The sequence below is a fragment of the Leucoraja erinacea genome, chromosome 1, assembly GCF_028641065.1.
Source record: "Leucoraja erinacea ecotype New England chromosome 1, Leri_hhj_1, whole genome shotgun sequence".
Classification (NCBI taxonomy): Eukaryota; Metazoa; Chordata; class Chondrichthyes; order Rajiformes; family Rajidae; genus Leucoraja; species Leucoraja erinaceus.
This window is the reverse complement of record NC_073377.1, coordinates 28,630,207-28,774,385: the sequence shown is the minus strand read 5'-3', so window position 1 is coordinate 28,774,385 and position 144,179 is coordinate 28,630,207. Positions and strand designations below refer to the sequence as shown.

The 144,179-nt window shown below is 43.4% G+C and overlaps 3 protein-coding genes across 3 annotated transcripts; 1 reads left to right on the top strand and 2 right to left on the bottom strand.

The window, feature by feature from the left end:
- Positions 1 to 30,586: 30,586 nt before the first annotated feature.
- LOC129695320 (zinc-binding protein A33-like) lies at positions 30,587 to 55,517 on the bottom strand. Its single transcript, XM_055632166.1, has 6 exons — positions 55,214 to 55,517; positions 48,329 to 48,424; positions 36,745 to 36,978; positions 34,146 to 34,168; positions 32,678 to 32,790; positions 30,587 to 31,218 (listed from the first exon to the last, which is right to left on the bottom strand). Exons 1-6 carry the CDS (start codon positions 55,388 to 55,390, stop codon positions 30,674 to 30,676), a joined length of 1,188 nt encoding a protein of 395 aa, XP_055488141.1. The 5' UTR covers positions 55,391 to 55,517; the 3' UTR covers positions 30,587 to 30,673.
- A 3,908-nt stretch (positions 55,518 to 59,425) lies between these two features.
- sigmar1 (sigma non-opioid intracellular receptor 1) lies at positions 59,426 to 78,224 on the bottom strand. Its single transcript, XM_055632153.1, has 4 exons — positions 77,974 to 78,224; positions 66,087 to 66,287; positions 63,945 to 64,037; positions 59,426 to 63,412 (listed from the first exon to the last, which is right to left on the bottom strand). Exons 1-4 carry the CDS (start codon positions 78,110 to 78,112, stop codon positions 63,183 to 63,185), a joined length of 663 nt encoding a protein of 220 aa, XP_055488128.1. The 5' UTR covers positions 78,113 to 78,224; the 3' UTR covers positions 59,426 to 63,182.
- Positions 78,225 to 86,091: 7,867 nt separating this feature from the next.
- On the top strand, positions 86,092 to 138,909 carry galt (galactose-1-phosphate uridylyltransferase). The gene is given in 11 exon segments (XM_055632143.1): positions 86,092 to 86,377; positions 93,075 to 93,200; positions 95,163 to 95,303; positions 102,274 to 102,322; positions 109,914 to 110,043; positions 111,644 to 111,700; positions 119,364 to 119,486; positions 132,526 to 132,658; positions 133,552 to 133,635; positions 137,501 to 137,655; positions 138,710 to 138,909. Coding segments are annotated over 11 exon segments (1,128 nt in total). The 5' UTR covers positions 86,092 to 86,307; the 3' UTR covers positions 138,770 to 138,909.
- The last annotated feature ends 5,270 nt before the right edge of the window (positions 138,910 to 144,179 follow it).

The window sequence follows — 144,179 nt, the reverse complement described above, 5'->3', positions numbered from 1 at the left end:
TCAACTTCAAGCCAAAGCAACCAAGCCCCCATTTGCAGTAAGTAGTGCCTTTCAACTTCATGCCACCATTTGCAGTAAGTAGTGCCTTTCAACTTCAAGCCAATGCATCCACGCCCCCCATTTGCAGTAAGTAGTGCCTTTCAACTTCAAGCCAAAGCTCCCAAGCCACCATTTGCAGTAAGTAGTGCCTTTCAACTTCAACGCAAAGCAACCAATCCACAATTTGCAGTAAGTAGTGCCTTTCAACTTCATGCCACCATTTGCAGTAAGTGGTACCTTTCAACTCAAGCCACACCCAAGCCATCATTTGCAGTAAGTAGTGCCTTTCAACTTCAAGCCAAAGCTCCCAAGCCACCATTTGCAGTAAGTAGTGCCTTTCAACTTCAAGCCAAAGCAACCAAGCCACCATTTGCAGTAAGTAGTGCCTTTCAACTTCATGCCACCGCAACCAATCCACCATTTGCAGTAAGTAGTTCCTTTCAACTTCAAGCCAATGCATCCACGCCCCCCATTTGCAGTAAGTGGTGCCTTTCAACTTCAAGCCACACCAAAGCCATCATTTGCAGGAAGTAGTGTAGTGGCCATTTGGCCTGTTTTGCATGTCATTGTGGATGGCATGTTCCTTTAAATTTTACACTGCCCGTTATAATGTGGGTGGGATTTATGATGTGTCTTTGGGCGTGTTTATGCAGCTTAACTGCTTGCGTGGTAGTTTAGTTGGTTAGATTCGTTTTGGAGTGAAGAGGGAGAAGGTTAATCCTTCGATCATGTCAAGCCACATGTCGAGCATGTCAAGCCACATGTTGAGCATGTCAAGCCACATGTCAAGATCATGTGAAGCATGGAGACACGAGGAGTTTTCTAGTATCTGAAGTAATGAGCTGGAGTTCGAAGAAGATTGCCGGTACAAGTCGGAAAAACCTTGGATGTATCTTACTGTTTTATATCTACAATAAAGAAAATATTCATTTAAAGACTGTGTGCTGAAGCTTTATGAAAGGAGAAGCTCTGAAGGTCTCTCAGGCAGCTTGCATGCGTACCGAAGATATTCCCCTTATCCCGTCTCACCCAATTAGTGGCTAGGGAGTTAATTTCCTGAAAGATTTGAAAAATCTGCCGCTACAGTAAGTCGAAGGATACCTCCGGCAGGGGGGTAATTGCCAGTCCCAGAGAGTGGGACAGAAGAAGATAAGTAGAAGCGAACCTCCGGCGGGAGTAAACACTCCTGAGATAGGGACAGAAGATCGAAGTGCAAAGGCTAAGACCTCGGAGAGGTGCAGCCAGAGCAGGACGACCAGGCTAAGACCTCGGAGAGGCATAGCCAAAGAAGATTGGTTCCAATCGTGGAACTGAAGAAGAAATACCAGTCCCAGAGAGTGGGACAGAAGATTTAATTGAAGACGGAAGGGCTAAGACCTCGGAGAGGCATAGCCAAAGAAAGAAGATTGGTTCCAATCGTGGAACTGAAGAAGATCTCGGCCAGGAAGAGCCTTGAGGTCTATCATCAGCATCGGAACATATCTGAAGACGTATCACTGGATTTGTGAGTACGAATCGATTATTACCTTTTGAATTAAAATCACGGTTTTAATTAAAAGAATTCTGTTACAGAGCTCAAGAAGCTGTTTTCTCCAGCGTGTCTGGGAAAGGCAGACCGACCTTGGATTGTTTTGAATCTCTTATGATAAAGCGCATTCCATTTGAATTAGCATCATTTATTTTGCACCTGGAATTAGAGAGAGGTTCTCTACATTATCGGTATGTTTTAGTTTTGGAAGAAATTGTTGATAATAACAAAGTCACTTAGAAGCAGAGACTTTTTCGACTAATGTAAAGACTTGGCAATCTGCCAAGACCTCTTTTAAATCATGAATAAAGATGAAGATGAGGGCAGAGCTATGCCAGAAGAGCCACGTGGTGGTGAAGAAGGACCCAGACAACTTGAAGAAACAGATATTTCACTTGCTGCTTGTCTGAGGGAAACCGAGAAAGAGAGAAATGGATTATGGTTGCAGGTTACCAGAGTAATTGATACACAGAAAAAACGAATGGAATCAGAACAGAACGTGATCGAGGTGAAATCGTATATGAGCCAACTATGGAACCTCTACCAGGAGGTTGGCAAGAAACAGAATGTACTGCTGTGTTCAGTGCTGTCTTGGGAAGAACGCAGACGTCATACCCAGTGGGATGAATACACGAAGAAGATATTCAATGGGTTCAAGAAAAATGCAGAGAAGTGGTTATCTGAAATTATGTCACAAGTGACGAGCTTAATAGCTGAAGATACTAAGCATGAAGAAGAAGGTGATGAAATAGAACCGGGAGATAGTATCTCAAATGTATCTTCACGAAAATCAGGCCGTAAATCTGGTAGCTCAGCCAGTTCGGTTTCGAGGGCTTCTGCTCGTTTGGGAGCCAAGGCTGAGTTAGCAGCGCTCTCAATAGAAGCGGTTGCTATGAAGAAAAAACATGAAATGGCCCGACAGCAAGAAGAGATGATGCAACAGATGGCCCAACAGCAAGAAGAGATGGCGCAACAGATGGCCCGACAACAAGAAGAGATGGCGCGATGTCAGGAACAACTGGAATTAGATGCAAAGTTGAGGGTGGCTAAAGCCAGAAAGGACATACTGGAAAGTGAAGAGTCTAGATGCAGCTCTAGATCGTCAAAGACGATGAGCTCTAGACAGAGAGCCAAAACTGCTTAGAGTGAATTGGCAGTTGGATCGTTTCCATGGTCAAAGTCCACAGGATACCTTGGATTGGAAAACCTAAATAGGTTGAGTGAACCTTCAGCTCAGCAGGTACACAAAATTGCTGGAGAAACTCAGCGGGTGCAGCAGCATCTATGGAGCGAAGAAAATAGGCAACGTTTCAGGCCGAAACCCTTCTTCAGCTCAGCAAATGGGTGCTAGACCGAAACTAGCTACTATGGGAATATTCGTACAAACTCGAGATGGACCAGTGGACCAAGGAGAAGGGAATCAGGTTGGTCTATTGGCACTGTTGAATAAGCAATCTGAATTCAACGAGATTATAGCTCGACAAAATACCTCTCTCATTCTGCCACCAGTTGAAATTCCTACGTATGCTGGAGATCCTTTGGGGTATGAAACTTTCGTAAGAGCCATAGAAGAGGTATTAGAGACGAAAGTTAAGGATGAAAAGGAGCGCTTACGATTTCTGGTGAAGTACACAAAAGGAAGTGTGAGGATGCTTGTGGAAAGTTGTCAGATGGAGCCAGGCAACCAGGGCTATAATAAGGCGAGAAGATTACTAAAGGAATGTTTTGGTGATGAACAGAGGCTTGCGAATGCATACATCGAAAAGGCCCATGCTTGGAAAGAAATCAAGCCAGAAGATGTGGATAAATTGAGTGAATATGCAATATTTCTGAGAAGTTGCAGCTCGATGAAAAATCTTGGCTACCAGCTCCGGTCGCGCCATGCTTTGTTAGCAGTCGCAAATTTTCTAGCTCCGCTGAAAAAATCGCGATTTTTCGCGTTAAAATCGGGTCTGGAGGTCGGGACCGTTTTTAAAGACTTACCGGAGTCTCATGTCGCTGTGCTGATGACGTCATCAGTAAGCGCCGTGAATTTAATGGAGGGAAAGACATTTTAAATGAAAAGTACGTCTCCAGGTCAGAGCCCACAGAGGAAAGTTACAAAACAACTGCTGAAGACTCAGGAACATCAAGAAACTGCAAAACTGACCTCTGGAGTGGTCTCTGGAATGGCTACAGGATCTAAGACTGAGTTGACCACAAAAGAGAAAACCAAAATGGAGGAGTTAAAGAACTCGGTAAGAGATTTGAAAAATGATTTGAAAGCTGGAAACTTAAATTTGATGGAAAACATACAATCCATTAATGCCGGTAATTAAAAAATACTTGCTGGCATTGGTGCTCTGCAAAAATGAGTTGATGATGTGCAAGAAGAACTAACGGGGAAAATTAATAAGGTGGCAGAAGAGACCACAAAGATGTTTGAGGCTGTGCATGAAACTGTTTCCGCAAATGTAACTGCAGTGAAAGATATGGAAGCTGTTGTGGAAGAGATGACCGGAGATATGCAGGCGATGAAGTTAGAATTAGACAGCCTCAAGAGCCAACTTACAAAAGTCTCTGATAAATGTGTTGACCTAGAAGCTCGCTCAAGACGTCAAAATATACGAATACGTGGAGTAAAAGAGGGAGCTGAGGGGGACAATGCTTGTGAGTTCACTGCCAATCTAATCAAACACGTACTCAATCTACCTGAGGCACCTGTAATTGAAGTAGCACATCGACTACCCAGATTTAAACCAAGATCTCAAGGAGAACAAGCCTACCCACGACAGATTATAGTCAAACTTCGGGATATCCCAACAGTGGAAGCGCTGATGAAAAAAATTAAATACGGAGAGAAGATGATGTACAGAAATGATTCTATTAAACTCCTACGGGACTACCCTTACGAGATTGTGCAAAAGAGAAGAAAGTTCTCACAGACCAGAGAAGCTCTTTACGGTGTCAAGGGCGTCATATGTGGAGTGTTTTATCCGGCCAGGATGCATATTACTTTGATGGGAATGTCAAAAACATTCACTAACTCGGCAGAATCTCTTAAATACGCTCAAGAAATCGTGGCCAAGGCAGCAACAAAAGAAGATTGATCACCAAGACGTCATGAACAAATTAATTTGCTTATTCCCCCAACGAGAATATTAGAAGAAAAGTGAAATAAGTGAATAACACCAATCTTTAAAAATTATTATACGCAACAGATTTTCCATGAGACGTGTCTAGACATTATTATCTTCCCTTGAACATTGTGGAATCTAACTCAAGGACACGCTGTGCTCAAACGAGGAAAGACTGATAACATGGGAGTGACGATATGCTGAGCTGAGAGAGAGCGAAAAACATCACATGGCTTACATAGTTTTACAAAATATAGAGAATTAATAATAATTAATAATTAACAATACTAATATAGAAACAGCAATTGAAACTGATAAAAATGTGTTATAATGCAGACAACACTGTAATTACATATGTTCCGCAGGGGAGGGGAGGAGACTCAGGCACCTGGCATAATTCCAGGAGCCTGACTCTGGTTAACCCTTTCAGCGAACAGCTCACTTTTAACAATACTAAAACCAATTATAAATAGTTAAGAGATAAAGAGTGAGGAATATATGTAACTGAATACATGATTAGATTTGATGTCGGAATGAAATATATATATATATACTGCAACTGGGTGAAATAGAACTGATTTGGAAACGGTACTGACCCCCTAGGTTTTGGGTAATAAAGGCAGCGGGGCTAACCTCATAACATCTACGCTGGAAGCGATATCGATGTCGTACCCCACAGACGAGTGGGCCACTCACTACGGTGTCGGAAACTCAGACACCGTACATTTATTTGATATACTTTTTTTTTAATCACAATATGTCACATCTATGTGGTTTTTTTTTAAGGACAATCGCAGAGGGGAACTACCAAGGAAGTCTATAATATAAATGCCCCCAAAATAACCAGAATCCTGAGGTATGGATGCACCATAATAAATAAGGTCATTAAAATTGGTAAAAATGTATGACGACAATCAAAAGAAAATGGGAGGAATCACACTATGTAGTTGGAATATAAGGGGTGTTAATGAACCTATTAAAAGGGGCAAGATACTAGCTGTTGAAATCATACAACACAGACATTTCGTTTCTACAGGAAACGCATCTTAAACATCAAGATCAGACGAGACTGAGGGCAAACTGGATAGGCCAAACATTTCACTCTTCATTCACTTCCAAATCTAGAGGTACTGCAATCATTATTCGTAAAGGAATTCCATTTAAATCAAAGAATACTATTTCAGATAAGGAAGGGAGATACCTTATAGTAGCAGGAGAGATCAATAATACGCCAATTACGCTGGTAAACATATATGCGCCCAATTTTGATAACCCTCAATTTTTTAATAAAATTCTGAATATAATTGCAGAATTTAATTATCAAAATGTTATAATTGGAGGAGACTTTAACTGTGTTTTAGACCGTTATCTAGATAAATCGATGCAAAAACAAAAAGGTAATATGAAATCTAAAACCAGTGAACTCTTACATACATATATGGAAAACACAAATATAGCAGATGTGTGGAGGATTGCAAACCCGACGGGAAGGGATTATTCGTTTTATTCAACGGTGCATAAAACATACTCACGGATAGACTATTTTCTTGTGGATACAAAATTAATTCCGCATACTATGAACCCTAAATACCACATTAATGCGATTTCAGACCACTCTCCGTTAACTTTTGTTTTAAAATTAGAAGGAATGTCTATGAATAAATCGTTCTGGAGGTTTAATTCGCAAATTTTAAAAGACCCACAAGGGAGTATATATCTAAAAAAACAGATGGACCTATTTTTTGAGATAAATGATACACCAGATATATCCTCCACGCCATTATGGGAATCCTTCAAAGCATTTATTAGAGGAGTCATTATTTCATTTCAAGCTTATCAAAATAAAAATAATAAGAATGAACAAAGACATTTAGAAGAACAAATAAAACAATTAGATACAGATAATGCTAAAGATCCAACTATGGATAAACATAATAAAATCCTACTATAGAAATTCAAGCTAAATAAATTATTGTCAGAGAAAGTTATAACACTATTTCAAATTACAAAACAAGAACACTTCGAATTCGGGGACAAACCCCACAAACTTCTAGCACGCCAATTGAAAAAACGGGAAAAAAGAGAATGCAATACTAAAGATTAAATCAGATAGAGGGGAATTATTAACATTACCCAAGGATATCAATAAAAGATTTGCTCAATTTTACCAGAAACTATACACATCTAAAACGTTAATAGACAATAATAAAATTTCAGAATTTTTAGATAATTGTAACCTACCACAATTAGAACTGAGGGAACAAGAGGAACTGGGAGCACAAATTACTTCTAAGGAGATAGAAGATACAATAAAAACACTAAAGAATGGAAAAACACCAGGACCAGATGGATTCAGTAATGAATTTTATAAAGCTTTTTACGACATAGTTACTCCACGATTACAGAAAATGTATACATATGCTTTTAAAGAGCAAAGCTTACCTGAAACACTAGCAGAATCAACGATCATATTAATACTTAAAAAAAGATAAAAAATATAGAAGAACCAGGATCATATAGAGCTATTGCTTTGTTAAATACGGATCAAAAAATAATAGCGAAAACACTAGCCAGTAGACTAAACAGGTATGTTAGTAGACTAATAAATGAGGATCAAACAGGATTTATACCTAAGAGACACTCATTCAATAATTTGAGACGTTGGCTTAACATAATGCACTCACATAAATCTCACGACCAAGAGTTATCTATCATCTCACTGGACGCAGAAAAAGCGTTTGATCAAGTAGAATGGGATTATATGATTAAAGTATTGCAAAAATTCCAATTGGGAGAGAACTTCATCGCATAGATAAAACTATTATATAACAAACCTACGGCTAGAATACTAACTAATAATATATTATCCTCGAAATTTGAACTATCAAGGGGCAATAGACAAGGATGTTCATTATCACCGTTGTTATTTGCTTTGGTAATTGAACCCCTTGCTGAAAAAATAAGAACACACCCGGATATTTATGGTTATAATACAAAATATTCAAATAATAAAATATCCCTATATGCCGATGATGTACTACTGTACATCACAAAACCACAAATTAGTATACCAAACATATTAAATTTAATTGAGGACTTTGGATCCTTCTCAGGATATAGAATAAATTGGAACAAAAGTGAAATTATGTCGATAAAACCAAAAGACTCAACACACCTCCAGAAATTCCCCTTTAAATTAGCTACAGAAAAATTCAAATATTTGGGAATTGAAATTACTAGAAATTACCAGGATATGTTTAAAGCCAATTATAATTCCTTACTCAAGAAATTAAATAATTTGATTAAATTCTGGAAAACACTTCCGATGTCCTTAATAGGCAGAATAAATGCTATAAAAATGATTTTCTTACCACAAATCCTATACCTATTTCAATCAATACCTATATATCTCCCAAAAAAGTTTTTCAAAAAATTGGACTCAGACATTACAAATTTTATATGGGATTATAAATCCCATAGAATACAAATAGCACACCTTAATAAACAAAAAGAGTTGGGGGGTCTAGCGCTCCCTAATTTTATGTATTATAATTGGGCAGTAAATATTAAAAATATGATTCATCTGCTGGACAATTCTGCCCAGCAGGCGGACTGGATGGTAATGGAAAAAGGGGACTGCTCCCCAAGTAATATAGGAGTGACTATCCTTTCACCAATAAATTTGAATAATAAAAATTATAATAAAAATCCAATTATACATAGCACAATTAGAACATGGAAACAAATAAAACAGAATCTAAAATTAAGAAACCTATCTCTTTTAATACCAATAGTCAATAATCAAATGCATTTTGTTGTCTTAAATGCATTTCGTTGTCTAAATGCATTTTGTTGTCTTTAAATGCATTTCGTTGTCTCTGTACTGTACACTGACAATGACAATTAAAATTGAATCTGAATCTGAATCTGAATAATCCATCGTTTAAACCATCAATCATAGACAAATCATTTATACAATGGGAAAGAATGGGAATCAAAACGCTTGAAGATCTGTATGAATTGGGGAAATTACTATAATTTTAACAACTACAACTGAAATATAATTTGAAAAATAACCAATATTTTAAATATCTTCAAATTCGTGATTATCTGAAAAAATACACAAAAGACTATCATAATATGCCTTCCGACTTACTGGATGAAGCAATGAAGACAAAGGCGGAATCAGCTAATCTAATATCGTACCTATATAATATCATTTTAAACATAGAAATACTCACAACATGGAATTAGAAGAGACTGGGACCAAGAATTAGCTATAAAAATTTCAAAAGAGAGCTGGGATAATCATTTACTACAGGTGCATAAATGTTCGATCAACGTACGACATACGCTCATCCAATTCAAAACATTACATAGATTATATTATTCAAAAACTAAATTAAATAAAATCTTCCCTAATGTCTCACCAATCTGTGATAAATGTCTGTGTCAAGAAGCTACCATAGCGCATTCTTTTGTTTTTTGTACAAAAATCCAAAAATTTTGGTATGAAATATTTGATATTTTTTCAAATTTAATCAATTACGGGCTAATAATGGGAAAAAAGCTCATACTTAAATTCTGGAAAAATGCGCCTACACCAACAATAAAAATGTGGATATCAAATATGTTTGAAACATTACATCTGGAAGAGATGAGATTCCTCTTAGCAGGTAAAGCAGACCAATTCCAAAAGACGTGGTCTACATTTCTGGACCTATTACAAGCATGAGGTGCAATAGTAACTTAAAAAATAAATAAGTAAATAAATGGTATCAGGGCCTGGTAACGGAAGGTAAAACAACAAAAACAGACTTGGTTGGTAGTCCCCTTTCTGCGGAGTTTAATGTTATAATAGAGCGATTGTTTCTCCTTTCTTTTTCTTTCTTTTCTAGGGTCTACTTTCTTACTTTACTTCCTTCTCTAACTTATTTTCTAAGGGGCTTTCTTTTCCCAACACTCTTGCACCACGACTCATACGCACTTTCTTTACTTTCCTTACTTCTATCTTTTTCTTAAAGCTCAAAAAAAATGAAGCGGTACAAAAAATGTATTAAGATACATGTGTTGTGTAGTATTGTAATTTATCGTACTTCTAATAAAAATAATTACATTTAAAAACATTTTTTAAATCTTGGCTACATAGAGGAAATTAATCTTTCAAGTAATATGAGAATCATCATTAACAAGTTGCCCAGAAGAATGAGAGAAAAAGTGGAGAGATAGGGCTGGTAAATTACGAGATAAGAGCAAACAAGTAGCCAGACTACCAGATCTGGTGGAATTTTTAGAAAGAGAAGTACGGTACATGTCAGATTCATGCAACGGGATTATTGAAGAAGCCAAGCCACTTGCAATTTATAAGGGTTCTACCTATGTCAAAACTAAACAAAAGACAGGGCCTAAGAAAAGCAATTTTGCTACCAATATAATACCTGAGAAGGTGCCACTGACCAGAAATAACGAACTTTGTCCATTTTGTGATGAAGTAGGTCACACCATAAGATGGTGTCGTAAATTTAAAGACAAGAAATATGAAAAAAAGATGGACTTTTTAAAAAGGAATGGAATCTGCTATGGATGTTTAAAGAAGGGGCACATGGTAAAAGACTGTAAGTGCCCAATAATTTGTGACAAATGTATGCAGAATCATCCTGATGTGCTTCATACTGTAAAGGAAGAGCCAGGTCTTACTGAGCAGAAAAAGGAGTCAGCGGATGTTAATGCTATCACCTCGCCTCAAGTAACTGCACATGTTGGGGCCGGAGAGAAAGCATGCATTTTCTCTATTTTACCAGTACAAGTGAGAAATAGGGAAACTAATGTAGTGTTGCAAACATATGCATTTCTGGATCATGGAAGTTCAGCTACTTTTTGCACAGAGAATTTGATGAGAAGGTTGGACATTACTGGAGAGAAAGTTAAAATTCAAATGCGTACCATGAATAAAGAAAAGGATTACCATAGTTATTATATAACAAATATGGAGATATCCAGTTTGGATGAAGATCATTTTATTCCAATTTCAGAGGTTTTCACACATGAAACAATGCCTGTTGGTCGTCAAAATGTACCCAGATGTGAAGACTTACAGCAATGGCCTTACCTGAAAGATGTCAAAATATCAAAGATAAATTCTGATATTGACTTACTTATTGGAACGAATGCTCTGAGAGCATTAGAACCTGTACAGATAATTAGGAGCCAAGGGGATGGACCGTATGCTATGAAGACCCTACTAGGATGGGTTATCTATGGCTCCTTGTGTAAGAATAAGGAAAGCACCAGCAAAATGAATTGCCGTGCTGTTGCTGTTAACCAAATATCTACAGGTAAATTGGAAAAGCTGTTAATGAAGCAATATAACCATGACTTCAATGAAAGTACCAGCCAGGAATATGAAGAAATGTCTAGAGAAGAATTAAAATTCTTAGATATTATGAACCATTCAGTTAAGATGAAAAATGGACATTATTGTTTGGATTTACCTTTCAAGCAAGAAAGTGTTAATTTACCGAATAATCGTTATATGGCTGAACAGCGTATTCAAGGTTTGAAACGTAAGTTTGTTAAGAACACGGAATTTCAAGAGGAATATACATCCTTCTTACAGAATATGATTAATAATGATTATGCCGAAAGGATACCAACGAATCAACTATATTGAGATGATGGAGAGATCTCGTAGATTCCGCACAATGAGGTGTACCACTCGAAGAAAGGGACATTGAGGGTGGTCTTTGACTGCGCGGCAGTCTTTAAAGGGACATCGCTTAACAGTGAACTACTACAAGGTCCAGACCTTACTAACTCGCTCATTGGAGTTCTCATCAAATTTAGGCAAGAACCGATAGCTTTGATGGCTGATATCAGATCAATGTTTCATCAAGTGAAAGTCTTCCTCTTCGAGTCCGTTGCAATCTCAGATGTCGTTCTGCCAGTATCTGGCGCAGGTCACAGTTGGTCGGGTCAGTTCAGCCAGGTCCTGGGGGCTGCACTGGGGGGGCGTCGTCACACTCCAGTAGGTGGGACATTGTCTGTACTGCTCCACAGCTGCATGTGGCTTCTGCCTGGTAGTTCCATGCTTTCATAAATGCTTTGCACCTCCCCTGCTCCACTGGTAATCTGTTGAGGGTCTTCCAGGTTGGCCATGGGAGGTCGTGCCCACTGGCGAGGCATTCAGTCGGAGTGATTCCTCTCTCCATCCAGTCGTGGGCTTGTGTGTTGAGCTGGTTCCATTCATCTTTCCAGATGTTGGTCCTTGCTGTTTCTTTGGTTGTCTGGAGAGGTGGGACTGTCTGCAAGAAACTGGCTCTAGATTTCAGTTGGGGTGGAGGTGCTGTGTGATAGGGGGAGAGGGGGGGCAATACCAGCTAGGGCGTAGAGGCACGGGACTGGCGTTGTCTTTATGCATCCCGTGATAATGCGGCAGGTGTCGTTGAGGGCTGTGTCAACCAGTTTGGTGTGGTGGGAGCGGCTCCAGCTTGAGCACGCGTATTCAGCTGTGGAGAAGCACAGGGCTAGGGCAGTTGCATGGATGGTTGGTGGATCAGCGCCCCACTTTGAGTTTACCAGTTTGCGCAGGATGTTGTTGCGAGTGTTGACCTTGGCTTTGGTGTTCTGAAGGTGGGTTTTGAAAGAGAGTGTCCTGTCGAGTGTGACTCCGAGGTACACGGGGTGGAGGTGGTTGGAGAGTTAGTGGCCATCCCATGAGACGCTCAGTTGTTTTCCTGCATTTTGATTTTTAAGATGGAAGCTGCATAGTTGGGTTTTTGATGGGTTGGGTTTCAGGTGGTTGTTATTGTAGTAGGTTGTCATCTCTTGGAGAGCGCTTTCCAGGACAGACTCGATCTTCTGGACGTTCTCCTGTTGGGTGGTGATGCAGAGGTCATCAGCATAGATGAAGCGGCGGCATTGTGGGGGAAGTGGTTGGTTGTTGGTGTAGATGTTGAAGAGGAGGGGGGCCAGTACGCGGCCATTCTTTTGTGTTTTCCATTTGCTCTTGTTGTCGTTTAGTTGAACGAAGAATCGCCTGTTGTTGAGAAGGCTTTTGATGACTTGGCACAGGTCGAGGTCACCAGTAATGTCAAAAAGTTTCCTGATCATGGTGCGGTGCTGGACAGTGTCGTAGGCAGCGGTGAGATTTATGAAAGCGGCTCCGGTGATGAGTTTGCACTCAAAACCGTCCTCAATGTGTTGGGTGACGTTCAGTAGCTGCCCGGCACAGGAGCGACCAGGGCAGAAGCCAGCTTGATCTTTAGTAAGCTTGGAGTCTATAAGTGGCACAAGGCGTTGGAGTAGTAGCCTCTCGTAGAGCTTGTAGGTGATGCAGAGGAGGGAAATGGGTCTGTAGCTCTTTGGGGATGATGGGTCCTTTCCAGGTTTGGGAATTGTGACAGTCTTTGCCTTTCTCCATACAGGTGGGGTTGTTTTCTGTGCCATGCATGAGTTCAGCATTGCTAGGAACCAGATCTTTGCTTTGTGTCCAAGGTGCTGTATCATTTCCGTCAGTACATCATCGATTCCTGCTGCTTTCCCAGGTTTCAGCATGCTCATTGCAGCTTCGAGTTCTTCTAGGTCGAAGGGCTTGGTGAGGGCGCTGGCTGGTTGTAGGCGGTCTGTTACCGCTGTCCTGCGGTATTCTCCTGTGGGTCTGCGCCGATTTTGGCTATGACCGTTTGCCACCAGCTGTGCTGCAACTGAGTTTGCTGTGACTGTTGTGAGCGTGGGCGGTGTGGTCTGGTCTTCACCGAGGCGGCGGATTGTGGCCCATGCCTTCTTGCTGTTATCAAGTGAAAGTAACTGGTAAACATATTGATTATCTGCGATTCTTATGGTGCCCTGAAGGGGATGTGCAACAAGACCTTGTTGATTACCGAATGAAAGTACATCTTTTCGGAGCAGTGTCATCTCCAAGTTGTGCGAATTTCGCTTTGAGGAAAACCGCAGAGGATAATAAAGATTATTTCCCAGAGGAGGTAATTTCCACTTTGATAAATAATTTTTACGTGGACGATTGCCTAAAATCCATATCTACTGAGTTAGAGACAATTCAAATGGTGAAACATCCAACCTCTCTCTGCAATAAGGGAGGATTTGTACTTACCAAGTGGGTCAGCAACAGTCGTGCTGTTTTGGAAAGCATTCCACCAGGTGACAGAGCGGAAGAAACCAAGGAGTTGGATTTAGATAAAGACAACTTGCCAATAGAAAGGGCACTGGGACTGCACTGGTGCGTGGAAACGGATGTGTTTAAGTTTAAATTGTCGATTCAGGAATGACCATGCACAAGAAGGGGTATCTTATCTGTGATTGGTTCAGTATACGATCCTTTGGGATTTCTTGCACCATTTACACTGCTAGCCAAGTTAATTTTACAAAATCTGTGTAGAGAAAAACTTGGTTGGGATGAGAGTATAACTCAAACATCCTCGCACAGTTGGACAGAATGGTTAAAAGACCTCCACAAAATTTCAAAGTTTAAGGTAAACATAGAAACATAGAAACATTGAAATTAGGTGCAGGAGTAGGCCATTCGGCCCTTCGAGCCTGCACCGCCATTTAATATGATCATGGCTGATCGGTGTATAAAGCCTAAAACCTTTGGTAAAATCGGAAATGCACAACTGCATCACTTTTCGGATGCCAGCGAAAGTGGTTATGGGACTGTTTCATACTTAAGACTACAAAATGCAAACAAAAGAGTGCATGTTGCATTCTTAATGGGAAAAGCCAGAGTAGCACCATTGAAGCAAATGACGATACCCAGAATGGAACTTACAGCAGCTGTCTTAAAGCGCTTTCGCACGGGGCGACTTGACGCAAGATGTAACCAGAGTGAAGTGGTCGTGGTCTAACACGATATCACATGATATAACGGGGGGTAGATAAAGAGTTCCCATGGTACTCGGCTTTTCTGTTAGTTGTGCGAGTGACTTGTCCGTCTCCCGAGCTTTCCCGTTAAATCTTGAATGAACATTGTGGACTGTGAAGTGTTGTTCATCACGTGGCACAAATGATGTCACTTTTTTTTTCACACACTATAAATATCTTCCCTTGGTTGAATTGGCTCATTTGGAGACATGCCTATACTAAGTAGTTTCAAGTACAGGATGGTGGGTTTTTTCATTGACGCGCTGTATGCAGCAGCCCACTATGTGCATAGAGGACGCTTGTGTGAAGGCAGAAGGGTGAGATTAATTAAAAAGAGAATTAAGAGGAAGCCTCACTGGGTGAAGCCCATCTTTCAACGGACAGTGACACAGGGGGAATAACACTAGGTACATGGAGAAGTGGTGCAACCAAGTCGGAAATGGTCCCACTGCAGCGTTTCAAAGGTAACTCGGGCACATACAGTGTGAAAGAGCAAAGAGGCCATCTCTGCGCTTACTACAATTCACAATTGGGGAGTGTGCCGTGGCAGGACAGCTATATTGATGGGTAGCCGACCACAGGAACACTACTGCATGTTAGCAGAAATGCATAGCAAATAAGCTGACTTTCTAGTGTTGTCCTCTGAAAAGTGCTTCCTATAAGATGTTCGTCCGCAAAACCTGCCATTTAGCAAATTGCATTGTCCCTTTTAATGCCTGAGTTTAGGCTTGTTGCGGAGGTTAATGAATATAATGTGTTTAAAATAATCTAGCGTGCCTCATTTATTGATTTTCGTGTTTGCGAGGCCCTTTTATACACAAATGTTTGGTGTAATGCACCTTCTCTCAATATGTGCAAGAAGTCGTCTTTTTATATTGTCAAATAGGAATAAAGACTTTGTCTCACATTTACCGTGCTGATTGGCTTATTTTATTTTCTACCGAGAGGTGAAACTTTCAAACGATTAAATAGCTCAACAATTGATGGACCTGAACACTCAAAAATGAAAATAAATGAAAATGTGATTATATCACCTCCCTTCAACTATTTTGTGTTTCAGCATGAGAGGGATTATAACGTTAGAGACATTCATCTTGTAGTGATGTGTTAATGAAGAATTGCAGACATCAAGCTGATAGTAAAAAATATATTTATTTAACAATGAGGTAAACAAGCACTGACAATCAAACTGTTGAGGTAAAAGCTTTATCGCACTTCAGGTTATCATAAAATGTGGAGCCACCAACAGAAACAAAGGGTCCTAGTGCCCGTCTGCCCAGCCTTGTTAACCTCAGTGGCTGCTCCACTGACCCTCCCCCCCCCCCCCCCCCCCCCCCAACCATGTCACCCCCGCTCTTCCCCACCCACATTACAGCCCTCTCTCCCCCCCACACCCCCTGACCACCCACCACCCCCCTCCAACACCCACAACCCCCCCCCCACACATCGCCCCGTCCCCAGTCCACCCACCTGCCTTCCTCTGGCCCCAACTCCCACCCCTGCTGGGTGTTCACCATCTCCCCCGACCTCCCCCTCTCCCACACCCAATGGTCTGTCCTCAGCAGAGGTCTTACCTTTGTCCCCCTCCATCCCCATCTCAATGAGTTCCACGCCCACCATGACTTGGAGCGCTTCTACTGTCGTCTCCGCCTTACAGCGCACTTCCATGGGAAGGAGTCCTCGCCCCCCAATGATGACTCTTTTTCCCGTCTCCAATGCACACCCTCCTCATGGAACCCTCTCGTAAAGTCCCGGCTCTGGAACTCTTTATCCAGAACTGCCGCCGCGACGTCAACCGCCTCAACTTCTCCACTCCCTTGTCTCACTCTAATCTTCCCCCCTCTGAACGCACTGCCATTGAATCACTCCACAAAAGCCCAGATTGGGCCATCAAACCAGCCGACAAGGGAGGTGCCGTGGTAGTCTGGCGCGTCGATCTCTACAAAGCTGAGGCCACGCGCCAACTCTTGGACACGTCCTCCTACTTACCCTTGGACCATGAACCCACTGACGAGCACCAGGCCACCATATCTAGCACCATCACCGACTTCATCAATTCCCACGCCCTGCCCGACCAAGCTTCCAACCTCATCGTTCCCTAGCCCCGCACGGCCCGTTTTTACCTTCTTCCCAAAATCCACAAACCTGGCTCTCCCGGCACACCCATTGTCTCTGCGTGTTTGTGCTCCACCGAACTCATCTCCACATACCTTGACTCCATCCTATCCCCGTTGGTCAAATCCCTTCCCACCTATGTTCTAGACACCTCAGACACTCTCCGCCGCCTCCACGCATTTCACTCTCTAGGCCCTCACCCCCTCATCTTCACCATGGGTGTCAAGTCACTCTACACCTCCATCCCCCACCAGGATGGCCTCAAAGCCCTCTAGTTCTTCCTCGACCAGAGGAGCAACCTATACCCAGCCACTGACACTCTCCTCCGCCTAGCGGAGTTGGTCCTCACCCTCAACAACTTTACATTTGACTCCTCCCATTTCCTCCAAACACAAGGCGTAGCTATGGGCACACGCATGGGCCCCAGCTACGCCTGCCTCTTTGTCGGGTACGTTGAACAATCCTTGTTCAATACGTACCAGGGCCCCATCCCCGACCTCTATCTCCGTTACATTGACGACTGCTTTGGGGCCACCTCCTGCACCTACACACAACTGACTGACTTCATCCACTTCACCACCAACTTCCACCCGGCACTCCAATACACCTGGACCATTTCCGACACTTCCCTACCATTCCTTGACCTCACCATCTCCATCGCAGGGGACAGACTCCTGACCGACATACATTACAAACCCACTGACTCACATGGCTATCTGGACTACACGTCTTCCCACCCTGCCCCCTGTAAAGACTCCATCCCCTACTCCCAATTCCTCCGCCTACGCCGCATCTGTTCCCAGGATGAGACATTCCATACCAGGGCATCGGAAATGTCCTCGTTCTTCAGGGAACGGGGATTCCCCTCCGCCACCATAGATGAAGCTCACACCAGGGTCTCATCCATACCCCGTAACACTGCTCTCTCTCCCCATCCCCACACTCGCAACAAGGGCAGAGTCCCTCTGGTCCTCATCTTTCACCCCACCAGCTGGCAAATACAACACATAATCCTCCGCCATTTCCGCCACCTCCAACGTGACCCCACCACTCGCCACATCTTCTCATCTCCCCCCATGTCTGCCTTCCGCAAAGACCGCTCCCTCCGCAACTCCCTTGTCAATTCTTCCCTTCCCTCCCGCACCACCCCCTCCCCGGGCACTTTCCATTGCAACCGCAAGAAATGCAACACCTGTCCCTTCACCTCCCCCCTCGACTCCATTCAAGGACCCAAGCAATCGTTCCAGGTGCGACAAAGGTTCACCTGCATCTCCTCCAACCTCATCTACTGCATCCGCTGCTCTAGGTGTCAGCTGATTTACATCGGGGAGACTAAGCGTAGGTTGGGCGATCGTTTCGCCGAACACCTCCGCTCAGTCCACAATAACCAACCTGACCTCCCGGTGGCTCAGCACTTTAACTCCCCCTCCCATTCCCAATCCGACCTCTCTGTCCTGGGTCTCCTCCATTGCCAGAGTGAGCAACAGCGGAAATTGGAGGAACAGCACCTCATATTCTGCCTGGGGACCTTGCGTCCGGATGGCATTAACATTGAATTCTCCCAATTTTGCTAGCCCTTGCTGTTTCCTCCCCATCCTTAACCCTCTAGCTGTCTCCTCCCATCCCCCCGCCCTCGGGCACACATAAGACACACATATTAACATACAGACATTTATAAAGGACTCTAGATGTCACACCAAATGTTGAGTGGCCAACAACTAAAATAAACTAAAACTCAAACGGTTAATTAAACACCACATAAATAATTCTCAACGTCCGAGGGTTAACTGGAGTCATTGACTTCAGCGAAACCATCTGCCCCTTCTTGAAATGATGTTTGTGCACGGCCCACTCCGTAAACAAAAGGCAAAGGTGGATTTCTAGCAGGCTGCTGCTCTGTAAACATCAGTGGTGATGGTGAAGGTCTAGAAGAAAATTAAGAAGTACATGTGAAAATTTTCTCACGGACCATAAAATTGTGGGACCTTTCATTAAAGTCCCTTTTAAAGATTAGAGATCTTTTCTTGAATCTCATTAACATAACTCATGAATAAGTTGTTGTCCATATGCGGATGCAAATCTTTATTTTTTAAATTCAATCCCACAAAATACATTTGTTTACCTGTTCAGCACGGAATGGTGGATGTGCTCCCATTGCACGCGGCAATCCATATGTCCTATCTGTATACTTTCGAATCACAGAGTGATGTATTAGTCAATGCATAAAAAGAAGACAGATTATGAATTAAGTTTGGGAAGCGCACATATATTTGTTAATTCCTGGTCATAGAAGTGAGGCGGACGAGGCTGAGGAACCAGTGGACGCTGCGCCTCAGGTGCACGTGCTTCCATTAACTGCACAGACAACACCAGACATTAAAACTATGTTGCTTTATGATGTGAGAAATAAAGAGTTTTAACAGAAACGCTGAATGAAGGGAAGAAGATTAAGAATAGATCTATACCTTTTTATTTAACATATTGAGAACATCTTTTTTACTCACCTTCTGTCCCCTCTGTCCAGCTTCCGGGTTTACCGTTCACAGGAGTTCCCACGGTAACCGCAAGAGTTATTACGAATATCGCACGGATATCGCACTGGCCACTACGTTCATATAATGTTGCAATGCTCAACCACAAGTGTACAAGTCACTCTTGGAGAAATTCAAGCTTGCTTGAATTTTCTCCCGAGTCACCAAGTTACACAATTACCTGCCGTTAGCGCCACGGTGGTCCACGAATGCCGTACTGTTATCGCACGAGGTTCCCACGATGTTAAACTCTGGTTACCTCTTGCGTCAAGTCGCCCTGTGAGAAAGGCCTATTAGCTGTTAAAATTGACATAATGCTGAGAAAGGAACTGCAATTTCAACTGGAAGAATCTACCTTCTGGGCCGATAGCACTACGGTTTTGAAATACATTAACAATGAAAACAAGCGTTTTATGACATTTGTTGCAAATAGAGTTTCCTTTGTTCTAGGAGTTTCTCAATGGAGATATGTTAATACAAAGGAAAATCCTGCGGATGAAGCCTCTAGGAAACAAACAGCAAATTGCTTTCTTAATAACAAGAGATGGATCAATGGGCCAAAGTTTTTTAGTAAGCCAAGTAGAGAATGGCCAAAGCTTGAACTCGGATTTGAAATCTCTACAAAAGATCCGGAAATTAAACAAAACATTTCGGTGAATGTGATTGAAAAAAACTCATATGACACTGTGAATAATTTAATTAACCACTTTTCATCATGGAATAAATTGATAACATCGGTAGCCTGGTTTCTTAAAATAAAAACAAGATTGTTGATGAAGATTCGGGAAAAGAAACAAATAACAGAAAGTATCTTGGAGGAGAATCCTGAGGAAAGGGAAAAGGAGATCAAAGTCAAGATGCAGGTTTTTGAAGCTTCACATAGCTATATCTTGATGATCTCCTCAAAGCAGAAAATGCGATCATTTCTTTCTGTCAAAGACAGAAATACAAAGAAGAGATATTAACATTGCAAGCTGGAGGAGAGGGGGTAAAAAGAAGTAGTCAATTGTATAAGCTCGACCCAATCTGGGAAGGAGATCTTCTGCGGATGGGTGGGCGCCTAAACAGATTGGCAATGCCTGAAGAAATGAAACGTCCTATCATTCTCGCTAAGGACTTTTACATAACAACATTATTATTACGGCATATTCATGAACAAATTGGGCATGGAGGAAGAAATTACATGCTATCCCAACTTCGTAAAAAATATTGGGTTACCAAGGCTAATTCAGCAGCAAGAAAGATAATAAAAAATTGCATCATATGCACGCGAGAGCGTGGGAAACTTGGTATACAGAAGATGGCAGACTTGCCTGTGGAGAGGATCACTCCAGACAAACCTCCATTCACGGATGTGGGGGTGGATTATTTTGGTCCTATGGAGGTTAAGAGAGGACGTAGCCTTGTGAAAAGATATGGTGTGATCTTCACTTGTATGGCAAGTAGAGTGGTACATCTTGAAGTTGCATCTACACTCGACACGGACTCATGTATTCAGGCATTAAGGAGATTTATTTGTCGACGGGGTCAAGTTACTTCGTTAAGATCGGATAATGGTTCAAATTTCGTTGGAGCGGATAGGGAACTAAAAAAGGCACTCAAAGACTTAAATCAGGATAAAATCCAATATACTATGCTTCAACAAGGCATAAAATGGAACTTTAATCCTCCAATGGGTTCCCATCATGGCGGTATTTGGGAACGATTAATTCGTATAGTACGAAATGTGCTGCGCTTTGTTCTTAGACAACACATTTTGGATGATGAAGGGTTACAAACTCTGTTTTGTGAAATTGAGGCAATTTTAAATAATCGAACTATTACGAAAAGTTCTGATGATCCTAATGACCTGGAAGTACTCACACCAAATCATATTCTTCTGCTGAAAACCAATCCAACACTTCCACCTGGGCTTTTTGTAAAAGAGGATTTGTATATGAAACGTAGATGGGAGCTAGTACAATATAAGGCAAATCTTTTTTGGAGGAGATGGATACAAGAGTATTTGTCTTTAATCCAAGAACGACAACGATGGCTAAGGATTAAAAGGAACTTTGTTCCAGGCGACATTGTGTTGGTGGCTGACTCTACAGCATCTCGAGGTTCTTGGTTAATGGGAAGAATACTAGAAATCATGCCTGATGTTCAGGGTTTGGTGCGTATGGTGCGACTGAAAACAAAAAACAATGTTTTAATAAGACCAATAACTAAGTTGTGCTTGCTTCTAGAAGGCGAAAGCGAAGATGGAAGAGTCGATAAAGAATTGTGATTGCAGATATATAGTGCATGCTATTTTTTCCTCGTTAGTATAGTGGTTAGTATCCACGCCTAGCACGCAGTGATCGGGGTCTGATTTCCCGACGAGGAGCTACAGGAGCTACGAGGAGCTACTATTCCCTGATCTTTTGATTTTGATTTTGATGTATGTTAATCCTTTATGGCCACTTTTTTGATGTTTATTGGTAATTGCCTCATTATGTATTCGGAACAATTAGGGGCCGGTATTTAGTGGCCATTTGGCCTGTTTTGCATGTCATTGTGGATGGCATGTTCCTTTAAATTTTAGACTGCCCGTTATAATGTGGGTGGGATTTATGACGTGTCTTTGGGCGTGTTTATGCAGCTTAACTGCTTGCGTGGTAGTTTAGTTGGTTAGATTCGTTTTGGAGTGAAGAGGGAGAAGGTTAATCCCTTCGAGCATGTCAAGCCACATGTCGACCATGTCAAGCCACATGTCAAGATCATGTGAAGCATGGAGACACGAGGAGTTTTCTAGTATCTGAAGTAATGAGCTGGAGTTCGAAGAAGATTGCCGGAACAAGTCGGAAAAACCTTGGATGTATCTTACTGTTTTATATCTACAATAAAGAAAATATTCATTAAAAGACTGTGTGCTGAAGCTTTATGAAAGGATAAGCTCTGAAGGTCTCTGAGGCAGTTTGCATGCGTACCGAAGACATTCCCCTTATCCCGTCTCACCCAATTAGTGGCTAGGGAGTTAATTTCCTGAAAGATTTGAAAAATCTGCCGCTATAGTAGTGCCTTTCAACTTCAAGCCAAAGCAACCAATCCACCATTTGCAGTAAGCAGTGCCTTTCAATTTTAAGCCAAAGCAACCAAGCCACCATTTGCAGTAAGTAGTGCCTTTCAACTTCAAGCCAAAGCAACCAAGCCACCATTTGCAGTAAGTAGTGCCTTTCAACTTCAAGCCAAAGCTCACAAGCCACCATTTGCAGTAAGTAGTGCCTTTCAACTTTATGCCACCATTTGCAGTAAGTAGTGCCTTTCATTTTCAAGACACACCCAAGCCAAGCCAACCAGGGGGGGGAGGGGGGCGCTTTCTGGAGCGCTAGTATGAACCATTTTAGAACCAATAGACATTTTTTTGCAAGCTTTAGAACCAATAGAGACATGTTTTGCAAGCTTTAGAACCAATATATTTTTTTTTTGCAAGCTTTAGAACCAATAGACATTTTTTTTGCAAGCTTTAGAACCAATAGACATTTTTTTACAAGCTTTAGAACCAATAGACATTTGTTTGCAAGCTTTAGAACCAATAGACATTTTTTTGCAAGCTTTAGAACCAATAGACATTTTTTTTGAAAGCTTTAGAACCAATAGACATTGTTTTGCAAGCTTTAGAACCAATAGACACTTTTTGCAAGCTTTAGAAGCAATAGACACTTTTTTTGCAAGCTTTAGAACCAATAGAGACATTTTTTTGCAAGCTTTAGAACCAATAGAGACACTTTCTGCAAGCTTTAGAACCAATAGAGACACTTTTTGCAAGCTTTAGAACCAATAGACTTTTTTTGCAAGCTTTAGAACCAATAGAGATTTTTTGCAAGCTTTAGAACCAATAGACACATTCTGCAAATATTTTAGAACCACTAAGGGCACTTACATTTGAGTAGACATGTGCTCAGTGTTATTCACAGCTCAGAGAAACGTGAACCTCTGCCTTCCTCCATCTTGAAGATACTGTGTGGCACACCACTTCCTGGTTTTATAGTCCCTTCCCCCTGCCACCAGCGGGGGCAGCAGAGAGAATGGGGAATTTTGTAAAATCATTAATATCTCTGTCATTTTTAATCGGCGGGAAATTTATTTGGTGCACATGTGGCGGAGGGGGGCTCTGAGCGAGGTGGCCAAAAATGACGGCTGTAGGTGGCAGCGTTCTCTCGGAAATCGCAGCACAGATGGCCAAAACCGGTCAAGAACACACTTTTAGTAATATAGATTAGAGACCTGACTGGAAAGGTTTATACTTGGCAAGCTGATGAATGTCACCTTGTACATGAATGCAACCTTGTACATGGACAATGTTACCTCAGTTCTAAGACCAATTCATACAATCTATGAGACTAGCAGTGGTCTCAGGAAACAAAGTCAATCATGGGGAGGATGCTCTTCAGCATCTCGCTTGATTCACTGTCAGGTACGGCTACCTGAAGGTATTTTTGAATTTGGCATATAGGGGCTGGCTGTGTGTAACATAAAAAAATAAATCTCCTTGAATTGGCTGGAACGTTGAGTTCGAAGGCTGTCATGTTATATGCACAGAAGATAGACACAAAGCAGTAACTCAGCAGGAAAGGCAGCATCTCTGGAAAGAAGGCATGGGTGACATTTCGGGTCAAGACCCTTCTTCAGACTTACACACATGGCAACTAATGAATGATGTCCTCACATCAACAAGAAAGGCTCCAGGTACACAGACTCATATCAGCTGCATAGATGACACATTAAAATATTTAAGGGGTAGAGTTGCTGCCTTGCAGGTGCAGACGCCTGTGCTGTCTTTACTAAGTTTGTACATTCACCCCATGACCGTGTGGGTTTTCTCTGGTTGCTCCAGTTTAATCCCCCACTCCAAACACATGCAGGTTTGGAGGTGAATTGGCCTTGTTAAAATTGTAAATTGTCCTTAGTGCATAGGGTAATGTTGGTGTACGGAGTGATTGCTGGTTGGCGTGCACTTGGTGGGCCAAAGGGCCTGTTCCCACGCTGTATGTCTAGATTAAAGTCTAAAGTAAAGCCCTTTTCGTGCCCCACCGAACTCATTTCCAAATACCTTGACTACATCCTATCCCCCTTTGTTAAATCCCTCCCTACCTATGTTCAAGACACCTCAGCCACTCTCCGTCGTCTCCGCGCATTCCATTCTCTAGGCCCTCACCCCCTCATCTTCACCATGGACGTCCAGTCACTCTACATCTCCATCCCCCACCAGGATGGTCTCCAAGCCCTCCGGTTCTTCCTCGACCAGAGAAGCAACCTATATCCAGCCACTGAAACTCTCCTCCGCATAGCGGAGCTGGTCCTTACCCTCAATAACTTCACATTCGACTCCTCCCATTATCTCCAAATACAAGGCGTAGCTATGGGCACACGCATGGGCCCCAGCTATGCCTGCCTCTTTGTCGGTTACGTCGAGCAATCCTTGTTCAATACATACCAGGGCCCTATCCCCGACCTCTACCTCAGCTACATTGACGACTCCTTTGGTGCCACCTCCTGCACCCGCACACAACTGACTGACTTCATCCACTTCATCAACTTACATCCAGCACTCAAATACACCTGGACCATTTCTGACACTTCCCTACCATTCCTTGACCTCACTATCTGCATTGCAGGTGATAGACTTCTGACCGACATCCACTATAAACCCACTGACTCCCATGGCTATCTGGACTACACTTCTTCCCAACCTGCTTCCTGTAAGGACTCCATCCCCTACTCCCAATTCCTCTGTCTACGCCGCATCTGCTCCACGGATGAGGCGTTCCACACCAGGACATCTGAAATGTCCTCATTATTCAGGGAATAGGGGTTCCCCTCCTCCACCATAAATGAGGCTCGCACCAGGGTCTCTTCCATACCCCGCAACACTGCTCTCTCTCCCCATCCCCCCACTCGCAACAAGGGCAGAGTCCCCCTAGTCCTCACCTTTCACCCCACCAGCCGTCACATACAAAAAGTAATCCTCCGTCAGTTTCGCAACCTCCAACGTGACCCCACCACTCGCCACATCTTCCCATCTCCCCCCATATCTGCCTTCCGCAAAGACCGCTCCCTTCATAACTCCCTTGTCAATTCTTCCCTTCCCTCTCGTACCACCCCCTCCCCGGGCACTTTCCCTTGCAACCGCAAGAGATGCAACATTTTTCCCTTTACCTCCCCCCTCGACTCCGTTCAAGGACCCAAGCAGTCCTTCCAGGTGCGACAGAGTTTTACCTGCATCTCCTCCAACCTCATCTATTGCATCCGCTGCTCTAGATGTCAGCAGATCTATATCGGTGAGACCAAGCGGAGGTTGGGCGATCGTTTCGCCAAACACCTCCGCTCGGTCCGCAATAACCAAGCTGACCTCCCGGTGGCTCAGCACTTCAACTCCCTCTCTCACTCCGTCTCCGACCTCTCTGTCCTGGGTCTCCTCCATGGCCACAGCGAGCAGCACCGGAAATTGGAGGAACAGCACCTCATATTCCGCTTGGGGAGTCTGCATCCTGGGGGCATGAACATCGAAATATCCCAATTTTGTTAGTCCTTGCTATCTCCTCCCCTTCCTCAGTTCCCCTGCTGTCTCCTCCCATTCCCCAGCCTTCGGGTTCCTCCTCCTTTTTCCTTTCTTGTCCCCGCCCCCCCCCCACCCCCGATCAGTCTGAAGAAAAGGTTTCGGCCCGAAACGTTGCCTATTTCCTTTGCTCCATAGAAGCTGCTACACCCGCTGAGTTTCTCCAGCTTTTTTGTGTACCTACAGTTAAAAGCTTTCATTTCATGCTAATCAGTCAGCGGAAAGATTATATATATGATTATAATCAAGTCATCTACAGTGTACAGTTACATGATTGCAAGAAAATATATTTAATATAACGTACAATTTTTTCTCGCAATGAAACACAAGAGATCAGCATAACATTAAATGTGAGGTAGAATTTGAAACATGGAGGCTCATAATTCAGGACATTTCATAATCCATCAGAGCAAAACACAGTGACATTCGATTTTCTCAGAGGGCAGAGCATCAGCATATAACTTGCTAACGTAATTTATTTAAGATTTCCAACGATCTTTTTCTAAAATTATCTGAAAATCCCTGAGAAAGCTTCTTGTGTTTTCATTTTGTATTTTCCTCTCCACATTTCTGAATGCTGGTGATTCATTTGGTCGGGTTAAGGGCCATGATGGATCATGTGCGCCATCTGCTGGGGAATACAAAATAAACCGAGTGTGTCGGGAGGAACTGCATATGCTGGTTTAAACCGACGACAGACACAACAGCTGGAGTAACTCAGCGGGACAGGCAGCATCTCTGGAGAAAAGGAATAGATGGTGATTTGGGTCGAGACTGAAGAAGGTTCTAGAAACCGAATCATCATCTATTCCTTTTCATCAAAATAAACAGGTACAAGGATGTAGGAATGGACGAAAACTCGGGATACATTCTAACTTTACCTAAGCCTTGGAGACTGTGCAGGTTACTTAAAAAAGTGCAGATCACTTATATCCCATCCTGAAAGCCATCAGAATGGGAAGAGTGTAGGAAAGAACTGCAGATGCTGGTTTAAATCAAAGATAGACACAAAAAGCTGGAGTAACTCAGCGGGTCAGGCAGCATCTCTGGAGAGAAGGAATGGGAAGGGCATAGCTCAGAGTAGAAAAAATATTGAAGGAGAGAAGTCAGGGACTTATTTCTAGATACATCTTGCTAGTGGAAGGGATTAAGGGATTTAAGAACAGTAATGGACCCCGCCAATTAAATATAATCACACCCACTAGGTGGTTTCCTAATTAATCTGACAAAGATTTGCACCAATCCATTAGAGACATAGCCAGAGTAGTTGTCATTGTATACATATTGGACAACATAGAAGGAGTAGCCTAGCTGGAAAGGGTCCTGGATGCGCAAAGCTGAATTAGGTGGCTCCTTTATTTGGGAGGTCATGGTCATGCACAATAGATCACATTGAGAGCACCAGAGTATGAATATGGTTCTTAGCTATTATCTACCACATTGTAGACCCTCGGACAATCTTTAATCGGACTTTACCTTGCACTAAACGTTATTCCCTTTATTATGTATCTGTACACTGTGGATGGTTCGATTGTAATCATGTATAGTCTTTCTGCTGACTGAATAGATTGCAACAAAAAAGATTTTCACTGACAAGATTCTCGCTACACATGACTATAAACTAAACTAAATAAACAAGTGGATATGAATTTGAGAGAGTGCAGATCAATGGCAGTGAAGAAAAAACTGAAGCAGTCACATTACACACAACAAACTTGTTTGAAGATAGGATGCAGACGTTAGTTTACAGAAAAAGACAGCAAGTGCTGGAGTAACTCAATGGATCAGGCAGCAACTCTGCTGCTGTCCTGCTGTCCAAAGGGTCAGAAGGTTCGCAACCCAAAACATCACCTATCCATGTCCTCCAGAGATGCTGCCTGACCTGCTGAGTTACTCCAGCACTTTCTGTCTGTCTTCAAACAGAGTTTGCTCTCCCAGTTACATTTGATTAATAAACAGCCTGTCTCTGCAGAATTAGTTGGTGGCAGCTGCTGAATCCTATTCCTTTAATTCCTAATTCATTTATGGTAATTGCTGTGAAAACTGATCCATGACTGTTCACAATGCCCCCATGTTCACGTTTTGGGGCTGTTGGGTTCAACTGGCTGTGGTAAGCAAAGTCAAATGTGTCTTTTTTCTGTATCAGTTCCTCATCCGTGTATCGAGGGGAAGTTGCAGTTTCTATTCAAATTGTACTTAAAACGTCATCGTTGTGTCACAAAGCTTGTGCACACAGGGAACATGCAACACCCTGAACCCTAAACGTCTCACTCTTCCTCAATCCCAGGTATTGCTGCACAGGTAACTGTTGAAAGGTGAAATGAATTAAAGGATTGGAGGTACGTGAGATTGCAGAACTAAATGACTGGAACCAGATCCAGATTGTCACAGAGCACAGGCGCTGAGGAAAGTCTGAGTATTAGTCCTGGAGGAGAGGAGGTCACATTATGAGTAACAGTGCAGTAAATGAACTTGGAGTAGATTCATGCAAGCCTGTTTTATTTAGAGCTCTTTAGGTTCCTGCATGGAGGCGAAGGAGGAGATGTATGGACAGATGTTACACCTCCTATAGTTCCAGAGCCAGGTGCCTATGGAGGGCGAGGAGAGAAGAGCAAACCTGGGAGCCACAGTGGTCCATGCGGAAAGCAGTAAGGGAAAGGGAGGGGAATAGGTGACTGTGGTGGGATCGCTTAACTGGAGAAATGTTGCAGAATTATATGCTGGGTATGGAGGCTCATGGTGTGAAAGGCCTTGTGACTCGTGTTGAAGATGACTAAGGAGTGAAGGAATAACGGGTGAGCCAAGAAGGGCCGTGGTCACGTCCAGCCCATCAGATGCACAAACTGTGCCGTAGTGTCCCCAAAGACAAGGCCATCAAAAAGTTTGTCATCCGAAGCATCGTGGAGGCTGCTGCAGTCCGAGATATTTCAGAGGCCAGTGTTTTTGATGCATATGTGCTGCCCAAGCTGTGTGTGAAGTTGCATTACTGCATCAGTTGAGCCATCCACAGCAAGGTGGTGAGAAACTGTTCTCGGGAGGCTAGGAAGGAGCGAACTCCACCACCGCGTTTCAGGCCAGGAGCTAACATCCCACTTCTGACACCATGTAAACAAGAGCCAGAGACAGTGTGTGATTTAAACACATCTTTAATGAGCACTTGAAACTTAGCAGCGTTGAGGACGACAGGTTGTCAGTGAATCCTGGCTGCTCGAACTGCAGTGCTGGGAAACGAATATTAGTATAAGTCTTATAGTGGGGTGGAGTTAGTGATGCTGGCTTATGTGTGATTGGTTCACATGCATCATCAATCTACATAAAGTAACACTACCCTTGTTCTGTCTGGGTGGAGATGGGGTTTGAGCAGGTGGAGATATCGAGGAGATACCATAGTGCAGAGTGGGAGGGGGACTACTTTTCCTGAACAAGGAGACATTTCAGATACCCTGGAGTAGAAAGTCTCATGTCAAGTACAAATGTGGCAAAAATGGTGAAACTGAGAGAAAGCAATGTCCTTACACGAGGCAGAATGGAAGGATGTGTAGTTTAGTTAGTTTGGGAATCCATGGGTTTATCGTATCTAACAGTGGATAGTGTCTCGTGAGTGGGAAACAGAGAGATCAAGAAATGGGAGAGCGCTATCTGAAATAGGCCAAGTAAATTAAAGGAAAGGGTGAATGTAATGGGTCTGTCCCACATAGGGGATTTTTCAGTGGACTGCCGGCTACTGTCAAGTTGCCGGCAGTCGCCCGAAAAACCGGCAACTGGAATGGCGACTGTCAGAGTGGAACACACACACATCGCTTCCTTCACCAGCCCATTATGCAAGCGGGGGACAGGGCAAGCGGGGGGAGCACTGTCTAAAGAATTCACAAATCCAAGATGAAACAGACACAAACCGTGATGAACAGGAAGGTTGGCTATAAAAAGTCGGCTAAAGCACAGTGTACAGTAAGTCCTTTAAAAGAGGGGGGGGGGGGGAGAGAGGGGAGAAGGAGGGAGAAGCAATGGAGACAGCTTTTAAGCAGTCAGAGATACATGGCTGTGAAGCTCAGCAGACATTTAACATCACTTTTTTTTATTTTTAGTGTTAATGTTCTCTGGTTTGCTTTGTTTGATGGAAGGGGTCGGGGGAAACTTTTTTTTCAATCTCTCACCTTGCCAGAAAAATGATTGTTTTCCGGATCGTATCTCCGGTCGCTCTGCGGCCTAACATCATGGAGCTGAAGGCCTTGCTCGGGACTGACTTTGAGCCCCACTGTGGGGATGTGGACTTATCATCGGAGCCGATCCCTTGCCAAGGATCCACGCTCCAACCGTGGCCTGCGGATTTCACCATCGAGGAGCCCGCGGTCTCGGGTAGAGACCGTTGTGGGGAAGCTCCAAACGACGCAGAAGGTTCGACCAACCCTGACCCAGGGTCGATCGCCCGGCGCGGGGAAGCTGACATCCCACTGATGTAGGAGCTTGATCGCCCCGACGCCGAGGATCCGACCGCTGGCTACGGGAGTCAAGATCGCCCTGTCAACAGAAGGTTCGAGGCCCCCGAACACAGGAGAACAAAGGGAAGAGATTTGAACTTTTTTTCGCCTTCCATCAGTGAGGAATTTGAAGTCACTGTGGTGGATGTTTATGTTAAAATGTATTTTGTGTGTTTTGTTGCTTTATTTAAATTGTATGACTGTATGGCAAATCAAATTCCTCATATGTTGCAAAACATACTTGGCTAACAAAGTATGATTATGATTATAGTAATGACTGCAGTATTAATAAAGAGGGAAATGAACTAACAAATGAGCAAGAATGAACAAAATTGAAACTGAGCTTTATTCTCTTCCCAGTTATAAATTTAGACAATACATTCCAACAATGAGCAGCGAGTCCCGTGGCATTACAAAATTAATTTGAAAATGGTGATTCGCTGTTCATTCGAGGACTTCTCCACGATGCACGGGCTATACAGAGGCAGAAGCTGTTCTGTGAAAGATGCTCGGAATACATGAATCATTTGCATGGTCTCAGCATCCAAAAACAATACCACACCGCCCTCGTAGTCCACGTAGACACCAATTCGACTAGGCTTGTGCTGGATATGCAGCTCAATGTCAAGCTCATCACAGGCTTCATAGATACAGCCTTCTCGCAATGTCAAGCACCAGATACCTCTGCTGGGCCTGTACATGAGGTCCCCGTGACGAGGTATAGAGCTGTAGGCAACGCCGAGATCCCACTTGGCACTGTTTCTGACGCTCACTTCCCAGTAGCGCTGTCCCGTAGAGAGCGGCTCATTGCCGAGGACACACAGAGAGGTGTCGAATCGACCATCTGCATAAGCAACTGGCAAAGCTTCACGACGTGGAGTCACGGAGCGCTGGTTTGGTGAGACTTCAAGATGAGGATGAGCAGTCAAAGGATCCAAGGTGAAAGGTTCAGCCACTGAAGAAACAAAACACAACATAGATCACATCAGGGAGGGCCTCAACCTAAAGTATCACTAATCCAATCCCTCCACCTCCAAAGGTGCTGAGCAACACCAGCACTTTGTGCTTTGCTCAAGATTCCAGCATCTGCAGTTCCTTGCCACCATAAAGCAAACATTGGGATTTTTGAAAAAGGCGTGGCTCAAACAGTGCGTTTCACCCACTGGAATTTGAGATGATGCAATGTCACAAGGATTCTTTTCATGATCTTTTCATCATGAGAACGAAAGATTTTAAGGGGAGAATGAGGTGACTGTGGCGTTGAGGCCACGGTTGAAAACTATACAAACATAGGTGGAGAGGCAGGTATTGTAGAGGAGGCAGGGAGTCTGCAGAAGCACTTGGACAGGTTGGGAGAGTGAGCAAAGAAGTGGCAGATGGAATATGGCAAGGTGTGTAGTCATGCACTTTGGTAATAAGAATAAATTCAGAGACTATTTTGGAAATTGAGGGAGGATTCAGAAATCAGAGGTGCAAAGAGACTTGGGAGTGCTTGTGGGGAATTCCCAAACGGTTAATTTGTAAGTTGAATCGGTAGTGAAGAAGGCAAATGCAATGCTAGAATTCATTTCGAGAGGACGAGATTACAAAAGCAGGCATTTTATGCTGAGGCTTCATAGGACATAGACTGCATGTGGAGTACTGTGAGCTGTTTTGGGCCCCATATCTGAGTAGGGATGTGCTGGTGTTGGAGAGGGTCCAGAGGTTTACAAGAATGATCCTGGGGGTGATGGGCATGTTGAACGTTTGATGGATCTGTGCCTGAGCTCGCTGAAATTTAGAATATTGAGGGGGGATCTCAATGTAACTTACTGAATAATGAAAGGACTGGATAGAGTGCATATGGAGAGAATGTTTCCACTAGTGGGACAGTCTAGGACCTGAGGGCACAGCCTCAGAATAAAAGTATGTATCTTTAAAAAGTTGAGGAGGAATTTTTTTTAATCCAGATGGCAATGAATCTGTGGAATCTGACGGATGTGGAGGACAAGTCTTTGTGATTTTAAAGCGGAGATTGATAGGTTCTTGATTAGAAATGGTGTAAAAGGTAACGTGGAGAAGGGTTGAGAGGGTTAGATATTTCAGCCATGATTGAATGGCGGAGAAGATTTGAGGGGCCAAATGGCTTATTTCTGCTCCTATAACTTATGAACATGATTCCCCCTGTGACTTTATGTTATCCAATCTTCAGCATGGAGGGTTGGGAGTGCAAATCCGACTGTTGTGAAATTAAAACATTATCCTCTTGCACTTTCCTTTCCCGAATTATCCTCAATTTGCTCTCATTTGTCGTGCACCATGAGTTTTAAAGGCTATTTCATCGCAATCTGTAGATCGCAACAACAAAACCTATGTGAGCAAAAGGATTCAGGGTGGTCACTAAGGACAAGAGGAGTTAAAAACCATTCAGTCACCTGTCTGAATTACTTGAAACATCTTCTTCCAAACACTGTACTGCAGCGGGCCATGAAATTTCTCACCCTTAAAACGGACAATGGGGTCATTCATGGTTTCACAACAGTCGGATCTGTAAAGAGATGATCAGCCTGTCATAATCAAGTCAACAGGATCAAAGTGTGGTATAGTAAGAAACATTTGAGGGGGGAGAGGGAGAGATAAAGGGGAAAACTCAGAAGGAGACTAAAATAGACAAGTAGAAAGAAAAAAATATACAAGGGAAGGCATATTAATAATAATAATAATAATAAACTTTATTACGGACTCAAGGTCTAGACAAGGGGCAAAATTACATTAAAAATGCATTGCATATCAAATATCATAAATATATATAAAATCTTGGTATATCACATAAAAACATCATAATTTATATTTAACAAAAACCCACAATACTTAAGTTAAAAATCCAGATTAAAAGATGATCAATGTCCTACAACGAGACAACGATACCAGTGTCTTCACAGCTGGGATACGTAGCGTGTAGTGCTAACCCTTATGTTTGTCAAGGCCACAATAAGCACATTTTTAGAGTCATTTATCCTGCAAATGAATTTATACATGTGGTGTCTTAGGATAGCTTCTAAAGTGCTGACTCCTGCAGCCACAAACATATTACTGGCACTACACCATCTAGGTTGCCTTAGCAGTGTTCTCATGGTATCGTTATATGCAACCTTTAGTCACTGCATACTTGTCTTTAAATAGTACGACCACAGGTGCGCAGTGTAGAGGGGTGTGCAGTATGCTCTAAATAGCGACATCTTCACCACATCTGCACACGCACCAAATTTACGCAAGAGGATATTTGCCTGTACATACAGCATGCGTCGTTGCCTATAAATATCCTCATCATCTGTCATTTGTTCTGTAATAATATGCCCTAGATATTTTATCTTATTACAGACACTAAGATTGTTGTCAGACAATTTAAAAACAGGATATTTAAGGCATTTATCCTCTTTGGTTCTACAGACCATAACAGCACTCTTACTAGCATTATATTTAATGTCATGTTCCACACCATACACGGAACATATAGTAAGGAGCTGCTGGAGACCAGCGCTAGATGGACTAAAGACCACAAGATCATCTGCATACATAATATGGTTCACTAAAATATTGCCAATCATGCACCCAGTGTTACAGGCTTTCAATTGTTTAGACAGATCATCAATATATAGATTAAAAAGGACTGGGGCCAAAATTCCCCCTTGTCTAACACCATTGCTAACCCCAAATGGGTCTGAGACCCTATTGCCCCATTTTATTTGCATAGTCTGGTGGGCATACCAGTAGGCCAGAATTCTAACAATGTATTCAGGCACCTCTCTTTGACTCATATTATGGACAGAGCTACAAAATATGCAAAATCTGAGAAAGTGATTGAGAGGACAACTAAAATCAGAGGATATATTTTATTCTCACCCATCAGAGGTAGTGTTCAGCACCTGAAACAGGAAAAAAAACACAATTATTTGAGAAGTTGGAATGAAATATTAAAAGGTTTGCTAAATGTACCACTCCCTGACAAGTCCTTTTCAGTCAACCCATCCACATGAATACTGGGAGCTCTCCAAAGCACAGCATGACACTGCTTGACTAATGGGAAAATCATTGAAAAAACATAGCAATGTGTATACTATGTCTGAAGAAGAGTATCAACCCGAAACGGCACCCATTCCTTCTCTCCAGAGATGCTGCCTGTCCCGCTGAGTTACTCCAGCATTTTGTGTCTATCTTTGGTTTAAACAAACACTTGCACTTCCTTCCTACACATATAGTGTATATAGTGCATCTTGTAACGTGTCAATGGATCAGAACTGCACTTAGATTTAGCTTCGAATTGATGAAAATAATTTCTCATTGACGAGGGACTATTCCTGTTGTTTCAAAGATGCTTGAGGATAATTCCAGCTAGGCCAAATTTATTTTATTTCCAATCTCTGGACGGCACAGCGGTAGAGTTGCTGCCTTACAGCGCCAGTTACTACAGTGCTGTCCGTAAGGAGTTTGTACCGTCTGCCTGCGTGCGTGGGTTTTCTCCGGGTGTTCCGGTTTCCTCCCACAAACCAAAGACGTACAGGTTTGTATGTTAATTGATTTCTCTAAATTGTTCCTAGTATGTGGGATAGTGCTAGTGTATGGGGCGATCTCTGGTCGACCTGTACTCGGAGGGCAGAAGGGCCTGTTTTCGCACTGCATCTCTAGAATCTCTAAAGAAATCTCTCACTGATCAGAGGCAGGGGCTGTTTTCACCTTGAATCACAGAACTCCATGTGGCCGCAGCCCTTCCACAACACTCTTAGTTAGGCAATATATCAAGTTATTTAGCATTATTATTAATGCTTCACATTGCATCGCCAGGGCCACCAGCATAATCCAGAACCAATCTCACCCCAGTCACTCCCTTCTCCTATCAGGCAGGAGACACAGAAGTTTGAAAAATTGATCCTGACCTCCCATCTATCTCATTGGAGACCTTTGAACTATCTTTAATCTGACTTTATCTGACTTCAATGTGGTATCTTTGCACTAAATGCTGTACCCTTTATCATTTATCTGTACACTATGGACAGCTTGATATTGTTCATATAGTGTTTTCTTATTGTGTCTTCAATGTTTCTTCAATGTTTTATTATTAATGTTTGATGTTTTATGTGTCATTCCTAACTGTCACTGTATGTCATGTTGTCACTTGCGGGCGCAGCACCAAGGCAAATTCCTTGTATGTGAATTCTTGGCCAATAAACGTATTCATTCATTCATAAACATTCATTCTCTGACTGGTTAGCGTGCAAACAAAAGCTTTTCACTGTTCCTCGGTACATATGACTAAACTTAACTAAACTACATGAAGGAACTGGAATAAAGTTGCATTACATTCAGCAAATTGTAGGTAACACTGATTGCCCAACACCCGAGATATGGGCTTAATAAAATTGATATTTGTGCCCTCTGAACCTGCGTCCAAGTAATTATTAGACATTCAGAGAGCTGTGCTATTTATTTCAACCCTTGGGGACTCCACTATACACAGGCCTTCAGTTAAAAGACACCTTCATCATACTGATACGTAGCCAATGTTCTCTCCCTTCTAATCAAAAAATTAACTGGATATTTTGATACCCTCAGATACAGGTCCTTCGGCCCACTGAGTCCGCACCGACCAGCGATCCCCACACACTAACGTTATCCTACATACTAGGGCCGATTTACACTTATACCAAGCCAATTACCCTACAAACCTGTACGCCTTTGGCGTGTGGGAAGAAACTGAAGATCTCGGAGAAAACTCACGCAGGTCACGGGGAGAACGTACAAACTCCACACAGACAGCACCCGTAGTATGGATCCAACCCGGGTCTCCGGCGCTACGACAGCTGTAAGGCAGCAACTCAAAAGCTGCGCCACCGTGCCGCCCGCGAGCACATTTCCTCCACAAGTCCTCACTAATGCTCTTGTTAGTTAAATCCAATTTGCCTTTAATTAGTCTGTGCAGACACTCTCTCTGATGAATCAAGCCAATTTTAGATTCAGGGGTGCTGTTAATCCATTGCTTCTTTCCCTGCACTTGCCCCAATCAGGAGAAAAAACCTTGTAGAAGAAGGCACGTTAGCACAGCGGTAGAGTTGCTGCCTCACAGCATTAGACCCGGGTTTGATCCTGACTATGGGCGCTGTCTGTACAATGTTTGTACATTCTCCTTGTGTTCTGCGTGGGTTTCCTCCCACACTCCAAAGACGTACAGGTTTGAAGGTTAATTGGATTGGTAACATTGTAAATTGTCCCTAGTGTATGTAGGATAATGTTAGTGTGCGGGGATCGCTGGATGGTGCGGACTCAATGGGCTGAAAGATCTGTTCCCACGCTGCACCTCTAAACAAAACTAAGCAATGCCTGACACTAAAGAAAACAACAGCAGCAGAAAGGATCTTAAAACATTGTGCTTCTTTTTTTTGCTTATGATTGAATTAAGGGAGCAGAGGAAACTGGTGACTGTCGTCAGGCCCAGGACATTGCACACCTTCAGAATTTCTCTCAGGTTGTCAGTCTGCAGTGTTGAGTTCAAGGGCTCCGCCAGCCTCTTCAGGCTTCCCATCCTCTGCAAGCATTCCGACCTCAATCTGTCCAGCTCTTCCAAGGTCCCCTGTGCCTCAGTGGCCATCTCCTCCATCAAAGCCTTCTCCTCCGCATCCAGGAAATTCCGCAAAGCAGCAAAATTATCTCCTACCTGATGCTGGAGCATCTCAATCTCCTCCTGGTGAAAGAAATCGATAAATTACCAGGTTAAGCACAATCCAAGCAGTTGGGAGCCAATTGACCTGATCTCTCACTGTCCACATGTGCCTGGTGCTGGTCTGAAAGGGCCAGAGAGCAACATTTCCATCCCCAGTTTCTGATGATCTACACTAGGGGCAAGAGGAAGAATACATTTATTACAACTGCTCCTCAACACAGATGCTCCCCGATTTACGATGCTTCGACTTACGATATTTCGACTTTACGATGGTGCAAATGCTGGGCAACGGCAGCAGGCCGTAACTCACTTCCGGTCATGTGACCAAATTGTATTAAATGCTTTTTCGACTGACGATATTTTCGATTTACGATGGGCTTATCGGAATGTAACCCTCTAGATTGGTTACATTACTTACTAACCAATGTATTATAAGCTCCGCCTACTACCACACCATTCATATTATCGCAACCCGACATGTGCTGCCAGTCAGTACTGCTGCATGGTAGGAGTAACATGCTGTAGTGTGTTGTATACGTTACTCAATAAATATTGTTATACCAGATCTGTGAGTATGTGTGACTTACTCAACATGGTGTCAGACATGGTGGACCCACTCTGAGTTTAAGTATATCAATTTTTAATTTATTACTAGTGTTTTATTTCACCCGTTTTGTCCCTTTCTTCGTGTTGCTATGGCCAACTCATTCCGTCTCGACTCAGACCTCGCTGAACATTGGCGGGATTTCTAGCGTGCTTTCAACCATTACATCCATGCTGCTCATCGTAACGTTCCACCAGAACACCGTGCCTCTATACTTCTCAACATCGCTGGCCCAGAAGCTACCAAATGAGCAGAGCATTTCAACTTTATTCCTGCAGTTCTGGATCACAACCAAAGATCTTAGAGCGGAGCAAAATGGCCCACTCCTGCAAAATCGAATGGATTGATGTGTAGTATGCAACGGACCGTAACTTCCGCTATTTCAGTAACCCCGACACGTCAAAAAATTTTTTTTAAATGCGCGGCCCTGTCCAGTCGCCATTGTGGCAGCTCCGCGAAAACTGTGCGTAATTTTAACTTTCATGTTCCTTTTTAACTTATTTCTAAGTTCTTACTGCCTACTACTAACGAAGTATGGCAGGGAAACCCTCTTAAATCTAAATTCTAGTGCAAACGGAGACTTATTAAACGCTGTATTTACCGATCCAGCGTGGTAAGCAGAGATCAACAGAGGCTGCTGCAAAAGATGTTGGGGCGCCGTCCTATGCGGTATGGCTGCCCAACCTGCAGCTGTTAGTTTTTCACACTTTTTTTATTTTTAGTGAGTTTTAGTGTTTTGTTTTTGGAGCTCTAGTCTTTTTTATGTGGGGGGTGGGGGGGAGGAAGGGGGAAACTACTTTTCTAGGGTCCCTACCTGGTTGGAGAGGCAGCTTTTCTCCGCGCTGCACTTTCGACCCGTCCTCGCGGCCTACCAGCGGGCCTGGAGCGGCGTTTCCTGAGGGGACCGCCCAGAACTCCGGCTTCGGCAGCGGCACAGCACTGGAGCGCTATCGCAGAGCGGAGCAGGCGATGCCTTGCCCTGGTCGCCGCGCTGGAGCTCCGGTGAGCTGAAGACCGCTGATGAGGATAACATCGCGGAGCTGCAAGACTATGGTGCGGCCGGCTGCGGGCAGTGGCGCTGAACTTTTCACCGGGAGTCTGGGATCTCACAACGAGATCACCAGTAGTGGAGCTCGATCCGGCGCGGCCTTGTTGGCTTCGGAAGCCGCAGTCTCCGGTAAGGGAAGCGGCTGTTCCAGGTGTCCCAAGCCGCTGAGAGGATTCTCCCAACGCCAGAACACCATCACCCGGCGAGAACAGCCTGGAACATCGGGCCTCCGTAAAGGCAACTGTGGAGGCCTCAATAAGCCCGACTATGGGTGGGCATGGGATGGGGACTGGACATTGTGCTTTCCCTCATAATGGGAACCATTGTGGGGTGATGTTATTTTATGTTTAAATCACTTATTACTGTTATGTTTATATTCTTTCTTTATGTGCTGCATTGGCAAGAAGCATTTCACTACACCTAGGTGTATGTGACCAATAAAATAACCTTTGGTCATTTTAACAACAATGGGAGCGCGGCTCCAAGGAAAACCCGGAGAAAACATTGAGGTAAGCGGGGGGGGGGGATTCGGAATAGGCTGAGAGCCCAAGCCTCGGGACGAGGATCAGATTCCAGCAGGACATAAGGGACTGCAACATCCTCTGACCTCACTGATTCCGGATCAGGTAATCTGCCCAACCGAGTCCTTCACTGTCCACCTGCTGACAGAACAGAAGCATCTGGGAAATCCAAGGGTGGAGGAGTCTGCTTCATGACCAATAACAACTGGTGCAACCTTGGAAATATCAAGATGCTTTCTCGTTCCTGCTCGCCGGACCTGGAGCACCTGACGATCTCATGCCGCCCATTCTACCTTCCCCGGGGGTTCGGCTCAGTGATCGTCACAGTCGTCTACATTCCACCGCATGCGGACACCGACGTGACACTATCGGCCCTACACGATGTGCTATGTCGACATCAAAACAAGAATCCGGATGCGGCTATGGTGGTGGCTGGAGATTTTAATAAATCAAATCTCAAGAAGGTCATGCCGAACTTTTACCAACACATCACGTGTGCCACCAGGGGGGAGAGAACTTTGGACCACTGCTACACGCCGTTCAGGAAAGGCTACAAGGCCGTTTCACTCCCTCCCCAAGCAAAATCTGACCACGCTGCCATTTTCCTGCTGCCGGAGTATAAATAGAGGATAATTCGGGAAGCGGCAGTGACGAGGGACGTAAAGCGGTGGTCCGACCAGTCAGAGGCCATGCTGCAAGATGCACTGAGCGATGTCGACTGGAATATGTTCCAAGCAAGTTCCAGTGACGTCAGTGAGTTCGCGGAAGCAGTCACGGACTTCATCGCAACAATAACCGATAACATTGTCCACACGGTAAGGTTAAGCACCTTTCCGAATCAAAAACCCTGGGTAGACAGGTCCGTTCATGTTGCCTTGAATGCTCGCACCACTGCCTACACCTCGGGCCTGGCATCAGGAAACATGGACGTCTACAAGGTAGAGTCCTACTGACTGCGAAGGGCGGTGAAGGACACAAAAATTAGGTACAGGGACAAGATGGAGTCACAGATGGAGTAGCAGGACACCAGAAGCCTGTGGCAGGGCTACGGACTGTAACCGACTACCGGAGCACCCCACCCTCATCCGCAAGTGCCGGCACCTCCCTAGCTGATGACCTGAACTCCTTTTACGCTCGTGTCGAGACAGGCAACACCACCCCAGGTCTGCCGACTAACAACAATACCACCAGCTGGCTGGCTAACGAAGCTGAAGGGAGGAATGTGCACACATTCTTGCTGTCCGAGCATGACGTGAGGAGGGCTCTGAAACGGGTGAACACGAGAAAAGCGGCAGGCCCCGATGGCTCCAACTCGATAATCAAGTTTGCTGATGACACTGTGGTGATGGGCCTGATCTCAGACAACGATGAGAAGGCCTACCAGGAGGAGGTGGCTGATCTGGCACTCTGGTGTCAGGACAACAGCCTCCTCTTGAACATCAAAAAAATAAGGAGCTGATCGTGGACGTTAGGAGGGCACATCATCCGCGGACGTACACACCATTGAGGATAAATGGGGATCCTGTGGATAGGGTGAGCTGTTTTAAATACCTGGGAGTCCACATCTCTGAGGATATGACATGGACATCACACACTGCAGCACTCGTGAGTAAGGCAAGGCAGCGCCTTTACCACCTCAGGCAATTGAAGAAATTCAGAGTGTCTCTGAGGATCCTCCACTGCTTCTACGCAGCAGTTATGGAAAGCATCTTGTCCGGAAATATCACAATCTGGTTTGGGAATTGCTCTGCCCAGGTCAAGAAGGCTCTGCAGAGAGTAGTGCGTTCGGCCGAACGCACGATGGGAACTTCACTCACCCCTCTGCAGGAACTATACATCAGGAGGTGCAACTCCAGAGCAAATAAGATCATGGGAGACCCCTTCCACCCCTGCAACGGACTGTTCCAGCTGCTACGGTCAGGCAAATGCCTCCGTTGCCATGCTGTGAGAACGGAGAGGTTGAGAAGGAGTTTCTTCCCAGAGGCCATTAGGACTGTAAACTCCTATCTCACCAGGGACTAACTTTACTGTACCATTCTACTGTTGTGTGGTGTCTTTTCAAAATTGCTGTTTTTTTTTCCCTTTTTCCTTCCGCCCACAATATTTAATATGTAAAAGAATATGTGATTCTGCTCCATTCTGTTTGTAGTTTGTTTGTTTGTTTGTTTTTTGCACAAAGTCCGCGAGCATTGCCACCTTTCATTTCACTGCACATCTCGTATGTGTATGTGACGAATAAAATTGACTTGACTTCAATTTTGCCTCGTGCAGTGTAATCAGCGTTGCGGGGGACAACTTGCGTGTTTTTAAATGTTTTAAATGTTTTTTACATTTTTCTTTTTTAAATGGCTCATGTCATGTGTTTGAATTGATTTTTGTATTAAACTTGCAGTAATCAGCGTTGCAGGGGAACAGTTTGTGTGTTTTTAAATGTTTTTTTAATTTTTTTTTAAATGGCTCAAGTCCTGTCTTTGAATTGATTTTTGTATTAAACTTGCACTCTGTAATTCATCTAATCCCATTGTTCACAACTGCTTGTGTGCACCCATAAAGGCAATTATATTTATATATATACTAGACTAAGTGGGACCCATTGGGTCCCAGCATCACACGGGAGGGCTGGTCCCCCAACACAATATTCCACCTCTCCACCAATTCCAATATTGGTGGCCAGTAGGGGGGGAGGCTTTCTGGATCACTAGTATGGGTGATGTGAGCTGAAGGGACTGGTTTCCAGAGGGCTAGTATAGACATTGTGGGCCAAATGCATTCTTGGGCTGGCAGCTCAGTCACTCAAGCCTGTTGTGCTGGTAGCTCACTCACTTACGGCTGGTGGGTTGGCAGTTGACTCACGGCTTTTCCTTGAAATTCCATTTCAAGCAGGGTGCAAGGCCACCAAATTCAAGTGCATTTTCTTACCACTTCAAGCAGGGTGCAAGGCCACCAAATTCAAATTCAGTTTCATACCATTTCAAGCAGGGTGCAAGGCCACTAAAGACAGCGAGTCGCGACCTCTCCCTCCTCCATCTTGAAGAGACTGAGCCTCGCCTACATATCTGGGTTTTATAGTCCAACCCACCAGAAGGGGTGTGGCCTTCATGGCGTGTTTGACAGGAGAGAGAATCTCAACATTTTTTAAACACTAATAACTCTTCATCAATAGGAAACAGCCGTACGCAGTAGCATTTTTTCTAAAATTAATATAAAGCGCAACCAGGAAGTGGTCAAGATTAGACTTTTAATTATATAGAAGGCAAGGCAACTTTAATTTGAAAAGGCTACAACTTTAATTAGGCAAGGCAACTTTAATTAGGCAAGGCAACTTTAATTAGGCAACACAGCTTTAGCAATTCCAAACCAAAGGCAACAGAGCTTTAGCATTTCCAAACCAAAGGCAACATAGCTTTAACATTTCCAAACCATATTTTTAAACCACATTAAGGGCACTGACCGGTCAGTAAAAACACTCACAGTTTAGTAGACATATTTTCAGTGTTATTCACAGCTCAGACTGAGAGACGTGACCCTCTCGCTCCCCCATCTTGCGGAGACTGACTGAGTCACTCAACACTTCTGGGCTTTATAGTCCCTCCGTAAGGGGCTTGGCCTTCAGGAGAGAGAATCTCAACATTTTTTAAACACTAATAACTCTTTTATTTTTCATCAATGAGAAAAATCTCCTGCGCAGCGTAGGGGGACTCCGAGTAAGATAGCCAAAAATCTCAGCTGTAAGTGGCAGCGTTTTTTTCTAAAATCGATATACAGAACAGGAAGTGGTCGACTTTTAATAATATAGATATATAATATATATGAACACCTATATATATTTGTTATATATATGTGATACATACATACATAAATGCAATATAGATGCATATAATTATATAACAAACACACATATATTACTGGTTTCATATATATACACGTGCAGATATACTGCTATATGTGATACATACATACATAATGCAACCAATATAGATGCACCCGTGCAGTTTTGGCATCACACAATTACCACCCCCACACACACCCCCCCCCCCCCCCCCCCCCCCCCCGCACACACACGGTAACTATCCCCCTTGTTAATATATTAATATTATTAATTTGCTCTTTTTACCCCATAATCGCCCTTCCACCAGGCATGGACTGGAGGGGGGGCTACGGGCGGGGATAGACCTCAGGATGCTGAACGAGGTGGCGGCAAAATGAGTGAGTGGGGGGGGGAGAAGGATTTTATTTAAAAATGTGTACATAAACACGATGGAATTTAATCAGGAGTGGATACTTGGAATGAAAAGTGAAATCTCTACCGAAATGGCAAAAATCCCGGTGTTTCTGCATGTGGTGTTGGCGTAGCAACGAATCAAAGGCTGGCACCCACGAGACAAGCAGAATATATATATATATATATACACACACACACACACACACACACACACATATGTATTCATTTTATATATATATATGATGCATATCTATATTACTAAAACTCTGTTCTTGACCGGTTTTGGCTTTCTGTGCTGCGGCTTCCGAGAGTACGCCGCCACCTACGGCCATCATTTTTGTCCACCTCGCTCAGAGCCCCCCTCCGCCGCGTGTGTGCCGAGGATTCTTCCCGTCGAAGAAAATTGACAGAGATATTAATGTTTTTACAACATTCCCCATTCTCTCTGCTGCCCCCGCTGGAGGGTGGGGGAGGGACTATAAAACCAGGAAGTGGTGTGCCTCAATCAGTCTCTGCAAGTGGTGTGCCTCAATCAGTCTCTGCAAGTGGTGTGCCTCAATCAGAGCTTTGAATGACACTGACAAATGTCTACAGCACTGTGAGTACCCTTAATTTGGTTTGAAAATGAAAATATGGTTAGAGGTGACCTTTGGCAGTTACAAATTTCTGAGGATGCCCTTTGGCATCAACTCTGCTAGCGAAGTATTCCAGCGTACAATGGAACAATTATTTGCGGGGTATCCTTGTGCCATCATTGTTGATGACATTCTCGTTGCTGGACGCAACATGGCTGAACATGATGCCAATTAAAAAAAAATACTGGACCATGCAAAAGACATCCACCTCAAGCATCAAGGCGGTCCAGTATATTGGACACGTATTCACCACTTACGGCCTCAGACCTGACCTCTCCAAGACCATTGACATCAACGAGATACCAGTTCCCACTGACATGACAAGCTTGCAGAGATTCCCGAGAATGGTTAATTACTTGGGGAACAACCTCAACTAAATATCTGCCCCCCTCACAAGGACACTGCATGGTCTTGGTACCCACAACACCAGAGGGCTTTTGAAATCTTAAATTACAATTGTCCATTGCCCCTACCCTTGCTTATATGGATTTAAACCTACCAGTGATACTCACGTATGCTTGCCTACAGACTGCCGCCGAAGGAGACTGCAGACCTATTGCTTACGCCTCCCGTACCCTGTGTGAGACTGAACAACGATACGCCCAGATTGAAAAGGAATTCCTAGCCTTGGTTTTTGCCTGCACAAAATTCAAGGACTTCAAGAACTTTATTTTTGGGAAGTCCGGGGTTGTTGACACAGATCACCAAATGTTGGTGACCATTCTGAACAAAACCATTCATGCTGCTCCTGCTCACCTGCAACAGATGATGATGCAGTTACAGAGTTTTGATTTCACCCTGTTCTGCAAAAGGGGCAAGGGCATGCATCTGGCTGACATGCTATCAAGAGCCCCATGAACAACCTGCGAACAACAGCCGTCTAAAAACGACCAGTTCACAGTAATGATGGTGTCGTACGTACCTACAGAATGCCTGATCGACCTGGCAGAGCATACGGCTGAGGATACAACTTTACAGCTACTGTCTTCAGTCATCCGGCGTGGCTGGCCGGATAAACAATATTGCGCCCCACTTCCTATTCGCCCATACTACCTGGTCCACGATGAACTGGTGCTGCAGAACGGTGTCATAATCAAGAGTCACAAAGCAGTCATCCAAACTGCCCTACGGGACAAATATTTTAATACCGTCCACAGTCAGAGCAAAGAGCATGTTTTTCTGGCCCGGAATGACCGAATTCGTGTGCGAGAAACGTCAAATCTGCGCCGTCTGCAACAGCCTGATGCCACACCAACAGAAGCAGCCCCTGCTCTCACATCCTCTTCCCCCTCTGCCTTGGACCACGCTTGCTACTGACACATTTGAATGGCATAGCAAACAGAATCTAGTTCTCGTTGACTCGTATTCGGGCAGGTTCGAAGTCGACCTGCTCCAAAGCCCAGCATCTACTGCAGTAATCCAAAAGCTGGCGCGCCATTTAGCCGTACACGGTGCCCCCGCATGCCTCTTGTCAGATAACGGCAGTCAGCTCACTAGTCAGTCCTTTAAAAACTTTGCTCAAAGATGGGATTTTCACCATGTCACCAGCATTCCAGAATTCCCACAATCAAACGGACTTGCAGAACAGGCTGTCTGGAGTGCCAAGCAATTGATGGAGCACTCACACCTTGCTAAATCCGATGTCTACCTGGACCTGTTCAACCTGAGAAACATCACCCGTGACCCAATACTGGGGGCTCCTGGCCAACACCTGGTGTTCCGACAGACCTGTGCTGCACTGCCTGTGCCCCAACAATCACTGCAACCACAGGTTCGTTCACCTCTTGCCGTCCAGAAACAACTCCAACTGAAACGCGATACCCAAAATGTCCAGCAAACCACTTAATCCTCTCTCCAGTGGCCAAGTCGTTCGCCTTCAAACCAACAAGGGCTATGGCCGTTTGGGTTTCATCCACAGTCCCGCAAAAGAGCCGCGCTCATACCTGGTGAGTTCAGACGGAGGGATCTACAGACGCAACCGTCAACATCTTCTTCCTGTGAAGGAACCACATCCTGCTGTCTCGTATCCTGATGCGACTCGTCCGATCTACCCATCTACTGACGGACTTTCTCTTCCAGCAGCTACAGACCAACAATTGGTTGTGTCTCCAGCTCTCTCACCACCAACTCGGTGCCCCGCTGGCCGTGTTTGTACCCCGGGTCACCAGTGCTCCCGCCGCACGGGACCCCAGCTTACTCGCCGGTGAAGGGAGATGATGCGGATCTGTACCATACGCGCGTGGGACCAGTTTGATGGCCACCCATTAAATACAGGGACTTTGTTTCAACCAAGTGTACTTTCCTGTATGCGCTATTAGCATTTTGGTTACATTATTAATCAGTAAGCACCTAGTAACGTGCTTAGACATATATACCACTTTATTATAGATGTGTTTCACATTTTATTCTTACAAGGAAAGATGTAGATTGGTTACTTTACTTACTAACCAATGTAGTGCTTTATTATTATATAAGCTCCGCCTACTACAACACCATTCATATTATCGCAACCCGACATGTGCTGCCAGTCAGTACTGCTGCATGGTAGGAGTAACATGCTGTAGTGTGTTGTATACGTTACTCAATAAATATTGTTATACCAGATCTGTGAGTATGTGTGATTTACTCAACAAACGTAACACCACTGTTTAAAAGGGGAGGGAGAGAGAAAACGGGGAATTACAGACCAGTTAGTCTAACGTCGGTAGTGGTGAAACTGCTAGAATCAGTTATTAAAGATGGGATATCAGCACATTTGGAAAGTGGTGAAATCATTGGACAAAGTCAGCATGGATTTATTTATGAAGGGTAAATCATGTCTGACGAATCTTATAGAATTTTTCGAGGATGTAACTAGTAGGGTGGATAAGGGAGAAGCAGTGGATGTGTTGTATCTGGACTTTCAGAAGGCTCCCGACAAGGTCCCACATAAGAGATTAGTATACAAACTTAAAGCACACGGTATTGGGGGTTCAGTATTGATGTGGATAGAGAACAGGCTGGCAGACAGGAAGCAAAGAGTGGGAGTATACAGGTCCTTTTCACAATGGCAGGCAGTGACCAGTGGGGTACCGCAAGGCTCAGTTCTGGGACCCCAGCTATTTACGATATATATTAATGATTTGGACGAGGGAATTGAATGCAACATCTCCAAGTTTGCGGATGACACGAAGCTGGGGGGCAGTGTTAGCTGTACAGAGACAACGAGGAGGATGCTAGGAGGCTGCAAGGTGACTTGGATAGGCTGGGTCAGTGGGCAAATGCATGGCAGATGCAGTATAATGTGGATAAATGTGAGTTTATCCACTTTGGTGGCAAAACAGGAAAGTAGATTATTATCTGAATGGTGGATGATTAGGAAAGGGGGAGATGTAACGAGACCTGGGTGTCATGGTACACCAGTCATTAAAAGTAGGCATGCAGGTGCAGCAGGCAGTGAAGAAGGCGAATGGCATGTTAGCATTCATAGCAAAAGGATTTGAGTACAGGAGCAGGAAGGTTCTACTGCAGTTGTACAGGGTCTTGGTGAGACCACACCTGGAGTATTGCGTACAGTTTTGGTCTCCAAATCTGAGGAAGGACATTATTGCCATAGAGGGAGTATAGAGAAGGTTCACCAGACTGATTCCTGGGATGTCAGGACTTTCATATGAAGAAAGACTGGATAGACTCGGTTTGTACTCGCTAGAATTTAGAAGATTCAGGGGGGATCTTATAGAAACTTACAAAATTGTTAAGATGTTGGACAGGCTAGATGCAGGAAGATTGTTCCCGATGTTGGGAAAGTTCAGAACAAGGGGTCACAGCTTAAGGATAAGGGGGAAATCTTTTAGGACCGAGATGAGGAAAACTTTTTTCACACAGATAGTGGTGAATCTCTGGAATTCTCTCCCGCAGAAAGTAGTTGAGGCCAGTTCATTGGCTATATTTAAGAGGGATTTAGATGTGGCCCTTGTGGCTAAAGGGATCAGGGGGTATGGAGAGAAGGCAGGTACAGGATACTGTTGGATGATCAGCCATGATCATATTGAATGGCGGTGCAGGCTCGAAGGGCCGAATGGCCTACTCCTGCACCTATTTTCTATGTTTCTATGTTTCTATAAACCCCATCGTAGGTCGAAGGAGCAGCTGTAATGGGAAAGTGGAGCCAGTTCAGCTAAATTCTAGTTCTTAATAATTGTTCAGGGTGACTATTATCAAAAAATTAGAAATTTAACTGTAACATATTTCCCACAATCAAATATTCATGTTACCACTCATTCACTGGGGTCAATGTGAATGTTGGACGACTTGGATTATGTACTCATGTGTGAGAGAGACTATTCCCACAAAACTCCTCACCTTGGCTGTTGTCACATTTCGGTCAATCTCCACCAGTCTTAAACTCTGCTCCAAACTCTTGGATTCCAAGTCCTTGGAGCGTGCAGATAGCAAGTCCTGTTTGATTATTAACCAAAAAATAATTAAATTGATTTTTTGCTGGGAAGGGCGAGTGCCACCATTAAATACCTTGAACGTATCAGACAGTACGTGAAGAAAGGGAAGAGGTCCTGAAGGGAGGATTTAGGGAGTTGGGAGAAGAGTTAAGGAACAGGACCAAAAAGGTAACAATCTCAGGATTACTGCCTGTGCCACGCGACAGTGAGAGTAGGAATGGAGCAAGGTGGAGGATAAATGCATGGCTGAAAGACTGGTGCAGAGGGCAGGGATTCAAGTTTCTGGATCATTGGGACTTCTTTTGGGGAAGGTGGGACCTGTACAGAAAGGATGGGTTGCACTTGAACCCGAGGGGGACCAATATCCTGGCGGGGAAATTTGCAAAGGCTACTGGGGATACTTTAAACTAGAACGGTTGGGGCGAGGGACAAATAGAGAAAGCTAGTAGACAGAATGGGAGGCAGGAAGCAGAAAAGGGAAGCACTCGGACACAAGAGGAGAAAGAAGAAAAAGGAAATAAACAGAGAATAAGAGGAATAAGAATAAGAGGTTTCTTAAATGTGCATATTTTAATGCTAGGAGCATTGTAAGAAAGGTGGATGAGCTTAGAGTCTGGATAGACACCTGGAAGTATGATGTTGTGGCGATCAGTGAAACATGGTTGCAGGAGGGCTGTGATTGGAAAATAAATATTCCAGGATTTCGTTGCTTCAGGTGGGATATAATTGGAGGGGCAAGAGGTGGAGGTGTTGCATTGCTTGTCAGGGAACATATTACAGCAGTGCTTTGGCAGGATAGATTGGAGGGATCATCTAGGGTTTGTATAGTGTGTGGCATGGCAGTTTTATAGAGCAGCTACAATACATAGGAAGGGCCCTACAGTGATTGGCAAGTGGCTGGATGGACCTCCTGTTACAAAATGATAGGGGTCAGTGTGGCAGAGGTATGTGGCTGTGGCGAGAGCACTTTGGGTCCAGTGATCACAATACCATTAGTTTCAATATAATTATGGAGAGGGTCAGAACTGGGTTGATATTTTTGATTGGAGAAAGGCTAACTTTGATGAGATGCGAAATGATTTAAAAGGAGTGAACTGGGACATTTTGTTTTATGGGAAGGACGTAGTAGAGAAATGGAGGACATTTAAAGGGGAAATTTTAAGAGTACAGAATCTTTATGTTCCTGTTCGGTTGAAAGGAAACAGTAAAAATTGGAAAGAGCCCTGGTTTTCAAGGGAAATTGGACATCTTGTTCGGAAAAAGAGAGAGATCTACAATAATTATTGGCAGCATGAAGTAAATGAGGTGCTTGAGGAGTATAAGGAATGTAAAAAGAATCTTAAGAAAGAAATTAGAAAAGATAAAGAAGATATGAGGTTGCTTTGGCAAGTAAGGTGAAAGTAAATCCAAAGGGCTTCCACAGCTATATTAATAGCAAAAGGATAACGAGGGATATAATTGGTCCATTGGAGAAGACAGAGTGGACAGCTATCTGCAGAGCCAAAAGAGATGGGGGAGATATTGAACAATTTATTTTCTTCGGTATTCACCAAGGAGAAGGATATTGAATTATGTGAGGTAAGGGAAACTAGTAGAGTAGCTATGGATACTATGAGTTTCAAAGTAAAAGAAGTACTGACACTTTTGAAAAATATAAAAGTGGATAAGTCTCCAGGTCCTGACAGGATATTCCCTAGGACATTGAGGGAAGTTAGTGTAGAAATAGCCAGGGCTACGACAGAAATATTTCAATTGTCATTAGTAACGGGAATAGTCCCCGAGGATTGGTGTACTGCGCATGTAGCTCCATTGTTTAAAAAGGGTTCTAAGAGTAAACCTAGCAATTATAGACCTGTTAGTTTGACTTCAGTGATGGGCAAATTAATGGAAAAGATACTTAGAGATAATATATATAAGCATCTGGATAAACAGGGTCTGATCAGGAACAGTCAACATGGATTTTTGCCTGGAAGCTCATGTTTGACTAATCTTCTCTTGAATTTTTTGAAGAGGTTACTAGGGAAATTGACGAGGGTAAAGCAGTGGATGTTGTCTATATGGACTTTAGTAAGGCCTTTGACAAGGTTCCTCATGGAAGGTTGGTTAAGAAGGTTCAACTGTTGGGTATAAATGCAGGAATAGCAAGATGGATTCAACAGTGGCTGAATGGGAGAAGCCAGAGTTTAATGGTGGATGGCTGTTTGTCGGGTTGGAGGCAGGTGATTAGTGGGATGCCTCAGGGATCTGTGTTGGGTCCTTTGTTGTTTGTCATGTACATCAATGATCTGGATGAAGGTGTGGTAAATTGGATTAGTAAGTAAGCAGATGATACCAAGATAGGGGGTGTTGTGGATAATGAAGAGGATTTCCAAAGTCTACAGAGTGATTTAGGCCATTTGGAAAAATGGGCTGAAAGATGGCAGATGGAGTTTAATGCTGATAAATGTGAGGTGCTACACCTTGGCAGGGCAAATCAAAATAGGACGTACGTGGTAAATGGTAGGGAATTGAAGAATACAGTTGAGACAGAGGGATCTGGGAATAACCGTGCATAGTTCCTTGAAGGTGGAATCTCATATAGATAGGGTGGTAAAGAAAGCTTTTGGTATGCTAGCCTTTATAAATCAGAGCATTGAGTATAGAAGCTGGGATGTAATGTTAAATTGTGTACAAGGCATTGGTGAGACCAAATCTGGAGTATGGTGTACAATTTTGGTCGCCCAATTATAGGAAGGATGTCAACAAAATAGAGAGAGTAATGAGGAGGTTTACTAGAATGTTGCCTGGGTTTTCAACAACTAAGTTACAGAGATAGGTTGAATAAGTTAGGTCTTTATTCTCTGGAGCGCAGAAGGTTAAGGGGGGGACTTGATAGAGGTCTTTAAAATGTATGAGAAGGATAGACAGAGGTGACGTGGACAAGCTTTTCCCTTTTGAGAATAGGGAAGATTCAAAAAAGGGGACATGACTTGAGAATTAAAGGACTGAAGTTTAGGGGTAACATGAGGGGGAACTTCTTTACTCAGAGAGTTGGAAGCGGGTTGTCGAATTAGCCGTCGTTGTGGAAATGGGCGAGTACTGCAGTGAAGACTGCTGAGAGAATGGAGAGGCTGGGCTTGTACACTCTGGAGCTTATAAGGATAAGAGGGGATCTTATTGAAATAAATAATATTGTTATGAGTTTCGACACGCTAGAGGCAGGAAACATGTTCCCGATGTTGGGGGAGACCAGAACCAGGGGCCACAGTTTAAGAATAAGGAGTAAGCCATTTAGAACGGAGATGAGGAAACACTTTTTTCTCACAGAGAGTTGTGAGTCTGTGGAATTCTCTGCCCCAGAGGGCGGTGGAGTCAGGTTCTCTGGATGCTTTCAAGAGAGAGCTAGATAGGGCTTTTGAAGATAGCGGAGTCAGGGGATATGGGGAGGAGGTGATAAGCCATGATCACATTGAATGGCGGTGCTGGCTCGAAGGGGCAAATGGCCTACACCTGCACCTATTGTCTATTGTCTAATTTTCAAATTACAAGCCCACATCTAAATGTTGTTGAGGCCTTCTTTTAAGCATATATGAACCTCATAATTTTCTGCTGAGTTGAAGGTTGTCACATTTCCGGCATCCCTGAGCAGCCTTTCCAGATGGCAAAAGATGATCATTTAATTTTTTGTCTTAAGTTCTCTGTGAGAACTACATAAGAATTTTTGCAAGGATATCATCAGTAAAAGCCAGTGGGTGGTGTGCACTTTGGGAAGTCAAATGTAAGGAGAAGGTAGACAATTCATGGCAAAGAAAGCGCATGGTCTGCTTGCCTTCACTGGTTGGGGCATTGAATAAAAGAGTCAGGAAGTTACAATGCAGCTCGATAAGACATTGGCTAGGCCACATTTGTAATATTACGTGCAGTTCTGGTCACCCTATTACAGGAAGATGTGGAGGCTTTGGACCAGATGCAGAAGAGGTTTACCAAAATGCTATCTAGATAAAGGAGTGTTAGCTGTAAGGATGGGGTAGGACAAACTTGGATTGTTTTCTCTGGAGCAACAGAAGTTGGGTTGAGATCTGATTGACGTATATAAATTTATGAAAGGCTAGATAGGGTAGACACTCTGAACCTTTGCCCCACAAGGTACAAATGTTAAGGACTAGAGGGCATGGTTTTAAGGTGAGAGGGGAAATAGTTTAAAGGAGATGTATGGGATAATGTTTTTATACCGAGGGTGACTGGTGCCTAAAACAAGCTGCCAGGGTAGTTGTAGAGGGAATTATAATAGTGGTATTTAAGAGTCGTTTGGAAAGGCATATGGTTATGCAGAGAGTGCAGGGAGACTTTCTGACCCACAGACCACAATCAGTAAAAAAAAAGGTGACAACAACTCCTCCTCAATAATTCTCAACACTGCTTCACAAGGATGTGTTCTCAGTCCCTTACTATACCCACTATACACTCATCAAAGTAGTCATATTTGGCTTTAACTCCACCTACAAGTTTGCAGATGACACCACTGTGGTGGGCCGTATCAAGAAGAGTAATAATTCAGGAATGAGATAGAGAATTTACATGCCCCAATCAAGATGAATGGTACCGAAGTGGAAATATTTGAGAGCTTCAGGTTCCTTGGCATTAATATATAATAGGGAGTTAGATGTGGCCCTTGTGGCTAAGGGGATCAGGGGGTATGGAGAGAAGGCAGGTACGGGATACTGAGTTGGATGATCAGCCATGATCATATTAAATGGCGGTGCAGGCTCGAAGGGCCGAATGGCCTACTCCTGCACCTAATTTCTATGTTTCTATTACCAACCATCTGTTGTGAAGCAACAACATGATGCGACAGGCAAGAAGGAAACTAATGCCTCCACTTCCTCAGGAGACTGAGGAAACTCGCCATGTCGCCATTGACACTTACAAACTTCTACAGATGCACCATATACTGTGCGGTTGCATCATAACTTGGTTTGGGAACAGCTCTGCCCAACACTACCCGCCCCAGTCCATCACACAGACCAGCTCCTTTGCTGACCGTGCATTTTAATCGGCTCATTGGAGTTTTCAGGACCAAGGAAAACCGACCGGTGGGTAAAATGCCCGCTAAACTTTATAAGTTGTTTGGCTTCTTAAACGTGTCTCCACTCCTTCTCCCCCCCTTCTCCTCACCTTCTCTCCCCCCCCCTCTCTAAAGGACTTACTGTACGTTGTGCAGCGTCTTTTACCTTTCTGTTCATCGCGGGTGTGAATTTCAGACAGCGCTCCCCTGCTATCCCTGGCCCCCACCTTTGCAGTGTGTGTATGTGCGGTCAGTCGATCCAGCTCGCGGTTTCATCGCTGACGGTCGAGGTTTTCCAGGTGAGTGCTCTCGAGCTTGAAGGTCGAAGGCAGTCGCTGAAACGTCGCGTCAGTGGGACAGGCCCTTATTTCTGCCTTAAACATATCCATTGACAGCCTCCATAGGCTTTTGTGGCAAAGAATTCCACAGATTCACCATCCTCTGATTAATATATTTCTCCTCATCTGTTTCCTAAATGAACGTCCTTTAATTCTGAGGCTATGACCTCTCGTCCTAGACTCTCCCACTAGTGGAAACATCCTCTCCACATCCACTCTATCCAAGCCTGTCGCTATTTGGTAAGTTTCAATGAGGAGTCCCCTCATCCTTCCAAACTCCAGGAAGTACCTGCCCAGTGCTGTCAAAAATAGGAAGTTGAGGGGCACCTTTCTCACTGAGATTTATGGTTGGGTATATGGAAAGAGCTGCCAGAGGTAGTTGAGGCAAATACTGTAACAACATTTAAACGACATTTGAACATGTTCATGGATAGGAAAGGTTTAGAGGGATATGGGCCAAACATGGGCAGGTGGGACTAGTGTAGATGGGACGTCGCGGAGCTGGCCGAGTCCGGAGCGGTGGAGGAGCGCTGCTGCTGCTGCTGCTGATGCTGTTGCTGCTGCTGCTGCTGCTGCTGCTGCTGCCGGAGAGTCGGAGGCTCTCTACAGGTCTGTGGACGACGGCGCCGGGAGCCCACGGCTCCCTGGGGGGAGACCGCTTTTCGGGGCTTCTGCGGCGGCGACTTCTCCCGCCCGAGTTGCGGGGTCGAAGAGCTCCTGGAGCGGGGCCTGACACCACTGCCCCGCGCGGCTGGAATGGCCGCGGACTCTGCGAGCGCACACCGGGGGCTCTAACATCAAGACCCGGTGTGCGACCTCGCACCACCCGGCGTGGCTTTAATGGCCGCGGGACAATCGCCATCGCCAGCCGGGGGCTATGACTTTGACTCTGACATCGGGGGGGGGAGAGTGCAGTGGAGAGAGAAGTTTTATTTGGCCTTCCATCACAGCTATGTGATGGATGTTTATGTTAAATGTAATTATGTTGTGTCTGGGGTCTATTTGTGGGTAATGTATGGCTGCAGAAACGGCATTTCGTTTGGACCTCCAGGGGTCCAAATGACAATTAAATTGACTCTTGACTCTTGACATATTGGTCGGCATGGGCTAGTTGGGCCGAAGGGCCTGTTTCCGTACTGTCAGACTGTGTGAGAAAATCAGGTCAGAATTCTTTGCTGTTGTCACCTCATTCGTACTTTTACCGCCAATTCATTCTTTCATCTTTGAATGTGAAGTACTTGCCAACGTTTCCAAGATTTGAAACGTAATATCAACACAGGCGCACTGTGCACAAGGACTTTAGCTTCAGAAGATAGACACAAAAAAGCTGGAGTAACTGAGCGGGACAGGCAGCATCTCTAGAGAGGAATGGGTGACGTTTCGGGTCGAGACCCTTCTTCAGACTTACCTTCAGTTCACTCAGCGCCTCTTCTACTGGGACCACAATGTGTCCTTGGTGCGATCCCACAATCGCACATTTGCTGCAAACTCTCAGTTTCTCCCCCTTGCAGAAGTACACCAGCTTCTTGCCATGCTCGCTGCACTTCCCCGCTTCCACTACGGCCCCATCCACACATTCCTCCATCCTTCAGCTCCCTCTACAACCAACATGCACATAACATTCGCACGTTCCCTTACTTAGAGCGGAAAAAAAATCTATCCTTTCACGCTTTAATGCGGAAGTGGTTTTTTTTTCGTTTTAGGAAAGACCCAGTATGTTATTTGATTGACGATAAAGTCAACCAACCAGAAATCCGATTGTGAAATAGAGGACGAAAAATAGTGACAGACAGCAGCTGAAAACTCTTTAAACCGCAGAGTAAATCGTCAGATTATCTAGCCGACTTTGCAAAACTATGCAAGCACATGATTTATTATAACTACTTAATTAGAAAGTAATAGCGGACACAATAAACTGCAGGTGCTGGAATCTTGGTCAAGACACAATGTGCTGGAGGATCACAGCGGGTCAGGCAGCATCGGTGGAGGGAATGGGTGGTGTCGGAAGGAACTGCAGATGCTAGTTTAAACCGAAGATAGACACAAAATTCTGGAGTAACTCAGACTGAAGTCTGAAGAAGGGTCTCGACCAGAAACTCCAGAGATGCTGCCTGTCCAGCTGAGTTACTCCAGCATTTTGTGTCTATCGAGGGAATGGTTGGGGACCCTTTTCAGACTGGAATAACACTGTGTTATTCTGGCAAGAGGTTTCGTGGTAAAGAATTTCCAACATTGAATTAATGGATGTGTAGGAAGGAACTACTGATGCTGGTTTACACCGAAGGGACACAGCATGCTGGAGTAACTCAGCGGGTCAGGCGGCATCTCCGGAGTAAAGGAATTGGTTCCCGTTAGCGTCACCCATTCCTTTTCTCCATAGATGCTCCTTGTCCGTCCCGCTGTGTTACTCCGGCATTCTGTGTCTATCTTCGAATTAAGGGAAGATAGACACAAAATACTGGAGTAACTCAGCGGGACAAACAGCATCCCTGGAGAGAAGGAATGGATGACGTTTCAGGACGAGACCCTTCGTCAATAGGGTGATTTCACTAAAGGTCACTGGAGCGTAGATCTGCACCCACGTGACCAAAATTCTCAAGTGGAGGACACTCGAGGGTTCGGTACATGTTAGTGGATGGGAAAAAACGCATTTTCCCACCCGTTAAAAACATAGAAAACGGCGAGGTTGTGAGCTGCAATTTACTGTGCCAGTCGGGGTGACCGTGAGGCACAGCTACCTAGATTTACAGGGGATAAAAAAGATAGCAAGTAAGGTAAATTCAAGAGGGAACTGAAGGTGCAAAACCGGCGGAAATGAACAGCCGACATTTGCCGTGGATATTTACAGGTCCAAAATATCGGGAATTATCGCGTTTGCTCGCTGAATTTCATCAAAAATAAGTTAATAATGCCTTACTTTTGATGAAATTCAGCGAGCAAACGCGATAATTCCCGATATTTTGGACCTGTAAATCTACACGGCAAATGTCGGCTGTTCATTTCCGCCGGTTTTGCACCTTCAGTTCCCTCTTGAATTTACCTTACTTGCTATCTTTTTTTTCCCCTGTAAATCTAGGTAGCTGTGCCTCACGGTCACCCCGACTGGCACAGTAAATTGCAGCTCACAACCTCGCCGTTTTCTATGTTTTTAACGGGTGGGAAAATGCGTTTTTTCCCATCCACTAACATGTACCGAACCCTCGAGTGTCCTCCACTTGAGAATTTTGGTCACGTGGGTGCAGATCTACGCTCCAGTGACCTTTAGTGAAATCACCCTATAAGGGATATTAGGAGCAGGAGTAGGCCATTCGGCCCTTCGAGCCAGCACCGACCACCATTCAATATGATTATGGCTGATCATAGGATGTTGCATGCATGCAATGGATTACGTAAGAAAAGAACGAAATCAACTTTGTCTTTGTATCTCCTACAAGTGAGCAAGAAGTAAATGACTGTAACTGCGAGCATCACAGCCAATGGCTGTTCAAATGCTTCAGGAGTCCTCTCTCGAATTTTCCCCTTGAAAGTTGACTGAATAAGTTGCATTTTTGGCGTTGATAAGATCGGTATAAGCAATATATTCTTCATGCAAAGATGGTGATGCGATAAAGCTATATCTCCTCACAGCTATTCTACAAGTCAAATGTATCATTGCTGTTTTGCATCTAACCCTGGTAACGCTCCATAGTTACATATCCACTTAAAAACCTTATCCAATAGGAGGTTGCATGCAAGGTCATCGGGTCAAAGGGCATGACGCACGGAGCAGCTCAATCCATGTGTACATGGCAGCTTCCGGCATAGACTGTTAATACACGAAACGCGTACTTTCTTACCTGTTAAAATACGCCGAAATTGTCATTTTTTGCGCTGTAAATAATTGTGGAAATCGGGGTAAGCGTGAGAGACATTCATCCTACATCAGAATTCCAAAAGTGAGGAGAAATGGTAGAGAGAAGCGAGAACGGAAGGGACAACAACAGCTAAAGTGATTGGCGGACATTTAGCATGCAGATATCAAGATTGAAAATATTGGGAATTATCGCGTTTGCTAACTGCATTTCATCACAGTAAGGCATTATTTATGTTTTTGCTCGATTCCTTTGGTATCCAATTTTGCTTCAGAAGTGTTTTCCTTTTGTATGTAAAAACCCACTTGAAAACCATGGGCGATGTTAAAATTTTATAGCCAGATTTATTACTTCTTAAACTTTTTTAGATACCAAAGGAATCAAGAAAAAACACAAATAATGCCTTACTGTTGGTGAAATGCAGTGAGCAAATGCGATAATTGCCAATATTTTCAATCTTGATATGCACGGCCATTGTTCACCAACCACTTTAGCTGTTGTTGTCCCTTCAGCTGCCGCTTCTCTCTACCACCATTTCTCCTCGCCTTTGGAATTCTGAAGTAGGATAAATGTCTCTCATGCTTACCCAGATTCCATAATTATTTTACAGCGCAAAAATTGACCATTTTGCCGTTTTTTAATGGGCCTGCTACACTGGAAACAATGGTAAGGGCTTACCTGCAGTTCATCGCGTGTACTCCAGTTGGTGTTGCGTGGCAACAGTACGGGTGACAGGTCGAGACCAGGCTGCCGTGCAACATCCCTACAATTATCAGCCTGTTTTTCAAAGTTTCAACCTGAATTAGCTTAATCATTACCAATAATGATTAATCATTCACCGATAATCATCTCTAGCATATCAACGAATCGTCATGGAAGTGCAGGCTTATGCCATTATGACACCCGCCTCCTTAAACACTCACAAGGATATGTGACACTTCTGGTCAAGACCCTTCTTTGGACTGACAGGCAGATGAGACCAAACACAAATTGGAGGAACAGCACCTCATATTTCACTTGCAGCTTATAACCCAACAGTATGAATATTGATTTCTCCAACTTAAAGTAACACTTGCATTTCCTCTTTCTCCATCCCTTCCCCACCCTTGTCGTCATTCTAATTTAATTGTCATCCTGTTGAGTTTCACTGTCTAGCTCGTTATCACCTACCCCACAGCCAACAATGTGCCATTGTGGGCTCCAGCATTCCACCTCACCTTGATCATAGTTGCTTTTTTGCATATCGTTCATTCATTTGTTCTGTATCTTTCTTTGTAGCTCTCGTTTCTCTTTCACCTGACTCTCAGTCTGAGGAAGGGTCTCAACCCAAAACGTCACCCATTCCTTTTCTCCAGAGATGCTGCCTGACCCACTGGGTTACTTAAACTTTTTGTGTCTCGATTTGGCCGGAACAAAGTCCAGAGATAAGAACTAAATGTGTGAAACATGTTTGAAGTGTTGCAGATTGTGAAGCCATGGGGAGGAAAGTAGCGGAAGGGGGGGGGGGGGGGGGGGGGGGTGTCAATGTATTGGATTCCAGCTTGTTCAAATTGGTTATTTCAGTATCCAATTTGATCCATCATTATTAAATTGATCCAACAACCAGGTCGTTTTAGCAGAGAATTTCACAACATTGTTATATGTGGATGGTGGTACTAATTGATCATCAGTAATCTTAAAAGTAGTCAAATGCCCATTAAAATGAAAACAGTACTGGGGTCAGCTGAGCTATCTAGGTGGTGGTTGTATTAATACTACGACTCAGGATCAAAGAGACAATAAATTGTTTTATTTCACAAGGAGTATCCTTGTTTACCATCACTTTAGCTGAAAAATACATTAAAGATGTGGAATGAACTTTTTATTAAAGCAGACATTTTATTTTTAATGTTTATCCCACAAAGTACACATACTTTCATTTTTCAAGACAATAGATATATATTTAGGCAAATTAGTTTGCTAATATCTGATATTTTCAAATAGACTAGGATATACTCTAATGACATTTTAATAAGGCTCTTGGTGAAATTCCATGATCAATCACAAAGTATTTTTCAGCACAACATTACTTTCTTTTACAGACAGCACTTTAAAAGCTTCAAGTTAGAGCCAATATTATTCAAGTACATTGCTTGTTTATTCATGGGCATTACCAATGAATCAACAGAAAGTTTAAAAAGTCAGTCATTTGCCATTCAAGCATTTCACTCCTGCACCCACTCTTTCATAATAAAGCTCCCACATGGAGAATTTAGAACAAAATTATTGGGATGTGGATTAAATTCAGGAATGACCATTTATTGGATTCTAGCTTGTTCAAATTAGGTTATGCAACCATTTTGGTTCCCAATTTAACTTTGAAAGATAGATCTATTAAAAAAGAGAAGTACTAAATGCAAGACAATTGGTTTTCCATTTATAGAATTTGCTGAATTCCTGAAGGTTTAATTTACTAAAAATGACATCCATCTTTGCTGCAGAGGTGATTCTTCCACATTTCAGTCCAAATTCAAATGCACAAATAGATAGTCCTTGAAGGGATTAAGTCACAAAAACCTGAAGATTCAATGAGGGGAAATCTACAGCCCCATTACAATAAATGCAATATGTTCCAAATAAATATTCATTATGAAGAGAACATTGATTTCTAGTTGATGAAACAATTGCAATGATACTTGCTCAAATAAATATAAAATGATTGGCTGCTTTAGAATAATCATTGTTTTCTGGGATCCCCATATGCACTTTTTTTTCTTGCACAATTTAAATTTTGCTTGCAGTTTAAAAAAAATGTACAATTCTGCACAAAAATTTTAACATGCACCAATGATTTAGTGGAAGGGGAAATTATAGCACTTTGTCATCTCTGCAACTATTTGTTAATCCTCCCTCTCAGCACTTCCCTGATCGTTGGAGACTGCCACAGATTTCATTTGCAATCATCTCCAGACCAAATCTTAACAGCTGCCCAGCTAATGATTCCTCTCTGGGTCAGTCAAGTAAGGCAAACATAGTCCATACATTCAATTATGTTAATAGTTGGATGTGGAAAGATTTTTTCTACTGCAGTATTCCTCGACCTCAAAATGCGAGTTTGCTGTGTGGACAGACATCAATGAAAGCCACCAACAGACAACAATAAATCTGCCCAACTTCAAATTGAAACCATGTTGTCAACAGAGCAATTAAGATATACGCAAAAGCAAAATTAGAAATGAACCAACTGCAGCGAAAAACTAGGCATTGTGGTAATAACTATTTTAAGACAACTTGTTGCTCTATTCTTGTAACAAATTGTTCCAGCTATCTATTGAACAATGGCACATTTATTGGTCACAATAACACAATAAGGATCAAAAATGTGTTTGCTTTAATTAACTTAAACATATTGATAGATTGTTTTGAGCAAATCTTTTGGTTTTATTTTTCAAACCTGTATCAACAGCAGGAGTACTTTGCATTGTGGACCAGAAAACTCACTGCAAAATGTTTTAAATGGAACTCACTAACAATATGGCTAACTACTGCTTTTATGCATATATTATACCGAAAAAGGCTGTTCTCTTTAATATTTCCTTTACAGATTAAAGAAAAACATAACATTTCATGTACTATTTATTCAGTAAAAAAAGACCAGCTCTTGAAGCAAAGCGTTTTAGCAAGAAAAACATTAAAGCAAACAGAAATAAAATTCCTATTTGGGAAATCTGTGATTCTCCATTTCAGTTTTATCTATGTAAACTTTCAAATATAACCAAGACGAAGTGATGAGGCAGATGTACAATACAAGTGGATGTAATTAAACAAAAAAAATTTAGATTTCAAATCCAGGTGTAATTTAAAAAATGGCATTCACATTCTCCAACCTCCTCAAAACAACACTGCCAGTATCGATTTAAAGCAGAAGGTCTTAGATAATTTGGGAGAAACAAGAAATGGACGGCAAAATGTCAGGAATCTCCTCAAATAATTCAAGTTTATGCAGGGAACATGTCACATGGCAAGACAAACATTTGCAGTTTGCAAAACCTGTGTATATCCAAGACCTGTGTATATCCAAGACAGGCTGTGGAAAAATAATTATTATTGTTCTTACTGCTAGATATCCTCAATTGAAGGCAGATTAACAGATGTAATTCCTCTACATAATCAATAGCATTTCCATCATTTTCCTTCACAGCTGACAGAACTAAATCCAGGGAAAACAACTAGCAATAATTTTAAATAACACAAATCGGATCAATTAACACCATGGCCAAAGCTGGACATTTCCTGTAAAATAAAAAATCAAATTTGAAATTAAAAGAAAATGTTGGAAACACCCAGTGAGACATGAAGCATCTGTGGAAAACATTTCAGGCTAAAGGCTCATTATAGGAACATTTTTGATTAAGTGTTTTTGATTTGAAATATTAACCAGTTCTCTTTCCATAAACGCTTACTCAGTTGCCAAATGCTTCCAGCATTTGCCATTTCTAATTCACCTTTTCTGAACGTTTACAGCTTTCATATTACAACAGTATTAATTGAGAAAATACAAGGAGTAGATTCTTCCACCTGGGCGGAAACATAGCTGTGCAAGTAGCCTGACTGTCCGTGGCAAGTAGCAGCAAAAGGCAAGGCAAGTGTGCTTAACAGCTTCAATTATTTCTAAATCACGCCAGCTGTCCATAAATGGCCAGTTGACTCAAAACAGCAACTCAGCTGCAAACATCAGCAACCTTGCTCAAGACAGTGGTGTTCACCCAGTGAACATTAGATTACGAATACGAGGTGCCATTGACTGCCAGAACCAAAATGAATGGAAATTCTACAAAATACTTCCAGCTGCCCTGCAATAAAATATTATCGCAGATAAAGAGTAGTTAATGGTTTATATTGAAACTATTTCATGTTATGCTACTCAGCTCAAACGATCACACCAGTTTGGTCGACAAAAGTGCATCGAAAATTGGACTTTTAAATAGGATCAGGAAAAATGCTGAACACAACTGTGAATTTGTACAAGATCTATTTGTTTCAAGCATACAAAATTAAATAACTAAAGTCCATTTACAAACAGATTGGTAATAAATGTGTGCAAATCTTACTAATAGATAGGATTTAGAGATTTAAAAGGAGAGTCATTAACCATCAGGTTCAGATTAAAGCAATAACATGCTTAAAATATGGTCATCTGATGAGGGTTCAAAATCATGCTGAGAGTCCTACCATCTCAATTTACTTTCCAAAATGATTCCAAAAGATTTAGCCAAACATTAACGTTTAAAGTGATTCTGTCCTAAAAATGATATTATGCAAAAACAATCTTAAGACTTGACTTTTTAAATAGTATATGATGGGATGATCCCTGGTAATGAAAAAGAGTTGAAATTTTGAAAGAAATTGTTGTATTATACAAAAGTAATGTAAAAGGTTTCCAGGACTGATGGGCATGGATACAATTTTCAACCCCATTAGGTAATGTAAACTGACATCATACAGACATTTATAAAGTTTAAAATTACAAAAAATCTCCAACAAGCTTCAAAAGAAGCCAGCTCCAGCGAGGTATGTATTGGCTTCCAGAGTGAGTGCTTTTACGTAGACGGATATTGTATAATAGAGAGTAAGAAAATCCTGCGTGCTGAAGATCGTATCGGACAGTGCAAACCCCAACATGGATGGAATAAAGCCTCGGCCATATTCAACCATCCAAGTACCCGCACTCCAGCGAACAGATGCGGCCTCACCAACAGAATGGACTATTGTGTCACCTGTGGAAATAAATTATAACGCATAAGTAGAGTTTAGTTCTTTCATAAGGTCATAAGTGATAGGAGTGGAATTAGGCCATTCTGCCCATCAAGTCTACTTTAGTCATGTGAAGCACCATTTTATTATATTCATGCTGCATCATAAAAAGTTAGATGACCTGGACAAAGAGATAAAAGTGGTAAAAAGAAATGAGATGGGGGGGGGGGGGGGGGGGGAGGAGGTGGAATGTGTTTAGACATAATACATAATACGGGAAGTATAGAAATGGGCTAACTGAAAAGAACAGTGGAAGAAGATTTCAACATGAATTTCTAAAGGAATTGTACTTAAAAGGAATACTGAAATTAGCTTGTTGTAGCTCTTTAGTAGGAGAATCAAGGGTGATTACTCATCGGCCAGCTTTATCAAGATACAGAAACATGCACAAAATGACCCACTTCTGTAACATTTAATACTGTCAATTGTAATGAATATAGAATGGTGGGATTCCATGCTTAACAACATCTCAAAACACTTTGTACAGAAACTAACCTGGGTAATATATTTCACTTTTTGTTGTCCCTTCTTTCCATTGGTGAAAAGTCCCTGAAATAACTGTATCAGACACTTCAGCCCAATAGCGACCTAGAATGTCAAATCATAATAATTTAAATACATCCATTATTCCCAAATCTTCTTGTAACAGATAGCAAGCTCAATCCACTTTCAAATAAGAAAAATATGCAAAATTTTAAATATCTTTCATATGAAATTGCAAAGTTTGCTGTGTTCAAGTACAATGGGAATACTGTAGCGAATCTGACGACTTTAGAACAGATTCACTGACAGACAATAATGGCTAATCAAATTCTCTAAGAGTTCGGCTATAATTTAAGAATAGCAATTTTTTTTATATGAGCTCTGTTAAACTGAATTTAAAAACAGATTCAGATTGATGCCTCATGGAATTGCTTTGAGGAAATGGAATTCTGTTAGCATTTCTGAATAAAAGACTGCATATTTATTAAGATCATCATCATCATCGTTGAAAACATCAACAAGCACGGTGCCTTACAATGTTATGTACGACAGTGATCGCAACTTCTACTGAAGCGTGGATGGCCGTTGGCTCGCTAGGAGCTCATCCGCCCTTTGACAGGTCTTGTTTTTGGTCCTGCTGGGGGTCCACAGCCCCCTCCTCACCTGAAAAACCAGGTGATGGAGACGGTTTAGTCGCCGACTATCCGACCATGGAGCAGGTAGCACGGGATTACATGGTACCCATGGCGGGGGGTGGGGGGGATCTCCCCCTGACCTGACCTTTATTAAGAGGAAACATGAAGACCTTCCTGGGTATATAGTGTTTTTTTCCACACTGGAAAAGTCATCAATTCAAAACATTAAGCCATTTCTTTCTCCACATATCAGCTAAGTATTTCCAGCCGTTTCTGTGTTTACTTTAGATTTCCAACATCCACACTATTGTATTTTTGCTTAAGTAATTAGAAATGGGCTTCCAATGGGATTAATTCCAGTGCAGTGGAATTAGAATAGATTTAACCACCAGCTGTTTCACTGGAGATTTGATGGAAACACAATACTGTAGATGATGGATTCTGGATCAACAAGAACAAAACAAAAAACAAAAAAAAAAAAAAAAAACCTGCTCGAGGAACTCAGTGGGTTGAACAAATTCCATGGAAGGAAAGTCGATGTTACAAGTCAGGATCTTTCATCTGGGCTAAAAAGAGAGGGAAGAAGAGGCGACACGATGGCGCAGTGGTACAGTTGCTGCCTTACAGCGCCAGAAACCCGGGTTTGGTCCTGACTACAGGTGCTGTCTATACGGAGTTTGTACGTGGGTTTTCTCCAAGATCTTCAGTTTCCTCCCACATTCCAAAGACGTACAGGTTCGTCTTTAACTGGCTTGGTACAAATGTAAATTATCCCCAGTGTGTGTAGGATTGTGTTAATATGCAGGGATCCCTGGTCGGCGCGGACTTGGTAGACTGAGCCCGTTTCCGCGCTGTATTTCTAAGCTAAACTAAAGAGCTGGCAAGCAATACATGGATCCGGATGAGGAGAGGTTGAATGGTAGATTCAGGTCAGGGAGGGAAGGAAGGATTGAAATAGCAACAGATACTGGAAGGTGATATAGTAAATGGCTGTAGATTAATCAATCTGATAGGAAAGATAAGTGAAGCTTGCAACCAAACAAGGGAAATAGAGTGGACACACGAGAACAACGATGACAGGGACTCATGGGAAGAAGCATTTGGGTGATGGACAGGCATGTTGGAATTTGCTGATGGGCCAGAGGACAATAGTAGACTGTTTGATAGTCAATGCTACAAAGAATGTCATTGGTGACTTTGAAAAGTGACTATTCCTCGTAGTTTCTTTATAGCTATTCGTGGTTTGAACTTTATAGCAATAGAATATTTGAAATTTCTGAATTCTCTGAATTCTCAGAATATAAGCACACCTATTTATCTCTTGCAGCTTTTATTTCACTCTAGTTCAAGATTTTCCAATTAATTTTATTAATATAAAGGTCACTTTCTGTGTAATTGAATAATTCACAACAGAAGGACACACTATAAACCCAATATTGATTTCTCATTACTGTATAGTTGACATGATGTAAACCTTTAAGACGTTTCCAAATATAATTCAATGGAACAATTAATATACCTGAGTGTCCTCCAGTGTCCAAAGCTGTTCCAAAGAGCAGCACATATTCAGTTAAGGATGCATGCAAAACACAAATCGAACCCATCCAGCCTCCCGCATTCACGAAAATCCACTGGAGGTCCTCATCTGGAAGTATGTGGCCAGGATACATCTTCCTTAATTCAACCACAATCTTTGTAAATGCCTGTTCATGATTGAGACCTGAAATACAGCACCATTTTATATCACTGTGAAATACATTTCATTTAGGCAAATATATTAAATCACTTCTAGTTATTATGCACAACTCTGAAAAATGTCACTGACATGATATATTGTCACTCTAAACGATGAATACACTTTGCAATGAGGATATCCAGAGGCATTGCAGCATACTTAAACCAGCAAAGTGCATGCAACATAACCGTTCACACTGCTCATTAAAGCTTTAATCATCACTCTAGGTAGAGTTCAATAATTAGATACACTCGTTTCTATTAATTTTACTTTTACTTTGCTTGGTTTTGCAAGTTTATCATTCAGTAGCATAGTTAGCAGTTAAAGGTAATACAATTGGTTATTTAACATTTAAGTTTTTTTGAGGAATTGAAGATGATTGACAGGGGCAGGGTGGTTCTGCAAAAAATGTAGCGCTATCGTGTACCGCTTTGCTATAGATACAATCATACAATCTCAATCCCATACATACACACACACACACACAAATATAGATAGAAACAAGACGAGACTTTTAATAATATACTAGACCAAGTGGGTCTCGTTGTGTCCCGTCCCCTCAACGTGCAGTTGCGGGGTGGGGGGGCGGGGAGGGTCGCCCTGCGGCATTACACACACTAACCACCCCACCCACACACACTAACCACCCCCCCCACCACACACACACACTAACCACCCTCCTTGATATTATATTAATATTATGCATTCGCTCCTTTTACCCCATCCTCCCGCCCTATCCACTCACGCATACTGTCCAACTCGCAGGTGCGGCTAAAGAGGCAGGGAGAGAGGGCAGGGACGGGGGGGGGGGGGGGGAGGAGTGTAAACGGCTGTAAAGACACAGTCTGGTGTTTAAATCATCAATCATGATGGTGCAGTACAATACAATGAGATGGGTGTTAATATAAAGTGTACAGTAAGGTGGAGTTAGTGGCAGTACATTACTCCGATTGGTTCACATGCAATAACCAATCTACATCCTTCCCCGTAGAGAAAAGAGTTGTTAAACGGATGTTAAAACACATGCGGTTAAACATACTCGCCATACCTGTCAGGCGGTCTGCTAACCCAACCCGAATGTGTACGGACAAACCCTTCCCCTTCCGGAAAAGTTAGTAGGGCTGGGTGGTAGGGAACCCGAGAAAGAGAACGCAGCTGGGAATCCTGGAGAGGAACGGTGGGGCAAGCATGCAGGACTAGGGGCATTGGGGGACGAGGGAACCGAACGACACAGAGAATGCATGCTGGGGTCAGGGTGTCAGGGACGAACAACAGCAGCAGGAGTTTGGAAAACCAACGGTGGTGCATGGGGACCAGGAGGAGCTGGTCGCGGTTCATTCACGGGCAGAAGATGTTGACGGCTGCGCCAGTACAGAGCACCATCGACGTTGACAAGGTAGGAACGAGGTTCCTTGGCTGGCCCCTCAACGAAACCCAGTCGGGTATGTCCAACTGCAGTCTGCAGGCGAACCACTAGACCTTGCAGTAACGGTTTAAGTGGTTTACTCAACTTGTCATAGGAGCGCTTCTGGACATCATGTTTCTCCTGAATGCGCTTCTGGACCGCAGCAGGTTTGAGCACCCGTGGCTTCAGCTGTTGCTGGGCAACGGGGAGCTGTGGCCGAGTCGTGCGAGACATCAGTCGCTGGGCGAGAGAGCCTAGAACACCATCCCTGGAAATGTTTCTTAGGTTTAACAGATCCAGGTAGACGTCGGATTTGGCAAGATGCGAACTAGCTGTTTTGCTAGTTAGCTGTTTTGTGCTCCTGACAGCACGCTCAGCCGTTGAATTGAGGTTATTCCGGGCTGCTGGTAACATGCTGGAAGTTCCATCGTCTGGCAAAGTGTCGAAATGCCTGGCTGGTGAACTGTCTTCCGTGGTCAGTTTGCAGTCCAACTGGTACACCAAATACAGAAAAATGTCTCGGAAGCTTTTGTATAACCGCGTGATGGTAGGCAACAGATCAAGTTCAAACCAAATGGAGTAGGAATCGACTAAGACTAGGTAGTGTTTACCACGCCATTCGAAAATGTCCACAGCGAGGGACGTCCCAGGTAGTGCTGGAGCGGGTTGTTGCAGGAGAGGCGGTTTCTGTTGGTGGGGTGCCAAGTGGTTGCAAGTGGAGCAGGATGCCGTTTTCTCACGTATGTATTTGGACATTCCTGGCCAGTAAAACATGCTTTGTGCACGGGCAAGCATGGCCTCGGTACCTGTGTGGCCGTTGTGGACATCTTTGTAGTATTCATCTTGCAGGGATGAGGGAATCACACCCTTGACAATATTCCCGCCTTCAGCGTTTCCTGGGTATGGTTAACTATCTGGGGAAGTTCATACCAAACCTCAGCGAACTTATCTCACCACTGAGACAGCTCAATCACAAGGACATGCCTGGACCTGGTACCAGCAACACCAACAAGTGTTTGACTCTTTAAAGCTCCAGCTAGCCAGCGCCCACCTTGACGTATTTCGACCTCAAGCTGCCAGTCACTATCACCTGTGATGATCGCAATACAGGTTAGGCACAGCCTGCCTGCAAACATCCCACTTCTCACACCATGTAAACTGCTGTACTAACACAGTCTGGTGTTTAAATAATCTTTAATCATTAGTCATGTTGGTGCAGTACAATACATTGTTATTTCATCTCTACCACCAATGTAACTACGTATTATAGGAGATGGGTGTTAATATAAAGTGTACAGTAAGATGGAGGTAGTGATAGTACATTACTCCGATTTGGATATTGCATGTGAACCAATCTACAGGGGGAAGGGGGGCAGAGAAGTAGTGGGAGGGGGCCGAGAGGGAGGGGGAAGGGACACACACACCTTTTTGCAAGCACTTTAGAACCAATAGACACTTTTGCAACCATTTTAGAACCGATAGAAACTTTTTACAAGCATTTTTGAACCAAAAGACACACTTTTTGCAAGCATTTTAAGTACCAAAAATATTTTGTGCAAGCATTTTAGTACCAAAAAATACTTTTTGCAAGCATTTTAGTGCCAAAAGAGACAATTTCTTCAAGCATTTTAAAACCAATAGAGACAATTTCTGCAAGCATTTTAGAACTAATAGACACTTTTTTCCAAACATATTTGAACCAATAGAAACACTTTTTGCAAGCATTTTAGAACCAATAGACACCTTTTGCAACCATTTTAGAACCAATAGAGACACTTTTTGCAAGCATTTTAGAACCACATTAAGTGCACTCACAGTTGAGTAGACATGTGTTCCATGTTATTCACAGCTCAGAGAGACGTGACCCTCTGTCTTCCTCCACCTTGCAGAGACTGAGGCACAACACTACCGGGTTTTATATTCCCTCCCCTCTCCCACCAGCAGGGGCAGCAGAGAGAATGTAAATTATTTTTAAACATTAATATTCCTCTGATTTTTGATCGATGGGAAAAATCCTCCGATCCCAGAAGGCATAGGGGGGCTCTGAGCGAGGTGGCCAAAAATGACGGCCGTAGGTGGCGGCGTTCTCTCGGAAATCACACCACAGCGAGCCAAAAGCGATCAAGATCAGACTTTTAGTAATATAGATATGATATAGACCAAGTGGGACCCGTTGGGTCCCTGTCACATGGGAGGCCTGGTCCCCCAATGCAACCCGTTCCCCAACACAATATTACACCACTAACCCGTCGCCCCCACAGGAGGTGTGGTCCCCCAACTCAACCTATTGTCGAACGTAAGATTCCAGAACTCCCCTGCCTCCCCCAGCACTGGACTGAATTGCAATAGGGAAGTGAATTGCAATAGGGAAGTGAATTGCAAAATAATTGCAATTCACTTCCCTAATTGCAATACCAATTCACCCTCCCCCTCCTGTCCTGCCAGGAGCTGGAGTAAGTGTTCTATGATGGCAACATTGTTGCAAATGTCAGGTGGAGGACTGTGATGTCCCATTCTGGTGAAAAGTTGGTAGAAGCAGTGTTTCTGTATTGCAACTTTGTATCAAAGTTTGTTGGAACCAGGCAGGAAGGATTTTAACAGTAAAAATCTTGTTAAAGTTGGCTATTTTAAACCTTGAAATATCAATAACGTGAAATATAACATCAAATGTGAGGAAACTTGATACGAGCGACCTTAGGAAAAAGCTGAGTAAGATTCTGCAAAAGATTTTCGTGCTATCGTATACCGTTTGGCGTAGCTCCGAAGATCTTGTACTTTTAATAGTATATAAATATCAAATGATTGAAAAACTCCATTAGTGAGGCAACTCAACTTCATTGTCCTCGACAATGCTGATACCTATTGCAGAGCCTGAATCAACTCCGTAGACCTGTTACGTTGCTGAATTATTCAACTAACCCATAACAACAAGAGATTGCCAGAAGAGGGGAAATATTCATCTTTAATTTAAGGGAATCATTAGTATGTGATTGGTCAATTTGGTACGGTGTACCCCAAGAGGCATCTTGAGTTTTCACAACAGGGACATGCAGAGGATAAGCACAAACAGTGACAGCTACCCAATGACACACCTTATCAGGCACCACCTGATGCCTACAGGTATTCTGCAGGCATCAAAAACAACATCAGACAGTCAACAGACCGGGAGTGGAGGCATCACCGTCAACCCCTGGAGGTTGTCTAAGGTGCGGTCTTCTTATTGAGTCCAAACATAAGATTAGAAGTTGCTCAGCCAGAGCTGAACATCGGCATCTGCATACAATGGTGTCTATCTTGTTGCTTCTTGTGCTTGGTGGTGGAAAGATTGGTGGAAACAAGGCCGCGACGGGAACGCTCTTTCTTTGATCCCACCTAAGATACGGTGGTATGCAGGTAAATTACTGAAATGGAAACCCCAAAATTACAATTTAAAATCGATGAATATAGCACAGAAGACAATCAAGGCCGCACAACCGTCCGACAGCAATCTGATCTATTTGATTCCTCAACACTTTCCCCCATGCCACATTTCCTTTCCAAATTCAACTACCCGTGTTTGTTTGGCCAAATTCTTTAAATTTTATATTGACAATTGGTGTACAATACAGATCACCTGGCGACAAAAAAACGTTGAAAAGATTGCAACAGTTGACATCAGAATCTCAGAATGTTTTCAGTAGCAAGAACAGAGGGAAGAGGGCAAGGCAGCAGCATATTCATGGATGGGAGAAGTGAGCTATTTTCTTGAACCATTGTAGTTCAAGTAATGAGATTGCTTTATAATGACCGGCAATATGCCTGGGTGACACGGTGGTGCAGCGGTAGAGCTGCTGCCTTACAGCTCCAGAGATCCAGGTTTGATCCTGACTCCGGGTGCTGTCTGCACAGATTTTGTACGTTCTCCCCGTGACTGCCTGTGTTTTCTCCGAGATCTTCGGTTTTCTCCCACCCTCCAAAGATGTACAGGTTTGTAGGTTAACTGGCTTGGGTTTGTATACTTGGTAGAAGTGTAAACTGTCCCTAGTGTGTATCGGCTTGTGTCCACGTGTGGGGATCGCTGGATGGTGCGGACTCGGTGGGCCGAAGGGCGTTTCCACGCTGCAGAAATAAACCATTTCAAGACAGACCCAAAAGAGGCTTTGTTGAAATCAGTGGATGTTTGCTAGATAGGAGTCATGTCCAGTCAATTAGGTTCAAAATAAATTGGAACAGGACATTGTTACGGCAGAATTCAATAACAGAAAATGTGATAACATTCAAAATTACTTTGCTCTGAATGAAAGTCTGTGCTTTGGATGGGCAAAAGGATTGGAGTCCAATTGTGCAAGACCACGATGGTAAAGCAGCTGAAATAATCAGAATTTGTTTTAATCCAAGTACAGAATATAAAAGCCAAAATGGTGGATTTACGGTTCTTAGACTCCCAATATGTTATGTTGTTTGGAAGCACCAAATGCATTGTTAGGACAAGGAGACCAATGTTTTAATGTCTACTCACAGCCCAACAATCCTGGCATTGAAGCTCTTATGTGTTTAGCATGAAACTGCAGGCAAGACAGAGGCACTGTGGAAATTATAGAAAGATTGACTCTGCTGCTGGGAATGATGATTTACAGTACCTTCATCTTGACATGAACACAATTCCAGATTAGATAACGCATTAACCAACTGCACAGAGACTTGCATTTAAACACAAGCAGAATGTATATTCTGATCAGAGCTGCTGGAGGCAATACATCACCATTTTTATGTTGTTTTTAGATGTTTACAGACTACTATTATGCTGCTGCAAGTTAGAATTTCACTGTTCTATTTCAGGACATATGACAATAAAACACCCTTGACTCTCCAAATGCAGTGACTATTTTTGCCTTGTAACATTCGAATCTTGAAACAGCATTGATATATTTTTGTTAAGTATAAAACTGACAAGCTCTGACATCGAAAGAACCTTAATAGCTAACTGCTTAAATACCACCATATAAAATTAGAGTAACTGCTGGAGCAGGTCGCCCATCATCTGTGACAGATATGGAAAGTTGATGTATCGAGACGGAACTGTTCTTCAGACATGAACTTAGAACATAGCAGAAAAGTACCGCACAGGAATGGCCCTTCGACCCACAACGTATGTGTCAACATAATGTCAAACTAAACTAATCTTGTCTCCCTGCACATGATTCAAAATCCTCCATTCCTTGCTTACCCATGTGCCTCCTCAATGCCACTATTGTATCTGCCTCCCTTGGCCGTGCTTTCCAGGCAGCCACCATTCTGTGTAAAAAAAAAACGTGCCCTGTACATCTTCTTTAAACTTAGCCCCTTCAACCTGTAAGCTATGCCCTCTAGTCTTTGACATCTCCACCCTGGAGGAATAAAGGTTCCGACTGCCTACCTCTGCCTGAATGATTACCGTCCGGTGGCCCTTACCTCGGTAGTCATGAAATGCTTTGAGAGGCTGCTGAAGAATCACATCTGCGCCTTCCTCCCTCGGAACATGGACCCTTTGCAGTTTGCATACCGTCCGAACAGGTCCACGGACGATGCGGTCTCCCAGGTCTTGCACACCGCTCTCTCCCATCTGGACAGCCAGAAGGGGGGCTACGTGAGGATGCTGTTCATAGACTACAGTTTATCCTTCAACACAATAGTCCCCACCAGACTGGCCGGGAAGCTAATGGAATTGGGGCTCAACACCTCCCTGTGTGCCTGGGTCCTGGACTTTCTCACCGCCAGGCCCCAGGTAGTCAAGATGGGAGGGAATACATCGAAGTCCCTCACCCTGAGCACAGGATCGCCCCAGGGTTGCGTCCTCAGCCCCCTATTGTACTCCCTGTACACACATGACTGTGTGGCTAGGTTCAGCTCCAATTCGATAATTAAGTTTGCTGATGACACTGTGGTGGTGGGCCTGATCTCAGACAATGATGAGAGGGCCTACCGGGAGGAGGTGGCTGATCTAGCACTCTGGTGCCAGGAGAACAGCCTCCTCTTGAACATCAAAAAAAAACGAAGGAGCTGATCATGGACTTTAGGAGGGCACATCATCCGAGAACGTACACTCCATTGAGTATAAATGGGGATCCTGTGGATAGGGTGAACTGTTTTAAATATCTGGGAGTCCACATCTCTGAGGATATGACATGGTCATCACATGCCTCAGCACTGGTGAGTAAGGCAAGGCAGCGCCTTTACCACCTCAGGCAATTGAGGAAATTCAGAGTGTCTCCGAGGATCCTCCAGTGCTTCTACGCAGCGGCGGTGGAAAGCATCTTGTCCGGGAACATTACCATCTGGTTCGGGAATTGCTCTGCCAAGGACAAGAAGGCTCTGCAGAGAGTAGTGCGTTCGGCCGAACGCACTATGGGGAACTTCACTCACCCCCCTGCAGGAACTATACAACAGGAGGTGCAACTCCAGAGCAAACAAAATCATGAGAGACCTCTTCCACCCCTGCAACGGACTGTTCCAGCCACTACGGTCAGGCAAACGCCTCCGTTGCCACGCAGTGAGAACGGAGAGGTTGAGAAGGAGTTTCTTCCCAGAGGCAATTCGGACTGTAAACGCCTTTCTCACCAGGGACTAACTGTACAGAACGTTTTTCCTTCTATTATTTATTATGTAAAATAATATGTGTGTTATGATTGTGTTTATAATTTGTTTGGTTGTTTTGTTGTTCCGCGAGCATTGCCACTTTCATTTCACTGCACATCTCGTATGTGTATGTGACAAATAAACTTGACTTGACTTGACTATTTCCAACAGGTCTCTTATGCTGTGGAGAAAACAATCCAAGTTTGTCTAACTTCTCAAAGCCAATACCCTCTCATTCAGTACCTTGTGCCTGAACAGTTTAGCCATTGTACAACTTACTGATCTATACAGGCTACATATGATATTGTTTTATAGTGTTAACAAAATACTGCAATTTTTTTCTAAATTCACAGAACCAAAACATTATTTTTTTATCTCCAGAAGATTTTGCCTTACATGTTTAGCAGTGGTTTAAGGTGAGAGGGGAATGTTTAAAATGAAGCCCTGGGTGGGAGGGGAAGGGGAAGAGGCAGGGGGCAGGTTTTTCCATGCAAAGGGTGGTAGTCTTATGGTACATACTGCCAGAAGAAATGGTAGAGTTACATACAATTGCAACTTCAAGAAGGCTTTGGGACTGGATCAAATACAAATGGCTCAGACGGATATAGGCCAAATGGGAATTGCTAATGAAGGCAACTTGGTAGCATGGGAGAGTTGGGCCAAAGAGACTGTTTTATTGCTGTATTACTTTATGACTCTATTTACAGCATTTACTGAAGTCCTCATAAAAATAGAACATTTGATCATTTAAACTACAATGTGACCGCGTAGCCTAAGATAAACAGCCTTTTTGCAAATCAGCACTGCCTATATTTCAAAAATATGAACTACATTTAACGGAAACATTTAAAACCCTATACCAACCAAAGCCAGATTTTGCACATCAGTTCTAGTGCATGGTGGTTTCCAGATTTCACCATGCACCAGAACTGCAGTTTGATGATGTGCAAAATCTTAGCCATTCTCACCTCACTTATCTCCCAATTCAGTTCAGTTTATTGTCCGCATACAGAGGTACATTGAAAAGCTTTTGCTGCGTGCGAACCAGTCAGCAGAAAGACAAATCAATTCTCAAAGCCAATACCCTCTCATTCAGTACCTTGTGCCTGAACAGTTTAGACTCCATTGAGGATAAATGGGGATCCTGTGGATAGAGTGAACGGTTTTAAATATCTGGGAGTCCACATATCCGAGGATATGACATGGGCATCACACGCCTCAGCACTCGTGAGTAAGGCAAGGCAGCTACCCCACCCCCTCTGCCCACCCGTCTGTCTTTTCGATAGTTATAACCCTCAATATTCAGTTCCCAGCCCCGGACCTCTTGCAGCCATGTCTCCGTAATTCCCGACAACATCGTACTCTAACTCTCAATCTCTAACTGAGCCCAAGTTCATCCACTTTATTTCTTATAATTTGTGCATTCATATATAACACTTTTAATTCTGTACTCACCTCCCCTCTGACACCGGTTCCTATTTCACCTGACCTTACTCTCTTATCGCTTCTTGAACTTTCCGTCCCATTAATTTGGATGTCTTTCGTAACTTTTCCTGTACTGTCTTTCTAACTCCATCCTCATACTTCCAATTGGTCGACCCCCCCCCACTCACTATTTAGTTTAAATCCACCCTTGTAGCACTAGCAAACCTGCCTGCCAAAATGTTGGGTCCCCAATGCTTCCACTTTGAAGGAAATTACCTGAAATTCGGGAAATTCTGGTTGTCTTCGGGTAATTTTCGGGAAATTTTATATATTTTTCGGGAAATTTCCTGGCCTGTTAAGCCTTCCCAAACTGTACATGTGCAACTGCTGCCCCAACTGCGCACAAGCGAAATCCGGGCCCACTGCGCACCCACGGGATGGTGCCAAAAGGTCCAATCGGGCTCGCAGGATGATTTGCAGATAAAAAGTATATTTACAACACGGCCGACGGGTAGTTGGGGGAGGCCCGTCAGCCGCGTCACAATTGAAAATGGCGCCGGTGACGCGGTTGGGACGGGCATGCGTAGTGGGCCCGGTATTCGCACGTGTGCAGTTGGGGCAGCTGTCACACATGCACAGTTGGGGCAGGCTTACCGGGCTGAGAAATACCATAAAATTCCAGGTAATTTGGAATTCTATTTCAGGAAAAAAAATGTTGAGGTGCGGAAGCACTGCGTCCCCCTCCAGTTAAGGTGCAACCCATCCATTTTGTACAGGTCTCCCCTACCCCAGAAGAAATCCCAGTGGTCTATAAATCTAAATCTCTGCCCCTTGAACCAGCCCCCCATTCAGATCCCCTATCTCCCTGTTCCTGCCCTCACCAGCACGAGGTAACCATATAACAATTACAGCACGGAAACAGGCCATCTCGGCCCTACAAGTCCGTGCCGAACAAAAATTTTATTTTTTCCCCTTGGTCCCACCTGCCTGCACTCATACCATAACCCTCCATTCCCTTCTCATCCATATGCCTATCCAATTTATTTTTAAATGATACCAATGAACCTGCCTCCACCACTTCCACTGGAAGCTCATTCCACAGCGCTACCACTCTCTGAGTAAAGATGTCCCTCTGAAGTCATGTCCTATTGTTTGAATCTTCCCTATTCTCAAAGGGAAAAGCTTGTCCACATCAACTGTGTCTATCCCTCTCATCATTTTAAAGACCTCTATCAGGTCCCCCCTTAACCTTCTGCGCTCCAGAGAATAAAGACCTATCTTATTCAACCTATCTCTGTAACTTAGTTCTGGAAGCAATCCAGAGATAACCACCCTAGAAGCCCTGCTTTTCAGCCTTCTTCCTAAATCTCTAAACTCACGCTGCAGAACCTCCTTCCTCTTCTTCCCGACGTTGTCTGCGCCCACATGCACTACCACAAGGATGCCCAGCAATCGGTCCAAAACGTCTTGGACCCTGGCACCAGGAAGGCAACACACCATCCTCAAGTCTCGCTCGTTGCCACAGAATCGCCTGTCAATACCTCTCACTATTAAGAAACCTACCACTACGGCATTATCAAACATAGGTCTCTCCAGTTGAGCCACAGTGCCAGAATTTGATAGTAAGACCTGATCGCCATTCAGACTGGAGGTGTCATTCATCTCGACAGCTTCCAAGAGGGTGTACCTGTAGGGGCAGCAGTAGGCCATTCAGCCCTTCAAGCCAGCACCATTCAATGTGATCAGGGCTGATCATCCAAAATCAGTACCCCGTTTCCACTTTTTCCCCCCATATCCCTAGATTCTCTTAGCCCCAAGGGCTAAATCTAACTCTCTCTTGAAAACATCCAGTAAATTGGCCTCCACTGCATTCTGTGTCAGGGAATTCCCAGATTCACTACTCTCTGGGTGAAAAAGTTTTTCCTCATCTCAGTACTAAATGGTCTCCCCCTTATTCTTAAACCGTGACCCTTAGTTCTGGATTCCCCCAACATTGGAAACATTTTCCCTGCATCTAGCTTGTCCAGTCCTTTTATAAGTTTCTACAAGAAACCTCATTCTTCTAAATTCCAGCGAATACAAGCCTAGTCGACCATCCAGAATCAGTGCCCCGTTCCTGCTTTTTTTTCCCGATCTCCCTTGATTCCGTATGTGATGCATACGCGTGTGCACATGCATACGTATGCGATTCCCTCACCCCCCTGCAGCATTAATTCGGCAGCGTTGCGGCCTGCAGCCTGCACCCACCTGCGTATTGCCGCGCCAGGCGCGCCAGCTGCTGCCCGTCGAACACGTGCTGCTTGTTGGCCGTCCACGCGCGGACCGTCCAGAACGCCAACCCGACCACGGTCGCCAGGACAACGGCCCGGAACAGCGCGCGCTTCATGACCACCCTGCTGACGCCTCCACTCGCCGCACCGCGGGCAACAGTCAGCGACACCGGCCGTCGACGGGCGTTAGGACCTGGCGGCGCTCACCCGGCGAGCGATCTTTAGCGGTGCGCCCCCAGAACGCCGACAAACCCCGCCCCCCAGGTCTGAGTGGCAGCTCGTTCCGCCTATCCGAGCTCCCCGGCCGCCGATGCAGTCACCAATCAGAGCGGCGTCCCGGCAGTGACGTACAGTGTCCCCGCCCAGGCCGGAGGGGCGGGGCGATGGGGAGGAGGGGCGGGGCGAGTGCAGGCCAACTAAAGCTGCGGTGCATTGACCCAGGTGGAGTTTATTGTCAGTCACATGCACCAACCAGCACAATGATGTACAGCCACAATGAAAACCATGAATTAATTTGTGCAATTCCCTGCCACAGAAAGCAGTGGAGGTCAATTCACTGGGTGAATTTAAAAGAGAGTTAGATAGAGCTCTTTGGGCTAGCGGAATCAAGGGATATAGGGAGAAAGTAGCCAAGGGTTACTGATTGTGGATGATCAGCCATGATCACAATGAATGGTGGTTCTGGCTCGAAGGGCCAAATGACCTCCTCCTGCACCTATTTTCTATGTTTCTATGTGTTTCTATGTAAAACCTTGCAAGCAGCAGCATCACCACCTGAGCAGAGTCATACAGCACAGCACAATCAGTACCCCGTTCCTGCCTTCTCCCCATATCCCTGACTCCACTATCTTTAAGAGCCCTATCTAGCTCTTTCTTGAAAGTATCCAGAGAACCGGCCTCCACCGCCCTCTGAGGCAGAGAATTCCACAGACTCACAACTCTGTGTGAAAAAATGTTTTCTCATCTCCGATCTAAATGGAAATAGGTTTGTGCGGGTGGCTTCAAGAACATGATGGTCAACAATTCAGAAACTGAATAGCAAGAAAGAACAATGAGAACGAACTGCAAATAACCCTTCAGGTGAAAAAAAAGAAAGTTGTAAAAAAACTGCTTCTTGATGTGAAAAATAATGTTAATAATCAGTGAGATCATCCACTGCCCATTCTTTTCAGCATGATCTTTTGTCTAACATAGAGAATAGGTGTAGAAGGAGGCCATTCAGCCCTTCGAGCCAGCACCACCATTCATTGTGATCATGGCTGATCATCCACAATCTAACCCGTGCCTCCCTTCTCCCCATTCCCCTTGATTCCGCTAGCCCCAAGAGCTCTATCTAACTAATTTAAATTAATCTAGTGAATTGGCCTCCACTGCCTTCTGTGGCAGAGAATTCCACAAATTCACAACTCTCTGGGTGACAATTTTTTTTTCTCATCTCAGTTTTAAATGGCCTTCCCTTTATTCTTCGACTGTGGCCCCTGGTTCTGGACTTCCCTAACAGTGGGAACATTTTTCCTGCATCAAGCTTGTCCAGTCCTTTTATAAGATATCCCCTCATCCTTCTAAATTCCAGTGAATACAAGCCCAGTCTTTCCAATCTTTCCTCATATGACAGTCCTGCCATCCCGGGGATTAACGTCGTGAACCTACGCTGCACTCCCTGAATATCAAGGATGTCCTTCCTCAAATTAGGAGACCAAAACTGCATACATTACTCCAGTAGTGGTCTCACCAGGGCCCTGTACAACTGCAGAAGGACCTCTTTACTCTTCCATTCAAATCCTCTTGTTATGAAGACCAGCTTTCTTCACTGCCTGCTGCACCAGCATGTTTAATTTCAGTGACTGGTATTCAAGGTCACCCAGGTCTCATTGCACTTCCCTTTTCCTAATCTGACACCATTAAGTTAATAATCTGCCTTCTTGTTCTTGCCACCAAAGTGGATAACCTCACATTTATGTCCTTTATACTGCATCTGCCACACATCTGCCCACTCACTCAACCTGTCCAAGTCACCCTGCAACCTTGTAGCATCCGCTTTGCAGTTCACACTGCCACCCAGCTTTGTAAATTTGCTAGCAATAATGGCTTTATCTTAAACTTAAACTTCATTAGCTTGTGTTATGGCTAAACATCTCTCATGTCAACCAATCATCTACTAAAGGTGTTTATGGAGTATATCAATGATTTAAATTGAAAAGCAAAGCAACAGCAGTTGGCGGGAATCTTAAAAATATCATTAAAGAATTTTGGAAATACTCAGCAGGTCAGGAAGCCTGTGTTAAGACAGACTGATAAAATGTTATTGATATAGATGATAGATCAAAAAAACAAACTGCTGGAGGAATGTAGTGGGGAGACTAGATCTCACGGCAGCCTCTTATTCAATTTAAATTCCAGTCACCATCTCTATATCTCCCAAGTAGACCCTCCTTCCTCACCACAATGCCAAATTCTCAGTATCTATACAGCCTTGGACTGTCTCCCTCAGGAGATATCTTTAAGAGCCCTATCTAGCTCTCTCTTGAAAGTATCCAGATAACAGCACTCCACCACCTTCTGAGGCAGAGAATTCCACATACTCGCAACTCTCTGTGTGAAAACGTGTTTCCTCATCTCCGTTCTAAATGACTTACCCCTAATGCTTAAACTGTGGCCTCTGGTTCTGGACTCCCCCAGAGGTCAGTGGTGAAGAACAAACAGGGTCATAGTACAAAATTAATTAAAAATTACAAAGATAATGAAGACAATATTTATCAATGTCCAATTTGTTCACAAAAATGAACTTCACAAGTAAATGGAAATAGATTAATATGATTGCTGTAATGGTTACATGGTTGCTGGGTGACCATCCAGGGGTACTCAACATACAGGAAAGACAGGCAAAATGGGAAAGGAGGTAGAGTAGCATTTTTAGTCTTCCAAAATTTTAATCTTCCAAAACGTGGTTAATTGACTTGGTATAAATATAAATTGTCCCTCGTGTGTAGGATGGTGTTAATGTGCGGGGATCGCTGGTCGGTGCGGACTCGCTGAGCTGAAGGGCCTGCTTCTGTGCTTTATCTCTAATCTACTCTATAGCTAAAGGAGGTTGTTAGGGCCTTGACTAAAATCTGTGTATCCTCTTCAGCCACAGGCAAGATCCTGGCAGAGCAAGAGAGTGAGTAGCCAATGTTGTTGCTTTAGAAGAAGGGAAATAGGGAAAATATAAGAAATGATAGGCTGGTGAGTCTCACATTAATGGCAGGAAACCTATTAGAAAGGATTCTGGGGGATAGGATATACTTTCATATGGAAGAGAATGGGTAAATTAGGCACACCAAGCATAGATTTAGGTGGGGCAGGTCTTACAAACTTAGTTATTTGAGGAGGTGACAAATGTGATTGAGGATTGTAGGTCAGTGGATATTGTTCTCAAGGACTTTACTAAGGCATTTGACAATGTCCATCATGGCGGGCTTATCCTGAAGATTAAGATGCATTGGTTCCTTAGTGACTGTCAAGGGTGGATGGGTCTGCTTTCTAATTAACGCTGTATGGTGTTTGGGCGTGATGATCCGGGCTGGCTCCTGCTCTCTGGACTTCTAATAACAAGGTGAAATTATGTCATTACTACCTGCCGCACCAATATATTGGGGGCTGAAGGGGGCGCTGTTCTGGCGGCAGCCATGGCAGCAGCGCGTCAGCCTTTCAATTTTATTTTTTATTTTTAGTATGTTTTAAAGTGTGTATTTAGTGGGGTTTTTTGTGTTTTGTGTGGGGGGTGGTGTGGGTGGTGTAAGGGGGAAACCGCTTTGGTCGCCTCCTCCATGGAGAGGCGACTTTTTCCAGGTCGCCTCCCCCGTGGCCTACCATCAAGGATCGGCGGGGTCTTTCCCGGAGACGTGTCCGGGGCTTCAGCGGCAGGCGCAGCGTGGACTCTCGTTGTGGAGCGGGTGAGCCCACGCTGGGGCTCGCTGGAGGGGAGCGCTCCGTTTCACTGGCCCAGGGCAGCCGGCAGCCTGAAGTCGCGGTCTGCAGAGTTCCAGCTGCTGCGGCGTCTACAGCCCGGGATCCCTCGTGGGGGACCCGGGGGAAGAAGAAGCCGCCATTGCCGGCCCACGGATAACTTCTACCGCGGGCCCGGCATGGACTTACCATCACCCCTGGAGGGGAGCTTCGACCGCCAGCCCTGCAGTCTACGGTGCTTCTGGCTGCGGCGGGGACTTTACATCTCAACCGCCGGCCTGCGGCCTACACAATCTTGAAGCCGCGGTCTCCGGTGAGGAAAGACCGATCCTGGACTGGACTCTGGACTCTGGTCTTGACCCACTGTCCTGGGGGGGGGGGGGGGGGGGGGAAATGGAGGAGGACGGCCAAATTTTTTGTGCCTTCCACCACAGTGATGAATGCTGTGGTGGATGTTTATGTTACATGTTGTGTCCTGTTTATGCATTTTATTATTTTGTTAACCCATCTTTATGCTTTGTATGGAACTGATTTTTAAATTATGTAAAGCACTTTGGGGTCAATGAAAATTGACTATAAATGTGCTATATAAATAAATGTATTATTATTATTATTATTATTAATTCACTTTGGCTATCCTGCCAACATTCTACATCCTACCCCAGGCTGATGCTAGCTTGTGCTTGAGGAACTGCACACCATCAACAATAGCCTTGAAACAAAATACCCTAAGGCCTTGTTCATAATATATTCAGAGACTTCAATGAGGCCAATCTGAAGAGGAAGCTACCAAAATGCTATCAGCATGCCTTCTTCCTAATCAGAGGCCCAAACGTCCTCGACCACTACTATAGAACCATCAAAGATATCTGCTGCTCCATTCCCCGAACGCACTTTGGTAAACCTGACCACCTGGTTGTACTTCTACTTCCTGCTTACAAGCAGAAACTAAAGTGGGAGAATCTGGTACAGGAAGTCATTCAGTGCTGGTCTAAGGAAACAGGTGAGATCCATCATGGCTGCTTTGAGTCAGTGGACTGGTCCATAATCTATGAGGTGATGTTCTTCCAGCCTCACTCTGGCATGGAGGAGGTCCAGGATGGAAAGGTCAGTATGGGAATGGGAAGAGGATTTAAAATGGTTAACAACTGGGGGAGCCGATGAAGGACTGATGGGGCCCCTGAATGTAGGTGAGAGAGGACGTATTAGGGACAGGTGTTACATTTACTGTGGGCACAGGAAAGTACCTGAGGAAGGGGTGGTTTATGTGAGGGGATGAGTGGGGAGGGGGTTGGGATGGGAAAATGTGACTGGTGGTGGTATCATGTTGGAGTTGATGGAAATGTTGGAGGACGACGTGTTGGGAGCAGAGGCTGGTGTGGTGAAAGGTGAGGACCAGGCAAACTCTATCCTTGTTCTGTCTGGGGGGAGGGGGCACGAGAGCAGAACTATGGGACACAAAGTAAATGCAGGTGAGGAATCCATCCATGACACCAGAGGGGAAACCACGTTTATTAAAGAAAGAGGACATCTCAGATATCCTAGAATGGAAAACCTCACCTTGGGAGCAGATGTGGTGGAGATGGTGAAATTGAGAATAGGGGATAGCATCTTTTCAAGAGACACAGTGGGAGGAAGTGTGGTCCAGATAATTGTGGAAGTCGGTAGGTTTGAGTAGACATCAGTCAATAGTCAGTCGCCTGTGATGGAGACAGAGAGATCAAGAAAGGGGAGAGAGGTGTCAGAGATAGTCTAAATTAATTTGAGGGTAGTGTGAAAGTTAGTGGTAAAGTTAATGAAATCAACGATATCTACACGAGTGCAAGAGGGAGCCACAATGCAGTTATCGATCTAGCAGAGCAAGAATTGGCGAATGGTGTTAGTATATGTTTCGAACAAGGACTGTTCGACATAACTGGCAAAAGGCAGGCATAGGTGGGGCCCATGCGTCTGCCTATGGCTACATCTTTAAGGATGAAAGTGAGAAGAGTCATAAAATAAGTTGTTGAGGGTGAGGGACAAGTTCCGCCAGGTGGAGGAGAGTGTTAATAGTGGGAAATCTATTGGGTCGCTGTTCAAAGAAGAACCAGAGGGCCTTGAGACCTTCCTGGTGGGGGATGGAGGTTTAATGGGACCGGACGTCTATGGTAACGATGAGGTCGGGGACCTTGGAATTGAAAGTTGTTGAAGAAGGTGTCTTGGATGTAGTTCTGGACTGGACAAGGGGAGATAAGATGGACTTAAGGTATTTGGGGATGAGTTATATGTGGTAAGAGCAGACAGAAACAATGGATCTGTAAGGGCAGTCCTGTTTGTGGATTTTGGGGAGGAGATAGAAGCGGGCAGTGTGGGGCTGGGGAACAATAAGGTTGGAGGCTGTGGAGGGGAGATCGCCAGTGGTGATGAGATCAGAAACAGTGGGAGATAATGGCCTGATGATCGTGTGTGGGGTCATGGTCAAGGAGTAGGTATGAGGAGGTGTGTAAAAAGGAACTGCAGATGCTGGTTTAAACCGAAGATGTGCATTCAAAGACGGTGAGATTAGAGTGGGTAAGGGGAGTGGAGTAAGGTCCAGAGAGGGTAGAAGGCCGGCAGAGGGAGTCCATGAGGAGACGTGTGTTCACCAAATGGAAACTGTGGATAAACTGCGATGTCTGCTCTTCACTCTTGACTCGACTTGACCACGAGAGGTACGAGAAATCTCTCTATGAACTTCACAGAGCTATTAAGGATGCCAGGATGGAATTCTGGATCGACCGGGAGGCACCAACATGGATACTGCAGATTGTGACAACTTCCATATTATAATTGGCTACAAAATGAAGGCAGTCAAGTGTTAACGCCAATTTTCTGTGTCTATCTTGAATATAGTAGTGGATTGAGAATGCATCCTTGTGGGGCAGCAGTGTTTTGAGAATTATTGTGGAGGAGGTATTGTCACCTATCCACACTGTGGTCTGTGGGTCAGAAATTCAGGGATCCACGGCAGAGAAGGGTTGGGGGAGGGGGGGGGAGCTGATTCCTTGGATTGGAGATGAGTTTGGATGGGATTATGTTGTTGACGGCAGTGCTATAGTCAAAAAAATGGAGTCTAACATAGGAACCCTTGTTGTCGAGGTGTTCCAGAGATCAGTTTAGGGAAATGGCCTCTGCTGTGGGCTTGTTATAATTGTAAGCAAACTGCAGTGGCTCAAGGGTAGCTGGGAGGCTGGTTGGGGCAGAATGCCATGACCAGAGCTCACAAACAAGCACCAAGGCCCCATTGTCATGATGGGTTGGGTGGTGGACTTGTGCCTTTCCTATCAGAACTTTCAGGCACACCATTGTCTCAATGGCAACACATGTTGCCCCAGAGATGGCTGTGGCATGAATGTGTTGGTTGTCCAACTCTTTCTGGACTGTGTGTGCCAAGAAAGTATGGCACCACAGACATCCTCTGATGACAGAAGATGTGGAACTAAATGGAAGGCACACTTTGGTCTTCCTGAAAATTGGTCTTCAAGTTCAAGGACATGGCAAATACCAAGGTGCAGGAATACACACTGAGAAACATATTGAAGCTCAGTGCAGACCTTGCAGAAGCTCCGTGGGGAAGCTCTGGGGTCCTGTTGCCAAGAAATATCTCATTGATTCGACTTTTGAGGAAACATGAATGATGTTCACACATTGTTAAGGATATTTTGAATAGACCACAGCATAGATCCTATAGCGGAACTATAGCGGAGCGGAGCTCTGCTATAAGATCTTTGGACCACAGTTGCAACCTGGCCACTCCCACTTCTTTCCTCTCCCATCAGACAAAAGGTATAGAAGTATGAAAATGCACATTTCCAGATTCAGGGACAGTTTCTACCCAGCTGTTATCAGGCAACACCTCGGTACACGTGACAATAAACTAAACTGAACTGGATATTTTGTAGATAAAGACATCTTACAATATATATTATAAATAAAATATATTTTGGGGTTACAAAACGTTCTCCTTTCGTGTCATGCTTTCCCTAATTTTTAAGGGCAGCATTATATTAGTTTATTGTTGTTCCTGACTACTATATCACAATGATCTCGGAACGTGAAAACTGGATGAAACGACGGCGAAGTCAGGAACATTTACTCGTGTTCTCGGGTTAAGTTATGGTTGGCCTGTAAATCCTGCAAAGTGAATTTAAAGAGGCGAAACGGCGCACACCGGAGACTAGTTTGATGCAATGGTTTTAAAAACATGATCATTGGCGTTATTTGCATTTTAAGGGCAAATTATTTTTAAGTACAGGGGTCAAGCTGTACACGCCTCCCTCCCCAGCTGTGTATTGTCTTTAACCTTGCAGGGGAACTGACCCTGGAGAGCAGTGGGAGACAACTAATGGAAGGGAGTGAATGCAACTCTGGCATGGACCCGCGGGTCACTGCAAAACCGACTTTCAACCCCAGTGGTAATTTTACACAAATAATCGCTATTTTTTTTTGCTATAGATGTGAAAGTCGATCTGATTAATGATGAAACATGTGACGTTTGCTTGTCTTGTGTTCAATGGTGTTTTCAACCCACTTCCATTCTTGTGGGGGTTTGTTTCTGTTGATTGGGCCATAATCTTACGCCGTCCTTTTATAACAAGTTGCTACAAGTGCAAATTTAACGTTGAAGCGAGGGGGAATTTAGGATCGAAATTAATAATGTGGTTTGGCGAGACTTCCACATTGTGCGATAATACAAGGGCTGGGAAGGAAGTGTAAATTAAAAGGGGTTGAATTCGTGCTAAGCAGGAACAAAAATGGCAAAGAAGGAAGATTTGAGGAAGATAAATGTGCAATGGTTGTTAAATTTTAAAGTAAAGAGACTCCACGTTTTGTCGTTGGACATTAGCAACGTGCATTCATCACTTATTCATTCTATAGCATCAAAGCTTGGAATACTTTGACTGAAATGTCTGTGATTTAACTTTTCGCATCGACCAAGACCATGCAGGACCTTCACGTTTCTCATTACATTTCAGTGGTGAGTCGGACAAAGAAATGCCATTCTATGGAATATGAGGACCGAGTTTGGGATTAATTTATTTGAGCATGTGCCCTGTTCCTTTCATCCTTTTCACAAGCGCACTTGCATTTCCACGTTACCTTGCAAAAACTGAGCTAAACACTGATATTTTTGATACAAATGTTTAATGTCACAAAATAGCCAGTCAGCAAAATAATATTTTAAGTAAGTATATAAAGGATACATTATTTCCAAATGTACAGGCAGGAAATGTTTCCACTTCAGAAGAGATTAATATAGTTTTCTATCAATCAATTTAAACATCAAGATTGGTATGGTAGTTAGTATGCGACCAGGATTTGTGCAGAATTACACTTGTTTTATTGTATCTCTAATCTAAGTGGTGGATAGTATTTAAAGTACCGAACATTTGAATCGATTGAAACAATTTACAGAATTTGTGTTCACTTTACCCAATACATGCAACTCATCTTTTCATTCACTTAACAAGAAGGCTAACTGGTTACAATTCAAAAATAGTTGACTCTAAATTAATTAAATTTTGCATTTTGTTTGCTTGTTTTATATAATAAAAAAAAGTTAGTTTGCATTAATATTTTCTTTTAAAAGGGAAAACTAAGCCATGGATATTGTTGGTCATCATGATTGTAATGACAAGAATTTTACTATGTGTATGTAAATCTTTGCAATGGATTCCTCTGCGGGAAGATTTTGCAAGACTGTTGTGTTACTCAGTTTGGTTCAGGAATGCCAATAATGTCCCATCCCCACCCACTGCCAAAATACAATGGCATTCTCCTCTCTACACCTATTACATGTTTGGCTGTGATTATTTTTTATTTTTCTCCTTCTGGTGATCTATTACACCAAAATGGAAATAACTGGGGAAACATGTATTAGAAATCTGTTGGGCAACCTTTTCACACATATGGAATAATATATGTGTATATAGAATAACATATATTGAATAAGCTGCCAAAAAGGTAGTTGAGGCAGATACTATAACAGCATTTTAAAGAAATTTGGACAGGTACATGGACAGGGAAAGTTTAGCGAGATATGGGACAAATGTGGGCAGGTGGGACTTGTGTAGATGGGGCAGCATGCTTGGCATGGGAACGTTCGGCTGAACGGCCTGTTTCCATATTGTGTGACTATGACTAACTGAACATAATAAATGTGGAAAAGACTGGAGCTGGGCCTTTAGGGCTATACATTTCTGCTGCAGGGTGTTAGGGTGGGTGTTCCTACATGCAGAGGCCTTCAGAGCCTACTTGCAAGTCCTTGTCCATACTGCTTCACCATTGCTATCATCTGTCCTCTTCTCTAATCTTCCTCCCTCTTTCATTCCTTCTCTCTTCAGTCTTCGTCCATTCCCCAGTGTCACCATTCTTCCCCTTCCCCTTTACCCCAGCTTTCTCAAATCCTTGCTTCTGTCTTTCATCTGGAATTTAAAATAAAGAAACTATATTTAATCTGAAGGGCGCTGACCCAAACCATTACGTATCCATGTTCTCCAGAGATGCTGCCTAAACCCCTGAGTTATTCCAGCCGTCTGTGTCCTTTTGTGCAAACCACCAACTGCAGTTCCTTGTTTCTACTGTATTTAAAAACTCATCTGTTTCTCTTGTACATAGATACATAGACAATAGGTGCAGGAGTAGGCCATTCGGGCCTTCGAGCCAGCAGTGTCATTCAATTAGATCATAGCTTATCATCCATAATTAATACCCCGTTCCTGCCTTCTCTCCATATCCCTTAACTCCGCTATCCATAAGAGCACTATTTAACTCTCTGTTGAAAGCATCCAGAGAACCAGCATCCATGAGGCAAAGAATTCCGCACACTCACAACTCTCTGTGTGAAAAAGTTTCTCCTCCTCTCCATTCTAAATAGCTTACCACTTATTCTTAAACTAGGGCCCCGGGTTCTGGACTCCCCCAACGTTGGGAACATATTTCCTGCCTCTAGCGTGCCCAAACACTTAATAATCTTATATGTGTCAATAAGATACCCCCTTATCCTTCTAAATTCCAGAGTATACAAGCCCAGCCATTCCAATCTATCAACATATTACAGTCCCGCCATCCTGGGAATTAACCTCGTGGACCTATGTTGCACTCCCTCAATCGCAAGAATGTCCTTCCTGAAGTTTGTAGACCAAAACTGCACACATTACTCCAGGTGTGGTCTCACTAGGGCCCTGTACAACTGCAGGAGGACCACCAGATCCCATTGTACTTACCCTTTTACCAACTTGACACCATTTAGATAATAATCTGCCTTCCTGTTTTTGTCACCAAAGTGGATAACCTCACAATTATCCACATTAAATTGCATCTGCCATGCATCTGCCCACTCACTCAACCTGTCCAAGTCACCCTGCATCCTCATTACATCCTCCTCACAGTTCACACTGCCACCCAGCTTTGTGTTATCTGCAAATTTGCTAATGTTACTTTTAATCCCTTCATCCAAATCATTAATATATATTGTAAATAGCTGCGGTCCCAGCACCGAGCCTTGAGGTACCCCTGCAGTCACTGCCTGCCATTCTGAAAGGCACCCGTTAATTCCTACCTTTTGTTTCCTGTCTACCAACCAATTAAAAAAAAAAATCCATGTCAGCATTCTACCCCCAAAACCATGTGCTCTAATTTTGCCCACTAATCGGTGCAGGAGTAGGCCATTCGGCCCTTCGAGCCAGCTCCGCCATTCAATTTTGATCATGGCTGATCATCCACAATCAGGACCCAGTTCCTGCCTTCTCCCCATACCCCTTGATTCCGCTAGCCCCGAGAGCTCTATCTCTTTTAAATGCATCCAGTGATTCGGCCTCCACAGGCAGAGAATTCCACAAATTTACAACTCTACATATGAAATAGTTTTTCCTCATCTCGGTTCTAAATGGCCTACCCCTTATGCCCTTCAGTCTTTCTTACCTGCTCTTCCTATACAGGTAGTTCTACCATAACGTGAGTTTTCATAACACAAATTGGATATGAAGTAAGTGATGAATTAGGAAATACTATTTACATTAAGTGGGCTGAACTCGTTATAATGTAATTCAAATTGGGAACTGGAGAACCAGGTAAAGGTCCTTGATCTGAAGAAGGGTCTAGACCTGAAATGTCACATATTCCTTTTCATCAGAGGTGCTGTCTGACCTGCTGAGTTACTCCAGCACTTTGTATCTATCTTTTGTGTAAACCAGTATCTACAGTTCCTTCTGACACAGTTAAAGGTGACTTTGGAAATTGGCAAAATAAAGCAGAATTTGATTTCAACAGTAAAAGAGCAAAAATTAACTCTTCTCCCCTCCCCCCCCCCCCCCCCCCCCCCCCCCCCCCCCCCCCCCCTTTCAGTACCCCCCCCCCCCCCCCCCTTTCAGTATTTGGATACCATTGCCCCTTAAGAACACTGTTGCTACTAAAACTGAGAGGCTATAGAAATTGACAAGAATTCACTTCCATTGATACTTGTGCAACTAAAACATTATAACATACAGCCTTTAGTATTTAATAGCTTGAAATAACAATATTAAACTTACCACGATTGAAAAGACCATTTTATTTTTGAAAATCCTCAGTAAACAAAAAAGTTATTATGAGTCTGAATCTTGCTAGCCCCTCGCCCTATCCCGCATCGACACAATAGGCTTTGCAACATGCTTTTCTGTAACATGGCGTTTCTTAGGAATGCAACTATCACGTTATTAACAGAGCTACCTGTAAATTACTTCTAAGTTCATAAGTTATAGAAGCAGAATTAGGCCATTCAGACAATCAAGTCTACTCTGCCATTCAATCATGGCTGATCGATCTCCCTTATAACCCCATTCTCCTGCCATCTCCCCATAATTCTGACACTTGTACTAATCAATAAACTATCTTTGCCTTAAATATATCCACTGACCTGACCCCCACAGCCTTCTGTGGCTAAGATTCCACAGATTCAGCACCCTCTGTCTAAAGAAATTCCATCTTGTCTCCTTCCTAAAAGAACGTCCTTTAATTCTGAGGCTTTGACTTCTAGTCCTAGATTCTCCCACCAGTGGAAACAACCTCTCCACATCTACTCTATCCAAGCCTCTCACTATTCTGTATGTTTCAACGAGGTCCCCCCCTCATTCTTCTAAACTCCAGTGAGTACAGGCCCAGTGCCGACAAACGCTTATCATATGTTAACCTACTCATTCCTGTGATCATTTTTGGAAACTTACTCTAGACCCTCTCCTGGACTTAAGACTTCCCAATATGATAAAACTCAGTCAACGCCAGTAAGCCACTCATTTCAAGGACATTTAAGGACAGGGAGTGCATGTGATGCCTTGGGTCTCAATTTTTTTTTTTAAAGCAGAACAGCTTCAGTGCCTTTAGGATAAATGGGCTGCTTCACTGCTCTGCCAGGAACATTCAACATTTTGTTCCTTTTGACACTTGCTCCCTTCTAGTCTCCCTTCAGACATGATGCCTGTCCCTAATTGTCACGTGCTTCTCTGCATCACCCAGTGCCATGCCACAAGAGACCTTTGGCCTCATTTCCCGGAGAAAAACCTTGCAGAAGCTTTATTTGCCTTGTGGCACATGCCATAGTTTAAGAACAGCTGCTTTACATTGTCACCTCCAGCAGCTGCAGAAAAGATTTACGAGGATGTTGCCAGATATCGTGGGCAAGAGCTTCAGCAGGCTAGGACTTTTCCTTGAAGTGCAGGTGGAAGAGGGGAGGGAGATCTCATTGATGTGTGTAAAATCATGAGGGGAATAGGTAAGATGAATGCATGTAGTCTGTTTTCCAGGGTAGGAAAATAAAAAACTAGAGGGTATAGGTTTAAGGTAAGAGTGGAAAAATTTAATAGGAACCTGAGGGACAATGTTTTCATACAAAGGGTGGTGGGTATATGGAATAGGCTACGACAACATTTAAAATACATTACTGGACACATCTGCTGATTTCCTTTTCAATTAACGCATCTGAATTAGAACCAGATTTTAGTTAACAAATGCATCAAAAATGTAATTCTTGTTCTAAATCTCTAAGGCCACAGAATACTGGTCTGCCCCAACAGCTGCTGACAACCTTCTGCTGCATATGGCATCTCTGTGTAGTATTTCAGCTGCACGGAGAGGAGAGCTCTTCAGCATGTCATCCACCGAGCGCAGAAGATTATTGGGACACAGCTACCAGCCTTGGAGGGCATCTACCACACACGGTGTCTCAGGAAGGCCGTCAGCATCCATAAAGACTCCTCACACCCTTGTAACAGACTGTTCAAACTACTTTCCTCCGGCAAACATTACAAGGCCTTCTACGCCCGAACCTCCAGACTCAGGAACAGCTTATTTCCCAGAGCTATAGCGGCTCTGAACCGGCCCTGCTCAGTGCCCTCCACCCTCCCCGGACTGTCTCCCTCGGATGGTCACGTCGCACAGACACATCTGCACTTTAGTCTGTTTGAACTGTCTTGACTATTTTACTGTTCTTTTTACAATCCATGTTCTCGAGGTATCTAAATCTAAATCTTATTAGTTATTTATGTTATGACATCGGATGGAAGCTGCATACCAAATCTCGTTGCTCTTATGTGCAATGACAATAAAAGATATTATTATTATGTTGTCAAATTGTCCTTGTTCCAATGAAAACCTCCTATAACACTGCTGCTGCTTTAAATTATGCTCCTGAAAGGAAGATCGGAAGAATAAATACACTATTAAAGCTCTAAAAAAGTTTGTAGGTAAATTTAATTTATGCTAATGCTAAAATTAATTTTGGAAATGAAAGTTTAAAATAAAAAGTCGTCAGTTTTGGTTCTGAGGTTGAAAAGTTCAGATAATACAATTATGATTCAAACAATAGATTATTGTTTCCAAGTGTCTTAAGACCTCATGCGCAGCATGAGAAATAAGTAAAGTTAGAACACTTGGGGTGAAACGGAAATGAAGAATCTGGAGAGCAAGAAGTGAATTCATCATTTAGAAATTTACCACAAAATGATGAGAATATTTGGATCAATTTTTTTTGTTGACAACCATTACGTTTTGTATTGTCAGCATATCAGAGGAGATGGGTATAAATTGAGTTCAGTTGCTGCTGTTCTTACAACTATTTTAATTTTTGTTTAAAACCAGAACATCAGCATATCCGCTACAACCCTCTCCGTGACGAGTGGGTTCTGGTCTCTGCACACCGGATGAAACGTCCTTGGAGCGGGCAGGTTGAGAAACCGGCAGAGGTGAACATTTGAGGTTCTAGTTGTGGAATGTTGAAAAGATTGGTCTTTGACAACTAATTCTACCCGTCTACAATTAATGAACACAGATCTATTTAGTTCATAAGGTCACAAGGAATAAATTTATAGAAGCCAATTAATCCAGAAACCTTCATGCATTGGGATGTGGGAGGAAATAAGAGCATTGAGCAGAATATAGAAGGAAGTTCAGTTATTTCTTTCATACAATTAAGTCAGTTGTCTGGTGTTAAAACCTGCTATTGTAATGACATGACATGACATGGTACCATTTGAGACTGTCCAATCAGTGCATGCAGAAATTGCTTTGGGCAAGAGAACAGATGGATAGTAGAGACTCTCACGGAGGAAATGTAGATGAACTAGATTTTGGCTAATTGAAGCTAATTCTTAAAATATCCTAATGCCGAGTGTGATGCAGATACAAGTGCGTTTATATAAAAAAAAAAAAAAAAAAAGTTCATGAAATAGCCACATCAGGTAGACTCAACCACACGGAATCTGTAGTAGTTCCTGTAAAGGTTGATCAGTGATATAGTAGCTTCGTTGGCTGTAATGTAGTGCTGCTGGTCAGTAGACAGATCTGTAGCATTAGTAAAACTGCAATTTCTGGTGTTTGCAAGATTTTTCTTGAGTGTAGCTAAAATATCCTTACAGTATGCTGGAAGAACAATATTTCCAATATTCTCTGAATTAAAAACTTTGAGGTATGAATCAACAAAGCTGAAATATGGATACCTGTTATTATGGTTGAAGTAGATACATTAAAAAAAAAGTCGCCTAACCTGTGAGGCTTCCTGCAGTATGTTCAAGTCCACTGATAAATCCTTGAACATTGAATAGAAACAGCCCCATTACTTCACCTCTGCCTCTCCTTACCAACTCTTTGCAGTCCTCTTCACTGATGCTGCACAGTTCAGTCTCTGCCTTGCGTAGAAAGACGTACAGACAACAGGTAGAATTTTCTGAAATGTGTGCGAGGGATGAGGGAGTAGAGGCGGGGCTTATCCGATGGTGGTAGGGCAGAGGTGGAGTGTGTTGGGACTTATGATGTTGAAGGTGATGTATTGATTGTAGTTAGGCAGAGACTTCCTCAAGCTAGGCTGGTAGAAGTGGCATTGTTTGCCAGCTTGATGGAATAGGTTTACAGATGCCCTTGTCGAAGAGACATCAGAGAATTAATCTTTGAATCATTGCAACAAAATTAAAAAAATTCTTGATAACATTTGGCAAAATTTGGCATATAATAAAACCTGCTTCTGAAAAATACTATAGATAGTAGGTCTCGTATGCATCAAACTGTTTCTGATTTCATGCATAATATAGAAATCTTTCCATCTGACCATATAAACCTATTAATTTTCTGCTGCTAACAGTTTGGATACAGTTGTGTAGTGGAGAGAGTGAGAGATCATTGCACAACAAACATCAGAAATGATTGAAATGTTGCATGTATTGTATAGGTAATAAAAAGGAATTGCAGATGCTGGTTTACACCAAAGATGGACACAAAATACTGGAGTAATTCATTGGGTCAGGTAGCATCTCTGGAGTGGTGATGTTTTAGGTTGGGACCATTCTGCAGTCTGAAGGTTTCTGTAGCTGAGACATTAGTACTTTTGTTGTAATTTGTTTTGGTAGTATTACAAATATTTAGCACCTACTTAATGTTTAGCAGTTATAGGAATCTCCCTGATTCCATAATCTTATATATTAAGGTCATAAGTGACAGAAGCAGAATTAGGCCATTCGGCCCATCAAGTGTACGTCATTCAATCGTGGCTGATCTATCTCTCCCTCTTAATCTCACTCACCTGCCCTCTCCCCAGACCCACTGACACCTGTACTAATCAAGAATCTATCTACCTCTGCCTTAATTGCGATTTGTATTGCATGCGGATATCACAGTATTAAATCATAGCAGGATGTTATTTTGCATTTGATCTATTAAAATAAGTTTGTTACAAAGTTGATTATTTGAAAGATGCCTGTCCTGGAACATCTGTACACTGTTTCTTGTTTCATTTTGCAAAGGTGAACCCTGTGTATGACAGCACGTATGTTTTTGATAATGACTTCCCGAGTCTTCAACCAGATGCTCCAGACCCAGGTACTTTGAATATTGTGTTATCCAATATTCTCATTCATGAACAAAGCCTGTCTAAACTCTTTCTGTGTTTCCTTTTTATTATTCAACTAATTTTTTTTCTCTCTGTTGCATTATTAATTAAGCTCCATATGTCTCACTACAGTCATAATTTCAGCTTTCTAATGTCAGCCTGGTGGTAGCTGAGGAAACATGCCAATCCCCAGGACACATGTACAGCTACAGACTTGTTTTAGCTGCTGCCCTATTTCCTAATCCTAGTCACTCACTGTCACAGCTCTGTTCTCCATCCTTTGAAGTAGTTCCCCGAGTACCAGTGCAGTCAGGAATTGCAGCTTCGTGTTCAAAGTGAAAGTGACCAGACGATAATTCAGACATCCCAGTTCAATCATTGGATACTAGTTTCAAGTTTCCTCCAAGATTAATGGTTTAATGGTTAATGGTTTATCTTGACAACCTCAGTCTTTAAGGATCAATAATGGATGAGTTCTGTTCTTCAGAGCTTCAAATCTGGCTTTAGCTCCAGGAAAGGAAGAGACTTAAAGAAAGAAGGTGTTTACATTTGAATAATGTCCATTATTTTTCCACTCTCTGAAATGTAGTGCTTTAGAGAAAGTTCGGCAGTCAACTTGCATACAGATTACAAAACCACATATTACTTCAATTCATTCTCAAGCATTGGTTAGGATCTAAATATGGTAAACCTTGTTTTTACAGACCTTGGATTTTGGTTTTAGCGGACGGAGTTGTCCCCACAGCAATCAGACACAACTGTTTCTTTAAGACCACCAGGGGCGCCGGGGCGATGGCTGCCCTGCCGGCAATCTTTTCGTTTTTTCATTCTTTTTGTTATTTTTAGTGTGTTAAAAGTTTGTTTTAATGGTCCTCGGTTTGTTTTATGTGGTGGGGGGGGATCGGGAGAAACTTTGTTGTTACCTTGCTGGCGATGTGATAAATATTCAGATCACATTCTACGGGCGCTCTGCGGCCTTCCATCGATAGAGCCGGAAGCCTCCTCGGACTGACTTTGAGCCCTATCGCGTGTGCGGACTTAACATCGGAGCTGATCCCTTGCCTGGGATCGCTCCCACCGCAGATACCGTGGACATTACGATCAAGCTCGCAGTCGGAAGAGGCTAGCCGGGAAGCTCCAATGTCGTGGAAGGTTCAACCAGCCCCACGCGAGGTTTGATCGCCCGGCACGAGGGAGCTGACATCCCCCCGATGTGGGAACTGATCGCCTCGACGTGGAGGGCCCGAACGCCGCTGGCTATGGGAGTCAAGATCTTCCCATCAACGGAGGCTCGAGGCCCACGGCTGAGGAAGAACTAAGGGAAGGACTTGAACTTTATTTCGCCTTCCATCACAGTGCGGAATGTGTAGGGGTCACTGTGGGGATGTTCATGTTAAAATGTGTTTTTAACTGATCTGGTACTTTTAATTGTATGACTGACCTGGCCAAAGAAATTCCTCGTATGTTGCAAAACATACTTAGCGAATAAAGTGTGATTCTGATTAAGAACGCAGGCTGCTAGTTACACCGCAGGGGGTCATTGAAATGGGCGTCTTCTTGCGTATGGCGAGTACAGCCTAAAGTTGTCGATTGTTTGTGTACGTCGGGTTGATTGCATTAGTCAAAACAGGGTGGACCACATGATTGAAATGGACAAGTAATTGCTTCAAACAACATTTGTGTAATGATGAAGAACCCAAAGTGCTGGAATAACTCTGCAGGTCAGGCAGCATCTCATGCGTAGGTGATGTTTCGGGTCGAGACTCATCGATGGATCGCGCTGCTCAGCCGACCTCCAAGAGGTCGATACCCTCAGTGGTGCTGGGCGACATAGCGCCAACGTTCACCACCTTCCCAGTATCTCCGAGGCTGGGATCACAGAAGCAGCCGCTGGCCCCTACTACCACCTGAGCTGCTTCCAGACGGGTCCTATCAACCTTCACTACCAGGTCGGGCTGCCGATGTCAGCCTCGACCCACATCGCCTCCCCAGCCACTTCCAGGCCAAATTTGGTAATCTTCAGCTCCAGGCCAGGATACAGACAGTACCCCAGGCCCGCACCGTCTTCCCTGCGGCTTCCTGGTCCGACCTACCGACTTTTTCCACCTGGCCAGTTTGCCGACATCACCCCCAGCTCGCACCTCCTCCCTGGCCATTACAAGGCTGGACCTACCAACCTCAACCCTAAGGCTGGATCCACCAAAGCTGCTACTGGCCTCCACCTGCCTTTCTTCGCCACCAGACCAGGCTGTCGATGCTGCCCTGCGCTGCCTCCACAGCTACTTCCAGGCCATACCAACCACTGCCGGCCCACACAGCTTCCTCAGCCATTTTCAGGCCGTGCCTGCTGCCACCACTGCTGACCCTTGCCTGTACTCTGGCTGCCCGCTATCATTGACCAATGACTCCACCAATCCTCGCTCTCCCCCGGCAACCATCTAGCTGGGGCTGTCAACTCACTTGGATTCCCGACCGAGAGTCTAAAGAAGGGTCTCTGCCTGAATCGTTTCCTATCCATATTCTCCAGAGATACTGCCTGACCTACTGAGTTATTCTGGCAGGTTGTTTCATTTTGTGTAATTAACCAGCACCTGCAGTTCTTTCTTTCTACTTGTGCAATGATATTCTATTTCTCGGTAATACCTTAGTTGGTTGTAGTGGGCAAACAGCAATAAAGGAGCATGGTCCGTTATAACAAGGGTTTTGCTGTATTTATTTACGTTCAATTAGAGAGTTCAGTATGCTGGTGCAGGTATGCAGGTGATTACCTGCATTTCATCCGTAATCTGGATCAAACCCGGGCCTCTGGCACTGAATAGCGCTGTTGAATTGCTACTGGACTATCCCCGTCCCCTCCTGAGTGTCCCATCCCTGTCCGGGGATGGCTGGAGATGTCCAGGGTGACCCTGGACTGACGGGACACCGGCCTGGAACAATGCTGGCCCAGGCTTACAGCCTGTGCGGAGAAGAAGTGCTAACTCCAGCTCAACTCTGCCTGACAATAGACAATAGGTGCAGGAGTAGGCCATTCAGCCCCTCGAGCCAGCACCGCCATTCAATGTGATCATGGCTGATCCTGCTGGGTTAACCGACAGCCCTGGACTGACCGGCCCAGAGCAGTGGAGTTAGCGCTTCTTCTCCGCGCTAGCTGTAAGCCTGGGCCGTTACTGCAATGGGCCGGTGTCCCGTCAGTCCAGTGGTGTCGGTGAACCCGGGTACAATCCTGACTGGATGAAACGCAGGTCTGTATTCATGCAGCAGCACAGCTGCTGAGAATGTTTATCGCGAGTGACCTTTGACAAATCCCATGATTCCTTGTGTTTTTCGGAATACCGAACTCACTTGTTGAAGGAGTAGGTGGGCTATTAATTAACAACCAATTTGAAGAATATAAAATGCTGCGCCAGCATGTTGGCCTAGATTAAGTGCTTCATGACTTCACGACTGAAAGCAAGGTTGGTATAGTGAATAAAAAGCTGAATAAAAGGAATACTGAACAGGTGGTGTCTGGAAGTGGGGGTGACTGTCTGGGAAATCTGATGAATGGAGAGTTATCAGACACGCACATTTAGAGTATCATGTTCAGTTCTGGGCACCATGTTATAGGAAAAATGTTGTCAAGATGGAAAAGGTACAGAGAAGATTTATGAGGATGTTGCCAGGACTAGCTATCTGGAGAGGTTGAGTTGTCTGGGACTCTATTGCTTGGAGCGCTGGAGGATGAGGGGTGACCTTATAGAGGTGTATAAAATAATGAGCGGAATAGATCGGGTAGATGCACAGAGCCTCTTGCCCGTAGGTGAATCGAGGACCGGAGGACATAGGTTTAAGGTGAAAAGATTTAATAGGAATCTGAGGCATAACTTCTTCACACAAAGGGTGGTGGGTGTATGGAACAAGCTGCCAGAAAAGCTAGTTGAGGCAGCGATTATCCTGACATTTTGGAAACAGACAGGTACATGGATGGGGCAGGTTTGGAGGAATATGGACCAAATGCAGGTAGGTGGGACTAGTATAGCTGGGATATGTTGGCTGGTGTGGGCAAGTTGGGTTGAAGGGCCTGTTTCCACACTGTATCACTCTGTGACCTCCATGGCTCTAGGCAAGGAGATGAATAATTACTAGAAATGGATTTGCAGAGAGTTTGAAAGTAACTGGCAAAGAAGATAAAGTAAGAAAGATGTGGATAGAATCTAACACACGTTTGAAAAGGTAGAGGCAGTGAACAAGGTTTGGGAAGACAAAAGTCTGGAGTAGCTCAGTGGGTCAGACAACATCTCAGGAGAACATGGACAGGTGATGTTTCGGGTCATGGGCCTTCTTCAGATTGTAGAGAGGGTTGGGTGCGGGGAAGGAAGCTGGAAGATATGAGGGGTAGGAAAAAAGCCTGGGGGGTAATAGACTCTCAGGTGAGGAAGGTTATTAGTTAAGACAAAGGCCAAAGACAGAAGATGTGAACACAATGATTGAGTTGTGTATTGTGAAGCTGGAGGAAGGAATGTAGGTAGAAGGGAGGCAAGAGTGAGGTGAGAAATAGATGCAAGTTCAGGTGGAGCACTCAGAAGTGGGTGGTGAGAGGTGCGATGGGGAGTTGATGTTTCTCCTTGTGGTGTCCAAAGATAGTGATTGCTGCCACTAAATAAGGGCTCTGTCAGTCAGAACATTAAGAAGACATTTCTTCACCTAGACTATGATGAAACATTGAAACATTAAAATGATAAAACACAACATTAGTCTATAACCAGTGCCAAAAGCATAACAAGATTTAAATATTGCACGAAACTTTGCTGAAAGATTTGGCCAATTTTTCACTTTTTGGATTTCAATATTAATTTGAGTGTTTTTTTGTTTGAATATATTGTTTCAAATGTGGGAAATCAATGCTAATATGTTGTTTAGACGTTTGACATAAGATTGTGCAGGTGTTTGGTTCCTAGTGTCTCAGAATGATGCCTCATTTATACCGTAACAACCAACTCATTTGGATTGATACAGTTGTGTGAATGTACATTTTGTTTGATCAAAGTAGTTGAGTTAGAATGTACACTTCCAAGTTAACATGTAATTCAAGATTTGTTATCCTCCTGCAAACAATCTATTTTGAACAAATGCACTAAAAAGAAGGAACAATTAATATTTAATAATAATACATTTTATTTGCGGGTGCCTTTCAAAAGTCTCAAGGACACCTTGCAAAAATTAACAAGAGTAAAAAAACATATAATCGGAATAAAATAAATAATAGACATCACCAATACACAAATTAAAGACAGAATTCGTTCCAAAGACAGAAAAATCAAAAAACACAATGTGAAGAGAGAGCAGCAGCAGCCAAACCGCTCTAGCGTACACTCTCCCTTCCGACAGCCATCTTGGACACACTAAAATATTCACTTACACACAAAAAATCATCCCCCCACAATGGTTACCACTGTGAGGGAAGGCACAATATCCAGTCCCCATCCCCAGTTCTCCCAAAGTCAGGCCTATTGAGGCCTCCGCTATTGCCTCTACGGAGGCCTGATGTTCCTGGCCGTTCTGGCCGGGTGCTGTTGCCCCGGCGTCGGGAGAGTCCTCTCAGCGGCTGGGCCACCTGGAACGGCCGCTTCCTTACCGGAGACCGCGGCTTCCGAAGCCGACAAGGCCGCACCAGTTTGGAGCTCCCAGGCTCCCGATGATGAAGTCAGCGCCACCCGCTCCGCTCCGCAGACCCGCAGCCCGGAGGTGATGAACTCGGCGGTCACAGCTCACCGGAGCTCCAGCGCGGTGACCCAGGCAAGGCATCACCTGCTCCGGTCTGCGATAGCGCTCCAGCGCTGTGCCGCCACAGAAGCCGAGGTGCTGCGCGGTCCCCGCCAGGAAACAGTGCTCCAAGCCCGCTGGTAGGCCATGAGGACGGGTCGACGGGGCAGCCCGGAGAAAAGGCTGCCTCACCGACCGGGTAGGGACCTAGAAATATAATTACCCCCTTCCCTCCACAATTAAAAGTCTATTTCTCCAACAAACAAAGCACAGGACTCACTAAAACTACAAAAAAAAAGTGAATTAAACGGACGGCTGCTGGTTAGCAGCCATTCCCCAAGATGGCTCCTCCTCCTTCTGATTTGTTATAATCATAATAACAATTATATCATAAATGTACTTTATTAGTCAAGTATGTTTTGCAACATACGAGGAATTTCATTTGCCATACAGTCATACCAATAAAGATCAACAAGACACCCACATAATTTTTTAATATGAACGTCCACCACAACGACTCCCCCACATTCATCACTGTGATGGAGGGCAAAAAAAATTATATTTTCTTCACTTCTTTGCTCTTCCGTTGTCGGGGCGATCTTTGCTCCCGCAGCCGGCGGTCCAGCCCTCCGCATCGGGGCGATCAAGCTCCCGCATCGGGTGGATCAGCTCCCCCGTGCCGGGCAATCGGATCCCAGGTCGGGGCTAGTCGAACCTCATTTGACTTGGAACTTCCTGACATCAGCCTCTACCCGAGACTGCAAGCTCCTCGATGTTGACATATGCAGGCCGCGGTTGGATCGTCGATCCCAGGCAATGGATCGCAGGCTCCGATGATAAGTCCATGGCCCCGTGATGGGGCTCAAAGTCAGTCTCAAGCAAGAACACCAGCTCCATGATATTAGGCTGCAGGATGCCCAGAGATACGATCCGGAAAACAATTACATCTCCGACATGGTAAGAGATTGAAAAACATTCCCCCGTGACCCCTTCCCCCACCCCCCACATAAAACAAACCAGAGAACATTAACACATACTTTTTAAAACACACTAAAAATAACAAAATAGACAAAAAGACAGACAGACTGTTGGCGAGGCTGCCATCGCTGACGGCGCCACCCGGTGGAAAAGTAACATTTAAAAAAGTGATCTAACTAGGATGTGAAATTGCTTCCCTTGGATTCTATTTTTAAAATATTATTCCTTTTAAACCCTCAGGTATTGGTGAGCATCCACTGTTTCAAGCAAAAGCTGCCAAAGGAATTTGGTAAATATTTATTTGGTGAATAGTTAGAAATTGGGCATGCCTTGAATCTGCAAAGCGCTTTTTATCCTGAATCTACTGTAACATCTGTGTTCTGGTAGTGACAATAGGGTTTACTTACATACAACAATAAATGCATGAAACATAATTTGACTGCAAAGAAGAACACGAGGTTCCCTCGGTACATCATGTGGACGAGGATCTGACTGATTACATTTGAGAGAATAATCCACATTTTAAACTATTTTGTCACTTTAATTGTAGAACATTATTGGCCTTACTATACTGAAGGTTAATATTGATACCATTACTTTAGCACTCATTTATGATTTGCTTCTTTCCCATAATGGCATCATTTTCGGCACCGACATTATGGGCTAATGGCCGTAAAATAAGAATCAAGAACCAGAATACATAGGTTTAACACGAGAGGGGGGAAAACTTAATAAGAATCTAAGGGACACAGAGGAACAAGCTGCCAGATGAGGTAGTTGAGGCAGGTACTATAACGACATTTAAAAGACATTTGGTCAGGTACAAGGACAGGAAAGGTTTAGAGAAGTTTGGGTCAAACACGTGCAGGTGCGATTAGCTTAGATGGAGCAGATTGGTTCGTATGGGCAAGTTGTGCAACCACAGGTAAGAAACATAGAAACATAGAAATTAGGTGCAGGAGTAGGCCATTCGGCCCTTCGAGCCTGCACCGCCATTCAATATGATCATGGCTGATCATCCAACTCGGTATCCCGTACCTGCCTTCTCTCCATACCCTCTGATCCCCTCAGTCACAAGGGCCACATCTAACTCCCTCTTAAATATAGCAAATGAACTGGCCTCGACTACCCTCTGTGGCAGAGAGTTCCAGAGATTCACCACTCTCTGTGTGAAAAAAGTTCTTCTCATCTCGGTTTTAAAGGATTTCCCCCTTATCCTTAACCTGTGACCCCTTGTCCTGGACTTCCCAAACATCGGGAACAATCTTCCTGCATCTAGCCTGTCCAACCCCTTAAAAATTTTGTAAGTTTCTATAAGATCCCCTCTCAATCTCCTAAATTCTAGAGAGTATAAACCAAGTCTATCCAGTCTTTCTTCATAAGACAGTCCTGACATCCCAGGAATCAGTCTGGTGAACCTTCCCTGCACTCCCTCTATGGCAATAATGTCCTTCCTCAGATTTGGAGACCAAAAACTGTACGCAATATTCCAGGTGTGGTCTCACCAAGACCCTGCACAACTGCAGTAGAACCTCCCTGCTCCTATACTCAAATCCTTTTGTTATGAAAGCTAACATACCATTCGCTTTCTTCACTGCTTGCTGCACCTGCATGCCTACTTTCAATGACTGGTGTACCATGACACCCAGGTCTCGCTGCATCTCCCCTTTTCCTAGTCGGCCACCATTTAGATAATAGTCTGCTTTCCTGTTTTTGCCACCAAAATGGATAACCTCACATTTATCTCCTGTGGCGTTCTGTCCTGCATTTTGGTGGATCCAGTCTGTTGCAGATCCCATATTTGATCTATGCCAGTGCTGAAGCTTCACATGAATCTTTTTATACACTCTCTTCACTTCATCTATGAGCCTACCACGTTAATTACTTATAGGAGCAGAATTAGGCTTTTGGCCCATAAAGTCTACTCTGCCATTCAATCATGGCTGACCTATATTTCCCTCTCAACCCCATTCTCCTGCCTTCTACCCATAACCTGAATCAAGAATCTGTCAAGAATCTAGCCTTCTATTCCATCCTCCCTCATGCTAATTTTCTCTTGCATGCTCTTGTGCTGTTTCATATGGCAGTGAGTTTTACTTTCTGAATATCAAACCTTTACCAAAAATTTCTTATTAGATTTATTCGTGACCTGGTTATGACCTCTCCACAAGAAGCAATATCTGATTATTTTAGCCAATCTCTACATTATTTGAAAGAACTCTACTTTATTAACTCGATTTCCTTTTTTTTAAGAGGTAGGAGCGACAAATAGAATTGTTGCCTCGTATACCCCGGCTGTTCACATTCTAGTCTGGCCTCCAGTGCTGTCTATGTGGAGTTTGCACGCTCTCCCTGTGACTGCATGGGTTTCTTCCCAATTTCCAGAGGCATGCGGTGCTGAGGATCTCTTTCTGTGCTGGATGATTCTATCACTCCAGAAGTGCAGTAACCTGTAGAGTCTCCCCCAGTAATCACTATTCCAGCTCCCTTTCCTCTTGCAGTTCAACCCCTGTCCCCTAGCCCAGTCAATGAAAAAGATTAGAACAATTACATGATTTTAATGTGGCACCTGAATGAAATATCAGTGTGCTTCATGAGTATGGCTTTAAGTTTATTATTGTCACTGTACCAAGGTACAGTGAAAATATTTGCTTTACATGCTCTCCAAATAGATCAGATAACATTGAAATATGGAATTTGCAAGCAGATGAGATTAGTTTTTCTTGGCATCATTTTCGGCGCAGGCATGGGCCAAAGGGCCTTCTATCCTCTTGTATATTTCTGTGTTCTATGTTCGCACATCAGCCTTGGCCATCTTGCAGGGAAAAGGTTTGGATTGTATTTGTGACAAATATTACCAAGTGCCAATAGCAGCTTTGTGACTTGCATGCTTCAGCAGGAATGTGGATCATTATTAACATTTTCACTAAAGGAATTTGTTTGTAGTTTGTAGATTAAACACCAGGTGGCAGTATGGACCCATTGTTGATGGGCATACCAGAAGAAAACTCCAATAAGTTATTCTTTAATATAAACGCCCTTTTTATTAAAAAAATAAATGCCCGTTTTTCTGAAAGTAATAACTAGTTGAATGGGCAAGATGAATGTTGTAATTTAAAATTAAGTAGACCAACTTAAGTGTGCAATGTTTCAATTTGTATGATGTTTAATTGGGATTGTTTCAGAATTTCCAAGGAATTTCTGGGTTTAGAAGTTTAAGACCAAAAATGTGCCTATCTTTCTCCATTGGCATTTTTAGTGGGATGTTTATGCAGGAAACGTTTTTTTAGGTTTAATTTTATTATTATCACATTGACCTTGGTACAATGAAAAGCTTTTTGTTGGGTGCTATCCCATCATCGAAAAAACTATACACGATTACAGTCAAGCCGTCCACAGTGAAAGGATAAAGGGCACAACTTTTATTGTAAGATAGAGTCCAATTCAAGATAGCTCGAAGGTCACCAATGAGGTCAATGGGAAAGCAGGACTAATCCAATCGTATAATACTATACATAAATACAAGCACGTCAGTCGTGAGTACAATAATTGGAGTTTAGGGGTTGATACGCAGTGCAGAATATACTCCTCAGCATTGTAGTGCACCAGTTCCATTGATAACGCCCAGTGTTTGCAAAGGGGTTGAGGTAAATTGGACCGTGCCCCTACTTTTGGAAATACCTGTTCAGAAGCCTGATAACAATACAATAGAATACAATACAATTATTTATTGTCATTTGAACCTCAAATTAAATCTGGTTTCAGCAGTCATACAACAAGGAAATAACCAAGACACAACCAACACAATTTATACAAACATCCATCACAGTGAATCTCCTCCTCACTGTGATGGAAGGCAAAGTCTTGTCTCTCCCCTGTGTTCCATTCTTCTCCCGAATGTTAAAGCCCCTGGCGGGCGATGGTAATTCCTGCGGCCATTAAGGCCGCGCCGGGCGATGTCAGGCCCCGCTCCGGGTCTTAATGTTGGATTCCCCAGCGGGCAATGGCAAATCCCGCGGCAGGCGATGTAAGGCCCCGCTCCAGAGTTGGAGGCCGCTCCACGGTGCTAGGCCCCAATGATAACGGAGACCCGACAGGGAAAAGGTCGAGTCACCCGTACATGGAAGAGATTAAAAGTTTCCCCCCGCCCACATATACACAGCTAAAAACAATATAAAAACCACAACAAACTATACATTCAATGGGACAAAAATTAAAATAAGACAGACGGACTGCAGAGGCCGCTGCAACATCTGTCGCGCCGCCCAAACACAGACATATAACGGAGGGAAAGAAGCTGTTCCTGTGTCTGGTGGTGCAAGGCTTTCAAGCTTCTATACTTTCTGCCCAACAGGAGCAGAGAGAAGAAAGAATGACAGGGGTGGGGCAAGTCTTTGATTATGTTGGCTGCTTTCTGAGGCAGTGCAAAGTGTAAATGGTGTAAAAAGTCAATGATGGGGAGTCTGGTTTGTGTAATGGACTTGGTGCATTTACTACTCTCTGCAATTTCTTGTCCTGCTGTATTAAATAAAATGGTGAAATCTTTATTTAAGACTGCAAAGAACTACCTTTGCATCCCTGACTTGAACTTTCAGATCTTGCATTAGATTCAGATTCAGATTCAATTTTAATTGTCATTGTCAGTGTACAGTACAGAGACAACGAAATGCATTTAGCATCTCCCTTGAAAAGCGACATAGCAAACGATTTGAATTAAAAAAAAAATAATAAGTGTCCGGGGGGGGGGTGATTGGCAGTCACCGAGGTACGTTGTTTAGTAGAGTGACAGCCGCCGGAAAGAAGCTGTTCCTCGACCTGCTGGTTCGGCAACGGAGAGACCTGTAGCGCCTCCCGGATGGTAGGAGGGTAAACAGTCCATGGTTTGGGTGAGAGCAGTCCTTGGCGATGCTGAGCGCCCTCCGCAGACAGCGCTTGCTTTGGACAGACTCAATGGAGGGGAGCGTGGAACCGGTGATGCGTTGGGCAATTTTCACCACCCTCTGCAATGCCTTCCGGTCGGAGATAGAGCAGTTGCCATACCATACTGTGATGCAGTTGGTAAGGATGCTCTCGATGGTGCAGCGGTAGAAGTTCACCAGGATCTGAGGAGACAGATGGACCTTCTTCAGTCTCCTCAGGAAGAAGAGACGCTGATGAGCCTTCTTGATCAGAGTAGAGGTATTGTGGGTCCAAGAGAGGTCATCGGAGATGTTGACTCCCAGGAACCTGAAGCTAGAAACACGTTCCACCTCCGTCCCGTTAATGTGGATGGGGGTGTGCGTGCCGCCTCTGGACTTCCTGAAGTCTACAATGAGCTCCTTGGTCTTCTTGGAGTTAAGGGCCAGGTTGTTGTCAGCGCACCATGCTGCTAAGTGCTGGACCTCCTCCCTGTAGGCCAGCTCATCGTTGTTGCTGATGAGGCCAATCACCGTTGTATCATCTGCATACTTGATGATGGTGTTAGTACCATGTACAGGTGTGCAGTCATAGGTGAAGAGGGAGTAGAGGAGAGGGCTCAGCACACAGCCCTGAGGAACGCCGGTGTTCAGGGTGAGGGTTGAAGAGGTGTGCTTGTCTAACCTCACAGACTGGGGTCTGTTGGTTAGAAAGTCCAGTATCCAGTTGCAGAGGGAGGGGTCGATGCCCAGGTTACCGAGTTTGGTGATCAGTTTTGATGGAATAATGGTGTTGAATGCTGAGCTGTAATCGATGAACAGCATTCTTACATAAGTGCCTCTGTTGTCAAGGTGGGAGAGGGCGGAGTGAAGTGCCGTTGAGATGGCATCCTCCGTACTCCTGTTCTTGCGGTAGGCAAACTGATAGGGATCCAGTGTGGGGGGTAGGCAGCTTTTGAGGTGTGCCAGGACCAGCCTCTCGAAGCACTTGGTGATGATGGGGGGTAAGTGCAACTGGGCGGAAGTCGTTGAGGCTTGCCGCAGTGGAGTGTTTTGGCACTGGCACGATGGAGGTGGCTTTAAGGCAAGTGGGGACAACTGCTTGGGCAAGTGACAGGTTGAAGATGTCAGTCCAGACGTCTGTCAGCTGCGCAGCACAGGCCCTGAGCACGCGCCCGGGGATGCCGTCAGGGCCAGCAGCCTTACGTGCATTAGTCCTACTCAATGCCACGTACACGTCGTAGGGGGTGAGTGTGAGGGGTTGGTGATCGGCAGGTAGCACAGCCTTGATGGCTGTCTCTAGATTGTCCCTGTCGAAGCGGCCATAGAAGTGATTAAGCTCCTCAAGGAAGGAGGCGTCGCTGGATGTGGGGGTGATGTTGGAGGGTCTGTAGTCCGTGATGGCCTGGATGCCTTGCCACATGCGTCGGGGGTCGGAGTTGTTGTTGAAGTGCTCCTCAATCCTGAGCTTATGGCAGTGCTTGGCCTTCCTGATGCCCCTCTTCAGGTTAGCCCTGGATGAACTGTAGGCTCGAGCATCGCCTGACCTGAAAGCGGTGTCCTGTGCTTTCAGCAGTAGCCTGACCTCGCTGTTCATCCATGGCTTCTGATTCGGGTATATGGTCACCTGTTTGAGGGAGGTGACACTATTGATGGTGGAGTTTATAAAGTCCAGAACAGAGGATGTATAGGAATCAATGTCCGTGTGAGAGTCAAGGGTGGCCTGGGCTGCAAACGCCTTCCAGTCAGTGTTTCCAAAACACTGCTGAAGTGTGAAGTCCGCTTCCTCTGACCAGACTTTAACTGTCCTTACAGTTGGTTTAACCCGTCTGATGAGTGGGGAGTACTTAGGGAGCAGGAACAATGAGACGTGATCAGACTGACCAAGGTGGGGGAGGGGGATGGCTTTGTAAGCTTCAGCCATATTGGTGTAGACTTTGTCCAGTGTCTTGTCTACTCTAGTGGGGAAGGATACATGTTGGTGGAATTTGGGGAGTACAGTCTTCAGGTTGGAGTGATTGAAGTCACCCGCAACAATGAAGGCTGCCTCGGGGTTGTGCGTCTGTTGTTTGCTAATGGCAGTATGCAGCTCTTTCATTGCAAGCTTGGCATTAGCATCAGGAGGGATTAGTTTCACAAAATAAGCAGTTGGGAACTATGTTAGCAGCAAGTAAGACCATCACCAGTCTTCAACTTTGCTCATTTTAAGAGCTTCACTACAAACAACCAATTAACCTCCAAGAAATTAGTTGTCACTCTCTTCATAGTACAGCTGATGAGCTTGTCCTTGCTCATTGGACTCACCTTTCTTACAAGGTCCAAAGTGTTCATATATGTGAATCAATTTTGGTAGCAGCCATGTCAGTTGGGCATTGCATGTAGGTTTTGTGGCACCCATTGTTCCCAATCTACAAATTAGAGATTTGCTAATGCTTGATGGTGATTCTTGTAATAGGATTGGAATCACAGTTAGTAATTTTTCAGAATAATTCAATTGTGAAGAATCAAGCTTGTGGTAATTTGGATGAAATATTTCAGTTCTTTCCATTGATTCCTGTTGGAAAATATCTGTGCAGTAAACTTAAGATGGTGCCTTTGCCTTTTGGTTTTCTTGCTTATTGTAGCAATGTCCTTGAATTGTTTTGATTACAACTGTACAGCTGGCAGTGTCCACCTTTTGGTGCATTAATAAATGATTGCAATAACAAATTTGTAATTAATAATGTAGGAAGGAACTGCAGATGCTGGTTTAAACTGAAGATAGACACAAAGTTGGAGCAACTCAGCGAGACAGGCCGCATCTCTGGGGAGAAGGAATGGGTGACGTTTCGGGTTGGAAGAAGGGTCTGGACCCGAAACGTCACCCATTCCTTCTCTTCATAGATGCTGCCTGTCCCGCTGAGTTACTCCAGCTTTTTGTGAATATCTTTTGTAATTAACATCTTATGAGATTTTTAAATTGTCTTATTTTATATTTTCTTTCAGCAAAGTCATGTGCTTCCATCCTCGCTCTGACATCACCTTGCCATTGATGTCCATTTCAGAAATTACAACCGTGATTGATAAATGGGTGGAACTCATGAAAGAACTGGGACCAGTGTATCAATGGGTGCAGGTAACAAAAGTTGAAAGCCATTTGTTTATCTCTTAAGTAAAGTTTAAGCTGTATTCCTATAAACTTTCCTCCAAATTGCCAATTCCTAATCCCTGATTTGCATTAAGAAGCAGAATACTTGCACATCTAGGCTCAGGAAATCCTTTACTAAGGTCATTATTTCCATTAAGATGCATCTTTGAAACCTCTTTAATTTAATGTTTGTCCATTATCTGACAAAGTTCGATTGTATCTCTTTATACCGCTCAATGTAACATGTAGTTAAACAATAGGTGCCACCGTAGAGTTGCTGCCTTACAGCGCCAGACACCTGGGATTGATCATGACTACAGGTGCTGTCTGTGCGGAGTTTGTACATTCTCCCTGTGACGGCGTGGTTTTTCTCCGGGTGCTTCGGTTTCCTCCCACATTGCACTAATTGGCTTCTGTAAATTGTTCCTAGTGTGGCGGCTCCTAAGGTTCGTGCCATTATACTGCCGAACCCCTCGGCACAGGAGTGGTGCAGTCCGGAGGCGGTCCTTAGCCGGAGGGTTTAAAAGGCAGGGTTTGGGTGCCATCTTCCTCTGGTTTCGTCTTCCCTTCAACCGGGAGGAATACAATAAAGGTGCTTCTCAAACACTGGACTCCGTGACTCCTTTTGAGACCCACGCACCACACTAGACTGTAGCATAAAACTAGTGCACAGGTTGCTGGTCGACGCAGACTCGTTGGGCCGAAGGGTCTGTTACTGCGCTGTATCTCTAAACTAAACCCCACTAATACTCATTTGAAGCACGATGCGGTTTGTACATTAAAAATGCTGCTTTTTAAAACAAGTGTTTACTGTTTCCAGAATTGAAGACATTATCAAATTGAGTAAAACACCAGGAAGTTTTAAAGTGTTGATAAACATTTTTTTATTATATAAGCTGGATATACGGGATCTATGGAGAGCTATAATTTGGTGACGTCTTTGTGTTGAGGCTTTTCATCTTCTGAGTTTGTGATGCAGATGGTCATAGATTCCAAGAGGTATACAGCATGGAAACAGGCCCTCCGGTCCAACTCATCAATGTCGACTAAGTTGGCTAACCAAGCACGTCACATTTGCCTGCGCATGGCCATGTCCCTCCAAACTTTTCCTGTACCTGTCCAAGTACTTTCTATCCACATACCCATTTAAATGTCTTGGAAACATTCCATTTTGTACCCACCTTCACCACTTCCTCTGGCACCGCCTCCAATTATGCACACCCGGAGTGGGGAAAAAAGTGTTGCTTGCTTCCCTTTAAATCTTTCCCCTCTCACCTTAAACCCATGGCTTCTAGTTTTATACTCCCTATTCTGGGGAAAAGATATTCTGTGGATATTCACCTTATCTCTGCCCTTTATGATTTTATAATCTTGATAATATTCATGACACACATCAGGTCAGGTATTAGAAACAGCAAAAACATTTGCAAATGTCCTTCTACTCCCAGTTTTTGAAACTGAATGTGAATTATTTGAAGTGTAATCCAGCTAAAAGGGAATGTTTCTATTCATTGCCGATACAATTTGCCAATACAGTTTATTGTTGGAGGTTTTTTTTTTACAGAATTGGTTTATTCTATCATTTCAGATTTTTGAAAACAAAGGTGCTATGATGGGATGTTCAAACCCACATCCACACTGCCAGGTAAGAATATTGAACAAAATGACTTTGTGAAGGAGGCAAATTGTGATGTGTACCGTACGTTATAAGCATGAAGTGAGCTAATGCTCATCTAATGCATGTTATTGGAAGGAAAACCCATTAACCGTTCCATTTCAGTATGGGAAAATTTGGACTGAAATCTGCTTTTCTTTCAAAAGTAGAGAAATTATTTTTGTTGGAATTCAGAGGTGGAATTGTAATAAATTTACCCAAACATTGCAAACCTGCAGCAGTTTGGGTTTTTCTCTATGCTTTGGATATTGAGCTGGATATTGAGAAGGTGAGGTGATGGACTTTCTCCTCGAGCTGCCACAATCTTCACGTTAGTGGTCTTCACACAATAATTTAGTTTAGAGATACAGTGCAGAAACAGGCCCTTCGACCCACCAAGTCTGCACCGATGAGCGATCTCCGCACGTAAACACTATCCTACACATTTTAGGGAAAATTTTACATTTAAACCAAGCCAATTAATCTACAAGCCTTTGGAGTGTGTGAGGAAACCGAAGACCTCGTAAAAAAACACATGCTGGTCACAGGGAGAACGTATAAAACTCCGTACAGCCGAGCACTGTAGTCAGAATCAAACCTAGGTCTCTGTTGCTGTAATGCAGTAGCTCTACCATTATGCCCATAACATTAACATTTTCACTAAACTAATACCCCTTGTAGTTCATTGATTTAACACCAGATGGCAGTATAGGCCCATTGTTGATGGGCATACAAGGAAATACTTCAGTAAGTTATTATTCAAAGTAAATGACTTTTTAATAAAAATAAATGCCCTTTTTTATAAAAGTATTAACTGGTAGAATGACCAAGATATTGTAATTAAAATAACATGAAACGCAGCTGAAACTTGTGCCTTTATTTCCCCATGGCCATATTTAGTTGAATGTTTACACATGAAGCAAAGCATTTGTTACAACATGGGAGTAGCAAAATAACTAAGCAAAGTAACTTTAAAGTAATTTGACCATTTCAAATTATTTGCCAGAAGTATTCACAGCAATTCAGAGAAATAAAAGAAAATAACTTGTATACTGTTTATTCCTAAACTTTTTTTTGATTAAATATGACAGCAATTTGCATTGGAATATCATTTTATTTGCTCTCAAAATTTGTTTGCGTGACATTTTAATGTTGTAATAACAAAGAATAGAGAATATTTGTGTCACTTCCAATAGTTTTAGAATGTATTTGTTTTCAATTCAATTCAACTTTAATGTCATCGCACAAATACAAGTATCAGTACAACGAAATGCAGTTTTGCGTCAGTCCGTAGTAGTTGTACATAAAGAGAAAAAACAAGAAAAAAATAGAAAGAGAAGATACAGAATAATCAGGAAATACAGAATGATTAAACAAAGGGGGACGGAGGGACCAGAGAAATCTATCGTCGGGACTCCGAGTTCAGCAGTGTGATTGTGTTGTTATAGAAGCTTTTCCTCATCCTGCTGGTACGTGACCTGAGGCTCCTGTACCGCCTCCCTGATGGGAGGAGGGCAAACAGTCCATGGTTGGGGTGTGAGGGGTCTTTGATGATCTTCCCAGCCCGTCTCCCCCGTCTCAGAACCGTTTTCGGTGGAGGGCATCCATGGCAGGGAGCGGGGCACCGATGATGTTTTTGCGCGTTTTATCACCACCCGTTGTAGTGCTTTCCTGTCCGCAGCAGTGCAGCTGCTGTACCATACCGTGAAGCAGGTGGTCAGGATACTCTCTATGGTACAGCGGTAAAAGTTGGTCAGGATCTGGGGGGACAGGTGGGCTTTCTTGAGCCTCCTAAGGAAGTAAAGGCGCTGCTGTGCCTTTTTGATCAGCTTGGAGGTGTTGAGGGACCAGGACAAGTCCTCCGAGATATGCACTCCGAGGAATTTATAGCTGGAGACGCGCTCCACCTCAGTCCCGTTGATATGGATGGCGGTATGACTGCCTCTTCTGGTCTGCCTGAAGTCGACAATAATCTCCTTCGTCTTTTTGGAGTTGAGGATGAGGTTATTGTCGGCACACCAGGTGGTCAGGTGCTGGATCTCATCCCTGTAGGCTGACTCATCGTTGTCGCTGATCAGTCCTACTACCGTGGTATCGTCAGCAAACTTAATAATGGCGTTCGATCCGTACTTTGGGATGCAGTCGTGGGTGAAGAGGGAGTAGAGGAGAGGGCTGAGCACACAGCCCTGTGGCACTCCGGTGTTCAGTGTTATAGTGGAGGAGGTGAGGTTATTGACCCTAACAGACTGTGGTGCTGATGCTGATGCTAAATAATGCTGATGGTGTTAATGTCTTTTTACCTATAACATGCAGTAGTTGGTTCAAACACCAGAGGGAGTCTGTGAGCTTTCTATTAATTGTTTGCTGCAAAAGACACCTCTTTGGAAATTCCCCCACATTTGTGAATACAAATGTGCACCCCAATTTATTTTGGAATTCTCATGTCGTAGTAGCTGAATACTGATATGAGGTGTTCCAGGGAGTTTCTATTCTTGGTTACTGCAGACTAGTAAAGCGGAAATGCAATAAATTGATCAAAACAGACAGACAGCAGAGGACAATGACAAGCAAGAGGAACATTGAGTAATCGATGCTCTAGTTAGCAAGTACAAGTATGATGGGTTCAGCTTTTAATGGGTTGAGGTAAAGTGAAGATGGGTAGTGTTACCGAAGTGGGAGTATATGGGATGCTGAAGCTGCATAAATCTGCTTCAGTTGTTGACGGGTTGAAAAAGAGGACAAAGGAACAAATGTTTGTAGCATGTGCAAAAGATGATTTAACAGTGTTTAATTGGAGGGAATTCAGTCTAGTCTAAATAGACTAAACTCCTTCAAATTCTTCAATGCCAGCTGAGCGGCAGGAACACTCTGCTGGTCACTTTTTTTAAATGAAGAGTTTTTTTTTTAGGATGGCTCATAAAGTCATAAGGAATAGGAGTAAAATTAGGTCATTCGAACCATCAAGTCTACTCTGCCATTCAATTATGGCTGATCTATCTCTCCCTCCTAACCCCATTCTCCTGCCTACTCCCCATAACCTCTGACACACGTACTGTCTAGATTGGTTTTTGGACTAGTCCATAAAGCCAACTCTGTTAACAATAATACAGGAAACTTAGTGTTTACTTTTCACCCTGTCAACTACGTTACTGTTGGCACGGTGAAAATAATGCTTTCACGTTTTTTTTTGAAAAACATGAAAACATTATACAAAAGGAGTTTACATAGAAACATAGAAACATAGAAATTAGGTGCAGGAGTAGGCCATTCGGCCCTTCGAGCCTGCACCGCCATTCAATATGATCATGGCTGATCATCCAACTCAGTATCCCGTACCTGCCTTCTCTCCATACCCTCTGATCCCCTTGGCCACAAGGGCCACATCTAACTCCCTCTTAAATATAGCCAATGAACTGGCCTCAACTACCCTCTGTGGCAGAGAGTTCCAGAGATTCACCACTCTCTGTGTGAAAAAAGTTCTCCTCATCTCGGTTTTAAAGGATTTCCCCCTAATCCTTAAGCTGTGACCCCTTGTCCTGGACTTCCCCAACATCGGGAACAATCTTCCTGCATCTAGCCTGTCCAACCCCTTAAGAATTTTGTAAGTTTCTATAAGATCCCCTCTCAATCTCCTAAATTCTAGAGAGTATAACCAAGTCTATCCAGTCTTTCTTCATAAGACAGTCCTGACATCCCAGGAATCAGTCTGGTGAACCTTCTCTGCACTCCCTCTATGGCAATAATGTCCTTCCTCAGATTTGGAGACCAAAACTTCACGCAATACTCCAGGTGTGGTCTCACCAAGACCCTGTACAACTGCAGTAGAACCTCCCTGCTCCTATACTCAAATCCTCTTGCTATGAAAGCCAACATACCATTCGCTTTCTTTACTGTCTGCTGCACCTGCATGCCCTACCTTCAATGACTGGTGTACCATGACACCCAGGTCTCGCTGCATCTCCCCCTTTCCCAATCGGCCACCATTTAGATAATAGTCTGCTTTCCCGTTTTTGCCACCAAAATGGATAACCTCACATTTATCCACATTATACTGCATCTGCCAAACATTTGCCCACTCACCCAGCCTATCCAAGTCACCTTGCAGTCTCCTAGCATCCTCCTCACACCTAACACTGCCCCCCAGCTTAGTGTAATCCGCAAACTTGGAGATATTGCCTTCAATTCCCTCATCCAGATCATTCATATATATTGTAAATAGCTGGTGTCCCAGCACTGAGCCTTGCGGTACCCCACTAGTCACTGCCTGCCATTGTGAAAAGGACCCGTTTACTCCTACTCTTTGCTTCCTGTTTGCCAGCCAGTTCTCTATCCACATTAATACTGAACCCCCAATGCCTTGTGCTTTAAGTTTGTATACTAATCTCTTATGTGGGACCTTGTCGAAAGCCTTCTGGAAGTCCAGATACACCACATCCACTGGTTCTCCCCTATCCACGCTACTAGTTACATCCTCGAAGAATTCTATAAGATTCGTCAGACATGATTTACCTTTCGTAAATCCATGCTGACTTTGTCCAATGATTTCACCACTTTCCAAATGTGCTGCTATCCCATTTTTAATAACTGACTAGCAGTTTCCCCACTATCGATGTTAGACTAACTGGTCTATAATTCCCCGTTTTCTCTCTCCCTCCCTTCTTAAAAAGTGGGGTTACGTTTGCTACCCGCCAATCCTCTGGAACTACTCCAGAATCTAAAGAGTTTTGAAAGATTATTACTAATGCATCCACTATTTCTGGAGCTACTTCCTTAAGTACTCTAGGATGCAGCCTATTTGGCCCTGGGGATTTATCGGCCTTTAATCCATTCAATTTACCCAACACCACTTCCCGACTAACCTGGATTTCACTCAATTCCTCCAACTCCTTTGACCCGCGGGCCCCTGCTATTTCCGGCAGATTATTTATGTCTTCCTTAGTGAAGACGGAACCAAAGTAGTTATTCAATTGGTCCGCCATATCCTGGTTCCCCATGATCAACTCACCTGGTTCTGACTGCAAGGGACCTACATTTGTTTTAACTAATCTTTCTTTTCACATATCTATAAAAACCTTTGCAGTCAGTTTTTATGTTCCCTGCCAGTTTTCTTTCATAATCCATTTTTCCTTTCCTAATTAAGCCCTTCGTCCAGTCTAACATCGGTAGTGGGGAAACTGCTAGAGTCAGTTATTAAAGATGGGATAGCAGCACATTTGGTAAGTGGTGAAATCATTGGACAAAGTTTGGGAGGATACACTGGGTGCAATTGTCTTTGAGTAAGTCCACATCTGACATGTGGGAGTAGTTTAAAGGCCAGCTGAGCAAAGTTCAGGACCAGTAAGGATGACAGATAAAGTATAGCAAAGTAAAGGAACATTGGATGACCAAATTGATGGTATATTTGGTGAAAAGGAACAAGGAAGTGCATGCAAGGTTTAGGAGGATGGAGGGTTTAGCTTTAACATTTTTTTTTTACATACATGGTGGTGAGTGCCAGGAATATGCTGCTGGGGGTGGTGGTGGTGGCAGACACGACAGTAGCATTTGCAAGGCTTTTGGATAGCCATATGGATTATGTGTAGTAGGTAAGCGATGGTCTTGGCATCGTTTTTGGCTCTGACTTTGTGGGCCAAAGGGGCTGTTCTTATGCTGTACTGTTCTATGTTCTACACACATGAACAGAAAACAAAATAAGGTCTGAAGAATGGTCTTGACCTGAAACATCACCATTCCTTCTATCCAGAGATGCTGCCTGTCCCACTGCGTTACTCCAGCATTTTGTGTCTTGTCTAAAGCTTCCTAATATACAGGCTCATCTTTCACTGCAATAGTATGCTTGTTCTTTCCACACAAGGAACATAAATAATTTGGCTATTTCTGCTCAGGTAACTTGATTGCTGGAATGTGAAGTGACATGCATTCTGTCTTCTGAAATAAGATCCAGACCCTTTCTGTTTGCATGTATGTGTGATGCACCTGGATGTCTTCATGTCAACACAGCCTTCAAGTGCACCTGGATATCATCATACATGGGAAATTACTTACTTCAAAGACTCTAATTTAATTTAGCAGTTCCACGTGTAACTTTCTTTGGGTTAGTGTTAAGTTTCCGAGAATAGGAGGTACAGAACAGGCACTCAATTTATCAAAGGAACCTATTCACAATCGCAATAATGGAAGAAGATATGAAATGGAAAAATTTACTAAAAGATTTTGATTTCCTATAAATAAATTTATTTAAAGGGACATTCTAATCATACTAATTAAAAAAAAAAAAAAAAGATATCCCTTGCCATTTTAATTTATCTTTAAAAAAATAAAAATGCTTAAGTCATCAATCTTTCCATCCCATCTCTAACTTTCCAGAATTTAGTGTAGAGATACAGCATGGATATAGACCCTTCGGCCCACTGAATCCATGTTGACCATCACTCACCTGTTCACACTAGTTCTATATTATACTACATCCTCATCCAAAGGCCAATTATACTACAAGTCTGTACGTCTTTGGGGATGTGGGAAGAAACGGGAGCACCCAGAGAAAATCCATGCAGTCAGAGGAAAGTATGCTGTGGCTACACAGACAGCACCAGAGATCAGTATTGAACATTGGTTTCTGGCACTGTGAGGGAGCAGCTGTGCCACAGTGCCATCCACTTAGGCAGGTTTTCCCATCATAAGGAGAGAAAACAGGATATTTTCTGATGTTAGTGAGTGGAATTAAACAATTGCTCAGAAAGTGATGCAGACCATGGAGCAAGATGTTCAGCTGGTCGCTGATGCTATTTCCCCAAAATAACCACTTGGTCCTTCTCAGCCAATATAGCAAGACAATAAATTATTGAGTACTGACCAAATCAGATTGTGATGACTCCCACAAAGTAACATCCCCTTCATGAGCCAGAGTCTGAACATGTTTAGACACAAAGTGCTGGAGTAACTTGGTGGGTTGGGAAGCATCTCTGGATAACATGGGTAGGTGACGTTTTGGGTCACCACCATGCCGCCCATACTCCATACTCTTGTGTAAACCAACATGTGCAGTTCCTTGTTTCTATGTCTGAACATGTTTGCAGTATAACTTCAGATTATTACAATTGCTGTTCAGTGCTTCTTTCAATTCAGTGTTTGACCTCTGTTCAAGTACCTGAATGGAAAAACGTAGCTGCTTTCCAGTAGTAGACTTTTATTTACAGTCAAGATGTTGCCAATAATTCTCCTTAGTTATATTAGGTTTTCAAATCTCCTCACTACAAACTAACCTATTCAGTTACAGAGAGGTTAATAACCAAGGGCATAGATTTAAAGCAATTGGTAGAAGGATTATAAGTGAATTGAGGAAATCTTTTTTTGCCCTGAGGGTAGTGAGATCTGGATCGCAATGCCTGAAAGACTGGCAGAGGCAAAAGCCCTCATTTTTTAAAAAAGCTGCTAGAATGGGTATGCGAGTGGTAAGATGCAATGCCTTGGGCCAAATGCAGGAAAATGGCACTGGGCTACAGGGTCTCTTACTGTTCCATGCAGAAACAGTGAACCAAATGTCTACCTTCTGAGGTGTAAAACTAACAATTCTGCTATGAAGTTTCTTGTTTAATTTGTGTTAATTTTTCTCAAGGGTGATTTTTTTTTTCCTCTCCTTTTTATCCTGATTTAGGTGTGGGCTAGTAATTATCTTCCAAATGAACCAAGAATAGCTGATCGGACACAACAAGACTATTACAGCAGCCACGGAGTGCCGATGCTAGTGGAATATGCAAAGTTAGAGTCTCAAAAAAAGGTTTGCTGCTCAATTGGATTTTACCTATGAATCGCATTTGTCTTTAGAAGTGACTTTGTATGTGCTTTCCCTTCATGTTAAGTCCAAAGGATACTACATTGTAACAACATTGAGAGAACGAGTCAAAAGCTCTGGTAAAATGGCAGCTTCCATCGCTTATTAGACCATTATGTTGTAGAAACATTGAAAATAGGGTAGGTGCAGGAGTAGGCCATTTGGCCCTTCGAGCCAGTAGCGCCAATCATTGTGATCATGGCTGATCATCCACAATCAGTAATCTGTGCTTGCCTTCTCACCATGTCCATTGATTCCACTAGCCCCTTGAGCTCTATCTAACTCACTTTTAAATTCATCCAGTGAATTGGCCTCTGCTGCCTTCTGTGGCAGAGAATTCCACAAATTCACAACTCTCTGGGTAAAGTTTTTTTCTCATCTCAGTTTTAAATGGCTTCCCTCTTATTCTTAGACGGTGGCCCCTGGTTCTGGACTCCCCTAACATTGGGAACATTTTTCCTGCATCTAGCTTGTCCAGTTCTTTTATAATGTTATATTTTTCTATAAGATCCCCTCTCATCGTTCTAAATTCCAGTGAATACAAGCCCACTCTTTCCAATCTTTCCTCATATGACAGTCCCGCCATCTTGGGGAATAACCTCGCGAACCTATGCTGCACTGCCTCTATTGCAAGGATGTCCTTCCTCAAATTAGGAGACCAAAACTGAGCACAATACTCCAGATGTGGTCGCACCAGGGCACTGTACAACTGCAGAAGGATTTCTTTACTCAAATCCTCTCGTTCTGAAGGCCAACATGCCATTAGCTTTCTTCACTGCCTGCTGTATCTGCATGTTAATTTTCAGTGTCTGGTGATTTAACAATGCTTGTAAATTGTTGTATCGTTTGCCGTTAGTCTCTGCAGGCATGTTACTGCACTGCATATGTTTGTCCAGACCAAACAGGAGATGCTGTAATCTTCTGAACTGGGCTTTTGATTTGCACCTCTTTCTATTTCCACTGTTTTTTTAAATTTATAAAAATCGTTTAGTTGACACCAAAAAAAACCCAAATTGAATTACTGGGCGAGTGGCTTTTTCTTGGGTATTCTTGCAACATAAATGGGTACTAGAGGATACCCCTATATTGCATGGGCCGAGTTTCCACACCCTATTCTGTGAAAGCTACAATGCACTTCCGGCCGCTCAGTTTCTCCAGCATTTTCTGTCTACTTTCACCCGCTGAGTTTCTCCAGCATTTTTTTGTCTACACTGGCCCGCTGAGTTTCTCCAGCATTTTTTGTCTACACTCGCCCGCTGAGTTTCTCCAGCATTTTTTGTCTACTTTCGATTTTTCCAACATCTGCAGTTCCTTATTAAACATACTCTTTCGGCTATCCGTCACCATTGATGCAATGCATTTGGAGATTCTAAGGCAATGCTGTATTTTTCTTTGTTTCCCCACCTCTGGGTGATGCTAACTTTAATGCTGCTTTAAGCCTATGCGAATCTCGGATCAGTACAAATCAGTATTTTCTTTGAAAGAGAGAAACTGCTTCTATGCTCTCACCACACTTATAACTTAATTAACTTGCTTCTAACTTTTTTTTCCAACATAAACTAGCTATTAACAGACGTGGTCATTATTTAGCACCCGAAATGCTGGCTGCATACTATCCTGTGTTCAATCAGAAATGAACCACTAATTTGAATGGACTGATCACTTCTATAATTGGATAATGGTTTTCTCTCTGAACAAGCTAGCAACAACGTAATGTGGTCATCTGATCCACTCATTTAGCTCCATTTTCACAGTAGAAATAACATAGTTATGATAACACGATAGAGACGCTGCATGTTGTTCACGGCAGGGGCCCAGTTTTAATGGACAAAATGAAAAATGCATGAAGAATACTTTAGAGTCATTTACCATCACATTCTCAGTTGATTGCAGGAAACCAAAGTCACATATTTCAACCACGGGACATTTTATTTCATATTAAAATACTCTTCAGAATTTCAGCTGTAGTGTTGAGCATGGAGCAGGGATACAATTTATTAAAGAAGATTGAATTGTGTGAAGATATTAGTTTTTGAATGATCTTCTGGAAGTGTATACTGCTCCTAGATATCTGCCATTCAAATAGATTCAGACAATTTATTTCACCCAACTATTACTGTTCAAAGGATGATACAGCTGGGAAAAATAAAGGTTTATGTTCAAACGATGTATCCCATGCACCTAATCAATCAAACTAAAAATAGGTCTTGCTTAAAACACTCGGGTCAAGCAGCATAGGTGGAAAGAGAAACAGTAAACATTTGGTCTGAGACCCATTGCCGGTTTCAAGCTTTAAAAAAAAATCAAGAAATTAGTTCCCTTTTTCGAACATGTGGGTAATTCTCAACTCGGTTCATGAAATTTATAAACCTGTCACCCAAGGTCATGTTGTGATGGTGTGGCTATAGCCAGACATTAATTAGGGGTTTGTTTTTGTGCAATTAATCAAGGAAAATTAGGACACAAAGTGCTGGAGTAACTCAGTGGGTCTGGTACCTTCTTTTGTAAACCCGCATTTGCAATTCCTTGCTTCTACATGAAAAATTAGTCGTAAATTACATGTGTTCACAACATTACATGCATATAACCTGGATTTTTTTGCATAGTTTCACAAAGCATCGGACAGTATTTTAATAACCTCTCACTTATGCAAGGTGTCGCTCCATAAATGTACTCAGGCACTCGCTAATTTCCTGTTAAAGATTCCTGGCCAGTCATTTTGTGCACTGGTAAATCTGTGTGTACACATTCATATTGTCCCCTAACTAAATTTGGAGCTAAGATAAAAATTGATTGAGAGGTTGACAGGATCCCTACTTTGTTCAGCACCTGTACTTCTTCCATGTCCATTAATGAATAATCAATATGCAGAAAACTATATGTTGAAACTTATGGGAAGGTTTATGATGATCACCCATTTGCGCGAGGTTAAAGCAATGCAAATTGTCCAGTAATTTAGGATGGGGTATCACTTTCTTGCTATAAATTGCTGGATGATTTACACACTAATTATGGTGTGCACTTTAATCTGTGATATGAAGTCCAGATTTAGTTCCCGAAGTGCTGGCCTATTATGGTTCTGCGCTCAGTCAGAAATTGCTAACTAATTGGAACAGACGGGTTACTTCTGTAATTGGCTACATTGTAACCTTACTCGCTGTTTGACTTTGCTGCTGAAATGCAAGAACACTTTTGTATTGGAAACTAAATATTCGAAAGATTTGCTGATGGAATGTGTGCCTTTACCTTCTTTCGGTCGTAGATGTGACTGAACGAATCCAAGGTTTTCTTTGTTTCTTCACCCATGCGTATGAACGGTGCTATTACAATGAACAAACTACATTGAGGTGTTATTTTATTTCTGCTTTTAAAGTGGGTGTGATGAATACATGACAATCATGCCAGTTGCTTTGGAGAGAAGACCATTGTCCAATTAAGAAATGAGCTCTACATTTCTTAAGGGAAAATACTCTCCCCAGGTTCTTTCCTCTACAGCTGCAGGAGATGAAGTTGTCCTGTCCTTGTACCTCCTTTCTCGCTTCCACCGCGGACCCCAGCAGCCTTTCTATGTGAGATCGAGGTTCATGGTACATTTCCATACGTTGTTGACTGAGTTTGGTTCTCCCGTTGTGGCCTCCTCCTTTACATTGAGTCCAAGCATGGACCAGGCGACTGCTACGCTCAACATTGCCAGTCTGTTCACTGAGGCCCACTGGGTCTTCTGGCTCCGAATCACTTGAACGTCCCTTCCCATTCCCTAACTGACCATTTGAGTGAGACCACACACAAACTGGAGAAACAGCACTTCATTTTGCTTGGGTAGTTTACATACAACCTAACAGTATTAACATTTAATTCTCCAACTTCAAGTAATACTTCCTTTATCCCCTCTATCCTTTCCATGACCCCATTCCCGCCCTGGTGTATTCCACAGCCTCCCCTCCCCCCCCCTCCCCCCCCCCCCCCCCCCCCCCTCCCCCCCCCCTGATCTTTTGCCTTCCTACATACACTCATCTCTCAATCCCAGTTTCTTGTGTCCGAAGTGCTGAATGAACACTCAGGCAGCAGCTGAGGAGTGAATGGAAAGTTGATGTTTCGGTCAGGACCCTTCCTCGGACAGAAGTTTCTTTTAAAACATTTAACAAGTACTTATATAGAATAGTGTGAGGATCCAGATTTCATTTAGTACACTGAATTACAGGCAATTTGTAAATTATATTTCTTGCTGAAACTGTGCAAATCAGTTTGTTCAATAACCGGAGGGGTTTTGGTTGTAACCTATAAGGTGAAGCTTCAGTTGGCTTAATGCCAATCATATTTCGATAAGTAATTAAATGTGTAAATCACTTTAATGTGATTTGACATAAAAATAATTTGTTAAGTGCAGATAATGATTGATGCTGATGGACCAAATCTGCATTTCTAGCATTTTCTATTTTGATTCTTTTGACAGTATTTCTGAGATAGCTTAAGGATATTTGGGTAGTGAAGTGATTTTCTGCTTTGAGTGGTGATGTAATGCGGAAAACGGGTAGTATGACACTGCCTTGTTGAAAGGTTGGACAAACCAACTGAATCTGGTTATTTGGAAAGTCCAAGACCAAAGTAATTACATGGTATACTAAGCCTTGGTGGGCCATTGTAAGCTCCAGAATTTATTGATTGTTTACTCTGGGTATCCCTCACCTTGCTCAACACTAATAAAGAGCAAAGTTCATCTTGTGAGCAGAAGTTGTATTCTATTTCAATGAGCAGCGTGGTGGTCTTTAACCTGTCAGAAGCCACCAACAAATGTACATGGAGAAAATAAATAAAGGCCATTACTAGTTAGAAATTTCATAGAACACCAAGTGCTGGTTTGGAATAACTCAGCAGGTCGGATGCCATCTCTGTTCCCTATTCAATTTCTGTCTTGTGTCCTCCAGCGATGCTGCCTGCCCTGTCTTGAGTTGCCCCTGCACTTTATGTTCTAAGGAAAATTCCAGCACTTGCAGTTTATTGTGTCACCAGTTGGAACTTGCAACTTGTTTGACCCTAAGATGATCAGCCATGATCATATTGAATGGCGGTGCAGGCTCGAAGGGCCGAATGGCCTACTCCTGCACCTATTTTCTATGTTTCTAAGATGCTGGACAATACCAAATTAACATAGAACATAAATCGAATAGCATAGCACTAGACCAAGCTCTTCTGCTCACATTGTCTGTGCTGAGCATAATGCGCTTATCTGCCTGTATATTATCCATAATCCCTGCATATCCACATGCCTGCCCAAAAGCCTCTATACTAGACTTCAGAGATACAGCATGGAAATGGGTCCTTCGGCCCACTGAGTCCATGCTGACCAGTGACCACCCCCATATAAAAGCAATGTTCTACATGCTGGGGACAATTTACAATTTTTACCAAAGTCAATTAACCTATTGTATGGCTTTGGAGTGTGGGAGGAAACCGAAACATCCAGAGAAAACTCACGTGGTCACAGGAAGAACATGCAAACAACGTACAGTCGGCACCTATAGTGCAGAATGGAATAGGAATCTCTGGTGCTGTGATGCAGCAACGATACTGCTGCACCACTGTGCCACCCCTCTTAAATGCCACTGTTGTATAAATCAATTTATATGTCACAGGAACAGAATTAGGCTATTTGTCCCATCAAGACCATTCTAAGAGCCAATGAATCATGGCTGATCTATCTTTCCCTCTCAATCCCATTCTATTATATTGGCTCTTTAAATCTCTTGGTGCATGCACCATTACATGTGCTTTTGTCCTATAATTGGTTAAATTTAATCATTTTCACGGGGGATTTTGTAAAAAAAAAAAAAGATTTTCCTGAAATCCAGCTTTCAATCTAGTTTGGAACAAGCAGTTTGAAAGACTGCCTATGTTGTTGATTCCAGATACAAGTATTTCCTACTGTTTAGGTTTATGTACTCCAACCGGGTCAGTTGCTGTCGATGGATTCATTTTCAGGAAGGCTGATTTACGTATAGTCTTCGTAACCCTAGCTGCTGGCTCATCGGATATAGGCAGGGTGGGTGACATACTTCCACTGGCAAAGCAGGCATAATTGAATAAAGACCATGTGAATTTTTCTTACTTTTACCAACTGCAAACTTCTCCTCGAATTGTACATCTGAATTGTGCAGTAACTCAGTCTGCTGATTTTAAGGATGGTTCAAAGAGCTAATGTATTAAATTACAAGTTTTAGAGATGTCACAATAAATCTCCACCAAATACTCACCACTTATCAGGGAAGCCAGTGAAAATAATTTAGTTTGAAGATTTGTCAATTAAATAATAATAATGAGAAGGGGAGAAATAGTTAATCATCCTTAAGAAGACCAGGAGGATGCAAATAGGCACCTTTATGAGTGTGCTTGAAGCAAATCGATGAGTCAATATCATTAAAATGGGGAACGATGTACTATTTCAAACAAAGACATTGACTGTGGTTCCCAAAGCTCAAAATCGAGGAACTTGGGAAAGATATATGGGATCAAAAGTGCAAACGGTCTATTGGCATTTGTTGTAAACGTAATTTATTTGGAGTATTGTGTGCAGTTCAGGAAGCTTGCGGAGGCTTTGGAAAGGTTGCAGAAGAAGTTTACCAGAATGGTCTCTGGATTAGGGGGAATCATAGACATTCAACTGCTCAAGTTGTGCCTTTGATGGAGAGGTAATGGACATGGCAGATACTATTTTGGGATATGACATTTTCTATGCCTTGTTGAAGGTCCGACAAAATATGAAACGGTGATGGAAGAATGGACATTTTACACTTTTTTGGTTCTGAAAATAAATTTTGGTTCATGAGCACTGAACCTGATGTATGAAAGGTCTTTTAATGATACTTTATTGTCACATAATAAAGGTATGGTGCCGTTTTTGGTTAGGACAATAGATCTTTCAAATTATGTGGAATTTAGCCAGACGATTGTTGGGGAAGTTGAATTTTTGGGAGGTGTTAAAGGTATGGATGACTATGTTTTGTAGCAGGTGCACTTGGGCACAGGCATAGACAAGTAATATTACAGTGGCTCAATTAGGTCATACTAAAGGGAGTGAGTGTTGATTGCTAAGCTCAGCTGAGCATCAGTTTAGTTCAGTTCAGAGGTTCAGCGCGGAAACAGGCCCTTTGGCCCACCGGGTCCGCGCCGACCAGCAATCCCCGCACATTAACATTATCCTATACCCACTAGGGACAATTTTTACATTTACCAAGCCAATTAACCTACAAACCTGTACGTCTTTGGAGTGTGGGAGGAAACTGAAGATCTCGGAGAAAACCCAAGCAGGACACGGGGAGAATGTACAAACACCGTACAGACAGCACCCGTAGTCGGGGTCGAACCAGGTCTCCAACGCTGCATTCGCTGTAAGGCAGCAACTCTACCGCTGCACCACCGTGACCGCCAGATAAAGCAGAATTTATGAACTGTCTCATCTCTATCTCAGTGGGTCGAACTGTGCACAACTCTGGCTAGCAGTTTGGAAAATGCACCACCAGCGATTTTCCACTTCTCAAGTCAGCTTGTCTCAAAATGATGGACATTTGTATTAAACTCGGAAGCTAGGCAAGCAGCAGTTCAAATATTAGTGTACCCAACCTTTCACTCTTGACCTGTCCTTTTTTTTGGGGGGCAAATCGCCACTGTTTGGGGTCGAGACCCTGCATTATGGTCCTGGTCTGGGTGGAGGGGCTTAATTATCCCTTTGCCTTCCCAGATGATGCTGAGTTCTTCCATCAGTTTGTTTTTTTTGTTCTGGATTCTGGCATCTGCAGTCTCTTGTGTCTCTGTATGACAGTAACTGGGAGGCCAGATGCTTAGTCTTATTCATTAGATCAGGCTTTCTTGACCTTGAGTAAAAAGATAATGCAAGCAGATCTGCCTTTTCTCTATTTTACCATTACCTGTTAATTAATTTATTTGTGTAGTGAATATCTTAGGAAAATGTACATGTTATAATTGTTATTAATGTTGTAGTAATTGTTTAAATCTGTTTGATAACGACTATAACCATTTAAAAGCTATTTGGACAGGTACATGGATAAGAAATGTTTAGAAGGATATGGGCAGGTGGGACTAGTGTGGATGGGGCATCTTGGTCAGCAGAGGTAAGTTTGGCGGAAGGGCCTATTGCCATGCTGTATGATTCTATGATTCTAATCAGACACATAAAGTTTAAATTATTTTGACAGCCACAAGCCATCAAAAGGTCCTTGGGGTATTGTGGAGATGAGATCTGATGCTGGAGACCTGGTTGCTGTCTCCTCTTCCTGTTTGGAATGCTGACAGTCTTTCCAGGTCATTTGATCTGAGGCATGATGTAGCTTATAGCTAGGCAGGGGATTGAATCTGTTTCTAGGGAATGGTTATTTCTCTGCATTGAATATTTAATTGGAACTTTCTGCACAATTGAATTCTGGCTCTTGGGCTGAAATTTGGCTGCAATGGAAAGGATGAATTGGGTATAATGTGATATTTAGCAGGGCTGCCAACTCGCGCTTTGAGCGTGAGACTCACGCCATCAAGCAAACTCTCACGCCCTCACGCTGATCAGAAATTTCTCATGCCCTGTGGTGAGAAATTTTGTGATCAACAAAAATTTAAAAACTTGGATAAACTGTATGGTCAGCGGGTGTTGGAGCACCGGGGCTGAGGGAGGGATGGGAGCAGAACCAGCGGTGGGAACAGATGCGGGGAGCCGGGACTGTCGAGTGTTTGTGGCACTGGCGTGTCGCTCGCTGCAGCTCTGGCCATGGAGCGCTCCGGACAGTGCGAGTGTCCCGGGCCGTCGGGGGCGTTGGAGGCGTTGCACCGCTGCCGCTGCCGCGAGAGTCTCTGTGCCGAAGGGACAGACTCTCAAAGGGAGGTGGAGAGGGGAAGAAGACAGGGAGACAGTGGGGGGGGGGGGGGAGAGAGAGGGGGGGGGGGAGAGAGAGGGGAGAGACAGAGGGAGCGTGAGGGAGAGAGAGAGGGGGGGGAGAGCGAGAGAGGGGAAGAATAAAGGGAGAGGGGGAAAGAGAGAGAGAGGGGGGGAGAGGGGGGAGAGGGGGAGAGAGAGAGAGAGAGAAGGGGGGGAGAGAGGGGGAAAGAGAGAGAGGAGAGAGAGAGAGAGAGAGAAAAAGAGAGAGAGAGAGAGAGAGAGAGAGAGAGAGAGAGATGAGAGAGAGAGAGAGAGAGAGAGAGAGAGAGAGAGAGGGAGAGAGAGAGAGACAGAGAGAGAGAGAGAGAGAGGGAGAGAGGGGGAGAGAGAGGAGAGGAGAGAGAGTGAGTACTAGAGAGGGGGGGAGAGGGGAAGAAGGGGAGAGGAGAGAGAGGGGGGAAGTTAGGGGAAAGAGAGGGGGGAGAGAGAGTTAGAGGGAGGGGGGAGAGGAGAGAGGGGGGAGTGAGGAGAGAGTGGAAGAGAGAGGGGAGAGAGAGAGTTAGGGGAAAGAGAAGGGGGAGAGGACGAGAGAGGGGGAGAGGGAGGTGGGAGAGAGGGGGGGGGAGAGAGAGAGGGAGACAGAGAGGGGAAGAGAGGAGAGAGAGAGGGAGAGAGAGAGAGAGGGAAGGGGAGAGAGTGAGAGAGAGGGGAGAGAGGGGTTGAGAGAGAGAGAGAGAGGGAGAGAGAGAGGAGAGAGGGGTGAGAGGAGAGAGAGAGAGAGAGAGGAGGTCGAGAGGGAGAGAGAGAGGGAGAGGGGGGGAGAGGGGGATGGAGTGGCAGGGCTGCCAACTCCCATGCATTGAGCGTGAGAATCATGTATTTCACCAAATTCTCACGCTGATCACAAATTTCTCTCATTCTGTTGTGAGAAATTCTGTGATCAATGAAAATTTCAAAACTCATATCAACTGCATGGGGGGGTTGGAAGCAGAAGCAGCGGCGGGGACAGATGCGGCCGCGGACCGGGGCTGGCGACTGTTTGCCAGGTTTGCGAGTCGCTCACTGCAGCTCCAGCCATGGAGCAGCCTCAGTGCAAGAGTCCCTGGCCGTTGGAGGCGTCGAAGCGTTGCGCCGCTGCGGAATTCGCCCAGGTGACCGGCATGGATCAGGCTGCGACTCGGTGCATCCTGGAGGACAACCAGTGGCTGTTGGACTGGGTAGAAACGGTGGAAGATTGTGGGCTTCAAATGGGGGTGGTTGGTGAAAGCATCCTGCTTGCCTGCTAGATTTTCACTTACTGTAACTGCAGGAAAAATGTTCTCGATGTTGGGGGCGTTCAGACCCATGTGTCACAGTTTAAGAATAAGGGGGGGGGGGGGGGGGGGGCCAGTTAGGACTGAGATGAGAACAAACTTTCTTCACGCAGAGAGTTGTGAATCTGTGGAATTCTCTGCCACAGAAGGCAGTGCAGGCCAATTCACTGGATGTTTTCAAGAGAGAGTTACATTTAGTTCTTGGGGCTAACGACATCAAGGGATATGGGGAAAAAACAGGAAAGAGGTACTGATTTTAGATGAATGGCCATGATCATATTGAATGGCAGTGCGGGCTCGAATGGCCGATGGCCTATTCCTGCACCTATTTTCTATGTTTCTATGCTTGAGTATATGGCAATAAAACTCAATCACTTGATTTTGAAGCATTCATGCATGGTGGAGGTATAATGTAGTCATAGATTGAAACAGTGTGAAAACAGGCCCTTCGGCGCAACTTGCCCACACCCGCCAACATGTCCCAGCTACGCCACCTGCTTTTGGTCCATACCTCCAAACCTGTCCTATCCATGTATCAGTCTAATTTTTCTTAAATGTTGGGATGGTCCCTGCCTTAACTATCTCCTCTGGCAGCTTATTCCATACACCCATCACCCTTCGTGTGGATAAAGTTACCCCTTAAAAAGTTACCTCTTAAAAATACTTCATACAAAAAACATTGAAATCATACTTCTACAGTGCACAAAAACATGATTTTAATACATCAAATTTCAAAACGTTCCTACCCTGGGAGGGGGGACACCCTTCCTCCACACCCTCTCCCCACTTGGTTGCTCCACTCCCTCACCGGGTACCCCCAAGGCCAGTGATCAGTGATCGCACAGCCTCCCCCCTTTCAAAAACGCTCCAATCCAATTTAAAGCATATATATTCCATTCAAGTGTAAGTTAAAAGACTCAAATATTGAAGGAAGTCAGAGTCTGAAGAAGTCCTGTCTCAAAGCTGTCTGTCCATTTCCCTGCACAGATGCTGCCTGGCTTGCTGCATTCCTCCAGCACTTTGTTTTTTATCTGAAGATTCTAGCATCTGCAGTTTCTTTTTTCTCTGAGTATGAGTTAGTGCTCTTCATCCGTTAGGTATTTAAAATCATTGCATTTCTCACAAATGCTACTTCAGCAAAGCCAACTATGTTCCCTTGAATTAGTTGAGTTTGGACCCTGTCAACTGATCAATTTCAATACTTCAGAGTGACTTGTGAAATTTGGTGCCAAATTACTTGCAATTTAAGTAAAGTTCTGCTAATTCTTTCCTTCCTACATTTTATCCAGCTGCATCAACTGATCAACAGCTAAATTACATCACCAGTGGTGACTTTGTTCCTGTCATGGAGGGATACAGTGCAGAAACAAGCCCTTTGGCTCATAACTCTGTACTGATCGTCAACCACTAATTTAACAAATCCAATTTTAATCTGATTCTTCAATGAGTACTGTCATATGAGGAAAGATTGGAAAGACTGGGCTTGTATTCACTGGACTTTAGAAGGATGAGAGGGAATCTTATAGAAACATATACAATTATAAAAGGACTGGACCAGCTAGATGCTGGAAAAATGTTCCCTATGTTGGGGGAATCCAGAAACAGGGGCCACAGTTTAAGATTAATGGGGAGACCATTTAGAACTGAAATGAAGAAAAACCTTTTCATCCAGAGTTGTGACTCTGTGGAATTCTCTGCCACAGAATTCACTGATTCACAGGCCAATTCACTGGATGCATTTAAAAGAGCTGGATAGAGCTTTTGGGGCTAGTGGAATTAAAGGGTATGGGGAGAAGGCAGGCACGGGCTACTGATTGTGGATGATCAGCCATGCTCACAATGAATGGTGGTGTGGGCTCAAAGGGCCGAATAGCCTCCTCCTGCACCTATTTTCTATGTTTCCTACAATTGATCACCTCAATGGGGTGGGTTATTGCAACCTTCACGTAGTCTGCCGTTAGTTTTGACGAATGCAATCAACCTGGTGTGCACAATCAAATAAGATCACATAGAACAAGTTGTCCTACAACTTTAGGCTGTGAACCTCATAAGCAAGAAGAAGAAGATCACCCTGCCCCAAATTGCACCATTCACCCAGACATGGGGGAAATGTGCAGTGGTCACTTAACTTACAGAGCCCCATGTGTTTGGGGTACGGCGGAAACTGGAGCAGTTGGTGGAAACCCATACCATGGAAGAGTTTTTTTTAAGTTGAATCTATTTAAAGTCTCCTACCTTTTGCTGTTGTTTTCTTCCAGTAAAATTATCTCCAGCTGCATAAAAATCCTCCTTGGACCGAGTGCAGAATACCAAGCTGGGTTGCATCCATGATCACAAGGCCATTAGACCACAGTGCCTGCTCCCTCATTGAATCCCATGTTGGTTTTCATATCAAAATGCAGCTTCCAGCATCTTAGTGGGCATGGGCAGGTTGAACAAATGGCCTGTTTCCATGCTGAATGACTCTATTGACAGCAAATTCCTCACAATAAATCCAGTACTTGAACTCAGATGCAGTAAACTTCTAAGGTTGCCATCAATTTGAATGAGTAACAGTGGGAAACACCTGGTTAGTTGTCTTCATTACTACTGTAAAATCTCGGCAACTAAGCAGATGATATGGGGTCAATGGAATGGCAATAAACTTTGAACCTTGGATAACTCGCATGGATATAATTCTACCACTATAATGTCCCTAGTAAAAGTTGTTATACCATGAAAGGCTATTGCAGGCCCAAATATAATTATACTTTGAATTCAAGCAACAGTATTTAATAGCTTTTTGTTTTTGAAGGAACGAATAGTGGTTGAAAACGAAGAGTGGTTGGTCATCGTGCCACATTGGGCAACTTGGCCTTTTCAGACTTTACTTCTTCCAAAAAGACACGTCCTTCGTTTACAAGACTTGTCTGATGAAGAAAGGGAAAGTAAGAAAACTTATTTCATTGAGTGTGACACTTATAAAATATCACCACCGTTAAATATGAATTTCCCACGCAAGAGCGGAGAGAATTTAAAGCAGGTTAAATTCTTGTAATGTTTTCAGCCCAAGTGTATTTGGATTGAATAAGTAGAAGTTGGAAATTTGGAAAACAAAAGCACAGATAATTTACCATTTGTCTGTAAAACGAGGAGAAAGAAACATCAATTCATTAAATACAATTCTGTATCTTTTGTAAATATTATTTATAAAAAAGAGTGAATATTTTAAGTTAATATTACCATCAAAGATTATTATAACATGGATTTTTTTCTATTTTACCAAAACAAGAAGTTGCATTTAAATAGCAGCTTTGGTGTCATGAAACATTCCAAAATGTTCCACAGAAATGTTATCAAATGAAATTTAATAAAAGCCCCACAAGAAAATTCATGACAAAAGTGATGGTTATTGGTCCTGTTGCAGGGTTTTGATTCAAATGGTCAACCGTTGCTTTCCACCCACAGATGCTACACAATCTGCTGAGTTGTACAGGCAGACAGTTGCTCTACATTCCAGCATCTGTCGATTTTTTTTCAAGGTTGTTAAAGTATATTTTGAAATTAGTAAGATGGGGTGATTTAAGGGGGGAAAAAATCAGACCTTGGGACTTGCACGGTGAAGGCAAAAGGGCCATTCATAAGGTAATTGAACTCCTAGGTATGGTGTGATTCTGGAATTTTGGAGGAAGAGGTGACACAATGAGGGATTTTAGTATGATTTACATTTTTGTAAAATTATATGTTGCCAGATTTGGAGCCGGTGTAGTGTATGTTCAAACGGTTCAACAAGGACTATATTGCCCGAAATAATTTTATTTTATTTGCTTCTACATTCTAGGCCTCGCTTCGATTATGAAAAGACTCCTGACAAAATATGACAATCTATTTGAAGTCTCTTTTCCCTACTCTATGGGATGGCATGGTAAAGTTAAATTAATTTTTGACATCAACAATGTGCGAGAGCAGACTTCAATCATGCTACTATTTGTGCTGAAGCAGATGCCTTAAGTACTACATTAGCTGATTAAATCTGTGATCCAAGAATGTTTAAAGATGTCTATTTTCTAATCAAAGGCAAACCATCTTCCGGACTATCTCATAAGTGAATTGATATGTCTGATTTGTACTAGATAAGAAGAGAATCTCAATATCCAGATCTAAAGTTACACGACAGCTTGGGAGGAGAATGGGGGGAAATTACTGGAATAGAGCAAGCTTTAGCTGTAATATTATTAATTTGGAGTTGTTTTCCAGTCATTAACTAAGATTTCCTATTTCAGACAGTCAGAATCTTTTTCCCCAGGGTGGACATGTCAAAGACTAGAGGGGATGCAATGGCCAAGTGTTTTATACACAGAGTGTAACTGGTGGCTGGAACACACCTGGTGTAATGGTGAAGGCAGATACGAGGCTTTTGGAGAGTGATGTGGATATGCAGGGAATGGAGGGACATGGATTGTGTGCAGGCAGATGCAATTAGTTCTACGATTCAATTATACTTTATTGTTACCTAGGTACAGTGAAGTTATTTGTTTTGCATATACAATCATATAGCAGACTTCATCTAGGCAGTACACAAGTGTCGCCACATTCCTGGTGCCGATAAAGTTACAAAAGTTCACCGGACATTCCTGTCTTCTGCCCGCCGCAGCACGTGGCAGCAGGCTCCCCCCCCTTCTCCCCCCCCCCCCCCCCCCTCCATGTCCCCCCCACTGTTCTTGGTGCGCCCCCCCCCCCCCCCCCCCCCGCCAGGTAATTTATCTTGACATCATGTTTGGCACTGACATTGTGGGCTAAAGGGCTTACTGTATCATTCTACATTCTAATTAAAATGTTTTGAATTTTGCAGATGGTAGTGCTAGGACTGCATTCTTTATTTCTGTTGGAGTTGGCTGGTGAGACATGGCAACTATTTAATATCTGAGGGTTAATTTAGGAAATGCGCTTCAAGTCAGAATTGAAAATGAATTACATGGTCATTAAGTGAAATAATATATTAACGGCTTCAATTAATACAATTGGCTTTGTAGATCAGTGAGCTGAAAGTTTAAATAAGCATTTCTTCTTATAATTTATCATAAGGTTCATCAGTTAATTTGGCCAATGGCTATTAAATTCCACCAGGGCTAACGTGATTTAGTTTAAACATTTTTTTTTCTGGACTATAATGTTATAATAACCCTTCAATCTTAACACCCTGCTCTTGACAAAACTGGAGTATGAATACGGTTAAAATAGGAGCAGATTACTTCATTCCTTGTTTGCACTGCAGTTGCCCACTTCCCAGAAAATAACACTGGCAAAATGGTGAAATGTTCACCTCAAGATTCAGATTCAGATTCAATTTTAATTGTCAGTGTACAGTACAGAGACAACGAAATGCAGCTAGCATCTCCCTGGAAGAGCGACATAGAATATGATTTCAATAAATAAATCTATTTACATGCATTGTGAGATGGGCAAGATGTCTCGTTAGAAATACTGCTACATTTCTAAATCTGTGATGCACATATTGCACAATATTATGTATATGGGATATCAGCTGCAATTGGATCCAAAAAGCACTGAGCTGGTTGAATCCTGAAAGATCACAGACATTGGATATTGTGCCAGGTTTTGAGGGATAAACAATAACGATGAAGAATCCGCATGCCATAAAAACAAAGCAGTCTTCACTAGCACTCCATCAACAACTTCCACCCCCTTAAGATTCATACCCTCGACCACCATTATAGTTACTCACTAAGGCTCTTCCGACACTGGTCCCCAAATCCGCAATCTCTACCTCCGAGAAATAAAATGAAATACTAAATGTTTCCTGCTGGAGGCAGGAAACGTGTTTCCAATGTTGCGGGGAGTCCAGAACCAGGGGCCACAATTTAAAGAATAAGGGATAAGCCATTAGAACGGAGATGAGGAAAAAACTTTTCACACAGAGGGTTGTGAATCTGTGGAATTCTCTGCCTCAGAAGGCAGTGGAGGCCAATTCTCTGGATGCCTTCAAGAGAGAGTTAGATAAAGATAGCAGAGTCGGGGGATATGGGGAGACCGATTTTGGATGATCAGCCATGATCACAGTGAATGGTAGTGCTGGCTCGAAGGGCCGAATGGCCTCCTGCACCTATTGTCTATTGTCTAAAGGGCATAGTTTTAAAGTGAGAGAGGTAAAGTTTAAGAGAGGTGTAGAAGCATGTTATTTGCCTGGGGGCGGTGGTGACGCAGATGCAGCAGCAGTATTTAAGATTTTTAGATAGGCATATGGATATGCAAGGGATGGAGGGAAAAGAGTTGTACGTAGGTCGATAAGTGATGGTCTTGGCATCATGTTTGGCACAGATCTGTTGGCCGATGTGCCTGATCTTGTGCTGTATTGTCCCATGTTCCATGTTAAGAATTGCAAGGACAACAGGTGCATGTGAACACCAACACCACTAGGTTCCCCTCCAAGTCGTGTGGAAATGTATCACCTGTCCTTTTGTTTACCACCACAATCTCATGGGCAATAAATGGTGTTGACCAGACCCTTAGTGTGTGTGTGTGTACTTCTATCTGAGAACGTAGAGAGTTGAATTGCTTGGTTTATAGTGCAAGAACAAACAGATTGTCATATGTTAGAATATTTTCTGTCACTGAGAACTTGTATACTTTACCAATTTAAAAGAATACACTCTGCTTGTACACACAGCATAAAATGTTTAAGTTATTTAATAATTACATTCAGTCCATTTCTTGGTGGTTCAGAGTATTGAAGTGATTCAAGGTAGTCTTCTGAAATTGGAACTGAGGCAGAAGGACGTGGGCTAAGGTTATGGTGTGAATTGTATTTAACCAATCTTCATACAATTCCAGGTAGTCAGTGAAATATTTAAAATATTCTATCCCTCAATTGTTTACACATTTGCAACTACGAAATTAACTGTTTAAGAAGGAACTGCAGATGCTGGAGAATCGAAGGTTACACAAAAAAGCTGGAGCCGCTGAGTTTCTCCAGCTTTTTTGTGTAACCTACGAAATTAACTGCATTGGTATTACTAGAAATAGAAAGTTTCAAGAGTGGCAGAAAAAACAATACAGATCCACTGCCGATTTTCCGACAACTGATGGCCTGGCACCTCCTTCAATCCAGACAAAATCGTACTTGATAGCGCACTTGAAATCCCCTGCAGGAAGTCCCCCTGAAAATGTGGCACCTAGGTTGGGTATGGTGGCTGATCGCAACCTCATGTCTATGGCCGTTCAGCAGGTCTACTTTGCTGCCTGCAGCCAGGGTTCTGTAACTCCAGCCCAGCCGAAGTCAGCAGATCCACTCTCATAGATAATTTCCGTGGCCTGTGGGCAGATCGAATTTGCCCCTTCCGGCCGGGCCTCTGGAGCTCCTGCCTGGCCAAAGCTGGCAGATATGTTCTCGTAGCCGATTTCCGCGGACAATCGGTAGATTGAATTTGCTCCCTCTGGTCGATGCTCTGAAACTCCGGCCTAGTTTCAGAGATTTGTTCCGGTATCTCGGTGCCTAGGCAGGCCATCTGGTACCGTTGGATTCCTCACAGAGGCCATCATATCTGTTGGTCTGGCAAAACGGATAATCCAGAAAAGCTCTGGAACCAAGGGTGCCAGATAATTGGCGGTGAAACTGTATTTTATTTTTCTTCCTCTCAAGTCACTAGCCTTGTCAATCGTGGGGCACTACAACTGTTGCCTCAAGTCAAAATGGTTACATACCAATATGCTTACTTACAACAATGGCAATCATAGAATTGTATTATAACACAATAATTGTGTCTTAACAGGAGCCCCCACGGGGCAGTCATTGCTTGATGACAACCGTCATTGGCAGCTTCATGCACACTACTACCCACCATTGTTACGCTCTGCAACAATTAGAAAATTCATGGTGGGCTACGAGTTGCTCGCTCAGGCCCAAAGAGATCTGACACCCGAACAGGTGAGGACGAGCATCTGGAATTAAATTGATAGTTAGTCGGAGCTATGAAATCATAAATAGGATTTTTTTGTACAAATGTTAAAGGAATTTTAATGAAATTGTAAAAAGTGACTTTGTAAAAGCAAAAGAAAAATGTAGATGCTGAAAAGCTGAAATAGAAATGAAAAATGGCAGAAATACTCAGCAGGTCAGGAAGCATCTGAAATGTTAACACTATTTTACTTGCCCCAGGTATGGCCTGACCTGCAGAGTATTTCATTTTAATTTTTTTTTAAATTTAATTAATAGAGTAAACTGTAAAGATTAATGTCAACCCTTAAGCCCAAATGCAAATCGATCAAATTTAGCAGATAATTTTGGACCTTTGCGGTTGAAGTAGAGGCAGAAGATTAGAAGGAGCTGCTGCCTCACAGTGCCAGAGACCCGAGTTTGATCATGACCTTCGGTGCCAACTGTATGGAGTTTGCACATTCTCCCTGTGACCACAGGATTTTTCTCCTGCTGCTCCAGCTCCCCCTCTGGTCCCCAGTCCCCCCCCCCCCCCTTCCCCCCCAAAGATGTGGGGGGGGGGGGGGGGGGGGGGGGGCAGAGTCAATTGCTCCTAATGTGTAGGGATTGGATGAAAAAGTGAGATAACAGAACTAATGTGAATAGGTGATGGATGGTCGGCATGGACTCAGTGGGCCAAAGGGCCTGTTTCCATGCTATGTCTCTCAAACTAAATTACAAAATTATTAATAGAGCTCATCTGTATTTCCCTTTGCCACAGTCAGATAGATTTTAAATCACATGTTGTGTTAACCTAGCAAATGCTGCACATGGCCTCTTCTATTCGTATCTACATGAACAGCTACTTTGGGAAGTTGTTGATTTGAAAAGGTTGCAGTGTCAGATTGGTTTGCCTTTCTGACAAAATCTATATTGGTTTACCATTGGAGATGGTGGCAGTAATATTTGCATTGCACTCCTGTCAAAGCCTGAATTGTACTTTAATTAAATTGTTGCATTAATTCATCAGTTAGCTGCTGTAACTAAATTATCCTTTAACCTGCAGGCTGCTGAACGACTGCGGAATCTACCTGAAGTTCACTACAAGCAGAAGCAGACAGAATAATGAACAGACCTCATGAACGAATGGATTAATTCTTAAAAACCATGCAACCTCATATTTTGATGTTTAAATTGATTATGGCAATACAATTTTGGGGAACTTTTTATGGATAAGCATCAAAATAAAACATTAAATTTCACAAACTTTTTCTATTGGCTTATTTCCAAGTAAACTTTGTTCCAAATTTCTTTACTTGCACTTTGGATCCTTGTGGATCCTTATTTGCACTTTGGATCCCTGTAGCAATGTAACGTTTATCCTGGGCTGTCTCCATTGTCGGAGTGAGGCCCAGCGCAAATTGGAGGAACAACACCTCATATTTCGCTTGGGTAGCTTACGCCCCAATGGTATGACCATTGACTTCTCTAACTTCATATAGAGAATAGCCTTTGCTTTCTTTCTCGCTCTCTCTCTCTCCATCCCCTCCCCCTTCCCAGTTCTCCCACTAGTCTTACTGTCTCTGACTACATTCTATCTCTGTCCCGCCCACTCCCCTGACATCAGTCTGAAGAAGGGTCTCGACCCGAAATGTCATCAATTCCTTCTCTCCAGAAATGCTGCCTGTCCCGCTGAGTTACTCCAGCATTTTGTGTCTACCTTCAATTTAAACCAGCATCTGCAGTTCTTTCCTACACATATCGTCTGTCAGTCTGCTCCCTGATAACAAAAGATCATGTGAAAGAAACTTGAACAAGAGTTAATTTCAAAGACTTGTATTCCATAGGCATTTCTATTATATTGGATTAGATTCAACTTTGTTGTCATTGTGCAGGTACAAGTACAGAGACAACAAAATGCATTTAGCATCTAACCAGAAGTGCAAAAACAGTGTATGTGGTGGAATAATATCTAAGAAAGATATTAAACCAAATATTGCGTTTTGCTGGAAATATCTTCATCCATATAGGAAGCCATTTGACCTATTGAATCTTTGCTAACATCCCTCATTCCCCATTTATGTTTAACTCTCCCGTGATTCTCCTAACACCCACCTGACAATAGACAATTCAGAATAATCAATTAAGTTACTAACCAACAATTTTTTTGGATGTGGGATGTAACAGAAGCATGTGGAGGAAACTCATGTACAATAGTAACAGGAAAGATGTGCACACTTCACAAAGACAGCATCGGTGTTGAGGATTGAACCCAGTTGCTGCAATGGTGAAGCAGCAATGAGCCGACCTACATCACGAAGCTGACTAATATCAAAGGTGGGAAAATATTTAGATACACATTCAGGGACAGTTTCTTCCCAGCTATTATCAGACAACTAAACCAAATAAAGTGGTCCTGACCTTCCATCCACCTCAATGGATGCCTTGAACTATCTTTAATTGGACATTACCGGACTTTATCTTGCACTAACAATTATACCCTTTATCCTATATCTGCACACGGTGGACAGCCTGTTTGTAATCGTGCACAGTCTTTTCGCTGACTGGATAGCACACCACAAATCTTTTCTGTGCCTTGGCACATGTGAAATATTTGAGCAGAATTGCAAGATAAGCAGAGCCAGTATCAGAATCACTTTCACAGTAAAAATGAAGGTCAAGGCGAAAAACAAAAAGTAACAAGCGTCAATCGATTGTTTTTTTAGAAAGCATTCTGTTGACATACTGTGGGGAGGTGTGAAATTAAAGCTGAGATGGTGAAAACAATGCACTACATTTCAGAAGTTTAACGCACTGGCACTTATGTAGTGCATACCACTGGGTTGTAAGATGCCCGTGAAATATGAGGTGCTGTTACTTCAATTTGTGTGCGGCCTCACTCTGACAGAGGAGGAGGCCCAGGACAGAAAAGTCAGAATGGGGAGGGGAGTTAATGTTGGTTTTACATTAATATTAGTTGCAAAAGAACATCCCAAAAGTCAAGGTAATAGAGAAATAAACAAGGGGACTAATTGCAGATGTGTGATGGAGTTTCCAATCCAAGATTGCCTTGCATTTGTGATTAATTATCTCCTGGATCTCCTGATCATTCCCAACAAAGCAGTGCTGGTGTTTCCTGTTAATGAAGCCATGCGTCCCTTCACAAGTGCAAATTGCAGCAGAATTAGGGGAGTGTAAAAGTTGTGGATGTTCTGTGGGCACAGATAGTTAAGGAATTTTATGTTATCTCTGATATGCTGTTTGAAAAGACCTTGCCTCTCTGGAAGGTAGACAAAAGTGCTGGAGAAACTTAGTGGGTGCCTGCATTCCCAACATCTATGGAGCGAAGGAAATAGGCAATGTTTCGGACCGAAACCCTTCTTCAGACTGAAGACCCCTGGAGAGCTTCAACACTGATTTTGTTGTGGTCATATTTACTGCTGCCTTGGGGCAAGCTTGCTGGAGACAATAGAGCTGGGATGAGTTGGCAGCAGTGTTTGGCAAGCAGTGAGCATTGGGAAGCTCATATTTTCATAATGTACCAACTCTTTAAATACTGACGCCTAAAAAATAAGTTACATATTGTGTGTGTTCCAGCTGGGCTGTATTCAATTCTTAATTTTCTGAATAAAAACATTGTTTCCTATCAGTTTGTCATCTGCAATAGTCTGTGGATCCACATCAACTTCATGTGACTTGGAAAGTGTGGGGGCAAGTTGTGATTCAGCTTCCCAGCCCGTGAGGTGAAGGTAGCAATGGCATATTTATGAAAGATGAAGATTCATTCATCTGGAATGCAAGAAAATGCAGTAATGGATCAGTGAACCTTGCTGTCATTACTGGCTTCTTGAAGTTTACTTGTGGTAACCAAATCACTGATTTGGAACTCATTTTAAGTTAAATGATTGGACATCATTCAGCTGTGGTGTACGTGGTTTTGTGGGGTTTTATTAATGAAAGGGTGAAATGTGGGATTTATGTTCACAGAGCAGGAACAGCATGTCCATTCACATGTATTACGGGCTGCCAAGTTAAAGAATTTCCCTCCTGTTCAGCTTGGCAGCTTAACAAATATGAGTTAAGGCCATCCTCGACATCAATATTTGTATTTTTTTAAATAAATAGCTGCATGTGACCTTCATTCCAGACCTTCCCTTTCCCAAAAAGAAAACAGAGGGAGGAATTGACAACTGGTTAGTTCAAGCATCTTGAGCTAGTTTGTCTGTGATCTTCCATATCCTGGAATTAATACATTTCCTCAACTTTATAAATTTGGGGAAAGGGGAGATATTCCCTGTCTATCTCTAAGGAATTTATGGAATTAATTAATTAATCCCAGAAGCAAATGTAGAGGCAAAAAACTTGAGGACATTGTCTTAAAATAAGAAGGGAGGGATTTAAGAGGGACCTTGGGGCCAGCGTTTTCAGTCAAACGCTAGTCCATATAACCATATAACAATACAGCACGGAAACAGGCCATCTCGGCCCATCAAGTCTGCGCCGAAAACTTATTCTCCCCTAGTCCCATCTACCTGCACTCAGACCATAACCCTCCATTCCTTTCCCGTCCATATACCTGTCCAATTTATTTCTAAATTATAAAATCGAACCTGCCTCCACCACTTCCACTGGAAGCTCATTCCACACAGCTACCACTCTCTGAGTAAAGAAGTTCCCCCTCATCTTACCACTAAACTTCTGTCCCTTAATTCTCAAATCATGTCCTCTTGTTTGAATCTTCCCTACTCCCAATGGAAAAAGTTTATCCACGTCAACTCTGTCTATCCCTCTCATAATTTTAATGACCTCCATCAAGTCCCCCCCCTTAACCTTCTGCGCTCCAAAGATTAAAGACCTAACTTGTTCAACCTTTCTCTGTAACTTAGTTGCTGGAACCCAGGCAACATTCTAGTAAATCTCCTCTGTACTCTCTCTATTTTGTTGACATCCTTCCTATGATTTGGCGACCAAAACTGCACACCATACTCCAGAATTGGCCTCACCAATGCCTTGTACCATTTTAACATTACATCCCAACTTCTATACTCAATGCTCTGATTTATAAAGGCTAGCACACCAAAAGCTTTCTTTACCACCCTATCTACATGAGATCCCACCTTCAGGGAACGATGCACAGTTATTCCTAGATCCCTCTGTTCAACTGCATTCCTCAATTTGCTACCATTTACCATGTATGTCCTATTTTGATTTGTTCTGCCAAGATGTAGCACCTCACACTTATCAGCATTAAACTCCATCTGCCATCTTTCAGCCCACTCTTCCAAATTGCCTAAATCTCTCTGTAGACTTTGAAAATCTACTTCATTATCCACAACACCACCTATCTTAATATCATCTGCATACTTACTAATCCAATTTACCACACCATCATCCAGATCATTGATGTATATGACAAACAACAGTGGACCCAACACAGTTCCCTGAGGCACCCCACTAGTCACCAGCCTCCAACCTGACAAACAGCCATCCATCATTACTCTCTGGCATCTCCCATTCAGCCACTGTTGAATCCATCTTGCTACTTCTCCATTAATACCCAACAATTGAACCTTCTTAACCAACCTTCCATGTGGAACCTTGTCAAAGACCTTACTGAAGTCCATATAGATAACATCCACTGCTTTACCTTCATCAATTTCCCTAGTAACCTTTTCAAAAAATTCAAGAAGATTAGTCAAACATGACCTTCCAGGCACAAATCCATGTTGACTGTTCCTAATCAGACCCTGTTTATCCAGATGCTTATATATATTATCTCTAAGTATCCATTCCATTAATTTGCCCACCACTGACGTCAAACTAACAGGTCTATAATTGCTTGGTTTACTCTTAGAACCCTTTTTAAACAATGGAACAACATGCACAGTACGCCAATCCTCCGACACCATTCCCGTTTCTAATGACATTTGAAATATTCCTGTCATAGCCCCGGCTATTTTCACACTAGTTTCCCTCAATGTCCTAGGGAATATCCTGTCGGGTCCTGGAGACTTATCCACTTTTATATTTTTCAGTGTCAGTATTTCTTCTTTGAATCTCATGGTCTCCATAGCTACTCTACTTGTTTCCCTTACATAGAACACATGGAAATTAGGTGCAGGAGTAGGTCATTCGGCCCTTCGAGCCTGCACCGCCATTCAATATGATCATGGCTGATCATCCAAATCAGTATCCCGTACCTGCCTTCTCTCCATACCCCCTGATCCCTTTAGCCACAAGGGCCACATCTAACTCCCTCTTAAATATAGCCAATGAACTGGTCTCAACTACCCTCTGTGGCAGAGAGTTCCAGAGATTCACCACTCTCTGTGTGAAACCTCACACAATTTCAATATCCTTCTCCTCGGTGAATACCGAATCTGGAGTGAGCTGCTGGAGGAAGCTGTAGAACCAGTTCCGATTACAATTTTCAACAGCCATTTGGCAGATAAATGGGTAGAAAGGGTTTAGAGGGATATTGGCCAATTGCTAGCAAATTTGATTAGCCCAGAATTGCCACTTGGTCAGCATGAACA

Bases quoted from the DNA above. Each gene is read 5' to 3' on its own strand.
- LOC129695320 (XM_055632166.1), bottom strand. From the start codon at position 55,390: ATGGAGGAATGTGTGGATGGGGCCGTAGTGGAAGCGGGGAAGTGCAGC. The intron at 32,791-34,145 runs GTGAGAATAAAA...ATCTCTTTACAG, and splicing joins CTGAACACTACCTCTGATGG to ATCCGACTGTTGTGAAACCA. The intron at 31,219-32,677 runs GTGACTGAATGG...TTGTTTCTTCAG, and splicing joins GTTTCAAGTAATTCAGACAG to TGGCTGAACCTTTCACCTTG.
- sigmar1 (XM_055632153.1), bottom strand. From the start codon at position 78,112: ATGAAGCGCGCGCTGTTCCGGGCCGTTGTCCTGGCGACCGTGGTCGGG. The intron at 64,038-66,086 runs GTATATTAATTG...TTGACATTCTAG, and splicing joins GGACACTGGAGGACACTCAG to GTCGCTATTGGGCTGAAGTG. The intron at 63,413-63,944 runs GTTAGTTTCTGT...TTATTTCCACAG, and splicing joins AAGTGAAATATATTACCCAG to GTGACACAATAGTCCATTCT.